This window comes from Amphiprion ocellaris, chromosome 13 (genome assembly GCF_022539595.1).
Source record: "Amphiprion ocellaris isolate individual 3 ecotype Okinawa chromosome 13, ASM2253959v1, whole genome shotgun sequence".
Lineage (NCBI taxonomy): Eukaryota > Metazoa > Chordata > Actinopteri > Pomacentridae > Amphiprion > Amphiprion ocellaris.
Genome location: NC_072778.1, coordinates 17,564,666 through 17,686,561, shown reverse-complemented (window position 1 = coordinate 17,686,561; position 121,896 = coordinate 17,564,666). Strand labels below are relative to the sequence as shown.

The following is a 121,896-nucleotide window of genomic DNA, read 5'->3' as shown; positions in this document are numbered from 1 at the left end:
TGAGGATAATAATTCATAAGGATGAAGATAATGTAGTTTTATGTAGATAGATAGATAGATAGATAGATAGATAGATAGATAGATAGATAGATAGATAGATAGATAGATAGATAGATAGATAGATAGATAGATAGATAGATAGATAGATAGATAGATAGATGAGTGTGACAGTAAATTACTTCTTAAGATGAATATTTTTGCAGTGAGACTTGCAGAACCTCTCTGAGCCATATTTGAAGCCCATTTCATTATTCCAAACCTATCACCTCTGAGTCACGGTGAGTCATGTCGCTAGGTTTGGCCCTTGGGTGAGTGGGTGTGTGGGACTGGAGGGGTGGGGGGAGGCAGAGAGGAGAGGGGGGGAGGCGGGACGTGCAGAAGTTGTCCATGTCGGCTGAGCGCACCGCCGAGTCCAACCTCTCCACGCTCCGGAGCGCAAAAGGAAAATGTTGTTCTAATCCGGAGGCTTCGCAGACGTCTGCCGCAGGTCACTGACGACAACTGCTCGCTCTGGCAAAACCTTTTTAACCCACAAAAAGCATCGCCAAGCGCTGATGTATCGATGAATTTCTCCGGGAAACTAACACACGTCCTCCTGCTGGTGCTCCTCGCAGCGCAAGGTAAGACGGCGCGCCGTGGCTCGGTCGCAACGCGCAAAGTACCGTTTCTGTTACACCGGACCACCACTTTGTCTATTTATCTCGCTTGTCACGTTAGTTTTACACATCTTTTGTGCACCTACATCGTCTCCAGTAAACTCTCTTGTGCGCTTTTAAGTGGCTTTTATTTCCAGCTCAGCTCGGTAAAACCCAGTCGGGATCATTTCATTTATAAAGAGAACAAGTTAAACTTTCCTTAAATTTAGCTGGATTCTGTTTGTGCGCTGATGCATATTGATAATGACAAATAGCAGGAATGGCAGTTTTTAAAATATTAACGCATTCTTCTCAAATTATTCTGGGAGTTGAGCTGCGCACACCCCGCAGCGACACAAGAGCTGCTCTCCACGTTTAATCTAAGATTACTCTGTGTGCGTCCTGCACCGCTTTGCAACCAGGGACTCAGTATATTCCACTCTGGGTATTTCCACTCAAAACAAACCCCACGTGTTTGTGAAATAAAGCCTAATATCCCACCTTCAAACTTGTGGAGTCAGAAATTCTGGGGCCCCAGTGGGCTCCATGCGCAGGGAATAATTGAATATGCTATTTTAAACATGCACACTGGGTTTATTTCACCAAGAAGATGATGATCTGGATCATGACATGTCTCATTACAGCTGATATCTCAGTTCCTGCAGTTACTGGGAAGCAGCCATCCATGCAAAAACAAAAACAAAAAACAAAAAAGGAGCCAACACATGGATGGCATACGTTTCTATGGCAGGAAACTCAATAACTGTCAAATTTGATTTCATCCATGATTTCTCCAGATGTGCAGAGCTCAGAGGCTTCCTCTTTCCGCTGAGGTCAGAGGTCAGGGTTAGGTGGTGTAAATCACAGTATAGCCCTGGAGCTGTGTGGTCTCAGTGTCTTGCTGGAGGGAAAATCATCAAGCAGATGGTTGATGGTGGTAATTACTGCACAGGGTTTACCCCCTATAGGTCATCCTCATGAAAACATGAGTAGAAATGATAAAGGAAATTAATTTCCCTCATGGTTTGGGCTGCACTGAAACAAACTGGCAGGTTGTCTATGTTTAGTTTTGCTCTTTGTGTTTTCTGCTTCTTTCTTTTCTCTAATATTATAAGGTTACTTCCACACATATCTTCCATTTCCTTCTGCCTTTGCAGCCAATTTTCAGTGCTGCCTTAAAACAGCAGATTGTGAATTGGGGTCTTTGAGTGTCTCCTCGGGGATCTGGGGCAAAACAACAAGTAGATAAAACGCTTTAAAGCAAAACTTGTGTTCCCGTGTAGCTGAATGGGTTATTTTAATCCTGAATTTCACCTGTGTTCGCCTCCACAAACACAGGTTTCTTGGGAGAGCGTCTTCACCGATGGGAACAGCCAGCATAATGGGGATCTATGTGGAGGATGAAATAACTCACTTTAAAGTGGCAACAGCTATGTATTTTTGGCAGCGACTTTGTTCTAAATGCTCAGTGCTGTCTTTATGCTGCTTTAACACCTGCCAGTTGAACAGAGTGAGATGTGCTTAAGTGTCTTTTTTTTTTTTTGAGCATTTTCTGTTGCGGAAGTTAAAGTTTCCACCCCTCCCTTCAGTGAGGGCAGAAACCACAGAGGCAGTGAAGGTGTTTACAGGCTGAAGGACAAACTGTGCAGCATATAGAACCTGTTGTAATGTCTTCATTGAATGACTCAACGCTGATTATTTCAGCCCACACGAAAATCACTGCCAAATATATAATGATACACATAGACTTAAACTACACCGAGCTGTGAAACGTCCATTTTACCTGTCAGTTTTAGTGGTTTCATTTACAGAAGATAGTTCAGCAGAAATAAAAGTGTTGTCGCTTTGCTAGGTTATTGTCTGGTTATGAATCAATTTACTATTGTCACACTTACATATGTAATATTAAGGTAGTTTAGCTCACTAAATTGCCTTTAGTCAAAAACTAACATAGCAGATAAGGAAGTTGCCATTAATCAGAGTTACATTCCTCATTCCCTCCTCATTTAATTACATTTTATGTGGGATAACAAGCTGAAATATCAAGATATTCACTTATTTAATTATTATATTTCAATTATGGATAGTGGCGAAAAAGACAAACACATTTGCTGCTGGTTTTCTCTGTAAACGTAAAAAACTACTTTCACAGAAAATATCAGAAGCATTTTTTATATCGAAAAACAGGTGTGAGGAGTCAGTCAGAGTGACTCTCTCTTGAACAATAACACATCGATCAGCCACAGCATTAATGGGACGTGTCCACAGGGGGAACGTTCCATTCATTTTCTATGTGAAATACATTCTGGTAGCGTCGCGCCACGTTTCAAGCAACAGGGCGTCACATTGCCCAGGCTAGCTGCCTGCATCTCATTTGCATAAAGGTGAGGTCTCGCCTACTTTATGCAAACGAGGCGCGTCAAACGGAGGTCCAACACTTCACAAAACTTTGGTAAAACCTCTAAACTAACCGTTGTTAAACTAAAATCAGGACAGATTCAGCAGCTGCATAGCTTATTCCTCACCTCAAATGTTTTCAGAAACACATTTCCTTGAAGAGTTTTCATAAAACAAGATAACCATCCACTGGTTGGTCTGAAGCCTCTACAAGACTGGCTTCCGGTGAAGGTAAGTGCCTGTCATCAGTGATGAGAAACAACACGTTGCCTCACTTGTGAAAAAAAACAAAACAAAAACCCTGTGAACACACGCTGTTACAGCACCTGCCTAATACTGCGTTGGTCCCACTTGTGCCACCAAAGCAGTTCTGAGCAGTCTGGGCTGCAGGGTGGGGCCTCCGTGGATCAGGCTTTTTCCCAGCATATCCAATGGAAGCTCAATCAAATTTGGAGCTCTTGGTCACGTTCCTCAATCTGTTGTTTAAGTGGATGGTTTGTGCTAAAGTAGCAACCGCATGAATTCCAGGACCCAAGGTTTCCCAGCACAACATTGCATTCTAATGAGTAAATCAATGTTACTTAATTTATCCATCAGTGGTTTCAATCTTGTGGCTGACCGGTGTATGTAGGTGTTGTGTTTGGAGCCTCATAGGTGACATGTTTCTTGGTTTGTTCTTCTATGACGGATGTCGTTGCTCCTTTATCCCAAACAAACCTAAATGTTTTCTTGGGAAAGTCCCAGCAGGCACCATGTAATTTGGATAGAGACTGTAGGTGGAGCTGCAGATTTGATCAATACTGTGTTTTACTTTAAAGCCCTGAGTGCACCAGTGAGTTTATCCCAGATGTGCTACCTGGAGCTCCTCCTGTGGGAGCAGCACTAAGTGCCTTTGTATTGCCACGCTCCAGTCATCATGTGAAAGACACCGGCTTTACACTTCCTGCAACCTGACGCAGACTTGAAGCGGAGGAGAAGGGATGTGTTTCTGTATGACACATGGGATCAACACTCCTCCGTTCTCTCTCTCTTTATGCCTCTCTCTTTCATTCTCTTCAGCTGGAGAGATTTGCTACAGCCAGCCGCTTTGTCGCTTTGCCCTTGAACTGAGAGAATTTCAAAAGAAGACCGTGCTTTGAAAGGATGACAGTGTCAGCGCAGAACAGATTTTGCTCAAGTGAGAGGAAATTCCCTCCATGTCCTTGCTAGTTAGAGGTGGTTAACTCGGCTCTAAGGAGGAGGGGGGAAAAAAGAGAATTTTGCCCTCACCTTCCTCTCTCTCTCCCATTCTGGTCTCCATCTCTCCTGTCCCCGTTTCGTCAATCCCTCATTGACTGTGTGGGCTTTTGTACGATATTCAACAGGGGCTGTGTGTGCAGATAAGAGCCTGAAAAACACACATTGCCACACACAGTCCCAGTGGGGGTCCGATTAGTGGCCTACAGAAGGTATTGTCTCCTGCCATCCAGGATTGAGTGATTTGTCCCCATAACAGAGGAGATGCTGATCCTGCAGTTCATAGGATTGGGGGAGTCAAAAATAGAATCTGGTTGAAGTAGCTTGGAGGTAAGGAAGGAGTGATTTGTTCAGCGTGGGGTGGCTAGTTGGAGTTATGACTTTCAAAATACAGTGACAGCCGGTGGAATAAAACTGGGGTCCACATCAGCATATTTTAGGACAGGATGTTTTCCTTAAGGTTTGAGTGAGGGAGATTGTGCGATGCATTTCCTTGCAGCACCATCTCCAGCAGAAATAGCTGAGATAGATGTCCAGCCATGCCTGCACTGTGCTGATCTGATCCGCATTATGTTTCAGGCTTGACCCTTTATCTCACTTTACTGTGCATGTAAAAAGGCTGCAGCTGTAAGTGGACGGTGCCTCCAAAGTAGTCCAGCACAAGAGAGCAGAAAATGCAGGCAGGCTGCTAATAATGTAAAAAATACTGTCATCGCGAATGATCGTCTCATCTCAACAGAAGTTGCAGTGTGGCAACAATCAGGCATTTTCTTTTTTTCTGTCAGCAGCTTTAGAAATGGTTTGTATTAAGCTTCTGTAGCTCTTATCTAAGCCTGCTTGTGTTGAGTCGTCTGCATGCATCACAGCATCATCAAGCATATTTGCTCCTCTGCCAGACTTAAATGCTCATCTGAGCTTCGCTTGGAACTACAGAGCAGCTCTCTGGTTTCCCTCCCAGAAGCAATATAGTTGCATTAAAGTCTGACAGGCAATCGGTGTGTGTGTGTGTGTGTGTGTGTGTGTGTGTGTGTGTGTGTGTGTTCATGTGTGGCTTAAGGACTGTGTGGCGGCTTGAGCATCTTCTTAACGCGATTGTCATGTGATTTCTGCAACCAAACTCTTGCTCCTTCCCGCGCACACATACTGTGTAACCACCACAGGCGGAGAGGCCTTATTCCACACCCTCTAAGGATTGGTTAAAACCATCATCACATTCCTCTCCAACAAAAGCACACACACACACAAACACACATCCTCCTCCAGACAGTCCTGCTGCTGACTCCTCTGGGACATCCTGGTCTTCTGTGCTGGCAATGAACTGAGTCACGCTTTGGGATGGAAGGAGGGAAGGTGAGAAATAGAAAGCTAGAGATGAGGTTGAGCAAGATGCGTCAGATGGAGGTTAGGCTTGTTTTTATCTCTCCACATTTCTTGTCCCATTTCACTCTACGACCATTCGCTCTTTTCTGTAGTGACAGGCCGCTGTGTCTCTTGTGATCTGGCATTTTAAAAAATGTTTTTCCAAAGTATGTTGTGTTGTTCAAGATGGGAACACACTTATTGCAAGCTAGTAGAGGTCACAGCAATGCATGTCTGGGCATTCATTATTTATTTAGTAGCTACCACAAGCTGTTATCACTTAAACTGGGATTTTAAAATATGTCATATCTTTCTTACTGATATGTTTCATAAAGGCTCAGCACATTCCTAGTCTTGAACAGACATACAGGCTTAACAACTTTCATGGTTAACAGACAAGAAACAAGTCTTACCACAACTACAATGTCATCAATGGTACATTTTGCTTTCATTTTTGCATCTTGAATGTTGAGGAGTCTTTGTCATTTTCACGATTGATGACAACCACAGTCTTTAGGATGTGTGCAGTAAGGCATCTAATCAAATTCACTTTAAACTCAATCTCTGCATTCTCGAAATGACTCTGCAACTTTGCTATAAAGTCTCCAGTGTCACCAGATTAAGCTTTGCCATGTTGCCCATTTGCCTGCACTGATTTGTCCTCATGTTTCATCATAGTTCTTGCTTGCAGTCACCTTCCACGCTCCAATAAATTCCACAATCATGATGGCGAAAAATAGCTGCTGTTTACTAAAAAAAACGGTCTTAGTTGCAGCTTCATGCTCAGAATCCATCAGTGTGGCTCGTTATTTAGCCCTCTATTGAGTTATTCATCCATCTTCCATTCTCTTATACATGGGTAGGTTGTAAAAAACAATGTAGCTCAGTATAATTTATTTAAGAATTTCCTTCATCTTGATGAATCATGAGAATTCACATTATTATTGTGCGTAATCTCTTCTACAAATGGATGAAACTCTTCATCATTTTTATTGCTGTTTTGAGTGACTCTTGTCTCTATGGAAGAGTGGGAGCTGGACATTGAGGCGCTCCTGCAGCCTCAATTCTCCACACTGCCTCAAAGAATAATTACAGCCATCCAGTCATTTGACCTACTTGTATCAATTATCTTGTTGCTTTCTCACTACTCAACATTTGAAGCTGTGGTTGAGACTTTTCCCGTCTTCCCTGAATATCTCAGACTTTTTTGTGGTTCTTCGTGGTTTGACCTAGAATGGAAACAGAATTTGCCATTTGAATTGATTCAGATTCTTGCAGCAGCTCTCCAGGCACACCCAAGATTAACACATTTTCACAACACCTGAGGTCTCTAAGAAAACCTAAAATGCTTGTTGACTGCAGAATCAGATGGTTAATCCTAAGCAGTAAAAAGTATATTGATGAAAAACCCTCTTCTGGGAAACACACTGTTTTTCATAATATGACAAGTCTGCTGGGAAAAAATTCTGTTATGTTAATCTAAGTGTTATGTTGTAGGAAGGACATTTTTTCCCCCCAAAGGATTGAAAAAGAGAGAAACTTTAAGATTTGCTATGGATTTGGGGCACAGAAGTTTACAGTCTTTACTGAATACTGATGGAATAAATGCGGCCGACATGCATGATAGACAGGAACGCTCTGGCTTCACTGCGGGAGAGATAAGACACCAGTACTGACTACCTGCAGCTGTGACTGTCAAAAACCACCACAACCCACCGCTACAGACAGAAAACGTTCCCAAAGTGTATTTCTGAATAGTGCATTGTTATATTTCCAGGTTCTGCGACAAGGGGCTGCTATAAATAACTATTTTTCAATGAAAAATGTGAGAGTTCCATCTTTTAATGAGTATAAGGTCATAATCAGTCATGTGAATACACATGGATGAATCTTTCATTAGATTTTTCTTTTGAATGACTGAGTATTGAGTTCTCTCACCTCCTTTTCCACATCCCCTCTACTTACATGGATAATTAGCCGTCTGTCTGGTCAGCTCTGTCATAAGTGCTCAGGATAATTTCACCGTTCTCTGAGTTATAAATGACAACAGTTTTAATTGTTTTTCTTTTGTTTTATGTCAGTACGTTTCTTGGGACTTATGCAGCTGCCTGTGTTCATTGTTTTGAAAAAAACGCTCATCTCTTTATGATTACAGCACATTATTTCAGTTGTTTTTGAGATGGCCATAGAATCAGAAATGTGATAGAAATGGATCAGTCATGGTTAGTCAAAAGAAGTTCTAAGGACTGACTTCAACATTCATCTGGAGGTTAAGATCATTCACATCTGGTCGATACCTGGTTCACTTAAAAAGGTCAATCAGCAGCATCGTTTTTCTGGTGCTTCATCACTTTCACCTATTAGTGAGGAAAAGTCTTCCAAGCTCCTCATCCTGAACTGTCATATGTTGTCAAAAAAAAAATGTTGACAGAAAATCAAAAATAACCGATACGCTGATCTTTTCGTCAGGAAATCCTGACGTGTCCCAGATGCTGTCACAGTTTCCTTCCACTATGATACAATACACAAGATACAGTGAGCAGTTGCTGCGCCTGAAGCTCATTTGTTGCCAACGCCTTGTGTCTGTTAGCAGGACCAGGAAACTTACTTGTTTTCGGTTTTTAAAATTAACAAATAATTGGATTAGTTCACTTAAATACAATGTTGGCTCACTCTATCAACTTTACACAGAAATATCTTCTACGTTGTAAAATGAGAGTTTAGTTGAAACATATTATAACATATGCAGAAAATCTGTTCTCAAAACTCCCACATCTTCTCAGATGAAAGCATGCAGGAGTGGAGCTACGGAATTTCATGCCTCAGTGAAAGAAAAATCATACGCTGTTCAAAGTGAGTCAAATCAAAGGTGAATGGACATTCTGTTCATAAATAGCAATGTGTGCATATGCAGGAACATACAGCTACATGTTTGTACGGCGAGACCTCATTCACGAAGACACACACACATAAGTTAGATACCATATGCTTAATAGGATGGCAAAAGCAAACGCAGTAATCACTGCGGATCCTTTTATGCGTCATTCAGCGTGTCACAGTTGGGCCATCAAAAACCCTGGAGAGCAGAGACATGCTATCTAGCTCTTCTCTGCCTGCTCTTGCTGTCAGTTTTCTCCTCCTATCTCTTCTCTCCACTGTCTCGCTCTTTGTATCTCTTCTCTATGCACTCACACACTGTCAGCGGTGTGTTTCTGGAGGGTAATTAGTTCCTTCAGAGTGTCCACCACTGGCTCCCAGACTCATCCTGTTAAGCACGTCTGATCAAAGAGCCTCCAACAGGCCGCTGGTCCTTCTGCAGCTTCAGGCTCCTGTAGCCCCGAGAGACAAAGACACACTCACTGTTTGGTTTGCTAATTCTGCATCAATGTGGCTTTTTAAGGGTGAAATGCATGACTGCTTCACTTGACTTCACTTGTGTCAGTACAAAGGCTTGTCACTTTGATATCACATCACAAAGGCTTGTGAAGTAAAGAGCCACGCGTCTGGTAACGTGAGACGTGAATGTCAAGCTGATTCGATATGATTTTTATCATCAGAGACAGAGACAGTTCTGATTAACAACTTTGCTCTGAAGCTGGAGATGTGAGAGCTGATAAAAGAGGACTTATTTGAATGGGGATGACTCCTGGAAAAATCTTAGGCAATCCAAACAAATTTATTTTATAATGCTAGAATAGATTGTTTGTTAGATGTATTGCAATTTTTCTTCAGACATTTGTTTAAAAAGATGAAGTATTCCAGTGACATTTTGATTGTCAAAATAAAAACATTCAAAGTCAAAAATACTCCATGTCAAGTTTGTGATCAAATACCTGCAGAACAAATGTATTTTCTGGTTGTTCTTTGTATTTAGTGCTAGCTAGCAAATCTTAGAATGCTAAAATACACATAAACTGAGAAGGTGGAAATGGCAAACATTATATCTGATATAAATCATTAGTATGTCTACATTGTTGGTACGGTGACTTTAGCTAAAGCAACATTGTGCCAAAGAACAGTCAAAGTTGTGCTGCTGTAGTGTCAGTCTAATGTGCTGTTTTTCTTCACCTGAAAGCTATAAAGTTACCATAATCTACGGGTAGGAGATCAGGCCTAAAATACTGTAAATATAATTCCACAGCTGCATCAGTTGGATCTACGTTGTAAAAATGAAAGGAACATTTTCAAAAAAATTTTAACAGTAGTTATTTTAAAACCATTTATAGATTATTTTACAGATATTCCCTATTTGGTTGTATTACAGATAACTGATCCAACAGATCCAACTAAAATTACAGGAAAGAAGCATTCATTCATCACTCATCAGTCAGCAGCTAATTATCCATGTAAGTAGATGGGATGGAAAAGGTGAGAGAACTCAATACTCAGTCATTCAAAAGAAAAATATAATGAAAGATGCACCCATGTGTATTCATATGACTGATTATGACCTTAAGCTCATTAAAAGATGGAACTCTCACGTTTCAATGAAAAATAGTTATTTATAGCGGTCCCTTGGTGTAGCAGAAGCTGGAAATGCCAAAAAAGGCCATATATATATATATAATTTCCATATTTAAAAAAACACAGATTTTTATAATTGAAAAGTTGTTTTTTTTGAACATTTAACCATCAAATTACACTATATATATATATATATATATATATATATATATATATATATATATATATATATATATATATATATATATATATATATTTTTTTTTTTTTTATGGCCTGACATGTTGAATGACGCATTAAAGGGTCCACAGTGACTACTGCATTTGCTGTGGCCATCCTACTAAGCATATGGTATATAACTTATGTGTATGTCTTTGTGAATGAGGTCTCACCGTACAAACATGTTCCTGCATATGCACACATTCCTGTTTATCAACAGAATGTCCACTCAATGTATATATATATATATATATATATATATATATATATATATATATATATATATATATATATATATATTTATATATTTATATATTTATATATATATATATGCACACAATGCCGATTACAGTACCAAAAATTGTCTCAAGACACTTTACAGAACCCATATATATGCCTGAACCCCTAGAGCAAGCCCTAAGGGGACAGTGGCAAGAAAAAACTCCCTTTTAATGGGAAGAAACCTTGACCCATCTGCCGCTGGCCGGCGGGTTGAGAGGGACAAAAGAGGAAAGAATATATATTTCTTCAGCGTACATGTGCTCTAGATTTCAATATAACTTGATTTCTGCAAGGGGGATATATTTACTCATGAAACAAGTAAATCATCCTGAACCACCAATGCTTTATTCCTCCTGTGCCTGCTATTTTCACATACACACTCACAAATTAACTGCTGTACCTCACGTTAAATGCCAGGGAGCGTGGTGAGCAGTAAAAGCAGTGTATAATCGGCTGAGGTGAAAGTGCAAAGGTTATAATTAACTTCCTTTAAAGTAAGGCTGCTTAAGATCTTCAGTGGCAGAATAAATAAAGGGAATCAAGGGAGCGACTGAACCAACAGAGGGTGGAAAAAAAGACTGGCTTCATTTTTTTCTGTCACAATGAACAAAAGGTCCAATTAATTGACTGATTATAATTGCCTTGGTTTTCCCTCACCCAATTAGAGGCTTAAACAAGGTTCTGACAGTACAGCGAATCAGGGAGCAGTGGGCAGTTTACCACAGGTACCAAGAGCTGAAATAACACAAGTGTCTCTAGAGAAAGGCGTTTTCATTAAGCTTTAAGACTCAACTTGCCTCTTCAAGTGACCTCAGAAAACTTCTTTGGAGTTTTAAAGTCACTATATAATGCAGGTTCTTACCAACTGGATGGATGCAATTTAGTTTTCAGTTAGTATATTTAAGGTTTTGTTTTTTTTTGTTACTAACAACTCCACGAAAAGAAAATCAGCTTCTATTTTTTCCACTTCCCTGCCTAATTTATTTATTTATTTATTTTTACCAGTGTAGTGATTATGACCAGGATGATGAGTTTAATGAAGGCAAAGCAGCTGAAAACATCTGAAAAAACAGAGTCTAGTCCTCATTTATTACACTGGACATGATTGACTTCTGCCTCCTCTAGTATGCACAGCTGTGTGTGCTTCATCTAAGTCTAATATTTAGCGAGACGATTACTTCAGCATCATTTTAAAGGAATGTTGTGCATATAAATTATTCAGATGTATCAAATCATTGCAGGAGTTTTCTGCATAGAGATATTTTGGTCCCCCCCAAACAGGTTTCAGATAGCGTCAACAACAAAATTACAAGAATTGAGAAAAATAAACATTTTCATTAATCAACTGGTCAGAAAGAAGAGGATATATCACAACTTTCTCTCTAATAAGGTAATACAGAATCATTGCCTTTACTGTTGTGCATCATCACCTCCCAAATTCCTATTCTGAGCCTGAAAAATTTTGCGTTGCATTTTTTTGCTGCAGCATGCTGTTCGTGTCAGTATTTTGACCTTTACGGTGAACTAAATATTGTGTGGAGTCTTCTCAGTGTAGTCGTTGTCTGTGCACCAGATGTTGCGATTACGTAAGTGTCTTGTTTTAATGATTGAAATTTTGAGCTCAGTCAGCTGAGTTTCCCTCTGAGCTTCTCTGAGGATTAAACTGAATAGTATTAAAACCTGTAAAAGGCTTAAGAAGTTTGTTCACTGTGTTTCTGTGCTACTGTTATCAAACTCTGACATTATCTGGCATTTGTCTGATTCATAAAGACCCTCAAATAAAGTAAGCTGGCATACAATTCAGTGATACTTGTGTGGCTCTGGCAAGTTACAGTTAAACATGAGCAAGTGAACTAGTCTCGTAAAATTAAGGTTCAGACAGACTGTGAGCTGAAACGTCTGGAAGATATTCATCCAAGTGTACTCCCAATGGCAATAAATGGAAGAGTGGCTTTATGACTTTACTGTAAGCACAGTGAATATGAAAACAAATGCTATATTAAAGTATCAACCCGGCTGAAAGTCAGTTTACAGAAGGTCATTGTCTTTGGTACAGCATCTTGTGACATCTAAATACATTCTAATACTGAAGTAAGGTACATAACAGCTATATAAAAATAATATTAATAGGAACAGAGTTAACACCCATGGGAAAGGGGCTCTTGTCTTATTTTTGATCAACAAAAAAGAGCATCCAACCACACCAATCTTACATTCCAGTCATGCTAGCTAAGTTACAGTTTATATATATTTTAATGTGTATTTATAGTTTCTCCTTTATATGGGCTTGATTGCTATATTTTCTGCAAAAAAATTCTCCCAAGGTCAAATTTATTGGTACAAATTTATACATCTTGTATGTACTTCCTGTAACATAGAATTTCAGTTGTTATTCTTCCTAGTTTCAATATTAAAACATCCCCGAGATAAAAAGATGATAAAAGAATGAAGAATAAAGTAAGACAGGTAGCCAGTTTTCCATGCGTTTTGGCTTGTAGAGCGTGAACTGACTTTAACAGAAAGTGTCCCAGTAAAGATCCATGTTTTATTTAGTTGTTGTCAAGGAAACAAACCTTTCCAGTGAACATGGCTATTTGTGTGTATATGGGTTGTGCCCCAGATGCCCTTTTGGTGAAACACTTTCACCTCCTAAAACGGTTCATGCAGCTCGGTAAGTGCTGATTTGATGATGTGAGACGGCGCTGAATCATGCGTGCTTCACTTCTTGACTTGAAAGCCGTGATGGAAAAGGTTGGCGTGTCCTTTTTCTTTTGTTGTTATTTGTGCTTCAAGAAAATGAATCAGCCAGTCCAGAATCGAAGGACAAAGAAATGGCCACAGCAGAAGAAGAAAGTGAACATAGAACAAAAGGAAAATGGGATGAAGACAATGAGGAATTTAAAAGAAGATTATGTGCATTTATGACGTGATGTATAAAGGAGATAGAGTGGAGCTTGTTGAGGCCACTTGAACAGCGTTTCTGAGGGTGTGATGTGGCTTGAGTGTGTGCCGTCCCAAGTGAGGCAACATTTTCTGCTTGGACAGGCGTGGGTCTATGTGCCATCCTAGCACCAGTGTTACTAGTGGCAGTTTTCCACAGGATGACCTTCAGTTGCAGCCTCAGACACACACTAACACTTCTGCAGACACTCCGACCAAGACACGTGATTCTTAGAGCTTTTCATGTTTGAAAACTTTGTTAAAGCTTTGCTTTCATTGTGTGAACGCACAAATAAAATAGCATTTACAACACACTTTGATTGATCATAGCGGTCTCACCGATTAAACGGTTCAAATATGACTTTGCCTATATAAAATTGAAGTACTGTGAATACTGTGTGGAAAGGTGTGACTATTTGATCAGAATATCCACTGTCAGGTCTGAGGCATGATGGAGGTGACCACAAACAAGATTCCATTCACCTTTACCGCATTCTAGAGTAAACTTACAGTATATCTACAAGGCATGTCTATGAGTGACTTTTTAAATAATGTAGACAAGTGTGTTGCTTAGGTTGTCTATGGTAGATACTAAATGAAAGTGATAAAGTATTAGATAGATAGCCAGACAGATGGAGAGATAGATAAATAGCTTAAAGATCATTCAACTTTTTTGACAAAATTGGTCTCTATTGTAGGCAAAGTTAACAAATTACAGTCAAAGAAAAGTAATGTTTCTCTTCAGAATAACATACTGTGTGGTGCAGGGACACTTTGGACTTCTGACTTGATCGTTACTCTGCCAAGGAAAACAGCGAAGTTGTGTGATGATTACCATGCGTTTGTCCTTCTGTGAATCTGTGAATCCTACTGTCTGTGCGCAACATTACTCAAAAACGGATTTGGATGAAATTTTCAGGGAAGGTCAGAAATGACACAAGGACCACCTCATTAGACTTTGGCAGTGATGCGGCTTATAGTCTGGATCCACAGATTTGTTAAAGATTTCTCTATCATTGCGAGATAGTGGCACAGCGTCACTGTAACTATGACAACAAGTGAACGCTACATCAGCTGCCTGCTGACGATCACATTGAAAAATAAAACTAATAATAATCCTATAGGAGCTGTTCTGAATAATGTAGATTGAGTGTGACTCCTTATGTGTGTTATTTTCTTTGTGTCTTTTCTTACTTTCTCATTTGCTGGTGAACTTAATCCTTGATGACAGCATAACATTCATCTACACATCTTTTTAATATGTGTTTCAGCAGACACTAATGTTAAACCTTTTTGAGTGATTGACCTTTTTAGGATATCGGAGTCAAGTTCAATTTGCCAGCTGTTATCACCTTGGTTGGCTCCACAAAGTTTACATTTCACTTTAATTTCACTCAATGTAAAGTGACAGTGTTTTCCCTCCTCTCCATGTTATTTATGTCATTGTAACTGCTCATCTTCTTTTGTTTTATTAGGCAGCTTTTCATCGAAAGCGGAGGACAGATTATTCCGAAGGCTATTCCGAAGGTACAACCAGTTCATCCGGCCGGTAGAGAATGTATCTGATCCAGTTACTGTGGAGTTTGAGGTGTCCATATCTCAGCTTGTTAAAGTGGTAAGATCTGTCTTTCAATAAAAAATCACGTTTCAAAAAGGCTGTGACCAATCCATGCATTGAACCGATTTGTCCTGTTTGTTCTTTCAGGATGAGGTGAATCAAATCATGGAAACCAACTTGTGGCTGAGACATGTGAGTGCTGGTCATGTCTAATCCTTCACGAGCTGCGTTGTTTCATTTGTTCACAGAGAATTATGTTAAGATCTGACTATTTCTAGGTTTGCTTGTCTTTCAGGTTTGGAACGACTACAAGTTGAGATGGACCCCCGTTGAATATGATGGGATTGAGTTCATACGAGTTCCATCCAATAAGATTTGGAGGCCAGACATTGTCCTGTACAACAAGTATGTTTAAAAAAAATATATATATATATATATTATTATTATTATTATTATTATTATTATTATTATTATTATTATTATTGTGGGCTTTTTAGCCTTTATTATAGTTGAAAGTGGAAAGAGAGACAGGAAACATGGGGAGAAGAGTAGGGGTCTATAGCCCCCATTTATGAGTTGCCTGATCAACCAGTTGACCTACTGGAGCGCCCACAAGTAAGTTTTAGCGCACAAATGCTAAACGGTAAAGGTCTCTCTTGTCAGCTTATCTAGTGCCATGCTGAGAAACATAACTGTTATCAAGCTTTTTTCAGTGATCATTTCCTTACAATTTCACATCTGTAAAAATCTGAGTGTGTGTCATTTTCTGTCCTGTCTTTGCCAGAGAAGCTGCTGCAGCTGCATTTTAAATAAACATCTTACGTCATAGACAACCACAAGCATTATATATGCATGTTCTTTCACTTGGCAGTAGGACTAATAGTGTGACGTCACCCCGACTGACATCTCGCCCTTTAATTTTTCAAAAATAGCATATTTACTCTATTTCTATTCGTCATGCTTGCTAATGATATTCATGTACGTTCTCTGTCCCCTGACCTTTAAAGTTAAATGCTGTAATGGCCTTGAAAATGCTCCCTCACAGTGCTGTAGGTGATTTCCTCGTGGAGGACAAGACCAAGGCTCTGCTAAAGTTTGACGGCACAATCACATGGGTCCCTCCAGCAATTTTCAAATCTTCCTGCCCCATGGACATTACCTACTTCCCTTTTGACTACCAGAACTGCTCCATGAAGTTTGGCTCCTGGACCTACGACAAGGCCAAGATTGACCTGGTGCTCATTGGCTCAAAGGTCAGAGGAATCATCTGGGGTCACATGGAAGACATCTGGTCTAGAAATGTTACTGTACATGTCATCCTTTAATCCTTTATTTATTGGATTTGTGTTTAACATTTTTGAGAATTTTTTAGTGTCACAAAACCTGACTTTTTTTTTTTTAAAAACAGACACCTATGAAGTGGATTTTGAACATCTTTTTGTCTGACTTTGTTTAGTTTTCCAAGATGTATTTTTTTCTAAAACTTACTTTCCATATTTGCCCTTACTTCACCAGGTGAACCTTAAAGACTTCTGGGAAAGTGGGGAGTGGGAAATCATCGATGCGCCAGGATACAAGCATGACATCAAGTATAACTGCTGTGAGGAGATCTACCCGGACATCACCTACTCCTTCTACATCCGCCGCCTGCCTCTCTTCTACACCATCAACCTCATCATCCCCTGCCTCCTCATCTCCTTCCTCACCGTGCTGGTCTTCTACCTCCCATCTGATTGTGGAGAGAAGGTCACTCTGTGCATCTCCGTCCTCCTTTCCCTCACTGTGTTCCTGCTCGTCATCACTGAGACCATCCCTTCAACATCTCTGGTCATCCCTCTGATCGGCGAGTACCTCCTCTTCACCATGATTTTCGTCACGCTAAGCATCGTCATCACTGTCTTTGTGCTGAATGTCCACTACCGCACCCCAATGACTCACACGATGCCGGAGTGGGTGAGGGCGGTGTTCCTCGGGGTGCTGCCCAAGGTGATGCTCATGAGGCGGCCTATTGACCAGGGCTGCTCCTCGCCTGCCAGTATTACCGGAGGGATGCCAGGAAGCAGTGGAGGAAACAAGAAGAGAAAGAACAGCATCGGAAGTGGATCGGGAAGTGTAAGTGTTGGAGGTATAACTGGGGGTGTAGCATGTCAACCGCTAGATAGTGGCGCAGGAGGAGGAGGAACCTCGTCAGCTGGCGGCTCCATGAACTGTGTGGAGTATGGCGACATGAACCGCGACCTGAATCGTGACTTAAATCAAGGCTTGAACCGTGATTTAAATCGCGATTTAAACCGTGACTTGAACCGGGATTTAAACAGGAGGTGCCCCTACAGAGGCAAAGAGGTGCCGACTCCTGTTCCACCCCCGATGGTGCCCCCGCCTCCTCCTCCTCCTCCCCCCCAGGCACCTCCCAACCAGGGGCCCCAGGAGTCGGAGCTGCCCAAGGTGCCGAGGCCCCTAAGTGCTCCGTCGCCAGTCAATGCTGTCGTCGCGTTTTCTGTGGTGTCGCCAGAGATCAAGCAGGCCATTGAGAGCGTGAAGTACATCGCAGAGAACATGAGGACACGCAACAAAGCCAAAGAGGTATGTAGAGTTTGAGTTGTGTGTGTTGCTGTCTGTATAATAACTAGGGAAGATCATGAGGGGCAGTCTCCGTGGAGATTTAGTTTAATTTAATTAATTTTTATGGCACAAATTCATAATATGAGTCCTTTCATGGCACTTCACACAGCCAAGACCTTATACTATTATTGTATTACAGAGAGAAAACCAACAAATCCAATGACTTGGAATGTCAGCACTAGTTTGCATCTTCCATTAAGATTTCTGGTATTTGTCAGGAGAAGATCTAATAATGTGAAATCATGATTGAGTATGACACTGAAAATCTTGAGGTTTATAGAGAGAAAGAGTCTCGCTGCATAGTTTGAAGATGCTGCTTGACAAACTGGAGCTGCACTGATAACCATAATACTAACACAGAAAAGCAGGACTCTTCCAAACACATACTGTTTTTATATGTAATAAAGAAAATAACATTTGAGTCTTGAAGGGCCAATCCATTGAATTTTACACATCAGTCTGTCTACAGGCCATGGGGAATACAACTGAAGTTCTGCAAAGAATTCTGTAAAGCCTTCTGTAGCCTCAGAGAGAGACAATCTCATAAAGTCCTTTAAGTGACATTACTTGAGGAGATTTTGCCAGAGCAGGTTTGAAAACGAAAATAGTCTAGGGTTTGGAGTTAAAAAAAGGAAGCTTACCAGGACTTCAGTCTGCTCGAGGCTTGAGGCTTGAGGCTGTATTCGTCACTACTAGCATAGCACGCACTGGGTCTCTGAACACTTTGTCAGTGGTTGTCCTACATAGTTGCTAAAATAGTCAGCAGATTTTCTACAAGGAGGAATACAGTGTGGAATATAAAACACAATATCTCTGGTTCTCCTGCATTGGTCTTCATCCTTCTTCATTTTTAATTGGCTGTCAGGAGTCCGATAATGTTATACAGGCATAAGAGCAATTTTCTGTCGGTAGAGTACACAACAATAACAACATTCATAATTATAATAATCTGTCCGCATTCTGTGTGCAACGGTGTCAAACCTGCTCACATCGTTATTTTTTTTTTTTACATTACTGTAGTAGCATCTTGCATGCAGCTGTGTGCAGCACTTGTTCTCATAAACTGCTGCTTTCACAGCCCTGAAATGGTGCTACAAATACGTACAGGAATGTTAGAGTAGCGGAGAAGACACACAAAACCTTGAGCTGCTACACTTGTGAGGACATTGTACAGACTCACGCTCATATTACTCAGAAAATTGCAGAATCTGGCTTTTTTTGATCCCCCCAAAATTAAGTGTTTTTTGCAAATAAATGTATGAGTATATGGTGTTTTGGGGTAAATTAAAGCTAATCAAAACAGATGGAGGCAGTAGAACAGCTAAACTTTGCGGGGTCAGTCGTGGATGGTGTGACCAGGGGCACCCAGTATCGCTAATATGTGATCTGCTTACAAGCACCTCAAGGGAGATGCAAATGCAAGCACAAAAATAGGAGAAAATAACTCCTTAAGGCCATGACAAAGCCAGAATCCCACCACAGAGGCATATGTAAACCTTAACTATAAATTCGAAATGCTTACCCTGCAGCTTTGTCTTAATCATGACCTGGCCTTAAAGCAAAGTCTTGATTAATCATTTTAATTTATTTTTAGACATTTTTTTTAAAGAATAATGTAAACAGATTTATTCACAGCACAAAAATACACACACTCACATGACAAAGCTCTGCTGCATGTGGTGCCATCTCTGCATAGTAGGTGAATTTCTACCTAGCTTAGTAAATGGCACAGAGACCATTTACATGACGCTATAATGGGAGTGTAAAGCCGCTTGTTTGCTACAGATGGAGGGCTTTGTGCGTGCCTCTCTCACGCTCTGGATGGTCCTGATATGTTTGTTGCTTCGGCTCCATCTTTTTCCAGCAGTGCTCGGATCTTTCTTGATGCTTGCGGAATTGCCTCCTCTAAACACACAATAGCACCACGGTCATTGCAGTTATGATCTTATTGTCCACACCTGACTGATGGAGGGATGCTATAAACAGTGCTGTGCAAATGTTTTAGACACTAAATGCGTGTAAGGATGCTTTCAACAACAATCAGTTAACTTCTTGCATAGATCAGTAAATCTAAGCTAAAAAAAAACAAAGAATAATCTATATTTGGTGTGACCACAGATCTCATCGCTACACTGGCTATTAGGTTTTCCAGGTATTTGGTAGGTAGGTTTTTCAACATCTTTGGAAACTTGCCATAGTTCCTGCGTGGATTTAAGCTGCCTCAATGTCTTCTGTCTCTTTATGCAACCCCAGATTCCCTCCATAATGTTGAGATCAGGGCTCTTCATTGTAGATTTTTTTTCTTCTTTTTGCTAAAGGCAAAGGCAAATGACTCTGACTGTCTGTTTGCAGTCATTGTCATGCTGCAGGTTGAAGGCGGGACTGATCAGACACTTTCCTGACTGCACTTTGTGATTTGAAAACATGCCTTCAACATTTGCACAGTACTCCACACACACCGTAGAAACTATTCCAACAAAACAACATGAACAACAGGTACATAATAGTAAACGCTGATGGCTCTCTCTCAGTGTCTCTTACACAGAAATATAAAAACGCACACATATTTCCCTCAAAGCCACACAGCTGTAGTGTTGACCCGTTGACATGCAGTGAATGTGACAATCTGCACCATTGCTATAAAGTTCACAATTACCATTAGGCAAAGGTCACCGGGAGTGTTTGGGAAACTGAGAGAGAGAGAGCACAGTGCTACTGTACTGTATTTATTTATTTATTTTTATTTTGCTGCTTATGCACACACCTAAATTTCTTTCTTTTCTCTCCTCAGGTGGAGGACGACTGGAAGTACGTTGCCATGGTCATCGACAGGATTTTCCTGTGGGTTTTTGTGACAGTGTGTGTGCTGGGGACACTGGGACTCTTCCTCCAGCCGCTCATCAGCTTCCTAAAATGAGACGCTTGTCTCTGTCATCGCCCTCCCTTTTCACTCTCTCGGTCTCCTTCTCTCTGTCTTTATGCCCAACTTGAATTATCCCCCTTGCAGTTCTTTCACATCAAACACTAGAGTACATTTGTCCTCCTTTTCTGTTTTTTTTTTTGTTTCTCCTGAATCTGTCTCTAGCTCTTCTCTGGGAATCCATCGTCATATGTGACTTACAGCCCTCCGCTTTCTGTTTTCTCGCATGACTTATTCAGATTTCCACATTCTTCAGTGTTTATGCCCTGTCAATGTGCAGGCACTGTCATGTTATCCAGTCTCCTTCTTCCCATCACAGTTTTTTTCAAAACTTATTATCACATCGTCTCTCCTTTCTTTGTTTTTCTCGTCTCCTGTGCCGTGCTTTGACCTGCCACCGCTGACTGCTCATCTTTTCACATTCGTCTTCAGTCTCCCATTGTGGCTGCATTTCCATTCTGTGTTTTACTAAAAAATGTGCACTAAGTCATTTTTATTGTACAGTCTTGTACAATGTCTAACATGGTCAGGTAATTATTTAAGGAATTATTATTTAAATGACTGTAGAAGAACCTATTAAGACATGAATCGCTAAAAAAAATAACCTGAATAACTTTGCAATAGCACGTTGTCATTGTAAAGCCAGTGCAATAAAGACAATACACTATTGAGAACTATGGTACAGTATATACGCTTAAATTTAAATATGATTAACTGTTACTTAACTGTTTTTTGACAGCTGGTATTAATTTAGTCTTTTCTTGTTGAAGCTGCAAGTACATTTCCCTGTAAATACCTTTATAAGATATAAGTGAGTCATGCATGGCTTCTGAGAAGGACACTGACTGTGGCTGTACACTTTTAATGATGATGTGTGTTCTAATCATGCACCACACACACACACACACACACACACACGGATGACATCAGCGCAAACTTGCAATGTATAAAAACACTTTAAAATGCACAATGTAGATTAAACTTGTAAAAAGATTTAAAATAAAGAAATGCCTCAAGTAATTTCTAAGATGATAATTGTTGAAGTTCTGTTTGACGACTTATGGACTTTAAAAGGTGTATGACTTCACTGTTGTGTGTCTGTGTGAATTCTGTATATCAGCGGTAAACATACACCGATCAGCCACAACACGTAAAGCCTTCACGGCTGAAGTGAATGGACATTGATCATCCTGTAACATTGCAATGTTTTCCTGGGAAACCTTAGATCCAGCTATGCATGTAGATGTTGACATGTAGATAACCATTTCTGCAGAACAAGCATCTTCCATATTGCAGACACTAGCAGTTTCCCCAAGTATGACTGTACTGACTCGAAGAACATGAAAAAAGAGCCAAAGGTGTTGACTCGGCCTACAAACTCCCTGGATCCCAATCTGATTAGTGTCAGATCAGCCCCAATCCTGGTGAAAGACACCATAAGACACCTCAGAAGGCCCAACTCCATGTGGTGACTGGTCAGGGTTATTGTGCCTCATGAGGACAGCCTATACAGTATTAGGCAGGTGGTTTTTCTATTGTAGATGATCAGTGTATAGTGACACATGTTTTTAAGCTGACAAGTAAAAAATAAGCAGCTGCTGAGTAAAAAATAAGAGAAAAGGACAGGATTTAAAAGCACAAATGGAGATTTCACAGGGTGAAAAGACAGAGAAGAACAAGAGAGAACGGATGGAAAACGGAAAAATCTACAAAATCACCCTACATTAACAGAATACATCTGGAGAAATGGGCACTGGCAGCTTATGAGCACAAATAAAGCAGTTTCAAATCATTGGAAGTCATAAACTGCAATGTCAAGAACTTATAGACATATATAGTCCAATTTTGTACTGCAATATCTAGACATGACAATTACCCCAAGCCACTGAAAACAAATAACAGCTGCAAAGAATATTGCAGCAAATGCAAAGATTAAACTTTAGAGGACCTCTTTGTTCAGCACAACATAATCAAAAACACCCAGTACTGTATAAACAACTGCACTCTGTTGTCATTTTCCATCTAGTGTAGCAGCTCAGAACTGGTCTAGTTAAAGATGAGCTGTTATTATCATCCAGTAAGAATCAAAAAACAAGAAAATAGGAGGGGAATTTTAATTCAGTGCTGCTTAATCGATGGCCTTTTTATTGAGCTTTTCTTGAGCTCCTGCTTCCAAAACAGTGATTTTCAGATATGTGATAAATGGATGAGTCTGCTGTCTCTGTTGTTTTGACATAAGTGCTGTATAGTAGCCTCTATTAACACGTGTGCGTTTCTTAAACAATGGTATCAGTGCAACTAACAATGCATAAATTGTAACTTGAAAATACGTGGTGTCAGAGGAGTTATGTGGCTGTTGGGAAAGTACCAGATGGTGATTCTCTTTTTGTTGGGGTCTTGATGTGAGTCGGCCCATAAAACTCTTAGATTCACTGCAAATATACATATGGACTGTAAGTCAAGGTTAGTGTTTGATACATGTGGATACTGTCACGTTGATATTTGAATGACTGATTTATATCTGACAAAGTACAAACATTACCCACAGAAGATATTCATTTGTATGGATTTATTCATTCTGTGTTGCTGACTTGGTCTTTTATGTCTCTTAATTGTGAAGCTCTTTATAATTCTGTTGGGAGTAGTACTTTGTTAAACATTTTGATTATTTGCTGTGCAGGTGTGGCAACTAGGCTGACAGCAGTATATCTGTGGATGCATTTATCAACTATCATTTCATTGGAAAATGATTATTTCAAGCCAGTGAGGACATAAGGTAAGTTCAGTGTATCATTTGCTCCAACAGGCATCAGTCTGAAATCTGATTTTAAAAAACAATGAGTACACAGAATCATGCCACAGACGTAAACCAGGTGCAATAAAACTCCAAATGGCACAAACTTCATGTTCACTGCAAAAGCCCAGCATGTTCTTTTGATGCTCCTCACTTTTTGTGATGTCTCCCTTTTCCCCTCCGTTGATTAAAGGTCATGGGTGAGTCTGAATGTGCCTGTCAGCTCTCCCACTCAAACACACACTCACTGAAAGTTCAGGGTGGTGAAGGCGCATCACACAGCCCTTTCGCCCTAGAGTCACATTGGCGTGTGACTATGGCTGTGAGTTGGCCCACCCTGTGGCTCCCAACAACTCAGCTGCTCACACTTAATCCCTATCTGTGTATACTCAATGAGCAAATACACATTAGTGTGTGCATGAGTGTGTGTGTGTGTGTGTGTGTGTGTGTGTGTGTGTGTGTGTGTGTGTGTGTGTGTGTTCGAGAGGAGGAGAGGAAGATTACACCTGCAACCTGAGGAAGTGAGAGCATGAAACAGAGAAAGAGAGAGGCTGAGATAGCGACAAAGTGTGAGCATGTTTATGTGAGTTCATATATGCACTTAGCAGCCCGGATCTCACTACATGCGGATTATAGGATGGATGGGCTATAAATATAGAGATGCAGCAGCAGCAGCCGAACCACAGACACACACAGTATCCCATCAGTTTCAGTCTGCAGCCTGACAGGGTCACATCAGTGCCTGGCAGTCACAGAATGAAGAGATCAGCCTGTGATCTACCAGCTACTCCAGCTATATTTGGGCTGTATTTGTGTGATGCATGTAATTTTCCTAACAGGCTCTACCCCAACTTATTGAATTGCCCTTCAAACTTTTACCAGGGAATGAAGTAGTAAACAAGCCTGACAACACTGCGTTCTTCTATAATCTGGTTCATGTTAAACTTCTCATTCCTCCTAAACAAAGATGTTTCCTTTGACGTAATGGGATTCACAAAAACTCCCAAATTGGGTGCTTCTAGAAAAGCTGCAGCCACTTTAATCTGAATTTGTAATGGTGCAAGTTTGACATTTTAAAGCTGTGGATCTTTCTTGAATGATTGGACTTCAAGTGCTTGGAGGCAGTCAGAGCAAAGCGGAGTGCAGCAAAGCTCTGGGTGGTAAATTGTGGGATAATACATTATTAAGCCTGCCACATGGATGAATATTTTACATGATTCTTCACTGTTGACGCCAAATGTTAGCATCCAACTCCTGGATAGCAGGACGACAGACTTGTCACAGCTTTTGTGTCTACAGGAAATCATTTCATGCTTCTTTTCAATTTTGGGAAAATATAAACATAGCTCTGTTACATAATTTGGTTTCTGACCTTTCTTGCCCAACATAAATCTCTCTTCAGATTCTGCTGTCTTCTTCCTTGCTGGGCTATGATCAGTAGTTATGGGGATCCTGTGTGACAAAAAGCAAAGATTTGAAGAGAGGACATCTGCAGTGGACCACTTGAGCTTGCTGGGAAATGTTAGGGTGGGGTTATAGGGTGAGATGGGGGGCATACTGCAGAAGGGTGGAGGGTGAATTAGGGTAGTCTCTTGTGTCGTTGGGAGCAGAACGGTACATGCCTGCGGCCAGTGGACCGTGGATAAGTAAAGGAGACTCTCCGTTAAATAATTCATTCCAATGAGAGCCTTCTGAACACACACACACACGCAGGGTCCTCTCTCACACACCAATGGCTGTTTCTTGAAGTAGAATATTGCTCACATCAAACACACACTCGCATACGCTCACAAAGAGCACTTTTCTAATTTTACTCTGTGATGAATATTTATAGATGGATGAGGAAACATTGTTTTGGAATTAAGAAAAAAAAAACATTTTGGTGGGGGGAAAAAATTCTGGAGCGTCTTGGGTTCATGAGCAAACACTGAAAAAAATTACCTTTTAACAAAATGCACACAATACTTTGATAAATCAAGAAAGCATTTGCACTTCTATGTTGCCTAATAATTTTGCATTTAAATAAAGGAGGTATTTCTTGCCTGGACATTGAGAGAATTCTATAGGATTTTTTTTTCTTCCATCAATTCATCAAAATATTGGTTTGCTTGGTGTTTATTCTGTTTTTTGCTAATGCTTTGCAGATTGGGACAACATAAAATAGAAGCAGAAACAAAGCAAAACTACCTGATGAAACACAATTTTGACCTGTACTGATTTCTATGACTTCAAAGAAGTTCCTTCATGCAGAGCTAAAGCTGGTCGAGTGAAACTACCTGCCGAGAGATGAACCTGCTAAATATAATCAGACAACAAGCTTAACACACACCTATTAGCTAAGATATTTGATGTGTGGTAAAAAAAAAAAAATTTGCAGAGGAAAGGGTAGAAAATTAAAGACTCGATAAATTAAAAAAATGAAATCAGATTGGACAGCTTAAGGGAAAAGATTCAGCACCTTGGACAGTGAACCCTGCCGGAGCAACTCAAGCAGGAAGTGAAACATAGCAACGATCCAAACCCTGAAATCTCATGTCACCTGCGAGAGGTGTGTCACAACGTCAGACCATCAGAAAGTGGACTTTTGCATCATACAAGGAACGTTCTAGAGCAGCTGGGGGCAGCAAGCTGGTCCACGCTTCATGACACACCAGTAAGAGAGAGACATACTCATAAATGCAGCAACTATAATACATCTGAGTCCTTTGTGTATGTACATGTGTGTTGCCCCAATAGCACTCCAGCACAAGATATTGTCTTTAATATAATTTCCTACATATAGTGACAAATGTATCCTGTAAAAGCAAAACAAAACTCAGCTTTGCCCAGCAATAAATTACTAACAAAAATTAACACTCAAAAGCAGGGTAGTTAACATTGAACAACATGTAGTGAGCATCAGCTTTGTACAGTGCCAAAAAAGTATTCACCCCCTTTAAATGTTTTCCCCCTTTATTGCTTTTCAGAATTGTATTATGATTCATTTAGTTTAGTGACAAAAATGTACAAAAAAAATTGTATTTCGTTTAAAAGTGAGAACAGATTTTGACAAAGTAATGCCATTTTAAACATCCATCCATTATCTTAAGCAGCATAAGCACTCAAACCCTTCAATTCAGTATTTACTAGAAGCACTTCTTGCTCCAATTACAGCACTGGGTTGTGTGGATACTGTAGATCTCAATCAGCTTTGCACATCTGGACACTGCAATTTTACCACATTTTTCTTTGTGAAACTGATCAAACTCTGTCAGGTTACACAGCCATGGTGAAAAAACAACCTATTTTAAGTCCAGCTACAAATTCTTAATTGAACTGAGATCTGGGCTCTGACTCAACCACTCCAGAACATTCACTTTGTTGTCTTTAAACCATTTCTGTGTAGCTTTGGCTGTATGCTTCATCATTGTCTTGCTGGAAGACAACGCTCCCTCAAATTGCAGTTCTCTTGCAGACTATATCAGGGTGTCCTCCAGCCGGGTTTTCCCTATACTTTGGTGCAATCATTTCACCCTCTGCTATCATAAGCCTTCCTGGGCCTGCTGCTAAGAAACATCCTATCATCATGATGCTGCCACCGCCATGCTTCACAGCAACTTGCAGTCCAATGATTGTTTTGATTGTTGATGTTTGCCAAACATAGCATCTAAGTCTGATGGACAAAAAGCTACATTTTGGTTTTACCACACCATAGTACTTTCTTAAATGAAAAAAAAAAAAAATCTTCCGCTGAAGTTCAAGAGCAGAACCACACCTTCACTTCAATCACTCCACTTCCTGTTAATGTCTACATAAACCACTGCTCCTTCTGACAAGTCCATTCTCCCTGCATAGAGAAACACACAGCACTGCTAAGCCACGTTGCCAGTCTGAAAGTTTTAGAAAACTTTGACTTACCATGGATCTCTCTCCCGCCTGCCCCTTTCGATGAGGGAACGTCCGCCCAGATGTTCTCCATGTCCATCAGCCTAATCCACATCGAGGCCCGGAAGACGAGGAGATCGCCAGAAATGCTGTTAACTGCGTCCACCTGTCCCGAAGAGACGAGTCCAGTCAGAAGTCCTCATCCGATCGCTCGCCCTCATCTAGCAGGTACAACCATGGAGACTCTTCTCAGTTAAGTCCAAAATGCAATTACTTCCTCCTCAACTTCCACTCGGTCCAGTGTTGACGTCTGAAGCAGGCGAACCTCCAGAGAAGTCGCCGCATCCAGAAACGATCGGCGCGCTTCCTCTCAGATCTCCAGGCCATGTCCCTCCACACGAAATCTCCCACGGGACCTTCGTGGGTCTTCAGAGAGGACTAAGAGAAAGTCTTCACCTGCCACAGCGCCGACAACAAAGGCAAAATTTTTCAACTTCTGGCAAACTTCTGGAGTTTAGATCACCTGATAAACCACAACAATCTTCGCTCCAGCTGACTCCTGCTGTGCGGCAGATCATGACGTCACCACGCTACCCATAGCTCCGCCCAGTTTGAAAAAGATTTAAAAAGAGAAAAAACATTGAAGTCTGAAGCAGGCAAGTGTCCAGTGAAATGAACTCATGGTACTTGTCCACAGGACGCTTTACATTCATCGCCTATGTGAAACGTCCCGCTTTGCATTCTGGTAGCATTGTGTGGTGTGTTTTGAGCGATGAGCCGTAGTGTTTCCAGTCAGTTGCCCATGCCTCATTTGCATAAATTTGATGTTTCGACTACTTTATGCTAGGTCTGTCAAGTGGAGGTTAGATGCCTCATCAAACTTTCATTGAACCTCTTAACTAGCTGTTATTAAACTAAAGTCAGGACAGATTTAGCATCTGCATAGATTATTTCTCACCTCAAATGTTTTGAGAAACACTTTTCATTGAAATGTTTTCGTTATAAAAGAGAAAGTTTGCGACTGAGCCACCAGGCAACATGGCTGGACTAGTTTCTGGTGAAGGTAAGTGCCTGTCGTCACACCCACTATATATAGTATTGGGATATGATCTCTGGATATGTGCTATCACTCTCTCAACGCCCCCGGAAAAGCTCTTCACGCTCCAAGACTCCGACAGATCTCCCTCAACACGAAATCTCCAATCGGAAAGCTAAACTATTTCAACATTTGAACAACTCCTGGAGCTTTCAACACATGATGAACTGCAACAGTCCTACCAAGTATGACGTCACCACGCTTCCTGCTGCTCCACTAAGGTCGCCAGGTTTGCTCCATTCCTTTCCTCATTTCCTACATCAACATATCCCCAGCTCCAAAACATCAAGCATCATCTCTAGCGCTCTGGTGGAAATCATTACTTTCACTATCTCATGGAGCCATAAATAGTCAAGTAAAAATCAATCCTCTTTCACTCTGATAACCTCACACTCATCATCATATTAAGTTAGGTTGAAGCTACTCTCCTGCGGTCATGCCTCTTGTGCAGTGCTTCATGTGGTGGCTAGTCACCAGCCAGGTCATCCTCCATGCCGAACACTTCCTGTGCTACTGCAACTCTATTGCTGACTCCCTTCACTCCCTCTATAGTAGATTCCCTCTTTTCTACCACTCAAGTTAGCTACATTGTCCAGCTCCATCTCATATTGCTCACCTCCATCTGGGGCTCCAAATACCCATGATACCTCCTCAACATAATTTATTAATTATGATCATTTTCCACTGACATCTGTCCTCCTATCCCAATCACGTCTCAACCTCTATCTTGCACTCTAGAATCCATGTTTTGTTGACCCTCCTTCATTCAGTGCAGTTCATTGCATCATTGACCGAGTTCAATTTGCGTCACCATCCTACTGTAGCCCTACCATATCCTTTATCCGACCACCCTCCTTCTCTGAAGAATGTCTTGTCTATTCACTCAAAAGAAACCAAACCTGTAAAGTGGAAAATGCAATGCCTCTCATGTACTTCAAACTAGATTCAAACCGCTCGGTTGTTTCAGATCTCTAGAACACCGTATATAAACCAGACATTTTTTTGGGGGGGGGGGTCTGCTGACCCAGGGTCTGCTGTTGATCCCTGGCTAAACCTTTGCCCAAAATGCTACAATTCAGCTCAGTCTTCATCAGCATGACACTCATACGCATCCAATAAGTGATCAAGCGTCAAATTGATGGTGTGGTCCTTGCTAGTCAATATGAGTTTTTTTCAGCAGTCTCTTTCTCTTTGCCACTTTCCCATAATGTTTTGGCTGGTGAATTACCCAGGCAGCAGTTATTGTATGCAAAGTCTCCCATATATCAGTAACTGAAGCTTGCAATCTTTTCATCTTACTGGCCAAGGATAACCATTGTAAACTGGAAGTGGCGAATGATTTGAAAACATGGTTTGTAAGGCTTCTTGTTGCATTGTTGTAACAATTTTCAGTTTGGTGTCATTTTACTATTAATTTCCTCACAAAATTCTATGCTACGAACAAATATGCGAATGTACATACAACATGAAATCTTCTGCCAGGAGCTCAAACAAGTCAGAGCGTCTGTGATGCCGTCGCATAGGGTTTATTTAAATGTGACACACTGCATATGTGGGAGCGTGACAGAAGATGCCTCATTATTTGTCTGTCTTGTCCAGAGGCAACTGAAGATTTTTGCGACTCTTCTGAGAAATGTAGACTGATTTTTTGCAGGACAGCAAGCACTATAAGCTCCTCAGGGGGCTCTGACACTCAGAAAAAGACACACAAATGAAACGCAGCCGTCCTCTCTGTTGACACCCCAAGGTGCAGAGTCCGGAGGAATAACTGCATCAGTAGAGAGCACATGTATACATGTACATACTGTACACACACACAGTTAGCAGATTTGAGAGAAAAAAAACTTCCTCAAACACAACCAGCATGTGCAGGCTGATAAAGCTACACAGACGAAAATATGCAAATGTGGATTTACATACATACATACATATTGGCACATGCACCAGCACAGGTGGGCAGACACAGTTTCGCATACATACACATCATGCATCTATATTCACTCACACTTGCACCAACACAGAAACATTCACATGTACATGAACACACTCATACTTGTGTGCACAAGTACAGATGATACACAAAGCACAGCTGACTCACATCTGATGACTTTAGCGTGCCAGATTTCGTTCACTCTTTGCCAACTGGCTCTGGATGCAGTACTCTGACACAAAAACACACACACAAACATATACACAACCACAGTCATACAAACACAATTGGAGTGCACAGTAAAACTGAAAATGAATGACTTGATAAATGTATGCTTGACAAATTATGCCTCCCAAGGACAAAATTCATGGTACAAACATACAATAAATGCCAGAGAAGACGAACAAAAAACACACATCAGCACTGAATGGTGTTAGAGGTCAAGTCTTTTCTATTCAATGCAAGAGATATTTTCCAGCCCAAGGAATTTTTATTCATTCTTTACTTTCTTTTGGAAATGTAAACATTCTTGCTTCAGTTCTGGAAATTCTGTTTAAACTGTTTAAATCTGAACCTGCAGTTAAACTCTGAATATCCTTTAAAATCTCTTAGCGTTTTGGTGAAGCAATTTCCATTTCGAATAGCATTCTGTTTAAAATCTGAACATCTTTTTAAAACACTGAACATTTTATCCAATCTCTCAATTCTCTCTCTCAAACTCTAGCCTCTTTTGAGCCATCTACACTCGTGCATGTTTAATCCAAACTCCTGACATTCGTTTTAAACTTTATTCAGACTCTGTACAGTGATTAAACAGATTAAAACCCTGAACCTGTCCACCCCATCTGATGTCATCCACTCTGTGACACTCCACACTGTAGCCCAGTGCTCCATTAATGATCTGTGGTGATTTAGTCACGTGACACAGGACAAGCCCCCTCTTGCTTTCACTGTTTGTGGACAGTTATGCACTAGAAGTGACCCTGACATCCAGGTGTCCGTCCAGTTATAGAATTCCTAATCTTTCTGCCGAAGTTGTGTAAGTTTACAAGTTTCACACTCATAAGTAACTGTTAGTAATCTCCATGCTGTGGAGATGCACTGATCAATAATTTTGAATTCCGTTTAAAGTCTGCATACACTGTTAAATATTTTTAAACTCTGTACATTCTGTTTTAAGTGTTTGAGCTCTGAACATCACATCAAAATTGTGAACATTCTTTTTTAATTGCATGCATCAACACTTGGAGAACACAAGGGTCTACAGCGAGGCAAGTCATGAAGTAAACAGAGTGCCACAAGTATGAGGTCTCGATTGTTACCTGAAAAATAATGATTCCTTTTGCTTTCATTCATAAAAGGAATATTCTGATCTAAGCAGCATTTTCCTTGTCAAAACATTAGTGTTTTAACTCTATTTAAATACAGCCTGGTGGTGCAGCAGTTGTAGCAATATGGCAATGCCTGTATGGGTTTCCACTTGGCGCTCTGGCTACCCCCCACAGTTTAAAAACATGCCTGATGGGTTAACTGGTATTGGTTCTGTGATGGTGTCCGGTTCATGGTATACCCTGCCTCTCGCCTAGTGTCAGCTAGAATGAGGTTCAGCTCCCTGCAACCCTCTACAGGATAAACCAGGTATGACTAACGGATATAAAGACATTTTGTTAACCTCTGACTGTTCAATCAAACCCTGAAGCTGTTCAATAATTAACTTTGACTGTAGACTCCCTTCATTTTATCCATTCTTTATCTACTGTCAATTAGGTATGTATCATGCACTATCTACATGTATCATGTGTATCCGTCTGTCTCTTCTGCCTCCCATCTTTTTCCATCTCACCACACTGTCAGCCACAAGCAGATGAGTCCCCCTCACCCTATTTGCCACGTTCTGCTGAAGGTTTTTCCTTAGCACTGTTGCTTTAGGGCAGTGCTTGCTTGATTAGGTTCAGGGTTAGTGAAAACGATAAAAATGAACTAAATTTAACATTCTATTTAAAGCCTGAATAGCCTCATGGTGACACTTGATGAAAAGTTACATGATCACCAGAGTCAGATTCAGGACCCAGACTTTGAGGGTCTTGAATATCTGCTTCAAATTTCATTGCAATCCATGCAACACGTGTTGAGGTGTTTGATTCAAGTAAAAAATTGTCAATCATATGATGATGCTAGAAATGTGGCACGAAAACATTAGGATTTATCCACCGGGACCATAGATTTTTGTATCAAATGGTCAACATCCAATCGCTTAGGAGATATTTCAATATAAAATAGTGGTGGATCAAATGACCAAACACCACAGGGCACCATATTTACACATCTGATAAACGTGGGAGAAAAGTAGCTGCTGTCATAGTTTGTTTCTTTGATTAAAAAAAAAATCTAAAATCTCTTGGAGAGTCAACTGAAGCCCATATTGTTGCACTCATAGCATGAACACATACAGTTATGTATCCCTCATTTTAGAATACATTCCTGGAAATTAATTTCCTCTGAAGGTACTGTAAACTTCTGTTTCCCTAACACTTATCCTTAATCTCACCTTTAACTAAGGCCTCACCATAAAATGTAATGATGAATGTATAAGGGACATGATTGTTTGTCACCAAACAGAAGGCAGATCTCCACAATGTGACTATGTAAATAGATTTGTATGTCCACAACATAGCAACACAATTAGACACACACAGACTATGGAGAAGCCATGATTATTTTACCTTTCTCTTCCTCGTGATTATTGCTCCTCAGTCATTACATGTTATCTGAAGGAGACAGCATGGTAACACTGTCTGACAGGCTTGAGTTTCAAACGGTCAGTGTTCGTTTCTTTTATCACGTCAGTCAGACAAAAACAAAAGGAAAATCAGTGTGAGCCTTCTAGACTGAAGTATCATGTTCAAGGTCAATAAATATTTTGTGCGTCTGCTAAGAGAGAAAGCTCAGTCTGCTACTAACTTTTTCCAGTCCAGCACGGGCTGATATTGAACTGTTGTGTTTGACACTGGAGCCTGAAAGTCCTCCAAACCGATGGGTGTTTCAGTCTCTCACTCACTTTCTCTTTCCCTTTCTTCTCTCTGTTGTAAGTTGTAACAAAATTTTAAACATTTTCGTCCCTCAGATCTGGTCAGAGTCTTTATAGCGAGTTTTCTGTCCAGTTCTTTGGTTCTTCAGAAGATTACAATATTTTTTAAAAAAATGAGCTATTACATTATTGATGAGTTGGGTTGGATTTTGCATCAGATTCTTTTAAAGTATGACTGATTTTGACCAAGTTTGCATCTGGGTAAAGCTAGTGTGAGCTGCACTGATCTACCAAAGCTTATAAGGTTATCAGGTTTTCAGTTAAAGTGCTGGTGGCATAAATGGGCTAATAGTATAAGCATGTGTGCGACCACTGACTTTGTGTTTTCCTTTAAAGCCTGTGTGAGATTTGATTTCCTTTTGCTGCATCCCCCTCCTGCGCCTTTATCATCAATTTTCTTAAAATCCTCAAAATAACAAACAGATTAAGATTAAACCTCCGGGCCTTTGGAGACAGGACTGTTTCCTCTTATTAATTAAATATTTCTGCAGCCAGCGAAATTATGCAGATTTTAATTACGAGCTCAACAACGGCTGCGAAAGCAAAAACAACACCAAACAGAGGCAAGACGAGAACACAAACAAACAAGCTCTCACAGTTGGTGAACACACAGATGTAGAAACTGTATTCTCTCTTCGGTTTTTGCCTTCACTTTTTCCCCCTTCGCACGCACACATTAACCAGAAGTGCACACTGTGCAGCTGCCCACAGTCATCTGGGGAGGGACCGGCAGGTTTCCAGCCCGCGAGAATTTATGTTTCCAAATGATTAGAGGCGAGGCGGATAGGAGGATCTTGGAGGCAGCAGCTGCCCGCCCCACGGCTCCAAGTGGAGCAGAAAATCAGGATAATTTCATTGTGATAATCAGCCTCCCGTTATCCCTGTCACTTCAGCCCACGGAGAAGGAGAAAGCAGGGAAGCACAAGGGAGAAGAAGTGTGTGAGAGAAAAATAGAAAGGGGTAAAGAAAGGAGGGAGATGAAGGAGTAAAAATACAAAAGAGAGAAAATGTGTGCTTCATGCTTGGTTAACTGCAGAATACATGCATGTGTGTCTGAGCAAACTGTGGCGTCTCTATGTTTGCTATACTTATTCATTCCTAGATCCCTCCACTTATTTCTTTACTGCCTTTTTAACCAACATCACAAAATTTCACCATACGGAGAGTTCTGGTTTTTATTTGCACAGGATTTGAGACGACCATGGATTTAGATGTTGTGGTGCTCAGTTACAATAACTGTAATTTGAAAACTCCACAGCATCAGCTTGTTGGGAAGCAGCAGGACGTACAACTATGCAAGCACAACAACCCTGGTCTTTATTCCATCAACAGCTGATTTCTCACCTCAACTAAACATTTCCACCCCCTCCCAGAAGTCAGCTGGTATAGCGCAGTACAGATTTCACAGCACACATTTCTTTATCAAAGGTGTTGTTGTTCTCAGCTGTGATTTATAAAGTATCTCACCATCAGCGTGCATTTGTTTCGGGGGGGGGGGGGGGGGGGGGGTGTCGATGAATTTATGTTACAAGTAGCTCACTTTTTCTCACTCTGTTCCTTTTCTTTTCATTTTTCTTTCCATATCTTGTTCTTTGTGTGTGAATCTAACCTTCTGTCCAGTTTTTTGTTCATTATACTGTGACTAGCTGCAGTGTTTAGTCTGTTTCCTTTCCTTTCCTTTCCTTTCCTTTCCTTTCCTTTCCTTTCCTTTCCTTTCCTTTCCTTTCCTTTCCTTTCCTTTCCTTTCCTTTCCTTTCCTTTCCTTTCCTGTCCTTTCCTTTCCCAATAGTTTTTGTTGAGAATTAAACATGACAATATTAATGTCTAACAAATGCTGAATTTTTTACAAATTAGTGCAGCTGCTTTATAGGTGACTAGATATTAATACAACAAATCCAACCAACTCACTCCCTTTGTTTTGTGTACATAGAGAAGACACATGAACACACACACACACACACACACACACACACACACACACACACACACACACACACACACACACACACACACACACACACACACACACACACACACACACACACACACACACACACACACACAGGAAAAGACAAACACATCTTGGGAGAGTCAAAGCCCTTCTGGCTGACTGAGTATCTGACACTGGAAACATTTGGCAGTGACACATGACAGAGCGTGTGCTGTCCGAGTCTCCACGAGTCCATTCAGAGCCACAAACTGTGTGTTGTACTCACAAATACACCTACACAAAAGTGGCGTTTGTGTGTTTTCATCTCCACGTGGGCACATAGAAGGAATGCTTAAGTGTTTGAGTCATGCAGTTGTGACCCAACCTTCATCTTGAATGATGCACAGCAGCAGTTATGGGTTTCACATTGACATTTTTGTACTAAAGCAAGTGATTTTTTAAATTAAAAAACATATATATATATATATATATATATATATATATATATATATATATATATATATATATATATATATATATATATATATATATATATATATATATATATATATATATATCTCAGACTTTTCTCGGGCTTTTTGCATGCAGAAAAAGCATTTTAACACTCTAAAATGGAAGGCAAACACAAACACACCTGCATGTATAACTAAATTATTTATTTATGTTTACAATTTATCATGTATTTTCATATACAAAAGATCAGTAACAGCAAACATGGACATGAAATAATAATAGTCTTATTGTATGAAAATATCAGAATAAACCCAGAACATTGCCAATCAGAATATTACAGGTCTGTGCTCTAATTCTAAATTAGACTACACCTCCAATTTACTTGCCTAAGCTTTACTCAGAATTAAAAAGAAATGCTTTGTTATTTCACTTTTAAACTTGAGCTTTACTGTGCAGAAATGATCCATTTGCAGAATTTGACGCTGCAAGGCATTCATCTGCAAGCCTTCCCTTCACATAAACTTACAAGTCAGTGAAACTATCTGGAATTGCATATTAAGTTCAGGAATATTTAAAATAGGAGAAGACGTGCATGAGTGTTGTTGTTCAACAAGCATGTATCACTCGAAACCTTATTCCAAGCAGACTATTCTTATGTACACAACATATCTGGAAGGGATCTTTAAATAGCAATAAAAAGGCCTTTCCTACATTTAGCCTCTATTACCATGATGCCCCTGTGAGCTTTCCAGTGGACGAATAGAGACACTGACATGCACACTGTAAAATTAGATTGTGAGCTATTACTCTGTTACTGCAGGGTACACAGCTCTCCGCAGGGAATTAAGTAGTGTAACCTTCGGATATGTCACACAACATGCAGCCGTCCCCACGCGCCACTGCATCTACAACACATTAAACACGACATTTCTAATAAGTAAACAATAGAAATGTTACGTAATATCCAAGTCACTGTAAGCTATATCGACAGGTTCCTGTAGGACTTTTGTAAAATGTGCAAATTTACATTATTTGAATGCAGCCTCACAACTTCTTTCCATCCTTTCCGATCAGGGAGGCTCTGACACGGTTTTACGCGCAGTACAGTTTACAGCGCAGCGCCACAGAGGTAAAGATAACACTTGTTTTGTGGTTAAGATCGTCTCTCTCGGCCCCACCCGGGCATCCCTCCCTCCTCCTCCACCTCCTCTTCCCTCCCTTCCTCCCTGCTTCCCTCCTCCTCCACCAGCTTCCCCGCTGCCCGCCGCTTCCCGTGACGCCTCGACCGGAATCACAATAAACGGACACCGGCCACATGCGCCCTCACATCGGGTCTCTGCCCCCTGGATGCCGGCAGCAGTGGGTTTATTACTACTCCCTGCATGGTGTCGAGTGCCACCGCTGATGAGAAGGAACCTCGGTGCGTTTGTTTCATCGCTGTGTGCAGTCCGCTCCAGTTGTTTGGAACGGGAGGCTGCAGGAGCGCACGGTCGGACCGGGACAAAAACACCATGAAGTTGGCGATGCTGCTTCTCCTGCTCGTGTCGGTGTCCTTTCCGCTGCCCGTGGACTCCATCGCTGGTGAGCAAACTCTTGATGCGTTTTTCTAAACATTTCCTTACTGTGTTGTTTCTATTCTGAGAACAGACCATGTGGTGCAACATCCGCGTATAAAGACAACCTCTGATGACCTCGCCAAACAAAAAAATACCACCTATAGCCTTTTCACTTATCAGGTTATGTGTCTAAAAGCATGTTAGGGTCTACAGTTTTTACAGTTTCTGCTTGCTACTATCCCCATGTCTCATGAAAACTCAGTAAGAAGGCGCAGATTTAAAGAGTTCTGTTCAGCCTTAGTGCTACACTTAGAGAAAGTGCCATGAAGGGAATCACATTGTTCTGTATTTATAATTATACTGAGAGTAATGAAACAGAAATGTTCTTTTTGGAGCTAGTAGAAGTCAGGAGGAGGCTGTCATGCTCGCCTCCATCTCTGTTTCTGCTGAACTTGATTGGTCATCAGACAAAAGGGAACATAGGTGTCAGGTATCAGTGTCCATCTCTGCACCTGTCCTTGAAAGTACAGACAGAGCTTATGGGATTAAATGTGGGCTTTTTTAAACGTTCGCCTGGTGGATACATCATATTTATTTATCCATGAGTCCAATCTGATGATGTCAGACAGATGTGAAGCCAGATTAGAAACCAGCAGCAGGTTAGAGGTAAACACTCTTCCTCCCTCTACCTCGGCAAACCCATTAGATCTCCCCTGTGTCTGACATTATAGCCATCTGCTATCAATATTACACTTTCTGTCCCTCCAGAGACTTCACATCACTCAGGCTGACTAATGTGCTGACTGCTTCGAGACACAGCGATCACAGTTATCCATCCAACTCAGTTTGTAACTGTGCAGAGCTGCATCATTATTCCTCTTTCTACTTTTCTAGGACAGCACCTACCTCTTGACACTGTCTGACTGCTGTGATTTTGCACATTATGTTACATGTCTACACTTAGAGCTGTGAACAAACCTTTACACACACTTGTAAAGACCATGTATATCATGGTTGTCTTTAGTTTGCAATGACTTGTATAACTTTGAGTTTTCTGTTGTGGAAGCCCTTGCATCTTTGTCACACAAAACAATCAAGCATTTTGGTTCTTTCATAGATTTATCATTGGAGTTTTCTAGAAATATGATCAAATCTACTTGGTCGAAGATATGCATACAGCAATGCTAATATCTGGCTAAATGTCCCTTGGTCATTTTCACTTCAACTAGGTGCTTTTGGTAGCTGTCTACAAGCGTCTGGTTCACTGATATTGTCCAAAGATATACGAAAAATGTTCAAAGTGGAATTCTTTTAAATTAACATAGGATGCTGCCAACAAAATGTAAGTGTACAAACAGCTACTTTAAAGAGAGTGGTATTACTCGGTTGAAAGTGTGATCAAGATAATACAATACATGAAGCAAGTACTCAGCTGCTGTCATCAGAAAGACATTAATCCTTTAACATCCTCACCAAGAAAAAGACAATGAAAAAAGTATTTCTTTATATTTCTTATCTCTTTGGGGCACTAATAACAACAATCAGTGTTTTTTTTTGTGAAGAGACCCAGCGATTTTTAAAATATTGACCTCTACCAAATGATTGAGAAAAATTATTTAACCCTTTTAATTTTTTTTTTTTTTTGCATTTCAAATGAGACACAGTTGTGTTCAGCAACTCCTTAGGCACTATAATATGCCAATAGTATTACTTTACCTTTGAAAATCACAGCAAACAGAGGCCTCGTGTGAGGAGTGATTTTGCTCGTGCTAACTTCCTGTGAGCAGACTAACTTGCTCTGCATGCTATTTCAAAACACAGTGACATCTGCTGGACTTTTTTTAGTATAATGTACTTCAACTGAATGGTAGAGATGGCTGAAACAGGTGGAATTAAGTAAAACATATTTTTCAATAAGATATAGTGAGTCAAAATGTGCTCTACCAAATGGTTGAGCAGAACGTTAAAGGGTTAAGTACTTTCCACTACTGTCTCTGGAAATGGCAGACGTAGTCTGGCGATGGTAAATGATGGTCATAGCAGGAGCACAGTTGTTAATCCACATGTCTTTTCCTTGTTCCAGCTCCAAACGAATTTGTGTCCTTGGCGGAGATGGAGGATGCCCTCCTCAAGAACCTTTTCCAAGGCTACCAGCGCTGGGTGAGGCCCATCCAGCGCGCCAATGACACCGTTAGAGTGCGCTTCGGACTCAAAATCTCTCAGCTGGTTGATGTGGTGAGATGACACCTTCAAGTCCCAACACGTTGTCTGCATTTGGCTCCAACACCTTACTTCTGTCCCTTCTGGCATTTTTGTCTTTATTGGACAGTGATTTGAAGAGGCAGACAGGACAGACAGTAAAGAATAATGACACCCTGTGTTTCAATATGTAACCATGTGCCTACTGAAGCACTTCACATCTCTGTACTGTAATGCACAATTGAGCATGTGCCCTTAAGTTAATCTTGGCAATATTTCTGAAAAACTGGATGTTGCAGACACATTTTCCACAAAACACAAATCCTTAACATGGGCATGTAGTTAATTCTGATGCAAAATACTATTCGGTCTATATTTGCTTTGCTGAAAACTATGTTGGTGAGCTTTTCTAGTAAATCATTTAGCCTTTTTATAGAACAATACTTTATTAGGGATCTGTATATAAAAATTTCCACCCTTAAAAAATCTATAAAGGCTGAGAGACAGTCATGTATGGAAAGTAGGAAAGTATTGAGGGACGGAACAACACATTGTTGAAGTTCGTCTTTATATGGCTGACAACAGCAGAAACATAGAGTAACGCCAGCCTTAATGCTTTAACCGCAAAAGCAAGTTGAAGACCTGAGTTGTAGAGAAAGCAAATCAAAAAGAGGAGAATGAGATAATCTGCACAAATATACAAGCTGAGAACTAAAGTTTGAGGTTTATTCTTCAGTGTCACTGTCCGTGGTGCTGAAGCCAAACAGGCCACTGGCAGCTGCACACTGTGGATCTTTCCATGGTCCTGAAATAGATCTGGAACACTCTCTCCATATCTACAACTACACAGCTGCTCTCCAGAGTGTTCCTTTAATATTTCAGAGGCTGGCTGTGATAGGCTGAGTTGGTTTAGGTGTTCAAAAAGAGAAAATGGAGAATCCTAATGGAGGAACCACTCTTCTAGGCTTAAAATATTCATCTCAACCAGTTCAGATTTAACTCCTCATCCCTCCTCCATCAAACAAAGACAACCAAGAAGGAAATAAATCTTTTTTGTTTGTTCTGGATTCAAAGATGTAGGCTGATCTGTTCGATTTTGAGAGAAGGCAAAAGAGCTAACTATAAACACAGCAGCTTGGCCACACTGTTTATGTCCCCCGAGTCTCTCTGAGCTGCTGCATGGCTCTGTATTAGATTATGGTTCACCTCTGGTATATGTGATCAGTGAAACATCCAACTGACTCTGACAGCTGAGGTCTGGGCTGGATACCCTGAACAGCTTTCAATGCGCCTCTTTCACTTTTGGCACATTTATTTTCTCTAAAGCCTTTTCTACTCAGTCTTCCTTTGCTATCTCAAACTTACCTCCAGTGATGCAGAAATAAGCCGGAGTTAACTGCTCTCCATCCCTCCGCTCCTGTCTTCTTCTATTTATCTTGATGTATTTATATTGCTCCAGCTTGGTCTACTGCACCTACCTTTAGTTTTATGCGTTTTGCTTGCTAAGGAAGTAAATGAGATTCTATTGGACTCTATGGAAAGCATGGTTTTGTTCACCTTTAACTAAGCTTCTCATATAGTCTGCTAATCAGATCTATTGTTGTTTTGAAACACACAGATTAGTAATTTCAGAAAATATTTGAGCTGTGAACATTTTAGATAACAAAAGTAGGGAATGAAATCTTTGTGTAAAATGACGTTAGATTATCTTAAACTCCCAACATGCCATGGAAGCTGACACTTGTGAGGCTAAGTGTACACATGCCTATAAATAAAATGCAAATAAAATAAAACACAATTTATATGAACACAACCTTTATATTATAAGAAAACACATTATTTTGACTTTGTTTTGGTCTTGTGTGCTCCATAAATATCAAGATGTGCATTTTTGATCACAAAACATCATCTTAACCTACATTTTGTTATACTGCCTTTTGGTTATTCCCTCCTTTTTAAATATCAGTCTCCTTGCCTGTTTTCTTTTTTCTGTTTTAGGATGAGAAAAACCAGCTAATGACAACTAATGTTTGGCTCCGTCAGGTGAGACACAAAAATGAACTGAGGCCACATGGTCACAGTGAATCTTATCAATTGCATCCATAAATCATGTTACGCGGTTAGCAGGGGAACCCAAGCGCAGACTCACAGAAACTGACAGACAGCTGAATGAAGGCTATAGATTTATTTAATCCAAAAAACTAAACCAATACATAAATGGAGAACTGAACTGAGAGAACAGAATAAAACCAAACAACTCAAAGCTCAACAACAAACACGATGAACACCAAAATGGAAGTCAACCAAAACTAAACTGAATTTACAAAACTAAATTAAGGAGGAGTACTCACTAGATGGGGAACTGAATACAGAGGGGAAAACAGGCTGAGGTAATCCAGGGGCAAATGGGGAAGAGGAAGGAACAACTGGCTGGAGACTGAAGCAGAGCTGACGAGAAACCGGGAGGAAAACTGAGTCCATGCGTGAGAAAATCCAGGAGGGGGGAAAACGGAGTGTCTTGAGTCTGTGACAAGATGTGAATCTTTGAGGGTATGTGGGTCGATGATCCAGCAGGGAGTGAATGAATGAGCAGGGTTTAAATAGTGAACAGGAGATATTGTGGGCAGGTGAGCTGATTACTGCAATGTGAGTCAGGTGTAGTAATCAGGTGAGTGGAGACAGGTGAGAAGGGAAAGTGAGACAGGGACGAGAGAGACAAGAGGGAAAGAGATGACAGACAGAGGGAGCCAAAGGGACAGGTCAAAATAGATGCAGAAAATCAAGGAGGAAGAAAGAAAGAGGGAGAAAGAGGGAGAAGGAACAGGAGCAGGAGCGGAATCATAACAAATCAATATAAAAACTCTTATTTGTTATAATATTTTTTTCAAGGAGACCAAGAAAAAATTTCTGCTTGAATGGTCCACTTTCATTATTGACTGAAACAAGCCTTAGGCTCTATATTTGTTTGTTGTTTTTTGTAGTAATGTCATGATTTTACACCCAGATCAGAAAGTCAGAGAAAAATATTTTTGTATTTTTCTTTGTTTTCTTTGTTTTGTGATTCAGTAGCTGAAACTGGTAAATTACATTACTTTGCTGGACAGGAGCAGGATAATGATGACAGTTAATAGTGCATGATATGGATTTAGTGGTGTCTTTACAAAAATATCAATATGGATGTCAGTCTAACTATTGTAAACTAAAGTACACATTTATTTACTCTTTCAGAAAAATGTAAATGCAAATGATTTTTTTGTCATTTGCAGCATTTGTACAATAATTTAATGTTTACAACCTTGATTTCTTTATAACCAAACTATATGGGCAGGTGGTTCAAGTTTAGGGTTCATTTGTTGTTATTCATAAACCTGCTGATAGGTAATAGACAGGGAAGACAGAGGAGACAAACGTTTACCTGGTGAATGATCCATATTGATATATTTAGTTGATTTTGATCCCTAAATAATGCAAATGAAAACTACTGTTAACTGTTTTGCATAAGCCAAATGATATGACATCCCGTGTTTTGCATTTTACCACCACCAGGAGTGGATTGATTACAAGCTGCGATGGAATCCAGAAAAATATGGAGGAATCACATCCATCAGAGTTCCCTCAGAAAACATCTGGCTGCCAGACATCGTCCTGTATGAGAAGTAAGACGGAGCTGAAGCTCCACTAATCAGCTGACTGATGTCACTTCATGTAAAATTTAAACACTTCACCAGCATGAAAACAGCATGAACAACAACTGAATTTTGTTCATGTACACTAACAGTCAAAAGTTTGGACACACCTTCTCATTCAGTGGTTTTTATTTAATTATTTTATACATCATAGATTAATACTGAAGACATCAAAACTACAAAAGAATACATATGGAATTATATTGTAAACAAAGAAGTACTGGTCTTCAGTATTAATCTACAATGTAGAGAACAATACAAATAAGTAAAAAGAATTGAATGAGAAGGTGTGTCCAAGCTTTTGACTAGTAGTGTAGTGTTTAGAATTGATTTAAATTTTAAAGATGTAGTGGTAGTTTAATACTCTAATCTTACCTTTAATCTAACACACTAAAACAAAGGTTATCTAACGCTAGGCACATTTTCCATTAACTTTCAGTTTTCATTTGATTTGATTATTGTGTATTATTAGCGTGTATATTTGGTTCAGGAAAATAAGAATTTCACTGTACAGTATCTAGTTTCAGTGCATATGACAATAAACCTCTGGAACATAAACGTGTTTCTAGTAATGAGAATATAAAAATTCCTTCCATAACTATAATGCTATAGAATGCTTTGCAATACATTTAAACTATGAAAGATGCATAAAAAAACTCAATATAATCAATAAATTTAAATGCAAATAATCTATGAATGTGATTCTGATTAGAACAGCAGGTACTTTCTGACTTTGCTTTCATATGTCCTCAGTGCTGACGGGCGGTTTGAAGGCTCTCTGATGACTAAAGCCATTGTGAAGTTCAACGGTGCCATCACCTGGACACCACCTGCCAGTTATAAGTCTGCCTGCACCATGGATGTCACCTTCTTCCCCTTCGACCGCCAGAACTGCACCATGAAGTTTGGCTCCTGGACGTACGATGGCAACATGGTAGACCTGGTTCTGATGGACAACCAGGTTGATCGGAAAGACTTCTTCGATAATGGGGAGTGGGAGATCCTCAGTGCCACTGGTGCTAGAGGAAACAGGAAGGACGGCTTGTATTCTTACCCCTTCATCACATATTCCTTCATCCTAAAGAGGCTGCCACTGTTCTACACTCTCTTCCTCATCATCCCTTGTTTGGGTTTGTCCTTCCTGACTGTCCTGGTGTTTTACCTCCCCTCAGACGAAGGAGAGAAACTGTCACTCTCCACCTCCGTCCTCGTGTCGCTCACTGTGTTCCTCCTGGTCATAGAGGAAATCATTCCCTCGTCCTCCAAGGTGATCCCGCTCATCGGAGAGTACCTGCTCTTCATCATGATCTTCGTCACCCTCTCCATCATTGTCACTGTTTTTGTCATCAACGTACACCACCGCTCCTCGGCCACCTACCACCCCATGTCGCCGTGGGTGCGGAACCTCTTCCTGCAGAAGCTTCCCAGGCTGCTGTGCATGCGAGGACACACTGACCGCTACCACTACCCAGAGCTGGCTCCGGAAAGCCCTGAGCTGAAGTGTCGATCTGGAGGTCGGAGAGGAGGCCAGAGGACAAACGGTGGAATGCACGGACAAACGAATTCTGACGGGAAGGAGGACGAGGCGTGGGCCACCATGCTGGAGAAAGCCATCTATTCAGTGCGCTACATCAGCAGACACATCCGCAAAGAGCACTTCATCCGCGAGGTGTGTATAGTATCAATCAAGAAATATTAACAAGTTGTAAATCTAATTGTTGAAAGGATTCAATTTTTCTGCTTTTTCGCAGGTGGTACAAGACTGGAAGTTTGTGGCCCAGGTGTTGGACAGGATCTTCCTGTGGGCTTTCCTCACTGTCTCAGTACTGGGCACCATCCTCATCTTCACTCCAGCTCTGCAGAAGTTCATGAAAATCCCTCCTCCAACTCCAAGCGAGGAGCCACCTTCAAACTAGGCACAATAATCCAGTACTTTCACAGGCAGCTGAGGAGCTGCCTTTAAGTATCTGTAAAACATGTTACCACTGAGCAGCAAGAAGCCATCAAACGTACATTTTAGAGCAGGACTCTTCTTCTTTTGATTCACTGAGTAAAATCTTGTGTATGTGTCATTAAGTCTTCAGGCCAGTATGTGTATACTTTCGTGCATATCATTACATGTCAAATTACTATGATAGCATAACAATCTGCTTGGAGATACATAAGACAGTCTTAAAGTTAGTGCCACCTATGCTACATTTTAGTCTGTAAAATGCCAAATACAAAAATATGTACATTTTGGATTCTACATAATGATGTAGACTCCAGTTTCAGTGTCAAAGATTACACATGCTTGCCATTTTAAAAAGGTATTGAAGTGGAAACCCAACGAATTCAGCTTACAGCTAAACAAACAAATAAATGCACTGAAAATTTTACTTTTCACTTTATTCTGGGCTTAGCTGACTTCCTTATTATTTCTGTTTGTAAATGGCATTACCACTCGTGATGCATGCTGGTTTTCTTGAAATGTGTCAGTTTTCACTTGGCAACAAAACAAGTTTCCACACCACCACAGAACAATTTAAAAAAAAAAAAAACAACCTTGTAAAATCTCTGCAGTTTCTTTTATACAGACACCATTCAGCCCAACATTAAAACCTAATATTATGCCTGATATTGTGAAAAACCCATTAAAGCCCCTAATACAGCTCTGAATTGTCGGTATATGGACACAGGACCTCTGTGGGTGTCCTGCGGTGTTTGGCAGCAGGATGTTTCATCAGATCCTTTGGGTCCTGTGGGTTGTGGATTGGGACCTTCCTGGATTGGGTTTGTTCTGGCACTTCCCATGGATGCTTGATTGCGTTGGGATCTGGGGAGTTTGGAGAGCGAGCCAACTCCTTGGGCTCTGTGTCGTGCTCCTTGAACTGTTCGTGAGCAGTTTTTCCAGTGTGGCAGGGTGCATTGTCCTGCTGGGGGAAGCTGCTGCCACTGACGAACAGTTTGTTCTGGGTCTAGAACAGTATTTAAATAGATGCAGTGAAACACTGCATTGTAACAAGAAGATCAATGTCATTCACTTCACCTGGTTTCAACAATGTGGCTGCTCAGTGTAATTATTCTGGCTTTAACTATTACTTACTGTACCTGAAGCACAAAATGCCTCTTGCTGTAACTACTTATTAGTAGTGTACTGCATGAAAAATCTCAAGATACCAACATTTGAACTACCTTACACATTTATTACAGATGCTGCCACCTTGTACATGTTTGCAAACTCATTCATCATAGCAGTCTGTCGTAGCGACAATGACTGTTTCTTTTAGGTCTGATCAGATCCCTCCACGCAGCTCTGTCCTTAGCCTTCCACTGCCAGGAACTCCTGTCTATACCCAGCTTCTTCAAGTTACTCTTTACAATGTCTTTAAATCTGGGCCTTGGTCTACCCTGATTGCGTTTGCCCTCTCATAACTGAGTAGAGTAACTGCTGAGGGAAACACTAGTGGTCCATCCTCTCAACATGTCCAAGCCATCTCAGGTTCATCTGTATTAACATGTCCTCCACTAATGGTAGACCAGCTCGGTTCAACACTTCTATGTTGGTTATCTTGTCTCTCCATGAGATGTTCATTATGGCTCAAAGGTGTCTCATCATGCATGTGTGGAGTTTCTTTATCTGCACTCTGTAGACAGTCTAAGTTTCAGCACCGTACAATAGAGTAGCCAGTGCTGTCGCTCTGTAACACTTTGCATTTCACATGGATAGACACATGTCGATTGTTCCACAGTCTCTCCCTCAAGCTTTCGAACACAGTGCTCGTCTTCCCATTCTGAGAGATATTTTGTCCTCCAGCTTAGCATTCTCTGAAACAGTACTCCCTAGATATTTGAAAGTCTTACACTTGACTAGTAGCTCTGTACCAATCTCAAGATACCAACATTTGAACTACCTTACACATTTATTACAGACACTGCCACCTTGGACATGTTTTCAAAATCATTAAAGACATTATATTCATTAGTGTAACAAAGCATTAAGTCACTGTTCAGAGCTCAAAGTTGTGCAGCTTTATCTGAATAGTTTGCACTGTTTTTCTGTTAAATACAGTTTCCTGGTCTGCCTCATTTTCTTCAGACAGAGAATTCAATTAAAATGCAATGAATGAATTATTTAAGTTACACATTCCCCCCAAAATACAGCATTTGTATTGTTCAGGTGTTCTTTATCACACTAATAAAGGCTGATTCTCTATTTGTTACCATCAGTGCCATCAATTTCTACTCCTGTTCCATTCAGTGAAAACTGTAGTTTATAATTTGTACAATATTGGATAAAGTCACACTGATATCAGATGCTGTAAAAAAGGGCCAAGAGAAGGCATGTGGAGAAAGTAAAGAATATGTGCAACTGACTGCACCATCTAGTGGTAAACCTGAGCAATAACCTTAAAGACGTTAAAGAATGCAAAACACAAACATTTTTTTTTTGTAAAATGTCTTTTTTGAAATAAATGCTTCTTTCTTCATCTCACGCCTTTAAGTCAAAACTCACTTTCCATCAGAATTCACAAGATTTGAACCACTAAATGTACAACATACAGGATTTATTTCTCCCGAAATCATGTAAAGGCAGTTTTTTGTTTGAGTGCTTATTCCACTGTGAGAACATTTTCATTAACTGCACACAACAATGTTTATTTCAAGACAATAACAGTATTAAATGAAAACTGCACTTTATTGCAGTGGTAAAAATGGCATTTTTTTATTATTAAGTGATAATTTGAATTGTTGTTCTATAAACTCACGGAAATTCATTTTAAACAACTGCAGCATCAACCCATATGAAAATAGTCTTTTTTTCCCCTCATATTGATATGCTTAATAATGAGCACATTTCATATTCTTATAAGAAAGATGTTGAAAAAATAGTTCATAACTTGCACAATCAGTAGAGATATTTAGTTGTATTTAAATACAAAACTAATACATTCTTTTATAAAAGTAGTTCATGATTGAGCCTCAGAATATAGAACAAATTAAAATGTATTTCTATGAATCAATTAAATGCTGGGGCTTTGCTGAAGTATCATTTTTTGCCCACATTGTGATGTCGCACCTCTTCGGTCTTCCCCTTTTTTTCTACCTTTGTCGACCCGTCAGACTGTCCAGGTGAGCTCGTGCATTGCGGAGCATCTCCATATAGAGTCTGTTGTTTTCACTGCAACAAAACCAAATAAAAGAAAAAATACTGAAAAATCATTAAACAATCTATTGTAATGAGTTGTGATGAATTTAAATGAATATTCTAAGCAAGTTATAGCACTCAGGAAAGCTGCAGTGTTCAGTTTGTGCACATTAGGAGCTTTAAATGGCAACAAAAATCTATAATTACCTTTTTAAACATGTTTGATTAAAACTAATTTTGAGTCTGAACTGCCTCCACTTTCTAAATAAAGCATTCCATGGTCATGTATGTTGAGTAGCTGTGGATAATAGTTCACTGTGATCTCACTCACGTAGCCACAGAGCGGTCAAACATCAGGTTGCTCATGTCCATGTAGTACTGAGCATCTGTTCGGAGGGCTGTATAGTACTCATTAGCCTGAGGAGGAAAGATAAAGAAAAAGCCTCTGTCTTAGTTGAGAATCGCTTTTGCAATCCTTCACAAGAAGTTATAATCAAGGCGGGTCATTCTACTCTATATATTCACATTACACAACATAGTCCTACCTGTTCCTGAACGGTGTAACCCCACTGGTTCTGAGAGTGATGTGGATCCCAGTATCCTGACTGTCTCTTCAGTCTGATGAACCGCTTTGCCTCCTCTTCTTTCACAAACGGGGCAGCAAAAATCCCTGAACACAACGGGAAAAGCAGTCAACTGGGTTCAAAAAGAGAGAAAATGACACTTCCATGGCTCAAAAATAGTGAATTACAGGCAATAGAGTTTTCACTTTAAATATTAAAGTCATTTTGTTACATCTAAAATGATACTGGTACAGAAAATGAGTGTATAATGCACATATGAATCTGATCAAATGTGATCTATTTAAAGTCAGTGCTAGGTTGCACTTGATCATGGCTCTAAATCTAAAACATCTAAACATACTAATTAAAGCACAGTGCAGATAAATCATAACTTACCACTGAAAACAGCCAACAGGATCACAAACTTCATGTCTATGAGATGTTAAATACAATTTTAAAAAAAAGCTGAGAAAACAGATAGAAATACATGCAAACACTGTATGCAGGGTTATGTTTGTCTCTGGCCAGTAAATAAATGATGACTAAAAGAAGAAAACACCATAAAGCTATTTTTAAAAGTAGCAGAAAGTGAGATTTACCTGCAGTGTGAGCGGTGAGCTGCTGGTCGGCTGAATGTGTCTTCAGAGCTCAGAATCTCTCATCTGAATGTGAAAGTGAACAAGAGTTTCTTTCAATGATTTTCTACCAGGAGCCTGAGAGGAATGAATGGACTCAAGCATCAGGCTCTCAAAGTAACCACTTATCTGGATGCCAGAGCTCCAACAGACGATCCAAAACACACACAAACACACACTGCAGTGCCTCCCGTAGGAAAAAGTCAGGCTGTTAGATTCAGCATAAAGATGATGCTCTTTGGACTAATAGTCAGCAAAAAAATACAGAGCCGAAGTCTTGAGCTGAGTAGTCCAGGTTTAGAGTATTTTTGTTTTTTAAGTTTATGTCATTATTGTAACATTATCAGTTATTTAAACCTTTATTTAGTTAAAAAAAATACCATTTGGACTCACAAATACTACTGGGTTTGAACTGTAAACTAAGTTGAGGCTATTTCTCGGCTCTAAAATGTTTTTTTAAGCACTTTAGAAATTTCAACACAATATTATCTCACCTGTTTCCACAACAGATTCCTCAATAGGAAAATATAATTGTATTGTTGTTGTTCAGCCACTTCTTATTATATTATCGGGCCTTTTTTTATCTGCTGTAACAGACTGAAAATAATTTCTTAGTTTTTTACTGTTCAGACACAGAATCATGTTGCATTTAAATAACCGTAAGATTGTGACTGTATGATCTGTGTTTGTAGTCTTGCAAGTATATTGCAATATAAAATTATTTGGTGTACGTTGCCATTTCTTCCACTGGGTGGAGTCCTAACCACAGTTATATCGTAGAGCATTTACTGTTAGACACTTACACGTAGTGTATTGTAGGTACAGAAAAAATAAAATAAAATCAAGAATTTATGCAACCAGTGTCATTAAATTTTAAAAAAATCTGCAGAAGAAAGTGAAAATAATGGGGGAAAAAAAGCCTGCAAAACAAACCAAAATGCACATTATGATGAAGTGAGTTATGGACAAAATAATAAAAGTGCCAAAAATGCAAGACATTAAAAAACTAACTAACTTTTGTCATTCAGTTAATGACATATACACATTGTAGCATGTGCAAAAGGGAGGGTAATTAAACACTTGTTTTTGAATCAAGGAATTCCTGGCTATGACTTCAAAAATTTCAAAGCAGCTCCCAGGAGGCATAATCTTGGCTTCTACTTGTTGAGGTGCTGCATGAAGTGTCTCATCCTTTAAAGAGTCAGCCAGAGCCTTCTTGTGCGTTTCTTTGTGTGATGTAATATTTACACTCTCGCTCAAATGCAGCCGCATGGAAATGACCATGTAAGAGCTGAAGTGAGGCTACGAGTTAAATCACAGACACAATAACATGAACTCTAGTGGAACAAAAATCATTATTTATTTAAGCTATTTAGGAACTTAAGCATTTTCAAGTATGTGCATATAAACGTGTGACAGTTTTTTCTGCATGTACTTGTATCAGCATTTGAATTTTTTCCCCAGTTGTTCATTATTTTCATTCATCCACACAATGCAGAAACTCTGATATCTCTTTTTGCTGTTTTTTGTCTGTGTTTTCCAGGCTGTGTGTCTCTGACCCTCACTCTTGTTTGGATTGTTAACCTTTTCCACAGTAAACCCCAATGTGTGTGTGAGAGGTTTTCCCTTTCTGTGACATCCCATGATAAACCGAGTCACCACCTGCACAGTGTAAGAGAGACAAACGGCGAGCTGGCAGCAGGACAACAGAGGAGGAGATGAGATGCACTTCATCATGTGGGTTACCTCAAAACAACACATACTGGAGGCACAACATCCACAATTAATTGTTCTCTTCATACCTGTTCTGGCTGAAAACATCTTTCTGAAGACACACTACATAACAAGTGTGCTTTGACACACACACACACACACCTTGGCATCTTTCACACATCAAAGGTAGAGACAAAAACTAAAACTCATCTGACCTCATTCTATCACACATATGCTCCCTGCTGGGGCAGACGAATAATTCAGGTATTTAATTTAGACACAGAGGATGAGATGGATGTTTAACAAAATACACGATATCACTGAAAATTTCTTATATACTTTTGGCGTTTTCGAAACAGAGCCGACTGAGATGTGAACACACCTGCCGCCGTTATCACTGACTTTATGAGCTTTTGCTTGTACTTTAGTGTTCACATACGTCCTCATATAAGCGGAATAACGTAGCTCTGATTCTGTTGTGAGCGATTATGTGCGGTAGGTTTGTTTTATGCAGCAGAAAAATACCATAGGGATGTAGAGAGGGAAAAAAGGTGAGGAAGTAAAGCAGCAACGGTAACTCCACTGCATTAGGTCCATTAACAGAGTGCTTCTCATTTATAAAAGATAGAGAATTAACAGCTTCCCCTGGTCTTCACACTCTTTTTTGTGCTTCACATTTCCTCTCAATTGTTCATCTTGTATCATTAGATTGGTGCATTTAAGAAAAAACAATAAAAACATACACTAATGATGGAGACTTTAGATTGCTGTTTAGTTGTGAGAATTTTAAAATCAGCTCAGAATACTGAAACCAAATCTAGAATTAGCATACCTTCTCTTTGATCTTTCACATTTCAATAAACTGCTGAATAAAAGTGTTGGACTGGCATCTGCATAGATCCTCAGGTTGCCAAATCTCTGAGGCCAATAAAAAGTGCCTTTGCTTTGCTGGTTTGCCCGATGATTGTCAAATGTTTTCGAAAAAGCAGTTTGAGAGCTGAGATTTAAGACACTCAGTTTCCGTGTGTCTGTAATGTTGGATTGAAAGACTCTCAGCAGGTAACAGTTTGCTCATGGCGACACTCTCGGCACTCTGAGGTGGGACAAAGCGAGATGGATTCTTGTTGATTGTGTGTTTGTGCAGTTGCAGCGTGTGACAGTGTGCATTACTAAGTGTTCACAGCTCCTCCCCCCCGAGGGACGAAATCATGTGCAGCGTGTTGAAGGAGGCAACACATAAGGAGAAAAAATACTTATGGTGCAACAGATCAACACTGCACAAACACACACAGTGTTTGAATACTGAATCACATGCACACCCAATAGAAAGTATAATGCAATGGAACATACAAAATTATAAATGTGATGCATCTTCAAACAATGCCAGGGACCCTTTAAGTTTCATGCTATGAGACTTCAAAGGCTCTTTTCAGTTTGACATAGATTTGACACTGATTATCTTGGTTTCTTCATGTTACAATTGTTATTAAACAACATTGACATATTTTAACATGCTACTGCTGGTGATTTTGCAACTACAGAGTGCTTCTTCTTACTGCAGTAAAGTTAGTGGCACTTATAACAAAATCTTAAGCCTTTCTGTTCTCAGGTGGTTCAATATTTCCTTGGCAAAATTTGTTTGATGCCGCTGCCTTCTGACTGACTGGACATTTGCCCAGTGAGAGCATGAAGAAGGACGAAGTTGGTGATCAGAGGTTTCTGCTGGCCCACCTACAGCAAACACAGATATGGAATGCTGTACCAAATCATATCTAACGGCATCTATCTCCTCTGATGGAGCGCCATGAGACCTACACATGTGAGGTATCTAAAAAAAATTGGCAAGAGCAGGTCTAATACCACTGGTGCAATGCTGCCTCTTAGATAATACTTCCCTGTTCCATTGAGAGAGAGGCTGAGAGGGAGCCAGAACATTTGGAGAAAAAATGCAGTGTTCCTCCTCATTGCCTGTCGGATCCTATTTCCGACTGAAATTATTTATGGACTGGGATAAATAGGTAATTTGATTATGAGCCAGCCTGGCACAAAAAGGAGACAAATATGACAAAAATGCAGTTGATGAACCTCTTTGTAACACTAGGAAGTGGAAAATTGCAGCGTGACACATGGCACATTCAGAAATGATCATGTACAGCTGTGGGAGAAGAAGAGCTGACTGGTGATCTGTGCTCGCTTCATGGGCCAGAGTCATTATTCCCGTCCAGCACAGGGGGAAACAGGCAGATGAATGATGAGTGTGTCCTCAATAGCGGCAATTCAAAGGCCTTGTGTTTGATTTAAACCTGCAGTCACTTGTTGAGCTGGTCTCTGGAGGCAGCTCAACAAGTATTTCATATTATATGTGGTTCTTTGATCCTTGTAACAAAATAAATACTGATTAGAGCAACTTTCAGAAATATGCATACAGTTATTTTACAAGTTTTATTAGGGACATTTAACTAGTAGAGTAAAACATGGTAAGATGCCCCACAGAGGTAAGAAGCCAACCTCCCATAATTCCCCTCATGACCTCAAGATTTAGTCTGTTTTAATTACAGATCTTTTCTTGGATGGTAGTGGCCTTACTCATCTTTAAAAAGCAATGGAATCCTGGTGGGAGGAAATCAGACAAAGCGGTTTTGAGGTAAATGTTATATCATGAAAGAACAAAATATGCCTATGTTTTGGGGGTTTTTTGTTGTTTTTTTATAGGGTCATATAACTTTTTCCGTTTTTTGATAGATAGACATCTAGAGTGTTATCCATTAATTTGAATTTTAAAAAATTATGTTTTTAATTTTTTTAAATATGTGAAATAGGACTTCAGACTGAAGACACCACCTCATCAATTTGACATTAAGCATCCCAGCTGATTGGTGATTTATGTGTATATGTCAGTGATTTAAATATCAATGAAAATAAAGTTAAAATTAGTAAAGCTAGAACCTTTGTCTTCTACCCGTATATTCAAAATTAACAGGCAATAATCAAACCGTATTAAAAAAAAATCTAAAATCATTTCTATATGTATAATCTAAGATTTATGGTGCAGTAAGAGCAACATCAGATTTTGAAAATAAAGACAATCTTGTGCTTAAGTAACAAATGACAGTTGCTTAAAATGACTTGTGAGGAAGGATTATCCTTGGGAGAGTCTTTTTACCTTTTACAGGATTTTACATTTAGTCTTGTGATGACAAAATTGCAGTTTTGTTGTAGATTCTCTCTGTGCTCTGAATGTGTTTACTGAAGCAAGATACTTCATATTTACATATAATATAGGCATTCAAAATATATGTTTTAAAACAAAACAGACATTGTTGTTCGAGGGAAATCTTACCCCGGTTTGCTCTACCTGCCCAACTTTTACCCAAGTCTTCAGATATTTGGACTTATTTCATTCTCCAAAAGGGAGGTAAGACCTCACAATGTGACTGTGTCCCTGAAACATGAGAAACACAAATACACTAATTTTGTGATGATTTTAGGTTCTTTTCATAACAAGATGTTTGTAGATGTGTTATCACACCATACAATATGCATGTTATACCAAGATACATTTATCTTGTTATAACTTTCACTGTACTAACAAGAACTGAAAACAGACAAATTGAGGAAAATTGCTCATCTATCTGATTTGATTAAGTTCTACTTCAAATTCATCCTGCATGCAGCTGGTGTCCCTGAGAAACTTAGAAGGATTTTCTCCGAAGAAAACACTGTGGTGCTCTTTCGACTCAGCAACACTGACACAAAAACCGGTTCAACCTGAGGATAAAATGCCCCAACACAAGCTCACCAGTATTGCATATGCAATCTAATGCAGCAAGGAGTGCAGACACCTTCATATGGGGAAAAGAAACACCAGTTCCACAAGCACATGGCTCAACACCGGAGATCCAGCTAACCGGGCTCAGCAGTTCACCTGCATCTAAAGAATAAACAACACTCCTTTGAAGACATCAATGTTCATGTTCTGGACAAAGAAGACAGATGGTTTGAGCGAGAAATTAAGCTGGAACATCATCTCTAAATGGAAGAGGGTGGCAACAACACCACTTTTCAGTTACTTATAAGACAGTCTTGAGATCCCTCCACAGTCTCTACACCATTAACACATCAAGCGCTATCTAACCTGGCAGTTTCACAACCATCCACACATAGAGGCATGTGAGTCATTAATGAGCCATCTGCCACATGTTTTGGGGTGACAACATACACTCACCAGCCACTTTATTAGGTACACCTGTCCAATTGCTTGTTAACACAAATAGCTAATCAGCCAATCATATGGCTGCAACTCAATGCATTTCAGTATGCAGACGTGGTAAAGACAACTTGATGAATTTCAAACCGAGCATCAGAATGTGGAAGGAAAACGATTTAAGTGACTTTGAATGTGGCATGGTTGTTGGTGCCAGATGAGCTGGCCTTAGTATTTCAGAAATTGCTGATCTACTGGGATTTTCACAAACAATCATCTCTAGAGTTTACACAGAATGGTCCGAAAAAGAGAAAATATCCAGTGAGTGGCAGTTGTGTGGACAGTAATGCCTTGTTGATGTGAGAGGTAGAGGAGAATGGGCAGACTGATTGGAGATGATAGGAAGACAACAATAACTCAAATAACCACTTGTTACAACAAAGGATTGCAGAATACCCTCTCTGAACCAGCACGCCCAACCTTGGACAACAGAAGATTGGGAAAACATTGCCTGGTCCGATGAGTCTCCATTTCAGCTGGTAGGGTCAGAATTTGACGTAAACAACATGAAAGCATGGATCCATCCTGCATCGTATGAACGGTTCAGGCTGCTGCTGGTGGTGCAATAGTGTGGGGGATATTTTCTTGGTACATTTTGGGCCCCTTAGTACCAACTGAACATCGTTTAAATGCCACAGTCTACCTGAGTATTGTTGCTAACCATGTCCATCCCTTTATGACCACAGTATATTCATCTTCTGATGGCTACTTCCAGCAGGAAAATGCACCATGTCACAAAGCTCAAATCATCTCAAACTGGTTTCTTGAACATGACAATGGGTTCACTGTATCCCAGTGGCCTCCAGTCACCAGATTTAAATCCAGTAGAACCTTTGGGATGTGTTGCAACAGGAGATTTGTATCATGGATGTGCAGCCGACAAATCTGCAGCAACTGTGTGATGCCATCATGTTAATATGGACCAAAATCTTCGAGGAATGTTTCCAACACGTTGTTGAAAGTATGCCACAAAGAATGAAGGCAGTTCTGAAGGCAAAGGGGGTCCAACCTTTTACTAGCAAGGTGTACCTAATAAAGTGGCTGATGAGTGTATATCTTTGACTCCCCATCAGTCAGTTAGAACTGAATAAGCTTCTTGGATGAGAGGTGAGAAGAGAGATCCAGCTGATGTATACCAAAACTCCTACAATTGATTGAGTTTATCAAGTAAGCAGAATTTAAATAGACACTTCAAAAACATGAAAAATTTCAGGATTGAAGAATCACACCAGATGCAATCTTGCCTTTAGGCAATTTCATGTAATCAGATTCAAATTAAAAATACGGTGTAACCTGCTCTGCCACGACTTTCCAGCGTGTGGCCCATTCAATTATAGAAGCTATTAGAGGAACTTTACTGTGGCTGTTATCACCGCCTGCTTACCTGTGAAGTTATGCGGCCACGTTTAACTCCAGCTGGGAGGCGCGTCCCCGAGCAGCGCTGCGCTCCGTGAACGCGCCGGTCTGAACTCCACGCTCACTTGTCTGTCAGCCTTTTTCATCTCACAGTCGCTCTTCGTGTCTCTCCAGCCTCATGTTCATTCCACCGGCCAACAGAGTCCCCGTGTAGCTGACACTGAGAGCCCGGTGCCGGGCAGCGGCGGACCAACTGCCAGGATGCGCTGCCACAAGTTTTGGGAAGCGTGTTCGGTTGGATTTTATATCTGGACAGCCTTCCTCTTCAAAGGTAGGGTTAAATTTTCTTTTCCTGCAGCATCTTCTGTGAATGTAGATAAATGAAAGATATGAATGTCTACTGACAAATAATTAATATTCATACATCATAGTTTTTTAAATGAGTGAATGATTGTGAATTTTGTGTTCCTAAACGGACTACTGAGCTTTTTTTTTAGAGGAAGCATTTTTCTGATATTAGGGAACTTCCTAAAAAAAAGGAGGGGGGAACTATTCTGTTGATGGAAAGCTTAAAACCTAAACTGAATTGTACGGAGTTTATCCTGCTTTGTTTTATTCACATCAAGGTAAAAAAAAGAAAGAAAGAAAGAAAGAAAGAAAAACTGCCTTTACATTTCATGTTAGGAGATTCAACTCTGATATTTTCAATTTTAACTCATGAAGCTCACAACGTGGCATAGTAATGGTTGCATCTTTTAAAGTCCTATGTGATCATTTAAAAACACTTCACCTTGCATGTGTATGGCATTTCTCAGCAGTCTGACCCTGCACACGTATGTATGTATGTGTATGAAAAGGTAATTTACCTCTCAAAGAGTTATTTTTAAACACAGTTCACATGTCTACATCCATTTATGTGTGCCTGATACACACGTTAATGTTTGCTTATTCAAGTGCAATGAGATGTGCATGCATGACTCTATAATTCTCTCCTAAGCTCCATCACATCATCATCAGCAGCAGCATCATCTGTAACATCTGGGTTGTTTACTTACCAGTTTCTGACACAGCGGCTTTGCTGAAGCTTTACATTCAAACCTTTTACTTCAGTGTGTGTGTATGTGTGTGTGTGTGTGTGTGTGTGTGTGTGTGTGTCTGTGTGTCTGTGTGTGTGTGCACCATATTCACAGTCTAACCTGCCACCTTCCACTGCCTCCACCTCAACATGCTAATCCAGTCAGAGGACATCTTCTGGTGAAGGAAATGGGTGAAAGGGATGAGTGTTGGGGATTGAACAAAGCTTAAACAGAGAAATAAAGTGGATGGAAATCAATGACAGGAGGCCTCAGCCATCTTTCCTAGACAGTGTTGCTACCTCATAGTGGGACATATTGTTCAGTATGTATCCTGTCTACTATCAAAGACACTTTAATGACACATATAAAGCTACACATGTCATGTGATTTAGGTTTTCTGTCTTACTTTTATCACTCAGACAATTCACCAATTCACAAAAAATCTGCCAACAAGGTGACAACAAATGTTTCTAACTGAATTACTAGATAGATAGATAGATAGATAGATAGATAGATAGATAGATAGATAGATAGATAGATAGATAGATAGATAGATAGATAGATAGATAGATAGATATAGACAAAACTGCAAAAAGTCTAACACAGACTACCCCATAGTACAGTCTGTTTTTTCGAGCAGCATCTTCATAGATCTCCTCATGATTTAGTGTCACCATGTGTCACATTTGACTGTTTGGAAGCAGAATAGAAGCTCATGAGGCTTTGGTCGTGGGGATTAAAGACGCAGCTAGCCGCTTGTAAGCCTAGTGTGTGCACATTCACTGTGCCATTGATAAGCAGCTTTAGTCTGTCAAGGGAAACACAAGACAATAGCCTAAACAGGAGATATAGGCCATGTTAGTTTCTTTGAAACTGAAGCATGATTTTGCAACAACTTGTCTGCAGACATCCAGACACAAGTGGCAGACGAATGACAGGGTGACTTTGATCTACCAAATTCTCAACATCTGCAGTTGCAAGTGGGACTGAATTTCCACCTCAGTGACTTAAAGTTTCTCTGCTGGCATTGATTCAGTGCCAGAAAAACTCATCTTTGTTCTTCAAAGTTCCATATTTACAAGTTTTTTTTTACCCGTGAAAATAATCTAAACAAACAAAATTACCAGTGCTAAAACAAATTATTAGCACTGGTTTCAAGTGTACCCATGGAAAGTACAATAACATATCCCTCCGATAAAATTCTTGTTCTGACCCTTATTCCAAGAAGGAGAGTGAAGTTGTCTGGCACAGATGTTACAATAATATCTGCTTGATTTCAATGAAATGCCTCAATTCTTCTTCTGTCTCTCTTGCGTAAGCCCCTTTCTCTCTAGCAGAGTCTTTCACAGTTTGCTGTCCTCTTGTTTTTTTTCATAATCAACAAAACGTACCACTCTTTTCTCTATGTCCTATAATCATGGGATTTATGTAAAATGGTATTACCTTATCAGGCTTTGCAAACATTATGTTTAAGTAAATAAGATCTGCAGTTCAAGCACCGATGAAGCTTAAGTGGTTAACAGGTTGCGGTGCATTTAATTTACCTTATATGTGTATATCACTTAGAACTGCCCTTTTTTTTGAAAGAAAACCTTTTTTTTTAAATGAAGGTAACATTAAGTGAATCAGAAATACAGTCTAGACATTGTTAATGTGGTAAACGACTATCTGATTTTTAATGGAATATCTACATAGGGGTACAGAGGCCCATGTCCAGCTACCAACACTCCTGTGTTCGAATGCTACATTGTGTTAACTAATGGTGTTGAAAGGCTAATTGAGGATTTTTTCCCCCCTCATTTTACCTCCATCTAGTTCCAAGTCTTAGATTTAATTTTGAAGTTTAAGAGTGTAAAACATTATATGGATACTTGAAACTAATATACTGATTCTAACAGTTTTAAAACTCTAACATTATGATAAAACATGAGCCTCTCTTTGTGCTCTTTTAGTTCTAGGACTGTGAAGCCCAGTAGGTTGTGCTCTTAACATGTTTGAGATGTGGTGGTCGTGCAATCAGTGTTGCACCACAGCAAAGGTCTTAGCCCCTGGATTAGGATTAAAATCCCATTGGTTTTAGGACTCTCAACACTCGTCCATAGATTATAAATCTCTCCTATATGATTCTATCCACGCAAAACTCCATTAACATACAACGCCATAGACTCTGATCCCTGCTCACGACTGCAGCCAGTCACATGATGCTGGAAATGATGTTAATGGATGAGTCAATGGCTGGTCAGTTGATTTAAACATCCCACACATGAAATGATAATGAGCATGTGTGCATGCACTTTGGAAACAGCTGCTTTCAGTCTCAGTGTAGACAGAGGAAATCTCTTATATTAAATAGATTTTTTTCTGTTATTTTTGTCTCCATAGTCTCTTTTACTGTCCCTTGTCTGTCCTCGTTTCACCCTCGCCTTCTGTCTTCACTTTTACCCTCATTACTGATTTTATACCTTACTTCTTGTCAAAGTCACCCTGCCTTTCCCTCTCGCTCAGTTTTAGTGCCAGCAGGTTTCAAAGACCATGATTTAAGTCATTTTTATAACTTTTATTTTTATTATTGCCAGCTGAAACTGTATTGAAGATATAGCAACACAGCATGCATCTAAAAAACGCAAGCTGTGAGACTATAAATAACTGTTTTACGATAAAGGGCAAAAAACCCAAAATATTCAGGACATCTTCCATCAGAATTGTTCACACGTGTCTTGAACTGGCTGACTCAAAGTGCCAAAATTACAAATGACGAACTAAAAACTGACACGCTCAGTTTAAAAGTCAAGTCACAACACTGGGATCACTTTCCAAGTCAAACGACATACAATCTCAAGAAAACATCTGTCTGCAGTTTTGCTTTGGTGTTGAAAATAGACATGATCAGAAACTTGTACAACATTTTGGTATGCAGAATATTCCAAGCTTTTAAGGGATCTTTGATGCCCTGGATTTCCTCTCTTTACCTCCATCTAGTTCCAATTCTTTTTTTTCTCTGATTCACTTTAAAATTCCAGCTTCCCTCTTTTTTTTTTTGGGTGCCTCCTACTCAACTCAACTGACTCTCATCCCCCCTCTGTCTCTCCATCTGTATTTTGAAACAGATTAGGTAATAGCCTGGCCGCCTGGGTTAAGATGTTGGTTTAAAGCTGCTGAACATCTGGATGCTTCACCGCCGGCTTCCCCTGACTGACTTACTTCCAAAAGATTGATAGTGAAATAATGAGGTGCTAGACCATTGCCAATGTTGATGTGACCTTAATTTAAATCAATGCACACTTGGTTAGTGTCAGAGGCAGAGCTGTGTGTCGGCTGTGAAAGAAACAATAACAAGAGAGCCAGAGTAAAGAGGATACTTACTTAAGGGTAAGTAACCTCTTTAGTGTCTCATCTTTTGGAGGACACTTGCTTCCTATAAGCATAAATACAAGATAAGACATTTTAGCACACAGACATGCATACACAACAGCTATCTGTAGACTGTTTGCTGCAGCCCGTCAGACATAATAGTGTCTAGATTCCATTAGTTCTTCACATTGGGCTTTTCAAGGTTGGCCATAATCTAAAGGAGAGATGGATGGCCTCTGTTAAGGTGGGCGGACATTTGCGAGCTTGAAGAAGTGTCAGAATACACGTTTCCCAGGGAGTCATTGGCTGGGTAATGTGAAGTTATCCGCTGTCACAGCACTAGCATTTAGTATCAAGCGTGTTAGAGGCTTGATATCTGCAAGAACTATGACAGATTGTGACATTCTGGCAAGTGAAATTTCAGCAGTGTTAGCAAATGATGCGCCTGAGTTTTTTCAAAGTTACTGTACGTGTGAATGTAAAATTCCTGTGAAATGAGGACCAAATGAAGTCAAGGCATCAGTTTTGTCTTGTTTTCTCACTCTTGAAAAAAGTCAAACTACTCAAGTTTTCATGTCAATCATGATTATAAACAACCGTAAAGACTTAACCGGAGTTCTTCATTCTTTTTTCGTGCATTATACCATCTGCAAGGTTTAAATTATATTCATCAAATGTGGGAGTTTTAGCCTCTGCAACACCATTTGATGTGTGCATGCATGTTATTTATTTTCCCCCATCTGTTTCTCACATACACACTCACACATACACTAACACACGATATTTGGATCAAAAAGCTTCTAGATATGTAGCATTTGACATGGTGTTGACTCTTCAGACCTCAGGGAGCAGCGGTCTGTCAGAGGTTTCTTTGTGTTGTCTCCTCCCTGGTTCATGACTCCGGTCTCTCTTTCCCAGAGCATTTTCAGATGAGAGTACTTTATGTTCCGAACCAGATAACAGATTTGGCGTTTTCTGACAGTTTTGGTATGAATGTTATTTGTTTGCTTTAAGATATTTGTTTCACTTTCATGTGGTTTTATATTTGTGTTTTATCTGCTTTCTATGTGTTTTAGTTGAGCTAAACTGAAGTGAAATGATGTAACGTTCTTTCATTTCTAATCTCTCTGACCCTTTTGCCACGACTGCTCTGTAGTGCTTTTGTTGTTTCTTCATCAGAATTCATGTTTCGTTATTTGGAACTTCAGAGGCCAAACTACAGAGCTGTACTACAGAGCTGCACCACAGAGCTACACCACAGGGGCCATATTAACCCTGTCTGAGTCTTGTCTGTCAGCAAGATCACTGGTGTGAATAACAGTTGGTGAAGCCAGTTAGACATTAGCTGTAAAAAACATGGACATACCAATTGTTACATCACTCTGCAGGAGTGTTTTGAAACCTGCAGTTAAGCAGCAACCACTGTAGCTGCCACAAGAAAAGGCAGCTGTCAGTCAAGTGAAAACCTTAAAAACACCTTGTTACTCATGAAATAATAAGTATTTTTCCATTTTCTATCCAAGCAACAGTAGAGGGTTTCAGAGAAAGAATTCCTTTCTTAAAAGTCTTTGGATAATAATTGCTTGATTTGATCTTAGACCGCTGAAGTGTCATGAAGATTTGGTTTAACCTAATAAGGCATTTTGCAGTAATATCTCTCCATGAGTGGTACAAACAGTCATGATTAGAGCAAGAAATAACTTTATTATGAGGGGATATGCATGTCTTGTTTTAAGACAGGCTAGAAGAAATGTAAACCTTCAGATTCATATTCAGCATCAAAATTGTACTGATACATTTTCAACCAACTAATCATTCCAGTAATTTCCACTCAACTATGTTACTCAGGTCAATGTCTATATCAGGCATTTGTTGACATAATTTATAGAATTCCCCATAGCAAAAGAATGCTAAAATCCTGTTTTATGTTATAATAGATTACCCAATCTACATAAGTATGGCAGATTAACATGGCAGAAAGAGACTGGCTTTGAGGAACAAAGCCATGATCGTTTCACTGCATCCTGGTTGTGTGTGTTGGAAAGCGGCTCAGCCTGGATGGGTTTAGTTGGGCACATCAGGGGCACTAAACACCCTGATGTAAGAGGTGGTCATTTAGTGCTCTGCCTAAAATAGCTTTCCTGTTTTTCTAGTTTGGGTGTACGGCTATGAGGTGTGTGAGTGTGTGTGTGTGTGTGTGTGTGTGTGTGTGTGTGTGTGTGTGTGTGTGTGTGTGTGTGTGTGTGTGTGAGGGGAAATGAGTCCCTCAGGCCGTCTGTGTATGGATAGCCTGATGTCTGATGAGTGTGTTTGGAAGCCTCATCTGAACACATTGACCCAGTAAAAAATATTCAAATGGGACGGAATCGCAAAGCTGAATTTCTCAGTATATGTTAATGGGTGAGTGTGTGACAGAAATAGGGAATAATAATGTGTTTCGATGCAGCCCCAACCAAACCTATTTTTGGCCTCACAGTGGGAACAGATCATTTTACACTGGTCACCTTCTACCTGTTTATTTGGCCTCCCTTGCCCTCTACCGTAAGTGGCTTCAGATATCTTTGCACGTGATGCTAAATCACAGTTGACACTGATCATTAGACCACTTTTGAGGCTTTTTTTGCTTGTTTCTGTACAACGTAATCGACTCTAGAATGTCCTCATTCATTGCAAATATGAACCAAAATGTTGAAAGCTGCAACAAATATGTACAAGACAAGCAGGGGGACTGAAAAGGAGGACTAGAATATATCACAAGACTTGGAAAGGCTTGTAAAGGGATAAAGGTACCTAGAGAGGAAGAGAGGTGCAGTCAGGATACAGAAGAATGATGAATATACAGGAGAACAGCACAGTAAGGGGTAAAGGAGGAAAAAGAGGTGGAAAAATGAGATGAAAGATGGAAAGCTTGAGAAGGAGGAAGGATGGGGATAATGTACATGTCATTTTCCCTTTTTAGGTTTACGCAGGGCATTTAAAACTACACATATTCCTGCAATGTTTATTTATGAATATATGTGTAGACAATTTTATCTCTCGCCAACAATGACTGTTTCTCATCCATTTATCATCCATTCATCGCTGCATTATCTCACAGTTAATAGTGTCGCATTCTTAAGTCAACTTAACAGTGAATGAAGGGTTACATTACACAGATGATGACTCTAGGTGTGAAACATGTATTAGTATATTAAGGTTAAGAAGTTCGTACATTCAGGTTACTGCTTAATAATTCAAGGTGAGCGATCACTTCATTTATCCTTTGGGCCACCCTGCTGTACAAGCATATACTCTTTGCAACCTGGCAAAAACATAACTCAAGGTCTACTGAAAGGCTTTTTTGGGGGGCAGCTTTTAAAGAACGCCTCACTGTTTTTCTCAGGGGGCTGAGTTTGATCTGTTATACTTAAAAGTTGATTATAGAAAGCTGGTCTTGAGTTGGTTGGCTTGAAACTAATTAAAGGAGGGGGTAACTGGGTAACTTCTTGTATAGTTCATTTTTAACAAATGCGGTCAACAGTATGTTCAAATGCAGGAGGAGTCTTCTCTTTGTCACATTTGAATAAAGCTCAAATGTGCCTCAGATTTATTTCTTTTGCTTTGCACACACTAGAAAAGTTTCTAAAAAATTGTCCTATATTTTTTATTCTCGTAGTCTCACAGCTGTAGTTGCCTCATTCTAAGTCAGAAGTAGCCGTTGTTGTCTTGATTAATTTCTGTCACGATGGTGTCTTAAAGTATTCCTTTCAATTCAAATCAGTGACTCTCATTCCTCAAACACCCACATCATTATTTATGTCTTCAGAACTGCTCTGAAGTTTTACCCTCTGGAGCTGGAGCTTCTCAGATTGATGGAGAGGCTGGGTGACACATTACTGGGCAGGTTGCCTCACCACCACAGAGTACATGAAGCATATAAGGATATGAAGACTGAATTTACATCTCTATGTGTCTGGCTCACATTTTTCATTTCCTTTGACAATGACCTGTAAGATAGTGCTCATATCCAATACTCTCCCAGTGAATAATGATGTCAAGGAAACACACGGCTTTGTCTTAACAGAGTCTTTGTGAATAGTTGAAATGCATTAATTTTTGCCGTCTTGGGTGATGATGTCCTCAGAGTCAGTGTCTAAGACATGAACCACCTCATTCTGTTAAATGGCTGTCTAAAGGGAAATTAAGGACAAATGAAGACAAAGAAAAGTAACAGGGAAATGTGTCTGTGTTCCAGCTGACTGTAGGGCAACATGTCCTATCTGCGAAAATGCAAAAATAGGATTTAATGGGGCTTTTAATGACCTGTGATATGATTCTACTGATTGTTTTTTAAGCACTGGGTTGTCATGGAGTTTAAAGGACAAAACTTATAACCTTACTTATCTTTAATGAGATATTTCCTGGTTGGCAGTAACTCTGGCAAGTCTGTGCATGAGTGTCTGACGCCGATCCGCTCATCCTTTCTGTTGTCTGTTACACAGATGCACAACAATTTGAAGCATTTGGATGTTTCTGAATTGAAACCACTTTTTTTCTAACATGTCATCTATGTAAAGTCAGCAGCAGTCCCCTCCTGGATGCCTCAGCGTTTAAATGGTGACAAAGACACAAACACTTTGAGCAGGTGGTTGAATCCACAGGACTGAACTGAACACAATTAGCAGGGCAGGTTAGTGCCACAGTGGGCTGCAGCCTGCTTGATGATCACCACAACACAGCCATCCATCTCTTTCATTTTCCCAATTTGTACAGCAGCCCACTGGGAAAAGTCCAGGTCCCCCTGATGTCCACTCTGCCACTACATATGTGTGTTTGCTGGTGGGTGGGTGTTAAGGTCCCCTTGTCAGCTGTGCACAGTGTAGAAAGAGCATGTTTTAGTGGTTGGTTATCCAAATATGCCTTCTTCTACCAACCCAGCATTCTCTCATGTGCTATAGTATTTTTTAATGTTTAGGTATGTTCAATGCTTATGTTTGTGTTAATCACCCACACCTTGCTATGAATATGAATAGATATTTTTCTTTCAAGGTTATGTTATTAGTCACATGAACCATAAGTTATCATTCGTCTTGGTCAGAATGACTGAAAACTGTCATTGCTGTCATCTGCAATAATCTGCATTTAGCAGTGTGTGGATTTTGGCTATGGGGCTGTATATATAAAATACATTTGTGACCTTCATGAAGGAGCTATTTCATCACAATGACACTGCCAGCAGAGACATTTAGTAACATTTGGACTATGAGTTTTTATCCCCAGACATAGAGGATTGTTTCCTGACCTACTTCCAATGATAATGGCTTTAAATGGTTTGATCTTAACATATTGAGATTTATGAATAACAGACACATCCTCTGTTGTACTGTTTTGCTGACGATCAATAAGTTGGATAAATCCACCTATCATTAACCTTCTCGTAGACTTGATCTGGACACAGCCTGACATTTCCTGTAATGACCCATGAATGATGGAGGACTAACACGTTTGTTGTTTATCATTGCCATGTCTGAGTTTAGCCAACACTTACAAATGTAGTTTTGTTATAAATAGCCATTTTCTTCTCTTTACCAGGTAAGTAATAATAGCAAATGTTGTCTTTGTAAGTAAAGGTCAAACCAGCTACTGAAAAGGGGCTTTAAAAATATAAATAACTCTCCATTTCCTATCATAATCTACAGAGATTAAACACAGCCAAACTTTAATCTTATTGTGCCTTCAGACTTTTTTTTCCATGGTGGTGGCACAACAAAACTTCATCAGAACTTTTGCACAGACCCAACTTTGCAACTTCATGAGAAGACTCAGACTAGTTCCCAGTAAAAACTAATCCTATTTGACTCTGACTACATCTTGGGCTAACTGTCATTTCATGTTTATTTGTTATTGTGTGTTTCTGCAAAATAGAATTTAAATTCAGTTACACATTTTTGTATTTCTGCTAGTGACCTTAATTGTCCTTGCACTTCCCTAACGAGATACAAAGGTGACTTGTTTTCATAAAATAATTTATTTTTTAGTAAAGTTAAGTATCAAACTTCTGACCTCTCATGTTTTGCCAGCAAGACAAACATTTATGAAGAATGAGTTGTACCACATCATTCACAATGTCATTTGAGCATCATGTACTCCTCGAAATTTTCTGGCTAAAGATTTAGTGACAGCTGTGGGGTGAGAGAGAGAAATCAAACCAACCATGATCCTCTGTTTTCTGGTGCTAGTAAAGTGAATAGGGAATAAGGGTATTAAAAAAGATTTTTACAAATATATTTAGCAACAGTGTCAGTTGACAAGTCTGCATTAAGTTATATTTGGTGACACCTCCACAACCACAGTTGTACAAAATGACATACACAAATGCATTATGCAAGAAAACAGCAATATTAATGACACTGTACAGCCTTTATCTGTCTGAAAGAAAACACTTGATTAAAAGATAACATGAGAATGAATCAGACTTTTTAGAGTTTTCTTGATGATTGACATTTCTTTCATGGCTGCTCTGAGGAACGCCTCTCCTGACTGTTTTCCATTATGCTCTTTAAATACAATGGTCGAGTACAGGGAGATAAATGGCGAAGGCGCTGAACAAACGACAAATCTTTCATTCACCCTGCTCCCTTCGCCTCCCTCTCTCGTTTCACTGCTGGAGTTTTCTGATGACACCTCTTGCTGTGTTCAGAAAATCATGTCTTCATGCCAGCTTCTCATATCAGCTCATTAGTGAGATGATTAAAAACAAACAAAAAACAGAAAAACAAAAACCCCCACAAAAACACATAGCTATATCCCTTCATCCCCAGTGTACTCTGTGCATAGTTTGTTTGTGAATTAAAGTTGGCACCGTGGTTTTATTTATTTGATCATTTAATTCCTTCTGAACACGGTTTTATGAGACGAGCAACAACAGAGACTGAGCTTTCAATTCTTCTTCACTGACTTTATTAGTTTAGTTATGTTTGTTTGGCCTTCAGCTCACATTTCACAGTAATAGAACACAGGAATGACACAGGAGGGAGGTTGGAAGAAGGATAGCAGTTGTACATGAAGCAGTATTTAAACTTTTGTGCACATGCCTATGGACATTTTAGTGTACATATGTGAGCAGATTTATGGCTTTGTTGTTCTGTCTATTTATTTATTGAAATTGTGTTTTTGTCTTTGTAAAACCCATAAGAAAAACTGCCTTTAGAACAGCTGCTTTGTCATCCGTTTGATCGTGTTTACTGACAGAAAGGCAGAAAAACAATATTGTGCATAAATGCATCTGTATCTATGCCTGTCGGTGTGAATGTGTTTGAATCCAGCTTCTACAGAAGGTAGCTGGTGTTGGTGGATGAGGTCTGATGAATTAATCAGAGTCTGTGTGGCTCCATAGCAGCAGTTTGAGGGATTTTGCTTTGCTGAGCAGCTTCTTGTAGCTCCTCCGTCTCCGACCTCAGGCTCGGCCCTGCTATAACTCTCCTCATTACAGCCTTAATGGGCCAATCAGCACCATGCGAGGCCAAAGGCATGATGCAGCTCTTCACAGCTTTACAAGCATGTGTCTGCAATCCTCTCCTCTTATTTCTTGCTTATACTTTATGTTTGTCTCTAATATGTATTTCTTTGGTTTGCACTTCGGCTTACACGATTTCAGTGGACTGTCTGCTGAATGTTTATTTGAGGGAATCATTGTACTGTTTGCATGAAGGTGACCTGCTGCTTACATCTTGTATCTGACTGACAGTGATAGTTTGTGTGTGCACAGTATATAATGAGTGATATTGTTGTTTTTTGTGTGCTGCTTTATAGTTCAGAGTTCATTTACCTTACATGTTTGGCTGTTCTTTGCTGTGCTATGATGTTTCTGACAAAGGTAAAATGACCGTTGCACGCAGTGATGCAGTGATGATTAATAACTGCCATATATCAACATTCCTTCCATCTCGATTTAAACATGTAGCTGAGAGTTAATCATTTTTACATGCAGGTTTCCATCACAGGCCACCAAGTGACATAAGCTTCAGTTTCCACTACAGTCGCATTAATATATGTTCTGCCTTTGTGTTTTACAACTAACAGACAATACTTAACATATGATACTGGATTTTCTTTGCCTAATCCCCTCTATATCAGTATACTAATAAGCTGTCTACTGTTTATGAAGCAAAGTTTACTAACCACAAAATCAACAGGCATGTGAAAGAAACAGGAGACTTGTAAAGACAGATTATGGTTGTAACTTTTAACAGTGTTTTTAAAACTACCTATAGTCAGATCTGTGGCTTCAAGGTCATTAAGGATGTGGTATGAATGTGTGTGTGTGAGAGTGAGAGATGGTTGTTTATGTATGTGTCTTTATTTTTGGCTGAAACGGTGCTAAATGTGTACTGAAAGTGAGCTGGGGAGAATCAATAATGGTGATGAGTCGAGCCAACATGCACATCATCCTAATCACCTTAAGACTCCACCGACTCATAGTCCTGCCTTTAACTGTGTGTGTTACAGTCAGCAGATGTATATGCGGGTGTCAGCACGTGTTTATTCATTCATTATTCATCAAAACCTTCGATTCAACACCTACAGACCTTCTTCTTATATGCTGTTCGAAGTTAAGTTTACAGAAATAAGTGTAGGAATCGGGAACATCTTGGCACAGTTTCAGCAGAGGGAACAGGTACAGGATGTGGCAGCGTTTTTGAAACTCTACCAGGTGAATTCTAATCTGGTTGCAGGCTGCTTCCAGCACAGGAAGGGTAAAAGGTTTGAGAGGCCATTAAAGCTACTTTCTAGATTAGAATTCAGCCTCAGTACACAAGAATATGTTCCAAGGAAAGTGAAGCCAAAAAAGTGATGGTGTTTTTAAAAAATGCCTTCTGTGGAGCATCATTAATCCAGCCGTAGATTTATGGTTTTAAAATGCAAAAAAACTCCAAACGCAATCTGTAAATCAAGGAGTGACCTTCAGAAACTAGTGCCTGCAGGGGTTTACTATCCACTCTGACAGATGTGCTGGTGCTTATGTGTGACACAGTAACCTCAAGGACCTCCATACCTGCTTTACAGGGCTATTTAACCTCCACACTCAAATATTGGTGGTTTGTTTTGAACATATTTTAAATGCAACAGTTGATGCTTCTTTATAATTATCCCATAAAACTTTCCTCCAGGGTCCTTGCAAGGAGAGCACCAGAGGAGGCTGTACAAGGAGCTGCTGGCTAACTACAATCGATTAGAGCGACCTGTGGTCAATGACTCAGCTGCCATCCTGGTGGAGCTCGGCCTCACGCTGCTGCAGATCATAGACGTGGTGAGGAAGCTGCATTTGTTTTCATTCTGTGTGTTACATGATGACAAGTTGGGGCAAGTGTAGAATGAAAAAAGGCTGGCAAGATATGAAGTTGGCAGTGTGTGCGTTGCAAATAAAATGTTTATAATTTTTGAAATTTTAAACAGTTAACAGTTTGAGATTCTTAATGTTTTGTGAAGTTTTGATATGTATTTAGAATTTTCTTGGAGTGTAAAATTATTTCATAATGCAATAATTCAATCAGCCCATGTGATTGGGATTTTGAAGATTTTTGCAACCATTTTAAAGAAAAAAAAACATACATTTAGGACCAAACGATGTAAAAACAAAAAATGAAATCATCATTTTATACTTACTAACAGCACAATTATATTTTAAAATAATTCTTTGAATATGATTGTCTAATGAAAACCTGAGTCGCTTTGATATCCAGATATCCAGAGTCATAGAGTGCATCCTGCAGCACGTTCATTCTCATGATACTGTGTTAAATGGTGCCACAAGTAGTGCACTTCTGCTGTTTGACTTCTATTACATAAAGACAGCACTTAATTGAAGCTTTGACTCCTTCCTCTTTAATGTTTCATTGTTTCTGTATGAGTCTGAATTTTTCTCATGCATGTCTCCTTACAGCTCCTCTGAGGCAGTTTGGGGTTCAGTGTGTTGCTTCGCAGGAGCAGCTGCTGTGGGAGCTTATTTACTTCCCTCATGCATATTTTTCCAAGTTGTCTAGACTGTAGATAAGAGATGTCAAACTCTCAACAAAAGCTGCTGTCCTGATAGTGTTTTTGTGTTTATGGGAGGTTGATACACCTGACACATTCTCTGTTATTTATGAAAATTATTATTCCTTCCTCCAGCAACCCAGAAATCACTCCAGGTCTACTGATTTTAATAGCCTTTCAAATTGTAAGAAATTATCTCAGAGTAGCAGAGGGCTACTCATTAACCTCCAGAGAATATTGAAAACCTCAGAGACACTATACAGGCTGTATGGACATTTGTCGGGCAGCTTGTCCACAGAGAGGAGACCTTTTAGAGTTGTGTTAGTGTGGGAAAAGCGCTGAGTTTTATACCAGCCAGATGTCTGCCCTCGTTTGTCACACGGCAGTTTGTGAGTGTGTGTTCTACCCACAGGGGTTTCATGTTTTTCACAGAGGAGTAATTTTTGGATTGTTTGTCTGTGTTCCTGGTAGTTGTTGTTATCTCATCTGTCTGAGAATGAAGGAGAGATGCATGTTTTACTCTGATTCTCTCGAGCTCCTGCAGTTGTAATTTACAAACTGTGGTTATGTGGTCATTACACTGAATGAGGAGGATGTTTGCACATCCCTTGCGTGGCTGTGAAAATATGGTCACAATTAAAATGAAAGAATTTTACTGTGAGTCTTTGAGCAAGACACTCCAGCCTATTTGCAGATTCAGTCGAACCTGCAGTTTAGATGCTTAAAAAGGATAAACTAGATCCCTGTAGTGGATGAATCTAACGATTTGTGGAGAACAGCAGTGATGCTCATGAGTTTCAGTTAAAACTACACTTCTTTCAGTCCATCACCATTCAACCATTTCTCCCCCAGAGCTTCTAGACTAATTTGCTGCTCAAGATTAGCAGGTGATGATATTTTTCCATCAACAAAATAAAAAAGTTATCGGATATATGGGATTGATTTGGATTGTGTAACAGAAATTGATGTGCTGAGACCCAGAGGTGTGCTAGTACACTGCAAGTTTATTGTTCACAAGAACCCCGGTGCCCACTGAGCTGATTTATTCATCAGATTTAGAGTAAACTGTGTTGACTGACAGGTACTTGCTTGTTTCTAGGTCGGAATCGAGCTGTCGCTGGGTAATTTTGTGTAAACAGAGACTCACAGGAATACGCAGACATATTGTAAGAGGCAGACATCTGTTCACAAAAATATTTACAGTGAAGCGGCGTTTAGAAAGAGGTGTGTGCAGATCATTCACTGATTGCACACAACAAAAGATGTAGAGCAACTTAGGAAATAGTCTGCATGTTACAGAGATAACTACAAAGCCTCATTTGTGTTTATGTGATTTCATACAGAGGGAACTGCATTACCAGTTTTACTTTATCTTTAGTGGCAATCAGTCCAATTCAAGCACATAGAAATGATGGTATATATTCACAGGGACATTTTTGGATGCAAAGGTTTCACCTCTTCCAGGCTTTGGATGCTTGATGGATGCATGACTAGTCAGTGTCATGACTGATGATTGACAGGTGCTCTCCAACATGAAACCAGTACAAGCTCTACACTCTACAACTGTGTATACACATCACACCTGATTGGATGAACGTTTCACTCATGGGCTGTCTGCTCCCTGTTTGGAAATGTTCTCTTATACTGCAGACATAGTTCATCGAAATACGTTTCTGAAAAGATTGTAGGTGAGAATAAACTGCAGCTACACAGTCTGCCTTCATTTTAGATAGAAAACTTTTACTTTAAAAGTTTCCAGGAGAAGTAAGTCTCTGTGGATGCCTCAGATTTGCAAAAAGTAACTTAGACCTGATTTTTCTCCAGATGAACTTCATGCAACATGACACCCTAACTCTTCATATGCTCCACAATTCTACCAAAATGCATTGCACGACCACATGCATAAACAGTGAATGGAAAGCATGGAAAGGACAGATCCTGTACACATGCAACACAGCTCTTCTTCGCCACCACTGGCTGTTCGGTTGGCTGTCTCTGAGACTCGGAGTTGTGTTTGACCTCCAGCTAACAACCTCTGCAGCAATGCAGCCACAAAACCAACCTCCACTCGCCATAGTTGCTCTTCTCACGCAGACTGTTTAGCATCTTATTTTAGTTGTTTCCAGTCACGTGTTTCACAAAGCACATCTTCTCAGGACACATTAAATTCAGCGATTTCTGTGCTCTTCAGACTACTAGACTATAAGACTAAGTCTGGTTTGAGTGGTTGCTATTTCTGCTTCGAATAATAACCATTTGTCAAGGTTAACAACCACATTCCAATCTTGAGACGAACTTTGCATGTTCGATTGCATTTCTGGCTGGTCTGCCGGTTGGCTGATTTTCCTGTTTTAAATCAGTATTTTCTTCCTTGTCAGCAGTCTCTTTTTCGCATGAGACACTGCTTTGGCGTAAATCACCATATTGTTGTCCTATGAACCTGTGCCTGGATCCTATTGTCCATATTGAACCTACCCAACAATGTTGGCAGACTTAAGTAGAGCTTTTACCTGCTGAAAGGTCTCATCCAGACATCATTTCTTTAGTCATTCCTGAGAAAGTCAGTTCCGGAGTTCCTTTGTTACACAAATAGATGTCATTTAGAGATCTTGGCAGTCTCAGACACTTTTTAATAAAGAAATTGACCAGGCTCTCCAGTTTTTCAACTTGAGTGATGGGAACCTCAAATGTTATCACTATCACGACACTCTAGGGAGAAATTCTGCCGGAAAAGCTTAGTTGATTGTCTTAAGGACCTTGGTTTGCTTCACTGAGATCTTCTATGACAGCACACCAAGCTCTTAACTGGAGCTTTAAATACAGCAGGAATTGATTTACTGTGTACACCCAACATCAGGTTTAAAATGTCCCAGACTTGCCTGACTTGACCTTCGTATGGGTCCATTTGAGGTTTGAATGTAGCTTTTCCAGCAAAATATACCATTTACTCCAGAAAAATGCCCACCATCTGGGTCATTTTATGTTATGGGTTTACCTTAATGTCTAAATAGAGCCTGTCAGAACTGCATTTCTATCACATACACCAGTGACACACATAACATTAACAGTCACATCCACACCAAAGCCAAAGCTATGACCATTACTATAATTTATGGAGAAGAGTTACAAGCTTGGCCTTTACACGGGATAATAATGGACCATAAAATATTACATTTCCATTAGCTTTAAAGGATTCAGTCAGTCAGTATACTATGTATGTGTTAGCCATGCACAGAATGCTGCAGACATTGCGTTGTTTTGACCTTGAATAGATGAGCGGAGTTCAGATTTCCAAGATATGTATTTTACATGACCCACAATTCTGTTTTCATCATTTCATTGAATCATTGAATTGCTGATATACACACACACAAACCACTGGGGGATTTGGAATCTCTGAAGAGACACACATTTCCAATCATTATTTTCAGCTGTGACTTTTGCTCGATCATCTGGGTGCTTCCAGGAAGGACATTATTTTGCAATACGTGCCCAAGGACAAAAAAAGAGACAGAGAAATGTACGTATAGATACACTGTGTTTGAAAAAGGGGTCATTTCTTTGATCCCATCCAGTGCTCCTCTCCTCTTCTTTTAATCAAAGAATCCACACACTTTTTTCTCCGCGCTGGGAGCAGAAAGTCTGAAGCTTGCAGAAATGCTAATTTCTCTCAGTAGCTGGAATATGAGCAACATCATTTCCCAAAAGCTCATGATTTGGTAAAGACACAGGCTTTGATTAGCAGTGTGGACAATGATATATTTGTAATGATACACAAGGATTATTTATAATAAGTAATGATTACTTATTTCTCATTGTGTGCTTCCATCAACTTTTACTAATTTTTTTTTTTTTTGCATAAGATCAAATATCGCCAAATCTGAGTGGAGACTGTAATGTTCCTTTAATTGCAAGATTTAATTGTCTATACTTTATTGTCATTTCAACATAGCTAATGGGAATTTGGTTAGACAAGTCACACAGAACAAAAACAAGCAAAAAACTAATGAAAAAATGGTGCAGAAACACAAACAACTGCAGTACACCACCAGAAAACACCAGTTCACTGTGTGTAACTGTGTTCGGTACAATACACAAAGAACCAGAACCCATTGTGTTCATTGTTGTGTTTGCAGTAGTGCTTTTCAGATAATGCATGCCTGCATTGCATGTTTACTGCCAGTGTTAGAATACAGCTTAATGAAATCAATGAATAAATATAAATGAACCTGCTACAGATGTGGTTTTTGTGCTTCAGTGAGCTGAGAAAACACACACGATAAGAGCCCTACTTTTGTGGTGTTTTGTGAATTCAGTTTGATTGGAATTCTCTTATTTCTATATGAGCCAGCATGGCGTTTTACAGTTCATGAGTCTTTAAGCCCAATAGGACATACAGTATTTTAACTGTTTTGAAAGGGATGTGTAGTTTGTTAAATGGTCACTGTGAAGCTCTTCAGAGCTGCATTTGGATACATACAACCAACTTCTACACAGTTTAACACAGTCTGGTTTGTTCTTCTTTGGAAATGTTAAACAACTACACTGACTTGCTGATGACAAAGACCTTTTCCACTTTGTTAAATGCAAATTAGCTTTATTGTTTTCTCTTTGGCAAAAGAAAAACAATATTTTCCTTTTCTTCTTTTTTGTCCTCAGGATGAGAAGAACCAAGTGCTGATGACCAACGCCTGGCTGCAGCTGGTGAGTCAAAGCCTTAGAAAGGCACATTATCACCGATTTAATGTGCTTTCATTATATTTATAATTTTATTACACAATTATCTGTGAAAGGCTGTGACAAATTACGAGTGCCACAACATTAAGTTGCATGCTGATGAGATTGAATTTTAACTGAGCACATCCAGAGACACTATTTATTTGGAATTCATTCTTTAAACTTCCTCACAGTTTAGATGCACTTTTTAGAATCCAAATGTTACTGTGCATCCAGCTAGCTCATGACTCCTGGCACTTTTTAAAATGCTTATTTTAATAAATTCAGTACTGGACCTTGACCACACAGGTAAGAGTGAGTGAGAAGGAATGAATGCATGGTAACCTAATGGCGGTGCGGTTGCACAATAAATGGGAATAAATGCCTTCAGTCGCTGAGCCCTCGATTCAACTCCCGCTTTCTGCATATCATTCCCATCCTATCTTATCTAGCTCTAATGCAACTGTCCAATAATGTCAAGAAAAACCTTTAAAATATGAGAGGCAGCATTTTTGTGTGCTGGCATCAGCATCCTCAAGATTTTAGTTCAGGCAGTTTGTCAGGCAGAAAGTGAGAGAAGGACAGGAGGGAGAAAAGGAGGAAGAGTGCTGCATATTTAAGAAGCCGTCAACTTGACTGTTAACGGACTTAATGGCAAAGGGTAAAAGACACGGACAGATTTATAGCCTCCAGGCAAATTAGTCTGTGCATCAGTTAAAAGTTTTTTTCAAAAGCGACACTGTTTGCTCGGTACTCAACTGATACTTTAGCAAGTCTACGTAGCTTTAAATAAATAGACGAGTTATAGAAGCAGAGAGAAGAGCCATCGCTGACTTTATCCAAGAGTGTTGCCATTTAAAGGTCTTTTTATTCAGGCTTCAAATGAAAGTCCCATAAACAGCTGCTGTCTCCCTTTAAATGCAACTTTTGAAAATGATGATAGACTGCTACATTTTTAAAGGCATTTGGTAATATCTTCTTGCTTAGAAACATTCAGGAAAAGCCTGTTTTTCCCTCCTAGATAAGCTTGGCATTACCATGTAATTTTGAAAACTTCAATGATACTAGAATCAGTTACTTCTCATTTGACTGGGAAGGTTCACTTAGATTATAGCTTTTGCAAGTTAGAGGTTTTGCAGAGTTGCATCATCTCAAAGTTTGAAAATGTCTCTTTTTCTCTCAGTACTGGACAGACATCTACTTGAGCTGGAATCCAGAAAAATACCCTGGAGTCCAGAACCTTCGATTCCCTTCAGACCAGATCTGGACGCCTGACATCCTCCTGTACAACAGGTCAGAGCTGCCTCTTCCTGCTCATCACAGCCAAACCTAAGCTGAAAAGTTTGTGACCTTTATGTTTTCTTTTGAAATGTTTTTCCCCCTATTTATCTTGGTGATAAGATACGTGCTGCATTCTGACATTGTCAGTTCTCCGTAGCAAATAAGCACACCTGTCAGAGACATAATTTCTACAAGAGTGAATCAAATATCAATGTAATCCTTTATGTTTGCCTCCACTTTTTTTTAAAAAATTAAATCCAATGTTTAATCTCCACAAACCAATATGCGGTATCAGGGTTAGTTTAAGCCAACGTGACAAACAATCACACAGAGTCAAATACAAATCAGTGACACAGACAAGAGGAAACTTACAAAATCCGCTGCACTTTCCACTGATGGAAATGTGCCCTTATAGAATAGAGCTTGAAAATGGCACAATTATATTTTTCTTAGGATAAAAAATAAGTAAGAGAGAAACTATTCTGGCATTTGATTTTGCTTCTTTGGACAGAATAAAAATGTTAGAAATGATTTCCCACTCCTTTCATGATGATCCATTGACAATATCTCGACTTTCTCAACTCATCACCGACTTCTGAAAATGTAGATTGGTGGAAATCTGATCTGGACAATCAATGAGAAAAATGAAAGCTAATAAAGAGCCATTTATATCAGAATGCTTTGAGTATTCTTCCCCTTACATTAAAACAAAAATAACAGTTTTATAAAATATATTAATTAGGGAAACATACAGTAATGGCTGAGGTCAAAGTTCTTATTGTCATAAATGAGCTTGAGCGAGCTCATTGCATTTTGCAGTTCAGGTCAGGCGGGTGCTGTTTGCTTATCCACTGTATTATATGCTCTACATGCTGCTGTACGAGGCTTTCTCAGGTCAATTAAAGATGTAGGCCAGTTGTTTTTTTCCCCTCATAACAACTAATTGCATTGCGTTTGCATGCTCTAGTGAGAGATGGACATTCAGAGACTGAGGGGAAACAAAAGATGAAGAGATGATCAATTCAGTCACCAGGAGAAAGACAGTGACACAAAGTCCACAGTTGCTGAATATTATAAATCACATTAGACTGACTTGAACACATTAGAGGAGGACAAAGTTAGAGGAGATCTAGTGGTGGGTCTTTACTTGAGTGGATGCAGTTAGGAGCCTCAGTTGTTTCGCATCATGACTGCATTTCCCCCCAGCACACAAACACTCACACTAACACACCAACACAATACATGGACCATGAGGACAAAACAAAGGTTTTGAAGTATTAACCCAAATTTTTAAAAGCTCAGCTTTTAGACCTGCCAGGATTACTCACCCTAATCTCTGTGCTCTCACCCATCTCTTTCCCTACGTCTGCCTTTTACCCTGCGCCTCCTCCTCCTCCTCCTCCTCCTCCCCTCTCCTCACCCTCCACCCCGCCTTACCATCTCTCTTTTCATCTCATTCTATTTGTGTCTCCCGCCACCCCTCTTTCATAACTCACTGTCTCACTATAATTCACTCTATTCAATCAACTCTGCCCCTCCATATTTTATCGTTCCGAGCCTTCACCGACTCCTCTTTATAAATCATCCCATCTACCTGTCTCTGTCTGTCAAAGTGTCAGCATGTTACTGTCGCCCTTTTCTCCCAGTTTAACTGTATTTTTTCTCTTGTGAGAGGGAAACAAGCAACAACCCAGACTCCTAAAAGACACACACACACACATGCATGCTTTCAGATATCTGCTTTCCCACTTCTTTTGTTTATGCAGCATTTTGGCATCGGATGGTTGTGTCTTGTGTCCTGTGTATGCTTAGAAATGGACTTCTAAAAAAGACACATGCAGCCATTCTTGATGTTTAGCAGGTACATTGACTTTCTTACTTCAGCGTATTGACATGCTGATACCTTTAAAAATTACTAAACGAGGATGAAAAGAACAACTAAGCTTTTGTTATGTTGTTTTTTTAGTCAAAAACTAACAGATTGGACAAATTATTTTGTGCTGAAGGGATAAATAGAAGGGGCACCAGAGTTAATACTGTCCACTAAGCGAGAAACATTCAGAAATGTTAAAAAACAGGAGAGCTTTGTGCCATTCCATCTTGTAGATTTTGTTTTATTTCACTGGATACGTGAACCTTTGACTACATGACTAGATTAAACTGTTGAACAAGTAAAGCCATTAAGACTATGGACATTTACACAAATATGTATATATATATATATATATTTACATATATATATATACATCCCCTTTAACAGTAGCTATAAACATAACCACAAAATCTTAGGATGCCTCAGTTGCCAGGACTGTTATATAGTCAGTTATATAGTTTCTTTTTAAAAACAACAGCAAGAAAAATAAAATAGTAACCTGTTTAAAGTAGCCATACAGTCCAGGTACAGGTAAGGTAGGCCAGTAACCTGCAATGTTCAAGTTTTCATGGGGTTTTTTTGGGTTTTTTTTTTATCCTCTGCTGTCATGAAGTTGGCAGAGATAAACAGTAATGCGAAGCTGAAGGGGAAGAATCAGTTTACAGCCGAGCCAGAAGGTTTACATCCTCCCCAAGGAGAGATGAAAATTTACAGTTTTCAGCAATAATATGGATCGCTGCTGGAAACGCACACACACCTAACTAATTACACCACACACCTCATCAAGCCCTCATCACACTAATACACAGTAAACATCTGTGCTCACACACACACACACACACTATCATACAATCACAGGCAGTAATGGCACAACACACCCCATTACACAGCAGGCCATCAGTGCACAGCCAATAAAACGCTAGTCTTGAATAGCAGATCTATTAAGACTTATTAGCATGCTATTCAGACAAGAGTTCACCGTAAATCCATTTATTAATTTATATTGTTTTAATATGAACTTAATGATGTTTGGAAGCGCTCTGGTCAGACGTCATCCCAATATTGAATGAAAGGAAAAGTGAGGTAAAAGAAAGATGCTGTCTTCATCTCGTCCTGGTGTGAAATCTCTCATATCTCTCTCATATTGCTTCTCATATTTTCAGATCATTGTGGTCACACTGACTCAGGCTCTCATGCGAAAATAATCTATACTGTGAGTCATGGATTTCCCATCTGGACCGTATTTGTGCACACTGCCTGGAGAATATTATGTTGTCCAGCATCTTTGCAACAGTTTTGTTCTTTGATTGGAAAATTGCATCTTCCACTTCAATAATTGCTGTGTGGATAATGGCATGAGTCAGACTGATAAGCAGGCGTTTTTTTTTTTCAAAGTTTTGTTTTAACTGGACTGAAAATAAAGGAAATCTTCTCCTAATTTAGAAAAGAAAGAAGAATATTGAGATAGTGTTAGAACAAGAACAAGATGTCAAACATTATCACAAAAGCGCAAATACATTTGGCTTCTCTTGAGACCGAACCTCCCACTGTAATGATGAGATGTAAACTTTATGTTGGCTCCAGTTTGTCTGCCATAATGTCTCGTGTGTGCTAGTGTGTTTGCACGATTCTTTGTGTATGTTATGTGTGTACGCCAGGCAAGCAAGACTTGGTGTGTTTGTATGTGGCGTATATACCTCTGAAGCAGCTTTGCAAGCTGTTGACCTCCTCTTATTAGAGGGAAAAGTCAATGGTCTCACTTGACTGGATCGATGAGGCACATAAAGGACGTCCAACTCAGGTAAACCACAGACTGAATCCTAATTCTGTCAGCAGGGAAGATGGACGTACAACACAGACAGCCCATTGTGACTGCACATAAAGATGAAGGGGGAATTAATCGAATAAATGGATATGGATTCTTTTTTTTAAGTAGTTGAATGTATAAACAGATGGTTAGATTTAATTACTGTTCTGTGATCACTTAAATAAGACAGATGTGCAAGTTTTCAAAATGCAAATTGGTTTGAAAAAGAAGAAGTGACAGTTTTTTTTTGTTTGTTTTTTTTTTTTTTTTATTGTGAGTCAAACATGATTTTTTTCTGCACAAACACCTGAACCAGTGAACTGGTGTAGCATTAGTAGCAAGAACCTGCATGATTTGTGCCTGTGTTGGAGAATGTACTGAAGTGCAGTTGTAGGGTTTCAAGTGTCTTTTAGGTCTTATGAATATCCTTCTGTTTTGCCCTGTTTTAGAACTCAACAGTAGAATACATACAATTTTTTGCAAAAATGAAAAAGAAACATTCACAATTGCATGCAACATATCATTATCCCAACATTCAAAGCCTTCGTTTTCCATTTTGTTCCTCGAACATGCAAATATTTCGAAGTAACCCATTCAGCGCTATGCATACAGCAGGCTATTTGTCTCTGTTTCAGGTCTCCATGAATAAATATACCTTACTATAAACTAGAAATATATCTTGGCTGCAGTTTCCTTATGCTGCTAGTTAACTGTAGAGCCTTAATGCTGTCAAACAGAATTCCTAATGTCAGGATCCCCTGAGACTCTTAAGTTGAATGTAATATTCCTGGGATGTGACTGGGATGGATGGATTGGTCTCTCCTTAATTAAGCCTCGTGCTGCTCTCAACTGTGCATCGGTGAAAGCTTCAGGGAAGGTGTTAACCATGGTCTTTCATTTATTATGGTATTTCTGATTGGATAAATTCAGAAAAGAGACAGTTTGGAAAGAAATAACATTGTAGCAAATTAGAAAAATCAGTATTTTATAGAACAGCTTGTTGCTCAGGTAGGCTATTAAAAACAAAACAAAGTATTACCTCTGAATAGTCCAATCTGTCTCCAAAATTAATATTAAATAAGTTCCATAATCAATAACACTGTAGGTCCTCACTTTGAGTAAAGTAGTATTTTATATAGTTTTTGAAGGGTTTAATCTCAAACTTGTAAACTATCCAGGTAAAATCACACCTTAAATAACACTATAGGGTCTTAATTGCAATTTTTAGTTTTGTTAACTTTTGCATGTCTTTTTTTCTATACTGTAGGGTACTTTGGCACAGCAGCTGTTGTTTTAGATGTGCTACATGAAAATGTTTTCTTGATATAATATGTTGTCTTGTTACTTTTGCCTGTTTACTATCTTACTTATTTGTTGAATTTGTTTTCATTAGTCTTCTAATTCGACGTTGTTGTAATGTAAAGCACTTTGTAATTTTGTTTTTGAAAGGTTCTATACTAATAAAGTTTTTATTTTTATAATCAAAAGTTAACTTTAACCCTTGTGTCGTCCTGCGGGTGAAATTGACACATTTTAAAGTTTGAAAATGTGGAAAAAAAATTATATTTTCACAGTGAAAACTTCCACATTTTCAACATTTTTGGGAAATGTTTTTGGTGGAAAAGAAATGTTCAAAAAAATGTTTCTTTAAGAACATTCAGAAAAAAATCTACAGTGAAATTCGCTGGATTTTGGTTGATTTTTTTCTAAATGTTCTTAAAGAAAACATTAGAAGTTTTACTGATATACATGTAATAACTTTGGATATTTTTAGGATTTTTTTGGAAGATTTTTACTAATTTTTTTAATTTTCTTGCCAAATTAGTTTTTTTTTAAATAAAACTTTTAAGAGAAATTTTTGAGGAATTATTGGGATTTTCTTCCTGAAGATTTTGAAAATTTTCAGAAATTTGGGGGATTTTTTTTGCTGAATTTTGGGATTTTTTTCAGACAAGTAAACAATGTTTTTGGTGCCTGAAAATGAAGACAACAGGAGGGTTAAACATACATAGTATTGTGATGTTGCATATTCTTGCTTAAAGATGACTGCCTTTTACGTGCATCTAGTGGTAATTTTTTATTCACTCTGCATGCTTCTGTTTCTACTTTAGGCCTGAAACTTTGTGACTTCCCCTTTTTTTTTGTCATTGGAGTGTGTGGATGTGTGTGAGGACAGCAGCAGGCGTTGAGAGAGTGAGAGGAAAGTGCGGTGACTCATGTCCCATGGTGCAGGAACCTGTCACTGCTGCTATTGTCACTGCTGGTCAGTGTCTGTTCCCCCACCGACCCACTCTGAAACATCCACAGTACTCTCTCTCCGCTGTGCATGTGGGTGCCACAGTGGGTTGTAAAAAAAACTTCCACTTCCCGTTCTCCCAGGGATATCACTTGTCCAGCTGCATGCATTTTTAATGATTAAGGTGTGTGCAATGCAAAAAAAAAAGAACATTAGCCCAAAGGTTTTTTGTTGCAGAAGCTTTAAATATGTCATCTAAGCATAAATTAAGAAAAAAAATACTGATTTTATAGATGGCATGGCTTTTTAAATTACATTTCTATCTAACAGAAAGCTAAGGGTGAGGGTGATTTAAGAAGAGTTTGTATGGCTCATTTGTCACATCTTGTATCATTTTTTCTTTTACCTAACAGATCTTTTTTTTTTTTTTTTTTAGAAAACTGTACATAGCAATGTATTTTTCTTATATTCTGTGCATGTACATTGTTAAAATGTACTGCATAATTGCTTTAAGTAATGGTTATCATGTAACTATTGTGATATGAGCAGTATTAAATACAGTTTCTGCAGAGATCTTTCCTGTTTATAAGCCATTTTTTGCTTAAAGATTTGAGAGATATCTTAAACAAACCCACCTAAACCTAACTGTTAAAACTGTTGAATGCTGGGAAATAAAGGGTGATGTCAGGATTGGATTGGAATTTAAGGTGTTTTTTTTTTCTCCAGTAGATCCATAGTGAAAGTGTAATAAATGTGACCAAATCACACACAGGCTAAAGAGGGATCTGAACATCTTAAATGGGAATTAAAAACTGCCATTACACATTCTATTGTGTATTATGTACAACACACACCCCCACACATACTTTAGGATGTGCTCCACTGTGATGTGTGTAAGCGCTGATTGCAGAAAAGCACACACATTCAGATAAAGTAAGGCCAAAGCTTGAATAATTCATTGCATGGCTCCACCTTGGCCAGCCCACACATTCCTCCTCCTCGTCCTCCCCCTGCACCTGGAGCCATAGCTGATAGCAACACACACAGCGGAGAAATAAATTACAGCACTTGACCCTCCAGAAAAAAAGGTAAATCACTCATCTGAGAAAAGGCGGGCACAAATAAAATGTGTCCATCTACGAATTCTGTTAAGATGCACAACACGTCCTTTTGTGAGGGATGAATGAGGCTTCGGGATGTTTCGGGCACGGCGATGTTATCTCGCTCACACAGGGCTTGGATTGTGTGTCTGCATGTATGGCTGCATTGTGTTTGCCTTTATATTGTCCATGTATGTAGAGCTCAATGAGTGGGTTTTAGCTCCGACTTAGTGCAGGCTGTGAAGTAAAGCTGTCAGCTCTTTCAAGGCTTATGTGAGGTCAACAATGATAAATGCAGGACCTGACTAGTACTAATGTGTGTGTGTATGTTTGGGGATTTTTTGTAATCAACGAAAACTCTACAGTATTTATTATTTGGGATAAGTGACAAATTATAGCACTTCTTTGAGAACATAATGATTATTTCTTTTTGTTTCAAAACCACTCATTTTCCTTTATTATTGATTTCTTTTTAACAATAATTGTGGTTTACCTTTCTCTTCATACAGTATTTTTGTGTTGCTTGACATTTTGCTCTGCTGCTTTGCTTTTTGCCAGTATTGTGCAGCTCTTCAGGCTGTCCATCACTGAGTTTTAACTGCACATTTGAAGGTCAGTGAGGCCAGCAGCTGCAGATCAGAGATGTGTAGCTCCAGATCCAGAGAAACCCGCGGAAAGAACAAACACAACAACAGAGAAGTGAAATAAATCTTGCTGTCTAGCTGATGAAAGGAGAAAAATTGATTGCACAACTGCAAATACAGGCTTAAAATTTAGATTTATTAGATAATTAAATTAAAAGCACTTTTTTGTTGAAGAGAGAGGAATAGTCCAATAGACATCACAGTTGCAAATGCATTTCTACATTTTGTAAGTTTCATAGTACTCGCTGGTCAAAGCTGATGAACATTTTCTCTTCTGCTGCACGTAATAAAAATGAAGAATGTACAGTTTGTTCTTCCACATGGTCACTGCAGTGGGAAGTAAATTTGTATTGTGGCTTTGGTCATGTGTTGTAAAATTGGTAAAAGTTCAGATGGAGCCTCTGGCATTTTATCAGGGAGTTCACACTCTCAGCACCACAGGAGGATTCTCTTTAATACTTAATTAGAGTTCAACTGGAGTGCCAGAGCGAAAGTGGATCTAAGGTTATGGCCAAAGCATTTTGTTTACTGGAACTGTACATCCCAAAGGGTTTATTTCACACTCCAGGACTTTCAGGCAACACAAATTGGAGTTTGTTCAAAGAATTTATTGATTTTTGATGCTGTTTGGGAGTTTGGCAAAGTGAAACCAAATCCATCTCAAACTTCCAATATTTCAAGCTTTACTTATACAAAGGTTGTCCATAGCTGCTTTTAAATTATTCCAGCAGGCTGTGGATACATTTACTTCCTGTTGCTAGATATTTATTTTGCATTGTGATAGTCTTGAATATTTAATCTTGCTTTACGCTGGATTTCACCTGGGTTTTAACTGTTGGTATGTGTTATGAAAGACTGACGTTGGTCCACAGATGACTTCATAGATGTTTAACTTCTCCTTTCTAGCAGGTTTGACTCAAACAGCAGAGACGCTGACTAACTTTCTCGAATACTGACAATAGTGAAGATATGGGCATTATTTTTTAGTGAGAACAAAAGATCTTAAAAGATAGGTTCAAGATTATTTAAGGTTGTCTTGGAACTTAAAGAAACTTGAAAGAATTGAAAGAACAAAAGGACTTTAAAAGGACTGCTCACGTGGGCATCAGCAAAATGACAAGTAAATGTCAGGCCGATTGTTTTTAAAGTTCACTCACATATCACTCTGTTACTCTCTTCCCAGTGCGGACGAGCGGTTCGATGCCACATTCCACACCAACGTACTGGTGAATGCGTCAGGTTACTGCCAGTACATCCCCCCAGGTATCTTGAAGAGCACCTGTTACATCGACGTGCGTTGGTTCCCCTTCGATGTGCAGAAATGTGACTTGAAGTTTGGCTCGTGGACACATAACGGCTGGCTTCTCGACCTGCAGATGCTTGATGTAGACACATCCACTTACATATCCAATGGGGAGTGGGATCTTGTAGGTAAGAGAGCCTCTGTGTTTAATACTGCAGGAACAGCCACCAGGAAGTATATTTTCTAAATATACTGAGCAGACACAGTTTAACTGTAACAAACAAAGCCAATCATATTTGAGCAACTCTGAAGTGTAATACTCGAGAGAATTTTTAAGAAAAATTGATAAGATCAAACCTGATGAAACAGGTCCACACTACATAAAAGGGATTTTCAGTTTTAAACCTCAAAGCTGTGTTTTAGCTGAAGCCAGCTGCTGTTTGATTACTGTCTTGAAGGAAAAATAACACCCATTAATCTTGAAAATGTTAATATTTCTACTTGAGCCAACATGTAAAAAATTGTGGATAACAAAGGGACAATGGAGGCTTTAAACTTACTGCAGCTTATGTCTCATATGTCTCTTCAAATTGACTAGTAGAGCATGGAATTTAATAGATAGCTAGCATTATGTGCACATACATACATGTTTAAAACAATAAAATACATCCTCATTTTTCACAGTCCCAAGTGCAAGCCTAGGCTTAATTAGTATTAATGGAAGGAGCGTTTTGAGATAAAACTTTGATGATAAATCGTCACGATGTAAAATGGCATGCACAGTACATAATAAAACTTGTCACCATTAAATTAAGTGCCTGTAACATAAAACAAACCAGAACAAAATCAGTGCATATTGTATAAAAACTGTGTCATGTGATCAAGATTGCTGTCTACTTAAATTTGTGTATTGTAAGTCAAAACCTCTTTATACAATCACCTCCAGAGATTTCTCTATCAAAGCACTGCCAACAAAATTTGGAATCAGTTCCCTCTGACTGATGTTTTCAATGTGTCCCTAAAGAGTGGTGTAATGCACCACTGGTCTACCTAAATCAACATTTGCATGATTATAATAATACACATCAAAGCTAATGAAATGACAAAAGTGTTGCTTCACAGGCAGCTTCCAGTGACTGTTGTATAAATATTTTTTCACCGTGGGACACCATTTGGGTTGATGTAACTGGTTGAACTGGAAAGGGGGAGAATTTTTGGAAGACCTCCCAGGTAGTGTGTTTCCAGCTGGGAAAGAGTAGAAGAAGATCCCATTGCTGGGGTGATGGTTAGCTGGAAATGGGTGTCAGTTCAGGAGCAGATGGCTTGCAATAGGGCTGTTTGACAGGCGTTGGCAGGCGTGTAGCCAGGCCATATGTGAGTGCAGCACACCACATCCTGGAGTTGAAGGTGAGAAAATTGTACCATCAAATTCTAAATAATTCACCTATTTTTTTTTTCATTATGACTTGCTGAATTATTCAAGAAAAAGTTCAGTAAATGTAGAGACACGTCTGTGTCTGGCTCGAATTCACTCCAGTGGAAAGTTTTTGGGGTCATGGAAATAATATTCAGATCAGTGAACTCTGGAGTGGGGCATTCCTAATATTGTCCAGCAAATATTCAGAGCCATATTTTCTCTCTTCAATCAATTCATCCATGTCTATAGACAGATAATATATCCATACAGTTTTTAATTAGCTATTTGTCAGATGTGTTTTTTTTTAGTTTACAGGTGCTTAAATCCTCAAACTGACTTACTTCTTCAGTCCACAAACAACTTCTCTGTATGTGTTTGCTTCTCCCTCAGGTGTGCCAGCCAAGCGTAATGAACTATACTACGACTGCTGCAAGGAGCCCTACCCTGATGTGACATTTACAGTCACTATGCGCCGCAGGACTCTATATTATGGACTAAACCTGCTCATTCCCTGTGTGCTGATCTCTGGCTTGGCCCTGCTGGTTTTCCTTTTACCTGCAGACTCTGGAGAAAAGATCTCTCTGGGTGAGAGAGATGCAGAACAAACATGGAAAGTTTACTGCACATATATTAGCATTGCTGTATATGTTGGCCTAACACAGAAAAAACAACTATTTATTTGAGGTCATTTGGATAGATTGTCAACATTATATAGTTTGTCCACAAGAGTTACTTAGTCAGTGTAAAATACCACTTCATCACTGTCAAGGTTGTTTGTTATATCAATTTATCTTTAAAAAACACTGTTGGTTAATATACTGTTTGTTTTTTTACTAACTACCAGTAACTGATATCTGCTTCCAAAACCCAGTACTTAAATGACTTTGCTTTGCTCCATTCTGGAAATATTCGCAATTGATCCAAGTAAAACACAGAAACAAGGGAAGAAAACAACATTTTTGTACAGCTTTTACAAGGTTGCTTTAGGTTTTAACTTTTTGAAGAAATCAACAAACTTTTTTTTTTTAAGGTTTAAAGATGTTAAAGTTTATACAAATGCAGTGCACTCACATGTTAGCACTGGTATATTTGTCTACAAAAACATCCCTATGAATCATGGATCAAGCCATGAATACATGCATGTCAAATCGCCTTGGAAAAATTGAATTTCAAAATAAGAGGCTTGCCACTAAATCCATTCTATCAGTTCAGTGACTTGATAAATGGCCATCTGTCGATGAGCAGTCACCGGTTACAAAGTCGCAGAGTTTTAGGGTTTTCTGGAGCTCTAACCTACCTTGGACACGTCAGATCAGTCACCAGCTAACAAATGGTTGTAGTCAAGAGAACATAACTGATTACATACATAAGTAATTACAGGAATAATTTCATACTCCAGTGACCCTGATCACGTCGTTACATATATATGCTCAAGTACTTTCTCCCTGCGTCTCTCTCAATCTCTGTCTCCAGGCATCACTGTGCTGCTTTCGCTAACTGTCTTCATGCTTCTGGTAGCAGAGATCATGCCTGCCACGTCTGATTCCGTTCCTCTCATTGGTGGGTTATATTTCTTTGTCTGCGTGAGTACATGTGACATTTTCAATCGTGCGTGAAAGTAGAAACGTTGCATCTATGAACATACATTACTGATCAGCTGATAGTCTTTCTGACTGTATTTCTCGGGCTGCTGAACATGTATTGAATGTGAAGCGCTTTCAATATAAGCTTCTGTCTGACCTCTGTGTATAATGTATAATGTCTCCCGGAAAAATAATAAATACAAAGCATCTCTGGGTCTTCCTGGGCTTTGGTTTGAGTAGCTTGAGGGTGTCTATACATAATTCTCAATGCTGCTGGATGAGGGATGGAGTTGATTAGGTGGCCATGAACAACTTGTCAGCACTCTTAATGGGTGGTGAAATATCTGATTCTTCAGTGAGGACGAAAGAAGGAAAAAGTGAGTTGATGTAACATATAAAAGAGTGAAGTGGCCAAGAGATAGAAGAAGATACCTTGGGGCTTAAATTCTCAGAGAGGACCTTGAAGAAGACCAAGACATGTTATTAGGCTTTTAGCACGCCGCATTCAGCTGTTATCACAAAAAGAAGTATTGTACCTTTTCTTTTTATTGGTTTGCATGTGTTAGTGTGTGCCAGTTAAAGCTTGTTCTGTGACATATGCAATATGTAGTTATGTGAGTGTTTCAGTATAAGTAGAGTTTGGCCATGCTGAACTTCCATCAATGAAGTGACAACTGAGAAAACCTTGAAAAATGCTTTATCAATGGAATGATTTATCAATCTTTTAAGTTCCAAAGACCTGAACACCATCTTGTGAACTCTCAGTATTATGTCCCTCTGCATCACCGTGGTCGAATGTGGAGGTGAGTTATTGTAGCAGTTTGAACTTGACCGTAAGTATATAATGCAAGTTTTCAACAGTGCTACGAAAGTCAGGCACATGTCCTTTATCGTCAGCCTGTTATCACCAGATAAGCTAAGTGTGTTCATTTAATTTTACTTCATTTAGTTAGACCTGTCTTATCTGGTTCAAGACCACTTGGCTCAGTTCATTTTAATTCTGTTCACTTGTAATACATTTTTAATTTGGTTGTTTCAGCCATGAATAACAATGGGGTTGGTGACTGACAGTCTCACAATTATCTTTTAAGTTATTATGCATCATATATTTTGGCAGACTTTTTTTTGACTCTCCTCTCATAAAGTAAACCAAAAATGACAGGATGCAGCAAATGGCCTTCCACCTTTTCCCCATACATCCTTTCACATCAATGTCCTGACTTTCTGCCTTCCTAATCTCACTTCCCATGTCTTCGTTTACTGTCCTCTGCTCTACTGTCTTTATCCTTCTTCTCTTTCTTAAGCTTCTTCCTTCTTCTCATCCATCTTTCTTTTCATCATCCTAACAACTAACCCCTGAGCACATGAGGTCATGTGAAGTTTGACTTTGCTGGCGCTGCAATCATATTTTGCTGTTAGCTCTTCTGGGTTCACAGCATGTACATGCTGGGAAAGAGCAAAACCTCCTCCTTACTGTTCACTGAAAACATCCCTCCTGAACCAGCCCTGATCTCTCCCTCTCTCCTGCTCTTTCTCTCTGCTGTTTTCTTTGGTTTGTTTACCCCTATTCTCTGTTTTGTCACAATTTTTGAACCACTTTTATTCACCCAGCTTGAGTTCAAGTGTGCATCTTTTCCCTTCGGCATTCTAACTTATTGCAGATTGAGCAGACTTTCCGTCCTTTCATGCTAGACTGTGAAATCAACCAATTCTTTTCCAGACTTAATTCAATCTTTATGTTTTTACCTGTTACTACGTGCTAATTGAATATGGCCACTGTGTACCTAAAGGAGGGCTAAAAGGGGAAAACATTCAACAAGTAATAAAATTAATGCCAACAGATGTAACTGAGCAAAAAATAAAAGCATGTTCATGTTTTCTGTGTCCTCAACAGCTCAGTACTTTGCCAGCACCATGATGATTGTGGGAATGTCTGTAGTGGTGACAGTTATCGTCCTGCAATTTCACCATCATGACCCTCATGGGGGCAAGATGCCTAAGTGGGTGAGTGACTGAAGCTAATTTAATCACATAATCATCAAGATGTTTAGCACAAATGTTTATGTGACTGTGTTATCATGTGTGTGTGCTGATGATGTCTTTCTCCTCTCAGGTTCGGGTGGTCCTGTTGAACTGGTGTGCCTGGTTTCTCCGCATGAAACAACCCGGTGATGAGCGCAAGCGGCCTGGTTACAAGTACCGTCACACCACCCAGCACCACTCCAGCACCAGCTCCATAGAGATGGGCACAATACCGAGCCTCACGGTGCCTCTGTCACAGACGTCCTGCCCGCCCTGCCCCACAGGAACCTCCAACGGCTCCATGAGCCTCTACTTTGGCAATTACCACCCCATAGACAACCCACACTGCCCACCTTCCAGCGACTCCGGGGTAGCACTTGGGGGACGCGCCCATGGTTCCCCCAGTGAAGACGTTGAGCCACCTGGAGGGGTTGGAAGCGGTGTTGGAAGCCTGGGGATGGGAGTTGGAGGCGGGATGGGAGTAAGCATACCCCCACCAGAGATCCAACGCATCTTGGAGGAGGTGTCGTACATAGCGCAGAGGTTCCGGGACCAGGATGAGGCTGAGGCAATCTGCAGTGAGTGGAAGTTTGCAGCAGCGGTGGTGGACCGGCTGTGTCTGGTGGCCTTCTCTCTCTTTTCCATCATTTGCACCTTCACTATCCTCATGTCAGCGCCCAACTTCATAGAGGCTGTTTCCAAGGACTTCACATAACTGTTTGCAGCAGGAGGCAGGTAGAAGGTGTAAAACAATTAGGGATAAAGAGGAGGTTGTGAGAGAAAGTGGAAGGGAAAGAAAAAAATGTTGGGGTGTAGTCATTTGATAGGGTGGGCTTTTCAGTGTTTCATGAGAAAAAACGTACTATCTTCAGAAACTTGGTGCAAATAGAGAGTAGTAAACAGATACTGAATCAAGCTATAGGTAACTGACCCAATCAGAATATTCATCGTGACCAATAACCTACATCATTATATTACATCCGCACATTCCACATCAAATAAAGAAATGCATATTCATTTTCTGGGCTGCACAGTGACTCGGTGGTTAGCACCGTTGCCTTGCAACTAGAAGATCCCTGGTTTGCATCCTGGGATCTTTCTGCGTGGAGTTTGCATGTTCTCCCTGTGCATATGTGGGTTTTCTCTGGGTACTCCATCTGCCTTCCACAATCTAAAAACATGCTGAGGTTAATTGGTCATTCTAAATTGTCCGTAGGCGTGAATGTGAGTGTGATTGTTTGGCTCTATGTGTAGCCTTGTGATAGACTGGTGACCTGTCCGGGGTGTCCCCTGCCTTCACCTAAGTCATTTGGGATAGACTCCAGCTCCCGCGCGCCCCTAATAAGGATTAAGCGATCTATAGATAATGGATGGATGGATATTCATTTTGCCACTCTGTTCCTATGTCAGAAACACATTATTCCTGTCTCAAAGAAAACTAAACAACGTAGATGCTGAAAACACTTGAAGCAAAATGTTTGGAAACAATAAGTGAAGTAGAAGAGCGCACTGTATATATTTTTTTTACATTAAGATGTTGGTAAGGGGAAGACAATGAGCTACTAATTGTCTTTACCCTGCAAACAATGTAAATATCATTGTTCAGCATTATTCATTAAAAAAACTGCTTTATTTACTGTACAATGACACATACAACACTACAGCACACCTCACTGCAGAACCCCCCATCAGCTGTTGTTGTCCTGGATGTACAAATCCACATGTATGTACAAGCTCCACTTCAGTCTGAGCTCACACGTCCACTGTTAACGTTTTGAACTCTTGATATGGAACTCACAAACTGTTTATAATGAAGCTAGATCCTCGTAATGATGTTAGGCTATAGTTGCTAAAATGAGATGTTTCACTGTGATTCCTATTGTTTTTGTTTTCACTTTGATCAGCAGAGCACTGGTGCTTTGACACAAGTGTATTTTCTTATTCACCTGTTAAGGAATTCCTCTTTTATTTCACTCCTCATTCTGTCTTGCCTGTTCATTTTGAAATATAGACTCTGTAATGTAATAGGAGCAGCTTGGGACAGTGCATAGTAATATTAAAACATCCAGTATATTGTATCAGAGAGTGTTGACTGATATGTATGAGTGTTGACCAGTAACACATGATGTACATGAGTACAGTCAAATAGTGAATGTCGAACTGTACAGGATACCTTTTAATCCAGTGGCCTGACTTGTACAAATTATTGATTTAACCTTTGGAATCAGGTCAAGTAGTTGCACCATATCTGATAAAAAAGAAAGAAAAAACAACTAGTCTGACTGTTGTAAAGTTGCCAGTATTCACATACTTATAAAGGTGAGCAGGGATTTGTTCCTGTTGGACTTGAGAAGTGAACTGTGAAGATGAAGAATGATATTATTTCTGAACCTCTGACACCACAGATAAAGGCCGGAGGCTCATCAGTAAACAGAAAACTTCACAGAACCATTGGCCATTATATTGTTGGAGAATATACTGAAATGTATAGAACTGTCCTACTGTCAGGAAGATTTTTCTGTGTTTTGTAGAGGGAGCCAACAGACTGAAAGTTGTACATGTATTTACTTCCACTTCCAGTTACCAGACACATTTTTGTTGTAACTACACTGGTCTATTTATCTCTTGAGTGTGAATTTTTGACTCTATGTTAATAAAAGACTATTTATTCTCTGTATAACAGGCTCTGATTAAATCTGTGGGAGGGGACAGCTTGTTTCCAAACCAATGGGTTTGTTACTAGTTATCTGAAAGATTCACCACAGAAATAAAACATGAAATAAATAACAACAAACCTGTACAGGTTCACTGCGGTGAATAAATTCAAATTATGTTGTCTGACTCAGAGAATTATGACAAATACCGGTAATAACTGAAAACTGTTGAATAATCTACCACAGACTTTTGCATAATTTAAGGGGCAAATCACCAGCTTCTAGTTTCAGGTCTATTAAACTCAATCTACAAGTTACAAGTTCAGCTGGAGAGCAAGCTGTGAAATGGGAAGAAAACAGATCAGCCAGATGTCTTCACTGCAAAATTTAAAGCCAGGATGTGAGAGGAAATCTAAATGGTTGTGACGGAATAATGATAACAAAACAATGAAAGATTTAAAGATCAGCACATCAGTAAACGCAGCGACCCAACTACTGACAATTACCAAGATTAGTGAGACATTATGGCAGTTACTTTTTTGTCACCAGCTTTTATCACTTCGATGTATTCACCATACTGACATGTTAATGGGCTGACTGTCCTTACAGTGACTGAGAGGCACAACGTAAATAATGAATTCAACCTCAAATGTCAGCCTGTACCAGGAGCCTGAACCTGCTTGGACAGGTTAAAACAACCTCACCAGTACTGGGCAAATGCAATGGTTTTCATTCTGCAAAAACAAATAACATAAATAGGCTGTCACCTTTTGTTTACTACAAGCTCTGGTTTTCCTAGATAGTGGTAGAAAACTGCTTTTGTTCTCAGATAAGGAAGGAAAATATAACACTGAATGGCAGACAAAATCTACTAAAAAAGTAAAAAAGCTAAAATAGGCTGAAAAAGCAAAGAAAACCATGACTAGGAATGTGGGGCATGTTTTTCTTCTGCGATTTAGGAAATATGCTCTGATTTCTTTCTTGTGAGGCCAACAAAGACATCCTTCTCAACTTCCAGTTGTTTGATGTTTTGTGGATGAGCTCCAGTGATTAAAACTGTGCGCAGATGAGGCAGAATGGTTTGTGTTTTTATGTTTTTTAAGAGATAAAGTTTTAGATTTGGAAGTGTGCAGACTGGAGGACTCTGAGTGATTAAAGGGAGACAGGAATCCGACTTTTTAATGGCATCAGTCATGTTCTTGTACAGCACAAAATTTTCCTGCACTCTGCTATGGCCTCAGAATCTTCCTTCTATCACTAATTGCATTTGAAACACCATTACTCAGGCATCATCTTGAGCTTCACAGTCACACTATTTACAGAATGAACATTTGCTGAGGATATGTGTTTTAAAAAAAGCAGTCAGATATTTAAAATACAGTTGGACCAAGAAATATAGGGAGTTTTCTTTTCAAACGTGGAAGTGGCTGAAAAAACACTTTGGTTAATAGGCTGTGACTGGATGCTTGTAATGCTTTACAGTTTTGTTTTTTTTTTTAAATCCAATTCGCACCATCAAAGTGATCAAATTAAAATGGATTTTCACTTTACACATGGATAACTGCCTCTCAGTTAAATTTTTAATTGTTCATGTTTGGATTCTTGGTTGCTTCAAAATTTTATTTTTAGACAAAAAAATGACTAATTATTCCAATTGTCCATACCCGGGGATGGTGGGGAGGAGTCTACAGCCAAATTTGTCCCAGTAAGACATTTGACCATGCAAAAATCTACTGGCTATGCTATTTTTGGAGGCTTTGGACACATATGTGAACATTAGTCACAGACTGAGTAATCTCCCCTGCTACTGGTCCTGAGGGTGTCCCTGTGCAAGTAATGATACAGATCATTAGCTATAACCCATTGGCAAATAAATTAATGAAAGGCTAGATGAATGAATGAGTAAATAAAGTGGCACAAGATTATCAGAGTTATATTATGGACAATATATTGTCTGTGGCATTTCATTAATGTCAAACATTAAGTGTAGCCAGGAAATTATTGCATTGCCAGATTACCATATAAAACATAATGTGGATCACTGTACTGGGTCTAAATGTCTGTAGACTTTATGTCTGTGGTCTATTTTAGCTTAAGACCCCCTCAGACGCTAATGGTACAGCCCAACCACAAGTGCTATATACACAGAAATGAAAAAACATATATAATTTGCCAATTTTTAAAGTTTGTTTTTGTTCAAAAATGAAATTTTGAAGCAACAACCCAAACATGAATGATTAAGAATTACACTGAGACAATGATAATAACTGAATTGAAAAAAATATTGACAAAATGACTTTCAATCCTATTTTTCATTTGGATTTATTGAAAACTCAAGTTTAACAAAGAGCTGCCAATTAACCAGACCCAACTGAAACAAATACCTAACAGATTATACTCCCTTATGGTTCTTTATGGAAAATATACTGATTAACAGTGTAGTTATTCTGATTAACAGCAAAATCCATCCATCCATTATCTATACACCCCTAAATCCTCATTAGGGTCGTGGAGGGGCTGGAGTCTATCCCAGCTGACTTAGGGTGAAGACAGGTGACACCCTGGACAGATCACCAGTCTATCACAGGACTACATATACAGACTAACAGTCATACTCACATTCACACCTACGGACAATTTAGAATCAACAATTCACCTCAGCATGTTTTTAGATTGTGGAAGGCAGATGGAGTACCCAGAGAAAACCCATGCGGAGAACATGCAAGCGCCATGCAGAAAGATCCCAGGCCGGGACATGAACCAGGGATCTCCTAGCTGTGAAGCAACAATGCTAACCACCCATTCACTGTGCAGCACAGATCTGAGAAAAAGAACAGCTGAAAAGAACCCTCTTGCTCTTATATTTGAGGATTGTTTATTTTGTCTGGATGTTTTGCCACCAAACTGTATTTAATTACAGTACCATGTTACCATTTTAATATACAGTCTTTTATGACATAATAACCACTGATATTGATAGAGGTATTCTCAAGACTCCGTGAGAAATCTGTGTATCAAGTGAAATATATATATTAAATAGAAACAAGGTTTGTTGAAGGTGGATTGATTCTAATTTGCTTTTCCTCTAACTGACTCATTTCATGAAAAGTTTGAAAATAGAACCGGTTACAACTGAAGCAATGACAATATTCATTTTAATTGTTAAAATGCACCAAAATGCAATCAAAAATAAACATATTTCAACATGTTTTAGTAAACCAAAAAAAATCTAATCAAGTTTATATAAAAGAATAAAATAGTCTGGTGTATTTAGTTAGCATACAAATTAGTTGCCTTACCACTGATCTTATATACATAAAATAATTATTGTGTGTATAGCATTGGGATACTAAAGTACTGACTTACAACTCGTGCACCATGACAGTACTCTAATCTTTAATTAAAAATGCATATGGATAAAGATGAGCGAAACAGTCAGTGACAGAGACAGATGAAAGTACTGCAGCTCATTGGCAGCACTTTGAACAAGCTTTCTAAAAAGAGAATAAGGATAAAATGTTAAATCTCCTGATGGATAAATGAGACATCAAACTGTATGAGAAATAATAGTTGTAACAGTTAACATTTGGACAATTCATACTGTAAACATAAGAGCAGCTGCAGTAGCTATGAAACTGCATCCTAATAAAACTGCCCCATTAAAATGTGATGCCATTTTGAATTTTGAAATGGAACAAGGAAGCTGTGTTAAAGCTTCGGTGGTTTTCATGACCCACGACTGCTGTTTCTTTGATCTCTCCACGCTGTAGGTACAGTATATTCTCTACAATGTCTGGCCTACTTTTACAATTCCACAGGGTATATAATGTTACATTTTGGTGGAAAAGATATAGAAAAATGGGAATATGCATGAAATCTGAATAACTGCAGTGTGGAAGAGGATGAAAAGTCAAATAGGGAAGAAAAAGACAGACAAAACATCTCAGGGAGAATGACAACAGCAGCTCAGAAGAACAGAGAAGTGAACCAACACCAAACCCAAATAGGGTTCCTTTACATTCACTAAGATGAGCACAGTAAAAATAAATCAGTTTATGATATAGTTTACATGTAAATGGTCTGCTTAAATGAAAAGAGAGCGCGGATGAGATTACACTAAAGGGCAAGGACCAGTTAGTAGCCCATATAAAAGAATATTACATAACTGAGGATAAACAGAGAATCCCTGCTACAAGTCAAGATTATAGGTTAAGGATAGAAGTGGTAAGACTAAGCTCTGGCATGCCACATGTTCATGTATTTGCAAATATATGTGTGTGTTTATGTGTGTGTTGTGCCTGAAGGCTCTCAAGGAATTTTGGCTGAAAGACAAGCAGCTTCTCTCCCTTTATATTGTGTTAAAAGTTAATCCCTCTTTCTCCGTTTCTGCAAAACAGGCCACCTTGGTTTTGTTTTGCTTACCTGAGCTACACACTTGATGTTTGGAAGTGTGTCAAGGTGTGTGTGTGTGTGTGTGTGTGTGTGTGTGTGTGTGTGTGTGTGTGTGTGTGTGTGTGTGTGTGTGTGTGTACGTGTGTGTGTGGTCAGTGAATTGTTAGAGATGTGTCAAGAGTTAGAAGAAGCAACAAACCTATCCTGTCCCCCACTAAGTGGATGGTTTAATACTGTGGTGAACAAATATGATTGTGGTAAACAAGCCACTCCCCCAGTTCAGCGCTGAATTTCCAACAGTTCCAGCCCATAACAAGACACCGTAGCTCATGAAACACAACCTGCAGCAAAACCCAAACCAGAGCATGCAGCGACATCGAAGCCAGAGCCAGGACGAGGCTATCTTGCTCAATCAAATACTGCCCCTAAAATATCTACTAGGAGTTTATCAAGCAGAATCCACACAACAGATGGCTGATCTTCAGAAACTATTCAACAACTGGAAGTAACAAGAGGAAAAAAAAGGAGGCCCACAAACTCCAAGCTAAAAATGCAATTACAAAACATTCAGCTACAATATAACAAGCAACAGTGCCAGTGGGAGAAAGAGGGATGCCGTCTTCTGGTGATGCTTCACCAGGAAACATCAGAAGGTGTCATTTTCCAAAGAAAAAGAGGACTTGGACCGGGAAACAATTTAAAAAGAAGATTTTAAACACGAGGTGGAGGAGGGGGGTAGGGGGAGAAGTCCTGGTGGAAGAGGTTCCTTTAGCTCTTTAAGAGAACTGGAGTGACCAAATCTCAGTCTGAGTCCTGATACCAGTCGACCCTCTTTCCTTTAACCTCTGCTTAAACTATGTTTATATACATTTCATGGTAACATATATTATCATGTCATGGAAATATATATTACCATGTTAACATAGATTCAAAAACAGTAGAAAGTCTTATATAACACAATTTAATAATACAATATAATATATCATCTAACAATAAAAATTTTATATTTAACAGAATGCTTCTTAGATCTGTTCTGTACCAAAATTCTGAGTTGCTGTTAAAAAAACAAACTATTTCAATCTGTTGTTGTGCAGTTGTGATTATGCACTAGTTTCTGTTTTCATGAAGGTAATATACAAACACACGTCTCGCTAATCAATGAAGGAGTGTCTATATTTCTGTTAACCAGACATTTTAACAATCTTTCTTTGGATCTACATCAAAGTTGGTGGGTTTACTGTTGGCACTCGAGGAAGAGCAATGCTGAGTTTGAAGCTGTTTGAATGAGCAGAGGCTATTTGAATTGTCGTTTTGTGGTTTCAACTCATCAGAACCAACAATCCTGGTTCCAGGGTTCCTTCTGCATCCATTCACATCTGCAGCATCATTCTTTCCAGTGTTTCACTGCCAGCAGAGCTGTACAGATTATTACCAGAGCTGTACAGGTTAATCCTGGCGACATAACTACTACTCTAAACTGGGCGCACGTTATGGTTTTCTCTCATTTGTTTCTCTCCTGAATGAAATATTTAGCGCATGTACAGTCATTTATAATTTCAGTGACTCAGTGGCCAAGAGGGGGAGAGCTTGTTTCTGCAGATTTCCAGTGAAAGTTAAACACACGAACTTCATCTATTTATTCACCTGAGGCAACTGAAAACATGACCTAAAAGAGGGAAGAGCTACGATAATGCATGGATGTTTTACTGAAATGCTTATACTTCACAGGTGTACTTGTAGATCAAGGTTATTAGACTCACCAGGTAGATACTGTATACTGCAATGATGTGGTTCATCTGCACCCACTCGACATCCCTTTCAAAAGCATCTAAAGAGGACAGATTGCATCAACCTCATTTCTAATTCAACGCATCAAAATATTTTGCTTATGTACTCACTGAAATGAGTTTAATCCATAAATAGTGTCATGACAGATCCAGATACTAGAAGGAAAAGCAGAAGTGGGTGAGCTAAATAACACATGAGAGAAGGCCTTATGTTCTCATCTCCATTGTTCTGGTTGCATTTTTTCAGTCAAGCATTTTTGTTAGCTTCAAAGAAGACCAAAAAACAAGGCCAAAAACTTTGGCAACTATGGACATCGGTCTCGTACGTAACCGTTTCGGTTGTTTCTGTCAACAAGTCAATACAATGAAGCATTTGTGAACCATGTAGAACATATTCCTGTTAAAATGGAGGAAAATGACCAGTTCAGAATACTGTAAACCCACTGGTGGATGTATTTGAACCAATACTACATAGAAAGTTCCGATAACGGTAACTTGACTTTTTTTTTACAGAAAGCGAGCTGAAAAGCTTTTTCCACACTCCAGAAGTATGAGGAAGATAACAGAATTGGAAATACCTGAGGGTTATCGAAAGTTTGAAGTCTTGATTGACAGCTTTGGGAAATATAAAGCCAAGGCAAACATTTTTTAGAAGTTTGCATCAGGTCTGAGCTCTGGCAGAGGAATCGTGTGTTTAGAAATGGTTGCAGTCCATTTTTTATTCATGACAGCCATCTCGGCTGCTATATTGTATAGCCGAGCTCCCATCAGATATTTCCGATGCTGCAAAGATGTGATGGAAATCTGTAGGCTGCAGGACAACAGATGGTCAGAGTTAAAGGTGTTCAGTAAGGGAAATTCAGAGGTATTGTGTTGAACTTGATTGGTATCAGTGACGATGTTCTTATCAAACGGCTATGTGTCTGTGAGAGATGTCAGTGAATGCAGCTCTTTTTAGTTTGCCATTTAGTGCCGTTTAGCACTCTTTCCCTGCGAGGGACTGATGCCACTGTACTGCTGTTTTCAGAGAATGTTGGGCTGTCAGTTGATCTGCTTCATTTCCTAGCTGACTTTTATAGCGCTAACATTTTAGCAGAAGTCAATAGGGTTTAATATGGCATGTGCGTCATCTCCACTGTGAGCAATTATCAATCAATATATTTTAATAAATCCAGAATATTAGCCACTAAATGCAGATCACGCAGAGTTGACATTCAATTTTTTTTTTCAAGACATTATCTTGACTGACCTTTGGAATAAACAAATAAAAGCACACCAAAAATGTAACAAGCTAGAGATGCTTATTCTTTTCACAATTAAACTACAGTATTGAGACTAATGTTGTCAAGCAAGGACAATCTGATTTTCTTCTGATTACAACAAACTGCCCTGGCAACAAAATAATATATATGTTCAGGATTCTGCTCAGAAACGAGCACTGCGTTGATTTTGTGTGACTGTATTCAATCTAAACACAATAATATCTTGTCATGCTGGGAAAATCACAATCTTCTAAATCATTTTAACCTTGTAATCATTCAGGGATTTGGGGCTTCAGAGCAGTCGCTCACCACATCACACTTTTTAATTAGAAATCTGTTTCTCCTTATATTCCTCAGAGATGGGACAATTTTATGAGGGATCAGAACACAACAGTGGTGAGAAGGTGGTGGCTTAGCAACAAATATGCAATACAGTATACACATTAAATTCCCATCATGCTCGTTGTTCTGTCGTAATAGCTATTAAAATTCCAATGTTATTGCGGCACTGAGACTTTATTTGAACCTATAGAGCTGGATTAGACCTAAACTCAGCATCTTGGACTTGACAGAAACACACCATTACCATGAAATACTACATTACCATGTTCTGGTGGTGCTTCTCTGCAACAGGACTTGGGTTTTAGAAGGTAGATGTTAAAAGGAAGAAGCGAAATACAGAGGAGTCCTGGAAGAAAATGGTTTAATGGACTTTTGCCTATAGTATCAAGCTGGAATATGGTCTTTGATGCTTTAAACTGATGCAAATAACTACTCTCTATGCTTAACATCACAGTATTGTAAAGTATCTTACATCATAAAAACTAGTTAACAGTGTTTGGGAAAACAATTGGTTGGAACAGATGCATGAACCCTGATCTCATCAACACCGCCTGGTGTACATAGCAAACCCCCAGTGGGGAGCTGCCGCTAATCATCAAGTGCTTCAAAAACACAGCCAGATTATCAAGTGGCTTCTGAAATGACAACATGTAGACAAGTGGTGTTGTTGTCACTGCTGTTGTGTTTGTCACTGTTATTGTTTTTTGTCGGACCAGCAACAGGAAGCTCTGATGTGTGAATCTAATGATGTAAAGTCTAAGTGGTCACATGGCAAAGTGAAAGACTGGGCGTCTGGGCTCCACACATCCACACATGCAAAATTACAGCCAGCGCTTCTGGACCCACACTCGCACATAAACACGCACATGCTTGCACACCATCTACATTCGCACACACTGTGCACAGAAGGAGTTTGAGTGAGACCAGATTGCATGTTAAGAGAGTGTCAGACTGCTGCGCTCAGCATGTGAATGATGTATCCTTCACAGGAAATCAAAAAGTTATGAACCAAGTTATGAACCACAACAAACGTCTTCCTTTGCTTTCTGAGAATACAGATTAAAATCTAATCTGTGATGGTTAATAATGCAACTATAGTAGAATAATATACTGTAGGAGAATTATTTTGAATTTTCAAATCATAAACAGGTCAAGGAAGCTCAAAGTGAGGAAAAGGGGAGGAAAGTAATGAAATCCATAAAAAAGTTATTGGATGAAGCTCAACCTTATTACCATTCAATATGGCCACGACCTCTGCCTGCTGAACTGCTGGCCCAGCATTATTATTTAAAATAAAATGAAGCTCTCGCTGGGTGTTTCTGTGTGTGGCAGGTGGATTATGGGCGGTTGGAATTGTGTGTGTTTATGGTTGGTAGGTGGGCTTTGGCAGTCATATGTTATTGCTTCCTCTTCATGCTTTAGCTTGAAAGCTGGGATACATGACATCACCCAAGGACATCGCTGCCTGTCTTGCTTCTTCTTCACATTTTCTCATTCCATTTCCAATCAATCCACCGCCTCCCACAATCCCCTGGAGGGTGGAGTTAAGAAACAACCAGCTGGTGGCTGTTACCTCACCAGATGATTGTCCTTTTCTGCTCTGCATGCTGCAAGGACGCCTGCTGCTAATCCAGTCAAATCAAGTTGAAACAATCTCACACGACAACACTCCAAACAGAACATTAGTTAGATCACTTTCTACTCTGTTGTTGCTCGCTTGGTAAAAGTTTGGTTCTACTGATGGCAATGCCAGTCTGTCAGTTGATCAGTTTTGGTCCAGACTAAAATATCCCAACAACTATTAAACAGATGGCCATGAAATGTCGTGCATGCGTTCAGATTGACAAGATGATGAATCCCAATGTGATCCTCTGACTTCCTCTGTTGAAATATCTCAAGGACTATGAAATGGATTGCTGTGAAATTTGGCACAGGTATCCATGGTGACTAAAGGATGAATCTTGACTGCAATGATTCCCGGATTTTTCACGTTGCACCACTATGAGGTTAAATCTTGTATGTAGAGTAAATTGTCTTGAAAACAGCTGATGGATTTTCAAGCAAACAGAAACAAAAATGAGCATCAAATATAAGACATTGTTACTTTTGATTCCATGAACTAGATTGTAATCATTACGCAGTAATTGTGGCAAAAGTTCAGGCACTAAGTAACCCCCATTTGACAGATATTGCAGGTTATAAACTGTTTTTTTAGCAGCTAAAAAAGATAAGAGTTATTTATTGCAATAAAGCATACGTGTGCATGTGGGTATACTGTCACACTGTCTCATAGGGAAGTTTGTCTCTCACATCACTCCCAGGACACAGAACAAGATGGAGGTCAGTCTCACTAACAAGCCACTCCAAGGACTTGTGATAAAGTGGGTGAGAACTGTCATTTTTCCTCACCACTTGCCCCATGACATTTTCAGTCTACACATTACACAATACTGTTTTCATCATGTGTATTTTGCTTTAATTTCACCATGCAAGTGGAACACTGCAGCACATACCATGTTCAGTTTGTTTGTGTTAATATTATGTTACAGTTTACATCATACGGGGGATTAAAGCAAAACACACAGCTGTTAATTCATTTTAGTTATCTTTTGTTTAGTTTCAGGTAAATGTGGTTTAATTGTTTGTTCCTTTGTTCATACCTACCTTTCCTTGTTCTTACTCACCATGCAGGACTAGAGTTTAAGAGGAGACCACCCAGCACTTCCTGAATTTATACTATTGGAGATGTCAGAGTGACATCACTGGGCCAGACCAAGTGGAGGGTTTCACTTTTTGATGAATGTTTCTTTTGTATCAAAAGGCATCATTCATTTCAAATGTTCAGGTCTAAGGGGGCATTTAGAAATGACAGTGAGCTTTTAGGGTGTACAGTGATGTTGCATGCAGTTTTGCTAACATCAAGGTTATAGAGTAGATCACCACACTGTATGATGGTAGGTCTGAAATGAATAAGGTGTGAATTAAGCATTCAAGTGATTCAAGTGAGGCTGTGCTCCCAAAACGTGCCATTTTTTGAGTAGCAGGGGGTTAATTTTGAAATCATTTTTCCTTGTAAATTATTTTCTTGTGTTGGTTGGCACTTTAAAACTCTAAAATAAAAATGTTCACCTCTTTAGCACACAAGAAGTCTGCTGACTGCCTGCCTACCACATTCCTTGACCTTTTGGCTAGACTATTCTACTGTTCATTCCAAGGCCTTGGGCTCAACCGGGCTTCATGAACATAAACAATAGTGGAAGAGAGACAAACGCAGATGAGAGAGAACACAGTTAATACATGAAATATGCAACATAATAACATACCTGATCTTGGCAGGAAAATGTGGTAAAACCAGTAAAATACAGAATTTCCATCTCAGTATGTTTCAAACCTGCCCATAGATTGTCCATGATATTTAAGTTTGTGAACTGAGTGTGCCTCTAAAAGCATTCCTGAATTAGTTCACGGTGGATTTTCCAACTGAAGAAGCCAGGCTCTTCTTAGTTTTATTTTTCTGGCTGACTGCACGACACTCGCATCCAGAATTTGTTAATATTTAGTAGGTTATCATTCTTCCTTTTACCCATGAAATGTAGCCTGTGTCACTGGTTGGCGCACAACGGCCAGAGCAGAATGTTTCCACCCACATGCGTAACAAGGTGTTCTTCTCATTAAATGCTGCTCTTTTTCTCTCCAAATATACTTTAGATGATTGTAGCCAAGGACCTCAATTTTAGCTTCAGCCGTGCATGCCTTTGTAATGAGGTTTCGCGTACGATTTCTTTCTAGTGAATCTTTTAAATACTGTTTGTGCATCAACACTGCACAGTGGGGCACCACCGTGCACCACTGCTAAAATTTCCCCTGACTCCTTTGCAGTCATAGAATGTTTTTGTGCAGTTTTAGCTATTTTTTTTCTTGGTCTTCCAGATGTTGTCCTAACTTCTACAGTTCACCTTGACTGAGATTTCTTGATGACCTCTGTTGTCATGATTGTGTTCCATTTTTCAGTCTATGCATGCATTTTTTATTCATTAATTCTGTCATGACACTTTCATTATCTTAACAAGCTGTGATTCATTTCAGTGGGTGGAAAAAATTTTTTAACAAGCGACAGCTAGAACGGTGATGTGATGCACAGCCAAATGCAGAGAGCAGCGCTGACACTGGCTGGACAGGGATTCCTGTCTGTCATCAGTCTCATCTCCTATCGCTTTCCTCAGGGTTTTCCTGACAGTGCAGAGTTCCTCCTCCTCTCTGAGGGCCAGAAATCTGGATAAATGTTTACATGGCTCTGTCAGCAAGCTGGAACCAAAACACAAGTTTTATATGTGAGACGTGCAAATTCCCCAGAAGAGATATGGGGCAATTAAATATATATTCATATTCATGGCACACACAAACAAAAGAGCACAGCATTTGCAAATATGTACAACAGAGTTTGCCAAGTGAGGATCTAGCCAAGTTTCAAGGACAACCACAAAGATGGCAGATTTCTGAAATAGTTATTTGAGTATTACATGCTAAATTCAACCATAATCCGAAGCCTAAACACTGTGAAAATAGAGGAAAAAAAACAAGCAGATTGAAGCCTTTGATATTTAAGCTGGGAACGATGCCAAAACCAAACACTTCACAGTGATTAAACAATCTTCTGTCAATTACTGAAACCATTCGTTCCAGTGTGCTCAGGAGCTCAGAGGACAAGCTGCAGGTCACACTTTCTGATGGTGGAAACGGCTCTTTCTTTGACGATTTAAATACTCATTTAAAACTGACAAGTGCACAAGCAGAGAACAAACAGCAATGATACAAGCATGGATCACTCTTTTTCTGCAGTAAGCACGAGGTGATGCTGGACCTATAATCCCTATGAAGTAATCTGAGTAAATGTGCATTTGGATTATCAGTCTGGAACGGCCTAATCTGAAACACTTCCACAACTGCTCGACTGAGAGGTCATGATTTCCAGCCCGGAAATGCAATGTATCAGCATTTGTTCGATGATTACTAGAAGAAGATATTTCACTGAGCTCTGAGGCCCAACTAGCAGCTGCAGACCACGACCAGATAATATACACTGCAACAGTTTTAGTAGGTTTACTGGGCAAGTGCGGTTCTATGCTTTAGTTTGTCCCCGCTGACGGCAGATATCAAGCATGTAATTTGTTCCTATTCTCAGTTTGGAGTTCCCTTTGCCACACTTTTCACACTTCAGTGACTTTTATAATCATGATGCATTCAGTGACAGCTGCTATGACAGGTCTACCTGCTCCCCAATCACATTTTGGATGTGCAAATTGACTTTTCTCTTGTGCCTATCTTCCATCATGTTTCCTTGCCAGCCACTAAATTTATTCAATTCTTACACTTTGAATATTGCTTTCAACAAATAGAGGTTTTACAAATTATTCCAAATCTGTTAAAACATCTTGTTACTTTCTGGCGATACTGAGTGAAATAAACCCTTGTGTATTTGGCATTTTACATATTACATGACTTAGGAATAATCATGTATAATCTTCCATTGAAAATTCATGGCTGTTGTCACAATTCTTTAGATTGTTTGCTCATCTTTCTTTGTGAATGTTTTATTAAGTGAGATATTTTTTACTTGCCAACACACTAAAACTAGACGTTCATTGTCATTATTTACTGTTGCCGGTGTACATGTGTATTAAAATCTAGTTCACAATAACCTATTTTTGAAAGACGTGTTGCTTTTTTGCTTCCTGTTGTTTCTGTTTAGCAGCTGTGGAACGGGGGTGCATGTTGTACCTCTGATGAATCTGTAGGGATTAGACTCCCAGATAAGCGACAAGAAGCTGTTACATGTGAAATTCCATCAAACCAAACTAATGCAAATGACCCCAGCTGCAAAGGCTCACAGAGCAGCCTTATTTAAAGCCCACTGCCTCACAAACACACACACTTTGGCAGAGAAAGTACAGTATGTGCATATGGAGACTTGCACACATGCATGCTCACACATATTCCTAATAGCAACTGACACAATCTTAACAAGGACGATAATGGTCTCATCCTTGTGTCTTTCCATTTGCTAATGTGCCATATGTACTCGCTTGGTTGGGATTCAGCCCTTCTGCCTTTCCGCATTCTCATCAATGAGTCACATAGTGCAAGTGCATCTCTTATGTGGAAATAGAGCATCCGATTTAAAGGAAAAGCCCACCAATGTGTTAGTTTCTACATTTCACTATTACCCATTCTTTTGTGATTAAATGTAATTTGCTTTTTATAATGATTTGTTAGAGCAGGGGTGCCCAACCTTTTTTGACCCAAGATCTACTTTTCAAGTAGCAAACCTCCCGAGATCTACCAGTCCAGTGTCAACATCGCAAACCCACACACATCGTTTCCAGCCTGCAGTAAAGAACCGAACAACATTTTTTCTTGTTGTCACAAAAACACTCGACATCACATCACAAACCCTTCCTCTCTCAAACACACACAGACACAATTTCCTCTCACAAAGTTGCCAGTTTGCATAGTGCGCTGTAGCACAAACCCACTCTCTCTGCTCCTCTTTCTCACACACACATGCCAATGGTGAGCAATAGCCATAACTGATCTTAATATGAACTAAACAGAAAAATAAACGAGATACAAAACAGGTAGAGCTCTGAGTTTGAAAAAAGGAAATCCCTTCCTACCTTAGTGGGAGACCTGGCACTGGAAGGAGGAGGCCAGCTTCTCATAGTCAGGAGTGTAGGAGCTGGTTGCAAGGCGTAGGTAGGCTGCAAGGTGGTCATCTGTCATTGCTGATCTGCGCTTGGACTTGATGATTTTCATGTGCGAGAAAGCAGACACACAAATAAGTTGATCCAAAAAGAGCTGTCAGGTTCAAGGCACATCTTCTGAGATTGGGATATTTCTCCTCCACCAGTAGTTTCCAGAGCACCACATGCTCTCCAGGTTGAGCGGATGTTGATCTGACTTTGATCTCAATGTCATTTTGCAATGTCAGAATCTCATCCTCAAGAGCGGAGCTTTCCAAGTCGAAAAGCGATTTGATTTTGGCGGCAAGGTCACCAACATCAACACTTGCACCAAATGGATAACACATATAGCTGGCTACAGGCTCGATGGATGCAAAGTCAGTGAAACGTCTCTCAAAGTCTTGAGGAGATGCTCTGAACATGCTCTTCATAACGTGCACTGTCAAGCTGTGTCACACCTTTACCTTGACGTTGTAGTTCTGCTTGCATGTGAGGGAAATTGCGCTGGTTACCACGCTGCAGCCTGCTGGACAAATCTCGCACTTTTGTGACGCGCAAAGGCGTTTTTGTCGGGAAACCCCTCTCGTAGCTCCCGTGTACTGTTTTAAAATACCGCTCCAGATTGCCTTTCTTTGCCAACGCCACCGTTGCATTGCATATCAAACAAATAGGCTTTGATTGAGAGTAAGCAAAGAAATAATCATCCCATTCAGGGTGAAAATGGTAGGTCTTGGCTCGTTTCCCTTCGGCCATGTTAACGTTTAGGAGTACGTGACCGCTCTGATGGCTAGCTGCTAGCTGCTAGCTATTGTTGACAGCTGTCAACTTCCTGTCATCATGTCACGCGCTACCATAGGTTAAACGTGACCTACTTTTTTTTTCTTTTTCTCCTTTTTTAAAATACTTTTTTTTTTATGTGGAAGTGTTTAAGAGACTGATAAGGTGCGCAACAAAACATAGTCACACATAAAAAGAAATCCCTTTATTTAAAATTTTTTTCCCTACAACCCTCGGGTCGACTTGGGATCAGCCCGCGGTCGACCAGCAGACCGCGATCGACTGGTTGGGCACTCCTGTGTTAGAGTCTCTGAATGGATTATTCTTTAACAAACCCTGTGGGCAGGAACTTTAGCTTAAACCAGGATTCAACAAACAAAAGCAGACTAGTGACAAATTAAAGAAAAAACTTGAATGTTTAACCTCAGCACTGAGGTGATCCAGTGGCAGTTATGCTAGAAGGCATTTATCTGGCCTGGTTTGGGCCCATTTGGGAAGAATCACTGCAAGTCAATGCATAGTCATTCTGAATTGTAGCATTTATCCTGTAATGAAACATTTCTGTCCCGATCAAGTTTCTTCAGCGTGAACCACTGAATGGTTTTAGGGCATGGAAATATTGTGAATAATATGCTATCAGCAGTCACCAGGTTAAAACACAACTGAACACCAACGGGAGATTTAAGATCAACATGCACTTCACCATCATCATCAAAACATCAAATGAGGGAATCTTTTACCTTTTGCAATGTAGGTACTGTAGATGAAAACTGAGAACACAATTTGTCTTTTACTTTATTTCTTTTGAAATATTAAGCCTGCTGTGACCACAGAGATTCAATTGTTTATCTGCATTTGTAATTAAAATATGTGTAAATGTAAAACACTGACTATTGTTCATTTTTCAATCAGTTATTGCTGCACTGGATATGCATGTACAATAAAAAAAACATCACATAGTCCGTGTTTGACAAGATGATGTCCAAAAGAACAAGGAAACCTGCAAAAGCGAATACCAAAAAGGGCTTAGAAAAATATTCATATTCACTGATGAGCTTCAGCATTAGAGCCACCTGCCTAATAATGTGTAGGTCCCCTATGCACTCTCAGAACAGACGTTATTGCCATGCGGCAGCCATTGCTTCCTACAGAGTCATCTATATGCTCTGCTAACTGTTCAGATATCTTCTGTCACTCTAGACCTGCAAGGAATTCAGACTATTAAGGTTTCTGCTGTTCACCTGATACCATATCTCTACATACACTGCTTCACTGTATGAGATGTCGAAGATCTGGCAAAAATGTACTGGCTTGGAATGTGAAGTTAGAAGCAAACTGTATAGATTGTGAGAACAGTCTGACAAGAGCATCACAACACGAGGAAAAACTGAACTCAAACTCAGGGTTAAAAACAAATGTCTTTAAATATTTAATTCAATGAACTTCCTCTGAAAGTGTGAAAAAATGGAAAATCTGACAGTGTTTAAAGTTGTGTTAAATTAAAGTGGACAAGTTTGCCTGAACATGAAATAGAGGCATACAAGATGAGAAGCGACTTCTTCCAAAGCTGCCCTTCTTGTTTCCCCTCAAGCTGTGGGTTGATTCAAATTGTACAAAGTCCAGAGACTGTGCTCAAAGATATGGCAGGTTTACATCAATTAATACATGGCAAAATACAGGAATGAGGTATCAGTACATGGATATTATTTTATAACAATTGGTCACATTTTTTTTTAATGGTTCATGTATAATTTTTAAGATTTCCTATATATGTAAAGTTGTGGAGATGTGTTCAGCAGCAAGCAGCTAAAAATGTCACCCAAGAAAACCTTGTAATGCAATCAGTGCAAAGCAGCTCAGACCAAAGTCCAATCTTAAAATTTAAACAGTTTCATCTGTCAAAGCAGCAGCTCAGCTGACATTGAATACTGTAGTTCTTATCAGCATTTTCAACCATCAGAAAAATCTCCTTTATCTTGAATCAGATAATAATGTCAACATGATCACTGTCATCTTAAAGTTTTAAGAAAAGTATATTTTTAACCAAAGCTGACAAAATGTAATTGTATCACAAACTTCCAAAGCAGAAAGTGTTGCCTTAATGCCATTGGACTGTATTTATGCATATTTAAAAACTGCTCAGTACTGAAATGACTATTAGTTCAACTTTGCCACATATTGTTCTTTATCTCTTTGGTTTATGATTCTTTGTGCTTATGTGATTGTGTCAAGTGGGTTTTTTCATGCTGTAAACATGGAGATAACTGCAGGCCCCACATTCGGAAATTGTCCACATGGAAGGTACTATAAACTTAATGAATTCTTTCCACTTTACTGGTGTTCACCTTTACTTAAACACTTGACCCACAACTTCACTGCTACTTTCTTTTCTCCTGCTATTTTTCATACCCCATTTGACGTGTGTTTTCATTTATTTTATTCCTTTCGGGAGAATAAAGACACAGCGCCAAGTCTTCCCACGGCTCCCCTTCCAGATTACAGTGGGTATAAAACCTTATTGATTCCTCCATCATTGAACAGACTACAAAAGGAAGTGGATGAAAGCCTTCATCTGAAAGGTTTTAACCTTGTTTTCATGTGATCAGTCCCAAAAACACTAATTTTCAGAAGAACAGAATAGAATCGAACAAAATAGAACAGAATAGAACAGACTAAAATAGAACACGACAGCTATTCTGTTCTATTCTGGGTCTGAAGAGTTACAACATAAGTGATACAGGGCAGCTGCAGACCATAAATTAGGCTTGTGTGGAGCCTGTTGTGTCCCTTTAATAGTGGATGGAGACACCGGGGTCAGAAGGGTTGGTGCTTAATGAGGAACTGTAATAGTACATTAGCAGTCTCTTAGACATACGACACTTTATCAAGGCAATAAGTACAGGAGAGGACAAGCCCAGGGAGAGAGCCATCTGTGCAGTGACCTTTACCAACATCAATGGATTCACTTTCACATGGTTTAACAATGTGTTCCGTGCTCTGGCACAGAAATTAAATGTGAATGCGCACCTGAAGATCCCACTGCACAGCAGTAAACAGCCCATTTGGATGACTTTCAGACTCTGAGTAACTTTCAGATTGCCATTATACAGAGTAACAATTTGTGATGATTTAAAATGATTTCTCTTCATTCACTAAAGCTCTGCTCACACTTAACATTTTCCTTTTTTTTTTTTTTTTTTTTGCATGTGTGTTTAAATGCAGAGACTCTCACGTGCACCAGAGCAAATCCTCTGGTGATGCCTGCAATGATGTTTGACATGTATCATTTTAGATAACAGATATAAAATAAACACAGAACTGAGAACCAGAGCAGTGATTTGTCACATTAACAGCGGGAAAAACCAGTGAAAATGAATGAAATGGAAAACAGCTACGATTTGCACCCATCATGTGTGATTCTGCGTTTGACAGGCTTTAGAGCAACTGATACAAAGTTTCAGCTTCACTTTGATTATTAATTTTAAAAAATCTTTCTTTCTGTGTGGTTACTTTAGCTGGTCTCTCTCACATCCTATTGGATACATGATCACATTCATATTTTACCTACTGGTTCAGTAATTTAAATGCCGGTATGTGTATGAATATGGTGCCATCAGGTGGTGATACACAGCACTTCATCAACATAATATGATTTCTTTTCTACTATGGACAAAGATACCAATGAAACACCTCACAAATCAGTTATTCTCAAAATACATTAGTGTCTTACTTTTTATTCAAGCAGAAGATAGATTGAAAAATAAGTGTTAAATCGTATTTAGTGTCAAGAGTTTAGATGGTTTTTCAGTTTATTTAGAATATATAAGAAAGCATTTTTCATTTAAACTTTAATACACAATCGTACACAGCTAAGAGTGTCAAATAAACCACCTACAATTCAAAATATCATGGTAAATAAACATAATGGCTATGTTCAGATACTGTGGCAAAATATTGAAAATACTTCACCAAAGACTCCATGACTGCCCTGACAAGACACACTCATGAAGGTACATTATACCTCTCACCAACTCAGATTGTCTCTTTCAAGTTGTTAAACTCTGGAGTCTTTGACATGCTGGTTTTTTGGGCTTTGTTCAAATTGAAAGGCTGCAACATCAAACAATCCTGCGTGCTTCAAAAACACTTTGGATACAGTGTGAGACTTTTGAATGATTTCAAACATTCACTAAAATATTAACATCCGTTATCTCACTTTGATTCCATGTTAGTTTGTAGTAGTAGTTATTCAGTAGTCACAGTTGTTAACATTTAAATATAATTGCTTTTAGGGTTGCAAACCCATAGATCTGATATTTTATCTTATTTTGTCATAAATCTGAAAACATCTGATTATTCACATGAGACGAAGACAGAAACAGGACTGAGGCATTTTTTGCTGAAACATGAATATATTGTCAGTATCACATGTGATCTTTGACCTCTGATAATCTCACCTGTACATCTACTTTCTTTTCACTTGCCATCTCCTGCCTTGTCCTTGCTCTTGTCCCGTGGTACACGGCCCATGTTAAAAAACTCCTGGTTTGGCCTCATGTCGGTGAGGTGTGCGAGTCGGTTGGACAAGGCAAAGAAAGCGGCGATGGCAGCGATGTCCCAGGCGTCCTCGCGGTCAAAGCCTACTTCCTCCAGAGACTGAAAGTGCTTCTCTGTGATGGTGTCGCAGCGACACACAGCCATCGCAAAGTCCAGCATGGTGCGCTCCCGAGGGGCCAGGTCTGCATTCTCATAGTTAACAATGACCTGAGCGACAGCAGAGAAAGAGCTGCTTAGACATGGGGTTAAAAAGATACTGTTGCTCTGGTTGATTTTCAGTAATTCAGGAAGACACCGAATTGAAACACAACATGTGCAAACATAGAAACAGAAGGAAAACTATACAGATGACAAAATGGGATTCACTGAAAAGCAAATTAAGTGCAGTTGTTTAATGTAAATAAAATGAAAAAACAAACAAACCATAGAATGTTTTATCTATTCTTCCCATTGAAAACACACTGTGAAATGTATACTGAACAACTTGAGTCCAGATGTAGCATGTATGTTATTTATGTATTACAATGCATGTATCTGTGTTGATACTTTTGATTATAAGTGGCAAAAATAACCCAGTATTAACATTTTTCCTACATCATATACTGAGATATGATTTCTTTAACTACATCTGTGTTTATGCATTATAATAAGTAAAGCAGAAGCAAGTAGTGCAAATCAACTAAAGATTATACCTGATCAGAAAGAGTGGGTTTCTTGGAGTAGATGCGGTGCAGTGCACTGTGGGATACCACACAGTAAAGACACTTGTTGTGGATACTGGTTGCCACAACGATCAGTTCACGATCTGCCTTGGTCAATCTGCCTGAAAGACAATAGATATTAATTTAATCTAACAGTAGGGAAAAATTTCCCACATTTAAACAACATTAGAATGAAAAATATTCACCATCAAAGCTTGCTGTAGCCTAAACACACGATGCCGTTCATGTGAGGAATTCGTGGCAGTGACAGTCAGAAAGAAGTTATTCAGATAAATGACTAAACCTGTTTCTTGGAATATGGCCTTCATAAGATGGAAGTTGCCAGAATGCCAAAAAGTCCAAAACAATCTCATATACAAGAAGCAAGACAATGGGCTTTGATTGACCTCTAAAGCTGTAGAGTTGCTGTTTTGTTGTTCTGGATAAATAAGTTGCAATAAGAGCTTACAATAACATCCCAAAGATGACATTCAACCTTGCAGTTTCTATGACGTCACTGTAATGTTTTAAAAGACAACTCTTGCAACCTTTTGGCAAAACATGTATTTTCTTTTAAAGGAAGTTGTTAATATGCTAAAATGCTTGGTTGAGGTGCTTAGAATAGAACAACATGTCTTAAAAAAACATATTGTAGTTATAGTCACACACTAGACAGCTGAGTTTAGTTTTTTGAAGTCAAATATTAGACAGATGAAATGGAGTTGGACAATTCCAGTTTTTCATCCGGTTAATATAGCCTTCCATTAAGTTTTTTTTTTCCTTTTCTAAAAACATTTCTGAAAAACTGAAACACCGTAATTTGGTGCTCTGTTCACTTTCCTTCTTCTCAGTCAGACTGGATTCAGGATCCACAAGTCACAGTAAGTCACCTCTCATGATATAAAACCAGTGAATTTTAAAACCCCATGAAGTAAACTGCACAACAATGAAAATCTTGATATCTTATAGATGCCACATACTGTTTCCACATGTGAATCCTAACCTTATTATTTTATTTATTCTTGTAAATTTGTAGCAGGGTCTTAACTCCAATGTTTAGTTTACTCAGCTAAATTTACACAATAAATAATACTGTAGGTTCTTAACCTTAAAATTTACACTTGTTAGGTCAAACCATAACAATAATCCTATTACTCTACTTGAAAGCACTTTGACTCAACAGCTGTTGCTTTAAATGTGCCATATAAATTACAGTGATTTGACTTGATTAATACTGACACATTGCATTTTGTCTTTTCATATCTGTTGTCTTCTTGTTTTAACTTCATTCTTGCTATGTTGCCTTCTGACCATCCTGCTGTATCTTTATCTGTCAAAGCACTTTTTATACTCTTGCTTTTAAAACTGCTCTACATAGTAAATAAACATATTACCATATAAAGTTATTATTTTACCAATTCCAATTTCCATTTCACTGTGCCATCGTACTATGAAGAACCTGCTACTGTATAATGTTATAAAACATGAGCCTTGTGACTTTTTTTGGAAACATTCTGTATTTTCATTCAAAGGAAGGCGCTAATATATTACCATGTTAAGTTCTGCTGGATTTCTCTGGCTCTGGCCTTCTGGGTTAATGTCTGCTATAAAGTTAGAGAGTTAATTCAGTCAGCTTCAACACAGAACAACCTGTGCTGCTGATGCTGACTTGAATGCTGGACACCTGATATTTACCTGTTTCTACTTGCATAAGCACAATCAAACTGAGTGCATTCACCAAAAAGACCTGGAAACACTGGGGCCCAAAATGACAGGTTGAGTGTGAATGATTTATTGAACCCAGTGTCAGCAGGATTACATGTTTTGAAGGCAGAGATGTGAATTCCAGTTTATTTTTGTTGTTGTTGTTTTGTGTAGTATTACTGTTCCTCTCACAGATAAGTAGTCAAATCCTGCATCAGTATTGTACAATAGGTGGGAAGCAGCTCATCTGCCACAGCAAAATTGAATACAGTTTTGAGTAAATACATTTTTTGGCATCATCTTTTATGCCTCAAGTGTTTTTGAAACGGTGTGACTTTTTTATAGTCCCAAACTATTTAAACCATGGTCACGTTACAGCAACGAGCTTTCCTTTGCTCCTGCCACACTAGGGCTCCTGGAAGATGCCAGGAATTATAGATATTTATGCTGTTTTGGGGACTTTGAGCCTTGAACTCTATGCATGTACAGCCACTATAGATAAATATCCAAACACCCACCTGTCTCTTTGTTCATCAGCTCATTGTAGTACGCGAAGAAGGCTCTGAACTCTGCGGGCCTGTGAGACAGGACTTTGAAGACGTTGGGCAAAAATCCTCCCTGTTAAGGAAACAAAGTTTAGCAGGTAGTAAAATCAATTGCAACTTCCTCACATGTCCACTTTTCTTTTAAAAACCTTTGACTCCACTTCCTCCATGAGCTCCACTATATCATAAGGTAAGTCTTTCTTGTAAGGAACCGGATAGCGGCTGATTTTCTCCCCGCTGGAGGAGTGTCTGGTCCCCGCCGCCACCACCGCCTGTCCCCGGAGCAGGCAGCCCGACCGGAGGGACGCCTGCACGGAGGACAGGAGGAACACGTGAGTCACGCAGAAACAGGACAAAAGACAAAGTATGGGGTAACAAAAAAAAGTATTCAACTTACAAGTTGTGTGAGCAAAGGTGGACGAAACAGCCTCGAGACGAGGTTACTCGCCATGCTTAGAAGTAGGCAGATTAATTATAGCTCCAGTCAGTTGGGATAGTTGCCAGTCTTCTCGGAATGATTAAGGAAGTCAGACAAATCCTGGTCAGCTTATACTGTCACTAAATTAATTAGTATTTATATTTTTAATCCAACTTTCAGTCAGCTGCGGTGAGTTATTCGAGTCTAGTGCCGGTGATCGTTGTATTTTATCCTAATCTAAACTATGTTTACCATTTTTCTGCCGTCATGTTGTCAGATGCCTTGTTTCGCCTGGCTTGTGTGTCAGATATTAGCAGTCCAATCAAAGTGCAGCTCTGAGTGACGCCTTCTGTCTGGCTCCGCCCCCTGCGCGGATCCTCCTCACCGCCAGGGGGCAGCCTGCCTTTGGAGTCACAGTGTCACCGCAGCTGTTTATAACATTTATGATCCGAAAACAAGCAGGTTACGTCCCACCGAAGGCAACCGTATCTTTGACCCTTGACCCGGAAGAGGCTTTGTTGCGATCAAACGAGCGGCTGGTTTTTCATTCAGTAAGTCAGAAACGTTGTGGATCATAATTGAAAACGAAAACATTAATCAAGGAGGAATTGGATAACGCGAAAATATGTTCTATCATGTAAGTATTTGTATTATTTTACGAATGAGACCCGGCTAATAGCAACGCATGTATGTTTTGTATCAGTCTTTGCTTAGCATCATGATAGCTAATGTAGCTTTTCAAAACTTTCCGTATCCTCACATGCAATGACTGGTGTTGTTCTATATGAGGAGATATGGCCTTTTTTCTTGTGAGAAAAGCAGCAGTATCCATATAATGGTGTTTACGATAAGGTAAAACAAAGTACAGTTAACGTAAAGCATTTATCGTGTGTTCACAGATTTCCTTGGAACATGAAATCTTACTGCATCCGAGGTATTTTGGTCCTAACCTCCTCAACACCGTGAAGCAGAAGCTTTTCACAGAAGTGGAGGGTACCTGCACTGGCAAGTGAGTGCTTGCAAGGCTCGGTTATGTGCATAGTAAGATGAGATAAACTTTATTGATCACTCACTGGGGAAATTCACGTTACAGCAGCTGAATACAGATGAGGCAGAAAGAAGCACGAGAATTACCACAGTACAACAGGGCTGTAAAATACAGAGAGAATAATAAAAAAAGAAAAGTCTCACAGAGACAATACACCAGACATGATGAACCTACATATGGATATGTACATAGTGAAATTTACATATGAATGTGTACAAATATGACATGATGAATTTACATATATACAGATATGGCATGAAGGATAATGTACCTACAATTCTGTTACAAAAGATTATTCATGAAAAAAACAGTGAAATTGTGGTATTATTACACATGAACAGCTGTAAGACAACAGTGTTATATCTTGTTGATTGATTTGGAAGAGTTGTAAAGGGAATTTTTAAATTTTTTCCTGGGTTGCACAGGAGCAAATTTTGATCATTTGCGAAGCAAAAATTAGCTGTAGAAAAAACAGTGTTATGGGATGATGTGACACTGGAAGAGCTATAGGAGGAAGAAAACAGTAATTACTTGTTTTTGTCCTAAGCTTATTAGTCAGTGGGTTCAAGCTTCAGCACCGTGACTCACAGCTGTGAGTTTTGCATTGAAAATTACAAAAAGAAATCAAAGCAATCAAAAAATAAATACATAACAACAGATCATTCTTACTTTGCTCGTCATCTGCTCTCCTCTGTTGCTACACATTGCACTTAAGTACTAAACGTTTACATATTTAGTAACCTTTTCAAATGTACAGTTGTTAGCCGTATTTTTAAACTTTTTAAAAATGTATTTTATTCTATTGCTAGCTTTTTGAGAATGCCTTTTATAGACTGTTAGCAAATGTCTTTTTATAAGACTTTTGCAATGTCCTAATAGACTCTGTTTTGCACATATTTTACTCAGGGAGGGCCTTCAAAATTTCACCATATTGCTGTCTTGCACAGTATTATAATGACAATAAAACTTCTAATTATAATTCTAATTTCTTTTGACTTTATGCCCCCTGCATCAAAAATTTACATATATTTTTCTGCATGGCAAAGTTTAGCATATACATTTTAATAAATGTTTTTTTTTTCTCTCTTCAGGTATGGCTTTGTCATTGCAGTTACCACCATTGACAACATTGGGGCAGGTGTAATCCAGCCAGGCAGAGGTTTTGTCCTCTATCCTGTCAAGTACAAGGCCATTGTGTTCCGTCCCTTTAAAGGAGAGGTAGTGGATGCTGTGGTCACTCAGGTTAACAAAGTGAGTGATGGTGCAGGTTTATCAGCTCGTTTATTTTTAAAAGCTAGAACATATTTCTTAATGATGACAGTAATCTGATTCCAACTGTGTTCCACTTCCACCTCTCCCTCTTTTTGCCTTTACCTGACTTTTATTATCTTGATCCACAAGACTTTCATTGTGTTTTGAAAGTAGAATATATATTATAAATAAAAGTCCAAAATATATACTTTTGAAAAATCTGTCGCACATTATTATACCTGGTCATTTAAATAACCACATTCATGTTTATACGATGTTGAGCCATGCATGTGGCATGATAATTGTGCAAAACATATCTGTATTTTATACGATCTTATATTGGCAAATGTGTTTTTAATTTCTCTATTGTTTAAGAGCACAGCCTGAACTTTGTTATAGTAAATATGTTTTCACCTAAGAATGTATGTGTCTGTAGATGTTTTTATGTTAAATGTGATGTAATGAATAGCTGGTAATAGAAAATATTCTATTGATCCTTATCCTAATTACAATTTTCCTCTGTGTCTTGCAGGTTGGATTGTTCACAGAAATTGGTCCCATGTCTTGCTTCATCTCTCGCCATGTGAGTTAGCTGAACATCTGCAGTTAGACAGACATAGTTGCTTTTGGTACACTCTTCAATTATTGATTGTATTTTTTATTTTTGTATCTCACATAAAATGTCTTTTTGCAGTCCATCCCCTCAGAAATGGAATTTGACCCGAATTCCAATCCACCTTGTTATAAGACAGTTGATGAGGTATTAATATTGTTTATTTCCTTAGTTAAGAAAATCACAACATTGCTCAAAAGTGTTAAATAAAATGTACGTCTCTGCTTTGTCTTTAATGAGCTTTAATATTTTTTAAAAAGCATGTCAACATCCATTAAGCTACTATTAGTGTTTACTGAGGTATTTTTTAGAAACTGAAACATATATGTTCATTACTTAAACAAAGAGTAGAACTTAACTGTAAATTCTGTATACAAAGTAGTTGTGATGCCTGCTGCTCCACTCCAGTTATTTTCCAGTTGCTCAATCTTGCATTTAAATGGGATTTTTTTCTCTTATTTTCAAGGACATTGTAATCCAGCAAGATGATGAGATTCGACTGAAGATCGTGGGAACAAGAGTGGACAAGAATGACATTGTAAGTGTTTTTTTCTCCTTTCTTTTTTAGAAACAACAGTTTATATATCACTTTGCCATAGGCAAAAATAATAAGAAAATGTGTGTTAATATATGGTGCTGTTACATAGTACTTTATACAAGTGACTTACTGTATGTTATTTTATACTACGTTAAAGTCAGGTTTTCCTCTTGTTTTTCAGTTCGCCATTGGATCTCTTATGGATGATTATTTGGGTGAGTATTAGACTGTAAAAAATTGTCATACAGGTCACACATAATAAAGATGCTTGAAATATTGTTATATATGTTTTTCTTTACAACAGGAAATATGTTCTTCCTATTTCAACGAAACTGACTTTTTATTGCTTCACTGTCATTATGGTGGTTGCCCAGGAGCATTTGTTGTACTGTTTCTAAAATGTTTTATGTTCTCTTTTGTGAACACTTATTGAACCTGTCTTCTCTGCTATATTTTCAGGTCTTGTGAGCTGATTTGCTTCAGAAGAGCACATTGTGGATTATTTCATGTAGTAGCATAGCTATGGGTTGGTTAAAATTAATATTTTTCTACTCTTGTATGGTATTGGAGCAGATGCTCCATAACCGATTAATTTTATTGTTATGTTCAGGCTGAGTTTTTTTTTGGAAACTGGTGTAAGAGTCAAAACAAATGTAGGACATGCTTGCTAATTGAGAGGTAATTTGGTTTCTTTGTAATTCACTGTTACGTATTACCTTTTTGTATGTGAATAGTAATAAATCGTTTTATCTGTTTTTACATGTTTGTATCCTTATCACTGTATCTTGATATCTAGACAAACTATTGATCTACTCAACTGTTCACAGGTAGTTTAAATTTCCATGTTTTAAATTCAGATAAAATGTTTTGAAATGTGAGAACCCATGGAGTGAAATGTGAACGCGGAATTTTCAAGGGCGCGCACGTCGTCTGACCGTAAATACGTCACTGAAGCGCGCCGTCGTTCTTTCTTTCTCTCGTCCTGAAGATGGCGGCAGGGGTGAGTAAGATGGAGAGGTGGCGAGCTAGGGAGATTTCTTTGTAGTTTGTTGGCGCAATCCACGAAATATCTGTCCCATCTGCACTTCCACTGAGTAGTTCTGCTCTTAGACAAGACGGTCTGGTTGTTTGGTGGCTGTTTTAGGGTTTATTTACAAAGAATTTCATTCAGTGGTCGTTGTAACTGAGGTTAGCTCCGGCTATTCTGGCGATGCATTCGAACTGAATGACGCCGCTTTTCTAGCTCAGGGTTGTGCCACGTTACCATAGATGTCTTATGCTGTGCAAACAGATTCTTA

The 121,896-nt window shown here is 39.3% G+C and overlaps 7 protein-coding genes across 8 annotated transcripts in view; 5 read left to right on the top strand and 2 right to left on the bottom strand.

The window, feature by feature from the left end:
- Positions 1-367: 367 nt before the first annotated feature.
- LOC111576478 (neuronal acetylcholine receptor subunit alpha-3-like) lies at positions 368-21,717 on the top strand. The gene is made up of 7 exons (XM_035953681.2): positions 368-620; positions 15,006-15,145; positions 15,236-15,280; positions 15,384-15,493; positions 16,134-16,341; positions 16,604-17,671; positions 20,502-21,717. Exons 1-7 carry the CDS (start codon positions 563-565, stop codon positions 20,625-20,627), a joined length of 1,755 nt encoding a protein of 584 aa, XP_035809574.1. The 5' UTR covers positions 368-562; the 3' UTR covers positions 20,628-21,717.
- Positions 21,718-36,956: 15,239 nt separating this feature from the next.
- On the top strand, positions 36,957-47,450 carry LOC111582308 (neuronal acetylcholine receptor subunit non-alpha-3-like). 2 transcript variants are annotated; one of them, XM_023290925.3, is made up of 6 exons: positions 36,958-37,387; positions 39,446-39,597; positions 41,560-41,604; positions 43,108-43,217; positions 44,001-44,916; positions 44,999-47,450. In XM_023290925.3, the coding sequence occupies exons 1-6, from the start codon at positions 37,189-37,191 to the stop codon at positions 45,161-45,163; spliced, it is 1,587 nt and encodes a 528-aa protein (XP_023146693.2). In that variant the 5' UTR covers positions 36,958-37,188; the 3' UTR covers positions 45,164-47,450. The 2 variants fall into 2 exon arrangements, with proteins under 2 accessions (XP_054872700.1, XP_023146693.2); XM_055016725.1 differs by lacking the exon at positions 41,560-41,604 and having other exon boundaries at positions 36,957-37,387.
- Positions 47,451-47,777: 327 nt separating this feature from the next.
- LOC118471682 (uncharacterized protein C3orf85-like) lies at positions 47,778-49,628 on the bottom strand. Its single transcript, XM_035957525.2, has 5 exons — positions 49,538-49,628; positions 49,335-49,370; positions 48,921-49,045; positions 48,707-48,792; positions 47,778-48,408 (listed from the first exon to the last, which is right to left on the bottom strand). Exons 2-5 carry the CDS (start codon positions 49,366-49,368, stop codon positions 48,330-48,332), a joined length of 324 nt encoding a protein of 107 aa, XP_035813418.1. The 5' UTR covers positions 49,369-49,370; positions 49,538-49,628; the 3' UTR covers positions 47,778-48,329.
- A 7,399-nt stretch (positions 49,629-57,027) lies between these two features.
- Positions 57,028-93,977, top strand: LOC111582310 (neuronal acetylcholine receptor subunit alpha-7-like). The gene is made up of 9 exons (XM_023290927.3): positions 57,028-57,237; positions 70,483-70,622; positions 76,007-76,051; positions 77,247-77,356; positions 86,188-86,435; positions 88,055-88,249; positions 89,138-89,224; positions 91,142-91,251; positions 91,361-93,977. Exons 1-9 carry the CDS (start codon positions 57,168-57,170, stop codon positions 91,982-91,984), a joined length of 1,629 nt encoding a protein of 542 aa, XP_023146695.1. The 5' UTR covers positions 57,028-57,167; the 3' UTR covers positions 91,985-93,977.
- A 16,651-nt stretch (positions 93,978-110,628) lies between these two features.
- On the bottom strand, positions 110,629-117,464 carry si:ch211-175m2.5 (uncharacterized protein LOC568697 homolog). Its single transcript, XM_023290928.3, has 5 exons — positions 117,128-117,464; positions 116,880-117,038; positions 116,704-116,803; positions 114,473-114,603; positions 110,629-113,987 (listed from the first exon to the last, which is right to left on the bottom strand). The coding sequence occupies exons 1-5, from the start codon at positions 117,179-117,181 to the stop codon at positions 113,700-113,702; spliced, it is 732 nt and encodes a 243-aa protein (XP_023146696.1). The 5' UTR covers positions 117,182-117,464; the 3' UTR covers positions 110,629-113,699.
- A 165-nt stretch (positions 117,465-117,629) lies between these two features.
- On the top strand, positions 117,630-121,357 carry polr2g (RNA polymerase II subunit G). Its single transcript, XM_023290929.3, has 8 exons — positions 117,630-117,785; positions 118,048-118,157; positions 119,288-119,447; positions 119,980-120,030; positions 120,142-120,207; positions 120,527-120,598; positions 120,780-120,813; positions 121,058-121,357. Exons 1-8 carry the CDS (start codon positions 117,774-117,776, stop codon positions 121,069-121,071), a joined length of 519 nt encoding a protein of 172 aa, XP_023146697.1. The 5' UTR covers positions 117,630-117,773; the 3' UTR covers positions 121,072-121,357.
- A 137-nt stretch (positions 121,358-121,494) lies between these two features.
- The window catches only part of eef1g (eukaryotic translation elongation factor 1 gamma), a 7,055-nt gene continuing 6,653 nt past the window's right edge, over positions 121,495-121,896 (top strand). The window contains exon 1 of the mRNA XM_023290926.3: positions 121,495-121,598. Coding sequence (XP_023146694.1) covers positions 121,587-121,598 — 12 coding nt within the window. The 5' untranslated portion in view covers positions 121,495-121,586. The remainder of the gene's footprint in view (positions 121,599-121,896) is intronic.

What these genes read in the sequence shown, in the direction of transcription:
- LOC111576478 (XM_035953681.2), top strand. Translation starts at nt 563, where the DNA reads ATGAATTTCTCCGGGAAACTAACACACGTCCTCCTGCTGGTGCTCCTC. An exon ending in GGTGCTCCTCGCAGCGCAAG is followed by an intron (nt 621 to 15,005) that starts GTAAGACGGCGC and finishes TTGTTTTATTAG; the next exon opens with GCAGCTTTTCATCGAAAGCG. An exon ending in CACGCAACAAAGCCAAAGAG is followed by an intron (nt 17,672 to 20,501) that starts GTATGTAGAGTT and finishes TTCTCTCCTCAG; the next exon opens with GTGGAGGACGACTGGAAGTA.
- LOC111582308 (XM_023290925.3), top strand. Translation starts at nt 37,189, where the DNA reads ATGGTGTCGAGTGCCACCGCTGATGAGAAGGAACCTCGGTGCGTTTGT. An exon ending in GCCCGTGGACTCCATCGCTG is followed by an intron (nt 37,388 to 39,445) that starts GTGAGCAAACTC and finishes TCCTTGTTCCAG; the next exon opens with CTCCAAACGAATTTGTGTCC. An exon ending in AAGAGCACTTCATCCGCGAG is followed by an intron (nt 44,917 to 44,998) that starts GTGTGTATAGTA and finishes GCTTTTTCGCAG; the next exon opens with GTGGTACAAGACTGGAAGTT.
- LOC118471682 (XM_035957525.2), bottom strand. Translation starts at nt 49,368, where the DNA reads ATGAAGTTTGTGATCCTGTTGGCTGTTTTCAGTG. An exon ending in CCTGTTGGCTGTTTTCAGTG is followed by an intron (nt 49,046 to 49,334) that starts GTAAGTTATGAT and finishes CGTTGTGTTCAG; the next exon opens with GGATTTTTGCTGCCCCGTTT. An exon ending in TTTGACCGCTCTGTGGCTAC is followed by an intron (nt 48,409 to 48,706) that starts GTGAGTGAGATC and finishes GTTTTGTTGCAG; the next exon opens with TGAAAACAACAGACTCTATA.
- LOC111582310 (XM_023290927.3), top strand. Translation starts at nt 57,168, where the DNA reads ATGCGCTGCCACAAGTTTTGGGAAGCGTGTTCGGTTGGATTTTATATC. An exon ending in CCAACGCCTGGCTGCAGCTG is followed by an intron (nt 76,052 to 77,246) that starts GTGAGTCAAAGC and finishes TTTTTCTCTCAG; the next exon opens with TACTGGACAGACATCTACTT. An exon ending in GACATCCTCCTGTACAACAG is followed by an intron (nt 77,357 to 86,187) that starts GTCAGAGCTGCC and finishes CTCTCTTCCCAG; the next exon opens with TGCGGACGAGCGGTTCGATG.
- si:ch211-175m2.5 (XM_023290928.3), bottom strand. Translation starts at nt 117,181, where the DNA reads ATGGCGAGTAACCTCGTCTCGAGGCTGTTTCGTCCACCTTTGCTCACA. An exon ending in CACCTTTGCTCACACAACTT is followed by an intron (nt 117,039 to 117,127) that starts GTAAGTTGAATA and finishes TCCTCCGTGCAG; the next exon opens with GCGTCCCTCCGGTCGGGCTG. An exon ending in AACCCACTCTTTCTGATCAG is followed by an intron (nt 113,988 to 114,472) that starts GTATAATCTTTA and finishes GCTGTCGCTCAG; the next exon opens with GTCATTGTTAACTATGAGAA.
- polr2g (XM_023290929.3), top strand. An exon ending in GAGGGTACCTGCACTGGCAA is followed by an intron (nt 118,158 to 119,287) that starts GTGAGTGCTTGC and finishes TTCTCTCTTCAG; the next exon opens with GTATGGCTTTGTCATTGCAG. An exon ending in TGGTCACTCAGGTTAACAAA is followed by an intron (nt 119,448 to 119,979) that starts GTGAGTGATGGT and finishes TGTGTCTTGCAG; the next exon opens with GTTGGATTGTTCACAGAAAT.